General features: G+C 36.9%; 1 protein-coding gene across 1 annotated transcript; it reads right to left on the reverse strand.

Annotated features, from left to right (window-relative positions):
• Positions 1-27,340: 27,340 nt before the first annotated feature.
• On the reverse strand, positions 27,341-121,258 carry NEK10 (NIMA related kinase 10). Its single transcript, XM_074575073.1, has 36 exons — positions 121,226-121,258; positions 115,574-115,685; positions 115,187-115,247; positions 114,044-114,174; positions 113,425-113,523; positions 111,213-111,297; positions 110,416-110,457; positions 108,220-108,298; positions 107,799-107,866; positions 106,651-106,730; positions 105,409-105,495; positions 103,760-103,984; positions 103,157-103,296; positions 100,679-100,740; positions 99,986-100,063; positions 97,073-97,137; positions 95,570-95,672; positions 95,330-95,458; positions 94,630-94,767; positions 93,206-93,251; positions 92,457-92,578; positions 92,154-92,256; positions 84,346-84,421; positions 66,366-66,495; positions 65,689-65,759; positions 61,353-61,566; positions 52,194-52,377; positions 52,019-52,105; positions 46,430-46,478; positions 43,784-43,821; positions 36,844-36,944; positions 32,613-32,723; positions 30,272-30,380; positions 28,791-28,843; positions 28,650-28,705; positions 27,341-27,747 (listed from the first exon to the last, which is right to left on the reverse strand). Exons 2-36 carry the CDS (start codon positions 115,645-115,647, stop codon positions 27,675-27,677), a joined length of 3,369 nt encoding a protein of 1,122 aa, XP_074431174.1. The 5' UTR covers positions 115,648-115,685; positions 121,226-121,258; the 3' UTR covers positions 27,341-27,674.
• Positions 121,259-123,801: the final 2,543 nt, after the last annotated feature.

The following is a 123,801-nucleotide window of genomic DNA, read 5'->3' on the forward strand; positions in this document are numbered from 1 at the left end:
ATTCCATCCCAATGCATCACGCTCAGTATAAAAGCTGAGGGATCAAAGGGGCAAGGGGCTCGCTCTCTTTCTTCAATGGCCGACGTCTGAGGAGGACCCTGTCTGTTCGTCTGCCTTTGATCCTGATCTGAGCATTCCTAACTCTAGTTCCAGAATTCAGCTCCTGTCCATCGCTGACTCCAGTCTGGGACTTTCCCTGTGTCTGCTGGTGACGCGATCGTCATCCTGGGAGCTGGATACGGTTTTGTATATGTTGTATACTTTTTTCTTTAATTTTTATTATTCTATTATTATTTACTATTTCCTTATTTATTATTATTTTCATTAAAGTAGTTTAGTTCTTTTTCTGAACTCGTAAATCTCCTTATCTCTTCCTCTCCTCTCTGAGGAGAGAGGGGGGGGAGGGCCATCTGTCATTCTGATTGGCCAATCCGGCCAAAACCACGACATAAGTGAACAATTTTCTGATGCAAAATAAAATTTTAAAATTTAATTGCTTAGTCAGTGAGATCTAGATCACCAAAACCAACCAAACAAACAAACAGAAACCACCAAAACTCAACCTTCTTAGACTTGATTGAAGTACAGTAAATAGTAAAATCAACTGATAATCTATGTGTTTAAATTGATTATGTAGTGACAAGAAGCACACACTGATCATATATGATCAGCTTCCACTGTTCAGAATCCCATGCCGTCTTCCATGTTGTTGGGTTTTGCTACATTCCCATTTGCTCTTCTACTTCCTCTGATTGATTTTTCCATTTCTCACCTACCATTTATCTCAAGTTCCTGTGCTGACAACCTGTTCTCTGGCCTATGCCATTCCCTGTAATATCTAATGATTTTCCCACTCTGGCTGCTCAGCTAGTTTTCAGTATGTTTTCTCAACTAAATACAAAGGTTTTCGTATATTTTTGGCATACCTTTGTTCAGCTTCTTGTTTCATCAGTGTTTAAACCTGTGGAGCACTCCCGTATTAACCATAGCTCTAGTTTAACCTTGTGACAGCAATGTATTTTCCCATGACTACTCAAAACTGATTTTGTCCGATGAATTCTAGCTCTGATCTTATTATTTCATCAATAACCATTTGGCGTAAGAGTTCTCAAATATTTAACATGGCACATTGCATTTCATCTTGCTTTTCATATGCCCTTAGTTTCCTGAGCTTTGATCTTCATTCAAATTCCTGGGTTGTGGAGAGCACTGATCATATGTTAAAGCTCTTTTTCTCTGAAATGACCACGACCTAATCAATTTAAAGATGATTTGTACCCAACAGTCCATCAGTTAAATAGGTTCTATAGCTACACGAGCTGCCTGAGAACTATATACCAATTTACTTCCAAACAACAAGAAAACAGCACCGAACACGTTTTTATGTTAAACACTATCCTTTGTTAGAATTCATGGCCAAATTGTTAAACAAACTTTACCTTAATGAAAGGTCGAACCTTGTTTATAAGTTTCTAGAATCATTCTTATAGTTTGTGTGCAATCCAACCATGCCAGAACAAGAAGTGCAAGGCCATCTAACATATTGGTGTAGCTACTGTTATTAGAACACAGCAGCATTATCTAAAGTCACGGACCCATACTTATCTGCAAATGCGTTGAAATGATGCTTGTGAAACTAAACAGTAGCTGTGCATCAGACTATCTAGAAAGAGACAATCTGCAAAGGACAAGAGACAAGTGCACCAATTAGATACAACATATTGTGTACGGTTGTCTCATCTTGTCATTGCAGCAGATTACAGCTCTGAAAGCAAGAGTTAGACTGTTAGGTGAGAGAAACAGACAGGCTAAGATTATTTCAGAAATTGAAGATTATGGCCACTAACTTTCTCTTGATTTTTAATTACATATCAGATGCTTAGGGCTCTACTTATACATGACAATCTCTATATGGACATGTAAGAAGAGAGGGGTTTTTTTTTTAAACGACTGTTTAACGTTAAAATAAATGTCAAGGGCTCATTAATATCCAAAATATAACAATTTGGCAGTGAGGTTCCATACTTTTTTCCAGAGAAACCCATGGCAAAACTCCCATTGAAAGGAAGACTTTAAATGCATTAATATTCTCAGACAGTGGGTTCTAATAAAAGATTGAAACTTCTCAGCCTAAAGATGACCAAGAAGAACACAGAAATAGATTTCAAGAATATAAAAAGTTTTTGCAAAGAGAAAAATATCAATATTCATCAAAAAAAGGACAACAAATAAGGAATTTAAACTGGACTTTAAAGTGAGATAGCTCAGCTTAGAAAACAAGAAAAACTTCCTAATGTTAACAATTGTGAAATAGTGGGCTAGAGCAGCTGGAGAGATTTTCAAGTCTTAAAATGTGAGTGATTCTCAGCCACGTGACCTCTTCAGGAGTTTTGACAGAGTCCGGAATAATTGCACATACTATACAGCAACAGTCAGCAGCAGCTCAGTAACCCCAGGTGGCAGCAGCCTGACTCTTCCTAACTTCTGAGTGAGAAGACAGCATGTAACCACTGGCTGCCAAGCTTCTGCACTAGTCGGTGAATTACCAACACCAGTTTGACTAGAGCAAGAGAGTGAATACGAATACCTCAAGAGCGAATACAGAGAGCAGGCCTATGTGGTTATCATTCCTTTGTCTCAGAACAACTGAGCTTTTGCTCATTCAGAGACTAGTAAAAGGCTCGCCTTTGAAACTTGCAAAAAAATCCTAAAAGTAATTGGTTATACACAATCATCTGCGAGAAGTTAAACAAGTCTAACTGATCCTACCTTGAGGCAAAAGAATCAATCCCAAAATCCTTTCTGGACTTATTTGCTATTGTTCTAATGATCCTATTGGCCTAGAGAAAGAAAGAAGGGAAAATAGGCCTTGCACCAATTTCACTAACAAACGTGCTACAGGATGTAATTCTATTTCGTTGCTTTTATGCACATGGATATTGTTAAAGCTATTCCTTTCCAGGTACTTTAAACTAAAAGAGATCAGGCACTCCTATTCCACATTAAGGAGTGTCCACACATGCAAGTAATCCAGCAGTGTTCTTGCAAAATAACCACATGTGCATAGAAGCCCTTACTTAAAACAAGCAGTATGAATGTCTGAAAATAACTTAAACAGTGATAAAATATTACATGAAATGGCTTCATGGGTTGAAGAGTAGAAAACACACTACAGATGCTTCTATTTTACCATTCCTGTTGAAGCTCCTCTCCATCTTACTCTGCTTTTTTAAGTGACAAGCATTTACTGATCAAACGTGAAGACATCGAGTTACAGTTCAGACACCCAATAACTAAAGAAAAACAATTTTAGAGGAACGTTGGAGAGAGAGCTCCATCTCAACCCAACATTTTTGTTATGAAGAGGATGTCTAACACTTCCTATAGGAACGAACAGGAAGGAAAAGAGAAGGATTCAGAGCAGATCTGCACTGAGACAGGAAAAACTGCTGTGGAACCTGTTAGGTGTCAGTGAGAACAAAAAGTTGGCATGATAAGTTAAAAAAAAAAAAAAGTCATTATCAATAGAAGTCTTCTTGAGGTTTTTTCTGTTCTTTGCACATACAAACAAGATTACCAAAACTAAGATAGCATCTGAACTGGCTAACCTTTCATACCATTTTATATTAACAAAGAACATCACTTTTCTAAAATTTTAGAACACCAACTGCTGAGACGAAGAATGGATCCTTCAGAACTTTATGTTTAAACTCCTTTATTTTTTTCCAGGTTTTTAAGAGTTTGCTTTTTTGCTACCACTTTCAAAAACTTACCTGGGTAATAGTCATGGCCATTTGCCATTACTGTTCTCAGAAAATTCTCTTAATTTTAGGCATCTCTTTACTGGACTCCAACACTCTCGGTCCGGTTGCTTCGATAATAATCAGTTCTCCTGCTTTCCCTAACATGACACTTTCTTAATGCGAGACAAATACTGCTAACATCTCTTCCTGCACTTTATGACATATGTGCTTAGATATAGATTGTCATACAGTTCCTCCAATATGATTTCCTCTTGAGTTTGCTGTCTCCCTGTAACTCCCCTGGCATTTTTATAATTATATAGAGTTTAAAAGTATGTGGTCATGGAAATGCCTATTCCAGTAATTGCCTGTGGGCCTTGATGCTGGATTGAATTCCATTTATAAAGCAAGGTGTAAGTCCCTTAAAGCGTTAACATTAGCATGACTGCCAAATCTGTGTCGTTTCTGAAAACAGAAACAGATGAAACTCCTCATTAGTTTTCCAGCTATGCTCAGCAGCAGTTTGAAGATTTTGAGCCAGTTAAAACACTTAATTTCAGAATGTTTCCTTAGCATCTAATTTTTTTTTCTCTCAGGTCACTCTAATCAACAGTTGCCTAATTTGCCGCATGAGTTAGCTTCACATACAAACATTAACGGAGGGGAATCTGAAAGGGCTACAAAGCCTTGAAGTGACTCGATATGCATCTTTTTTCTGTAGGGATGCTGATGCTTCCAGCATACAAGGAAGGACTGGCGGGTGATAACAAGCCCAGGTGTGGAGTCTGATTGTGACTGGAGGCAGAAGAGGCCTCAGAAAAAGACCCCATTCAGGTCTGCTCTTCTGGACTCTGATTCTTCCGGGTAACTCCTGCTGTGGGAGGTAAAAGCAAATATGATGCTCTTTGTCCACCACCCTCGAGGGTAGGAATTCTTTCTTTTATCTCAGTGTCTGAACAGCAGAAATCCTTCTTTTGTCACTTCCAAATCAAACATTCAGCTACTGGCATTTCTGCTCCGGTCACAGCATGTGTACCGCATAATGATGCTTTCTCTGTAAATCAGACAGAGCTGTAGCATAGCTGGAGTGACAGGTTCACACTCAGATAAGTTGCCATGATTTCTATATAAGCTTTAAAAATAGTGTTGATGAATAGGTTGAATAGCATGAAACTAGGGTGGGAGCCTGAAACAAAACCTAAAGGTAAAACGTAGCAGAACATCCAGAGGAAACACCCTGACACTAAAATAACGCTATGACACTTCCTCTCCTGTTCCCTTCTATCAGTGTTCAAGATTACTGCTCAAGATTCAAGTTTCCAATTATGCTGTCAGGCAAGTGATAGTATAATTGGAAACTGGTGATCTAATTGCCATCATATTGTCCATAAAGTAAAATGTGGAAGCATGCACACTTGGGGCCAAAAGGCCCTGGCTGGTTCTTTAGTGTAATGTAAACGCATAAAACTGGTTTTAAAAGTGTCATTGTCAAACGAGAGGAAAGTTCCTTTGAAATGCTGAAGTCCCTCAATATCTCACAACTTGGAAACAGCCCTGCCCTTTAGTCCTCAAAATGGGAAAGAGCTGGTTTGGGAGAAGGCTCTACACAGATTTCACTCTGTTGTGGAGCCTTTGTAAGAGATCTGAGCTGCCAGCCCACTTTTGGTGAAGATGATTACAAGCTCACTACAACAGATAGTCTTACAGAGCAACAGAAACAAAATACAAAATAGACAGGGGAAACAGAGTAGGAGGCATTTAAGAGCCACTGCAGAAAGGAAGAAAAGATGTTACATGATCACAGGCAGGATTCAAACATATAAACCATAAATTATTAGTGTTTGAATCACCTAGAGAGTAAATTCAAGGAATTTAGCTGTATGCCAAGAAAACCAAAGCCTGAAGTCACTCGTGATTTGCAGAGTTAGACGTGAAACAGCTGTTGAGCTTGTGATGATCATCTAGCTAGATGATTAGTCCATAGCTTTTTAATTGGTCTTTCTACGCTCAGCCCCTGCTTTGAGAATAGATTTTATAAGTAGTGGCAGTCATCTACCATCTATGATCTGTTAATGATCTGGTAAGTCCAGCTTCCATGAAGCAATTTCTTTTGAGTTCAAAGAAATTGTTCCCCACTGACACATACCATATATCAAAATCTACCACCAGAACTGATGCAAAGCAGCCCGTTCTTGGTAGTTGCATCAGACAAACCAAGGACTGCACGTATATAAAATCATACTTGTGCCAAAGATTAAAAGCCCACTGCCGCTGCCCGTTCTTGATCACTTTTTAGGCATATTGTCCAATGCAGACAGATAACCTTGCATTTCAAGTTTCACCCCTTCTTACCTGAAACATTTTTCAAAATTCTTTATCAACAGGGAATTAGGTCTTGGGTTCGGGATTTTTCTCAAGTATTTGGGGATGTTATCAGGGTTCAGAAGACGACAGCATTTCATACAGGGGTCGGAGAAAGACTTGGGAAGATTAGATTCCTGAACAGAAATCTCAAAACAGACAAACTATCAGAAACTACGGAAAATTATAAACTGCAAATTATTCTCCCTTGAGCCACGCTCAAGCTCCAGCTAGGAAGATCACTTTCATCTTGAAGCAACACTGAGTTCAAATCTGTTAACTAGGTGATCAAGTCAATGTAGTTTCAGGTAGAGATTGAACACGAAGTAGCAAAGTAATTAGCCAATTCTCTTGATTCTCTATGAGACCCCACATGGGACAGGAATCCCTCCATCAGCTCATGTAGACAGAGAGCTACATCCAAGGGCTGACCACATTTTACACATATTACCTCCACTTAAGTTGTATTTGTATCCGGTATTCCTGTAGTAATTATCCTTCTGGCTGTACTTTAAAATACTTAATTCAATTAGACAGATGAAGACATCAGGGGTTGTATAAATGCATGCTGCAAAAGAAGTGTGCTAGAGGACCTCTGCATCTTTGGATATGGTTTTGGCAGATGTCCTGATTGCAAACACAATCTCTTTAATGTTCAAATTATGTTCTCTTAATGGTGTTTGCCCTCAGTACACGGGCTGTAATTTACAAGCTGTAAAGCTACAAATCCAGTTTGTGCCTGCTGCTGTAGGTATTATTGCTCTATTAATACCTATTAAGTCTCTGAAATATATTAAAAATCACCTTCAACACATTTTTCATGGAATGTTCCAGGATAACGTATATTAAATAAAAAGTCTAACAGTCAGGAAACAAATGACACTGTCTAGAATCAAAAAAGGAAAAACAAAAATCTAAATGTGTTTAAAAGACATCGTTACATTTGCACCTGAGGGATAGACTAACAAGCTAACAGGAATTCATAGAAAACCAACACTTAAAAGGACATTGCTGTCAGTATTATCAAGTAAAATAAAATCAAAAACAATTGGAGGGTTAGCATTTGTATACCTAACCTACATTTCCAGAAGGCATAAATAAAATTTCATGCCTCATTGAATGCTAAGAAAATTTAGTGATGTCCCTAAATTCTGTGAATAAAAACGCTGACATTTTAGTGAGTATGACTGTCAGCAGGTTTTTGAGTCCACCTGATGATAGTACTTTGGAACACCGGCAGCTTTCCAACAGAGAACAAAAGAAGCATCTTTTGAATCAGCAACGTATCTACTATAAGTAAGAAGTGAACAGACAAACAACATCCCAAACATTTAGAAAGAAGAATTACACAGAAAGATTTTTACTACACAGATCTGAAATTAATGATGGTAAACCAAGCTTGAGTGGACAAAGTACAGCCAAATGAGGAGGGAAAGATGTGTGTGTGAGGAAGGCAGTATACTGCAGTAGTTGTGAATTTCCAAAAAAAGAGATTGAAACTACACAGAGATCAGATTTTACTTGCCTGTTTCCTGCAACATGTAAAATATATGGTTTCACTGAATAATAAAAATGGAAGAAGACCTGACATGAATTTTCTAACTAACTTGTGATTCCAAATATACGTAGAGAATGATCAAATAACATACAATTCATCAAGAAAAAGAGTCAGGGGCTGCTGTGTACCAATGGATGACACTTTCAAAGCCACTCAGTTGGAAGATAGGAAGCCTGCACCCTGTGTACATTCCAACACTCACTGCAGACAGCGTATTTCTACAGGATCACTAGAGCTGAATGTTTCCAAATGCCCCTAATGCCACCTCTGAGATTCTAAGAAATACACCAAAAAAGAAAGAAGAAAAACAATGAAGTCATGAAAGCAATACAAAAGGAAGCAGTATAAATACAAAAGCTGTTATTAGTACTTTGAAAATATTGTCTTCAACACAGAGATTCAGCTTTGTCGTGGTTTAACCCCAGCCAGCAACTAGGACCATGCAGCCTCTCACCCACCCTGCTTCCCCCCAAGAAGGACAGGGAAAAAAGGGAGAAAAGGAGAGGAAAGGGGGAGGAAAAAAACAACCTTGTGGGTTGAGATAAAGACAGTTTAATAGAATGATAATGGAAAAGGAAAATAACAATAATAATAATGGTAAAAGAATACACAAGACACAAGTCATTCTCACCACCTCTTCAGGAACACATAGAAAAGCTTCTTTTTCCAAACAAGTAAATAATTATACGAATATTCTTAGATGCAAGATCTCCATTCTGAGAGAAGAAAGAGGAGGTACCTGCTAAAATACAAGTCAAAGAATCAAGAGACTTTGATTGTACAGCTTGCAGTGAGATAGGTCCACAACAAATTCTCAAGAACTTGCTGTTCTTATCCAAGATATAAGATGTTTCACTCATCAAAAACTTCCAGCAGAGTTCTGGTCCATGGGTAAAAGAGCTAAGCTATTGCTAGCTCCTCTGTCTCTTTGTATAGCTTTTGCATCTGTAAGATAAGGATCTTAATTTTAACCTTGTTTGGGTGCTAAGAGGTTTAGTTGATTAACGTTTATAAAGCACTTCAGAGCTTTAGATGGAAAGCTGTACAGGAATGCAAATTACTATTAAGTTCTCCCATATGTTACAAAAATACAGGTGTCTTGTCTCATCTAAATAGAACTCTCAAATGTAATAATGGAGTTTCAAAACCTTTACCACAATTCCTAGTTTTCTTCCCTCCTCCTCCATCTACTTCACCCCAGTGACACAAAGTAATAATCTTCACCCCCTCCTAAACATGAATGAAAAAGAAAATTGCAAAAAACTTAAATATGAAAGAAAAATATTAAAACACCCACGAAATCTGAAGGCTTTTTGCAAACATACAAATGAGTCAAAGCTACAGGATGTTAGTCCCTACCATTAGCGATGTTTAAGCCTTAATATTTTACTCGGTAATGAAGCAAACTAGTAGAATAATTGCTGTCAAGCAATTAACATATTTAAGCGAAGAGGAAATACATCATTTGCTTTAGGGAAATAAAAGCAGTATGTCCTATGGTGATGTTTACAGATATTCAGCCCAAAATTCACTGTGCTTCAGGATACCCTTTAATATATTTTTGAAGTTTATTTGAATGCAATGCATTGGGCTTGTGTCTTTGAAGCAGTAAACAATGAACATTTGCAATGTGCAGTCTTGATAGACAGGAATGAGACCAGACAGGGCAAACAACAAAAAAGATGGGTAACCCTTCTTCATTAAACAAAAGGTGCAGCTTGTTGCCAAGGATGTTTGGCTGAAGAACTAAGAACATCCTCTAGATCTAGATCTTTCTGAGGTGTACAAAAGAACTGTGCAGCTACAGAGAAAAACACAAAATCAAAGAAAAAATCTTGGAAAATAGCCTGAGGAAATTCATCTTTCCCCTACATATAAGTATGCTATCTTCTCTTCATAGGCTGACAAAAACAAGGCAGGAGTACACAAAGCAATTGAAACAGAAGGTGATAAAAGTTTAGATTAAGAATTGATTTAAAATTAGAATTAAAGCCTGGATACCAAAAGGGTTTGGCATAGCTTGGGTTTATATGGAGATCATCCTTTTCCACTACTAATAACTCTAAGTAAACTCCTTTTGATTGGAAGCTATATGTACTTTCCAGGTACCCTGCAAAAGGGCACAGTCAACTTCCAAAATGTCTTTATAGTGGCAGCTTCAACAAAGTAAGTCTTCCCAGACTACTCACTAGAATAGTCTCAGCGTGCTGGGTGTTTGCTCACTGCTTTAGCTCTATATTGCAGCCGTACTATGTGTTTTTCCATGTTACTTTGGTAAGAAAAAACTGCAAGAATTCTCCCCTCATAGGAATTCTTCACTCACCAGGTTCTAGAGCAATGTATCCTGATCTTCTGTGTGTGATCTCAGTGCTAGATATACCAATGCAAAGGTCACAGGGTTCAGAAAATGCCTGAAGGAGACTAATGGAGTCTCATTCTTGGAAAGAATAAGAGTGCCCTCCTTACAATAAGTATTTAGTGAGTATGGGAAGTCTCACGTCTCAACAAATGAAATTGCAGGGAGGTAGCCTGACCAGATATTCAAAATACTCCACAATGCACAGTGATTTCAGCAGAATAGTGCTCAATTATTGTCGTGCTTTGCATTTACCGGACCTTTTCAATAGTTGTCCCACAATCCTGCTCTGTCAAGTAGACTCAGTTTCACATCGTGAAATCTGAATAAAAAGTGAGTTTCCTATTGGTAAAAAAGGTTCGTACCCACCAATTTCCACCAGCATGTCTCTCAGCAGTCACTTCTTTCTGAGAACAGGGCTATGAAAAATAAGTTCATTATTGATTAACCTGTTCAGGAACACAGTATTTTTCATTGTCCATTACTCCTTCATGTCAGGAACATCTATTTCCATCCATTCTATAATTATTTTTCAATAAAAAAAAAAAATCACTATTAGTGCATCATCATTTAATAATGAACTCTCAGGAAAAACTCTTTCTGAAAGACAGTGGGCAGGTCACTCAAGGCAAAGCTCTAATTGACTGCCAGGCTTCCTTATTCAGAGGCGGTATTCAAACTTGATGTAAAGGAGCATGGGAAATATCTGTCTCAAAGAAGGGAAGATGACATACAGGTCAACATTAATTTAAGCCTTACTGAAGACATCTTTAAAAATAGCTGTCTGCAGTTACAGAGTGCTACACCTCCCTCGTTTATTTAATGCCTACACTCTGCAATATAAACCTAATTGCAGAAATGATCCATTCAGCACAACATAATTTAAGACTAACAGATTGCATTGTAGAGCTTTACAAAAGTCTCTGGGGTTTACTGTGCTGCTGCTGGCTCCTACAGATCTTCAGAAGAGGCCCATTCATACCACCACTGCTAACAGGTGAAAGTCCTGCTTCTACTTGGCACACTGCTGTCTCCCATTTATTTTAATTGGCTGCATTTGGACTACAAATGAATCACAACAGATATTAGATACATAACCCTTCAGGCATATGCTGTGTCATCGGCTGTGGGCCAGAGCATCAGACCCACTACATCAAGCTGACACGTTCTGCCAACATTCATCATCTTGTATAATTCCATTGTACCATGACCTGGCCAAAAAAAAGTTAAAGAACTAATTGTCATGATCAAGCTAAAGAAAAGTAAACCTTCAATTCCAGATACTGCTAATTAAAACAAATTTTAAACACCCTTCTAAATTAAGTCAATAAATATTATTTCAATGACTGTATTTATTGTTTCAATTATTTTATGTATGTATTTGTAGAACATATAAATATTACACTGTGGAAGAAACTCAGGAAGGTAGTCTATGGGAAAAACTCCATCCCTATGTTGCCTGAGGACCAGGTAGAAAAGATGAGAAAACCATAAGTAGGCTCACAGAGCAACTTATCCAATAGTATATCCTTATAATCAACATGATCTTTTCAGTAGCAAGCATCAGTAATAGTCAAAACTATTCCTCGTGGAGCCTTGTTATCAATGATCCAAGATACCCACAGACTGCTGGAACACCAGAGTTTATGGGCATGTTCTGCTCAGTTCACAAAGCCAGTGGTCTCTTCCCACCCATCAGCACTGCACCAGATGCACAGGCAGTGAGTCCTAAGCATTCAGACCACACGTTTGGCAGAGACTCATTTTCTGTCTTGTGCAGTGGATCTCCTGTTTCCATCTTTTCCTCTTTATCCTACTGTGGCACTATTTGCTGCTTTGAAAGACAATGTGCTGGTTTGGGCTGAGAGAGAGGGCTTTTTTCCTTGTAGTAGCTAGTATGGGGCTATGTTTTGGATTTGTGTTGGAAACAGTGTTGATAATACAGGGATGTTTTCATTATTGCGCTTACACAGAGTCAAAACCCTTTCTGCTCCTCACCCCACCCACCAACAAGAAGGCTGGGGGTGCAGAAAAAGTTGGTAGGGGACACAGCGGGACAGCTGACCCCAGCTGACCAAAGGCGTATTCCATACCATATGACGTCATGCTCAGCAATATGATGCTGGGGGAAGAAGAAGTAAGCGGGGGGACGTTTGGAGTTACGGCCTTTGTCTTCCCAAGTAACCATTACGCGTGATGGAGCCCTGCTTTCCTGGAGATGGCTGAACACATGCCTGCTGATTGGAAGTGCTGAATTAATTCCTTGTTTTCCTTTGCTTTACCTATTAAACGGTCTTTATCTCAACCCATGAGTTTTCTCACTTTTCCGATTCTCTCCCCCATCCCACTGTGAGGGAAGGGAACAAGTGGCTGTGTGGGGCTTGGTTGCCGGCTGGGGTTAGGCCACGAGAGACAGCTATCCAACCACTTGTTCAGCCACATGGTCACATTCAGCAACTGTAATTCACCGCTTAGACAAGCTCTGAAACATTATCTCTCTTCAAATGAATGTTGCTGACCACACATCGGCCAGACCGTAGTCACCACTTTCAAAAGGCGGCCTTCTTTTCAGACACATGGGAATATTGACACTGTGTTAATGACTTGTACTTTTCAAGTGCATTAAGAGCAGCACACAGGCTACAGGGGCAAGAGACAGTGCATTTTTAAATGTTCTGAAAGCTGTAATCACATAGCGCTGCGATACAGCAGTACCATTGCTAACAGACCATAAGTTTCGTACTGAACTTGTCAGCCACACTCTAAATATGTCTTTGTTTTATTTAGTGTAGCTGTGTTTGCGATTCCTCTAACTGACCAGTTGCATACCTTTAGTTTGATTTACTTCTGTTTACCTTTGTACAACCATAGTTTTATACAGATAGCCATAAAAGCAGTTACTCAATGTAGAATGAGATACTCAGGACTCTAACATAATAATGTAGTATGAAGAGATACAGGCCCGGTCCGAGGGAGGAGACACAGGATGGGGTATAGAGGAGTACAGGTATGGGAGGATAAGAGACAAGGCACAGATTTGGCACTAGTGACTATAAACAGCCCAACCATGATCAGTAACAAAATGCAGACCTGGACAAAACTGGGTTTAAAGGTAGCTAGAAGAACAAAGATGCAGTATCCAGTACACGTAAAATGCACCATACATTATAAATCCATATGTATCATGGAGCTGCGGATCAATGAAGAAATGGCAAAGGTGTAAAAGCATGTTAGCAAATGTATAAAAATGATCCTGAGTGGTGCATCCTAGAGTGAGGAAGAAGGAACCATCGATATGAACAACCTATTCCTCCCAGCACAAGACTCTAGATGCTGACAACTCATGGTAACACCCCCACCAGAACAAAAACACTGACCTTGGGATGCAGAGGAGCAGTGAAAGGGTGAGCATGATCCCCCAAAATAGGAAGAAGCCAAGAAGTGTTTGTAAAGCAATTTTAACTGCATTATTATTCTTTCTTTTTCTGCAACCGACCTAGATTAATAATGATTCTTCAATTAGACTGCTAAGGTTTCAACTATACTAATTTGTAAAAAATCATGGATATATATTTTATATATATACACACACACAGATATAATAATTCCTCTTTGTTTGTAAACAAGATTTTGAATGCAGCAGACTAGTGATTCCATTGCTGAGGCTAACTCCCAACACTATCTATATTTGCTTACATTGCCCCAATGGAGATGGAGGCAGAGAAAAGACAGTACTGAAGCTATGGTAAGTCTAAATTTTGATCAAAACTGAGTAAGTCTAGTTAAAGTCAGGGAAGATGTCCTGATTGGTGCAAATTACAACATAGGTCAAAATACGACCGTGGATAATTTGTTCAATTATGGAAGTAAAACCTTAATAGATGGAAGTTTTCAGTTTGGTCAGAAATTTGAGGACTCTAATGTCAAATATTTTAAAATCACTAGTTTTATCATTACGATTCTCACCGTTTCCTGTTGAAAGCAGTTGTACAGAGACCATTCACATTATGTAGCATCCTGCAAGTCAAGAAACAAAATTAATTAGAAGACCTTTCTTTCCAATTGCTGTTGTCTATCTAGACAAATTGAACAATGAAGCTTTCAGCTGAGAAGTTTTTAAATTCAAATGCATGGTGAATTGATAGAGTCAAACACAAATATTCTCAAGTGGTTTCTTCTTTTCACATCTCCTGAAATGCAGTCATTCGGACTTGCTAGTTCTTCCTAAAAGCAGGACAGAATTCATACATACTAAAATTGTGTATATTATTCAGTTTGAGGAAGTCAATGCTAGAAGCTTTCTTGTTTTTAGCAAGGAATGTTGTTGCCCTTTCTTCCTTACTTAACATAATTCCATAAGTTCATGAACTAGTTGACAAATTCCTTGATATGAAGTACCAATAATCAGGCAGTAATTCTACAAGTTAGAATGACTGTAAGAAATAGTCTTTAAATACATTATTCTGTGACTGTAAGTAAGAATTCCCTTATGGAGTAAAATTAACAATTTGATCCAATGTCAACATTTGATTATTCAGGTATATGACAGGAGATTGGGAAATGATTCAGATAGAGCAAAATATATGTAAATCAGGCTACAGAATACAAATACAGTGCATTCTCCTGAGAAAGTAGTTGCAATCAAATGACTGTAGAAAATAGGTGCAAGTATGAATAATAGAAGGCAGAATACTGCATAATCTCAGGTATTTCACTGCAGCCAAGCAAACTGAAAGAAAAGCCTACATAAGTCACAATTTAGATTAACTCATAAATAATCAAAAGTTAGCTTTAGTTCAGTAGTTTCAACATTGTTAGTACTCACACTTGCCGAATCTTTTTCAATTAGCTAAATAATAAGTACCACTATGTCCGTTTCTCTGATTTTTGCACAGATTACATTGAAGATTACAAGCATATAAGAAAAAAAGATACACACCTTGAAGAATACTGGTTATGCATTGGACTGATACTCAGGAGATGTGGGTCCCGTTCTTACGTTTGCTGATGATTTGCTGAATGATATTGCGCAACTTAATTTTGGTTTCTGTGTTTCCCTAAATATGCTTTATCTATATTGTCTATACAGAATTTAGCCATACAGAAATTATCCATGGCATAACTGGCTCTTGTTATTCTTCATATAATGGGAAACACAACGGATGCTGATCTCAGTGGAGAGCATCTACATACTAATGCCATAAATTACCTAACGGCTTAGATAATGAATCTTCTGTGGCAGTTAATTGCCCTACATGTAAAACGCATCAGCTCTTTCCTACAACATTCAGCATGTCAGTTCAGTTGCAGCCAAGAAGACAAAAAAAAAATAAATGCTAGTGAAGACTAGGAAAGAAACCACTGATTTCCAGCTTTGATTTGCCTTGGTGGTTGCAGCTGTACATCCCACCAATCCACCTCTGGTAGTTACTGAAGAGAAGTCTGCTCTCCTCTGCTGGCCACCAGCACTTTTCACAGCCACAGAAAAGAGCACAAAATTTGCTTCAAAGTTAACAGTACTAAAAATACATTAAGAGAAACACAATAAGAGTAATTAATTATATGCTATTTCTCAACAAAAATAATGCCATCAAGTATGAATGAACACTATCCTATCACACAAATCCAGACAAAATGTAAACAATGATACTTCAAAACACACTTAAAATAACGTCCAAATTATTTCTAAGACATTCAATGCACTCTGACAATGTAAAATTATAAGACATTTCTGCAAAAAGATATTAAAATAGGTTACTTTAAGTGTAGATTGATTTTACATTATTTTAATGGAAAATGATTATGAGAATTCATATGCAATTTGAATAGAACAAACATATCAAGGTTGAAATTAAATGAAGTCTTTTTGGATAAAATATCAGTGTAATCAGTTCCATTGGCAGCCATATATAGCATGGATTTACTTTATAATCCATCAGATTTAACCATACTGTGTTCCCTTTCTCCGGGCTAGCAAGGCAAAACTAATATTCCAAACTAGAATAGGAATTGATTTTTAGTGGTAACATTGTAGGAAATGCATCATCTATGGTGATTCATGGTGAATGAATCACTGTAGCTACCTGCTGGTCGTACCTTAAGAACCATATGTCTTGACCCTTAATAGACCTTTGCTATCACTACTGTACCATTGTATAAATGCAAAGACAGCACCTGATGACTTTCTACATTACGTATATGTGAAAAGAGAACAGATGTTATTATTATTTTATTCTTTTTTTTACACTACCCATTGGGCCTTTTTCCACTGCTTCACAATTCAGGACGTTGAAGTCACACATTATAGGTGAAATAATATATTTGAATTGTCAGGAAATTAATGCCAGTTAGCTATTTATAGTTACAAACAAACCACCGTGGGAAAAAAAACCCAAACCTTTGCCAGCCTATAAAGAGTATGCAACATACATCTGTATCAAATTACTTGTGAGTAATCATGTGATGACCATAATGTTAATAATTTTCAACAGAGACAGAACTATATGACCAAATGCATTCTGCTTATTTTCCACAGTTATGATTGCCACAGTATCAACTGTAGAGAAAACCCTTTGTATTTAAGTATCCCTTACTAAAGTGTAGACAAAAAACAGTTTCTCTGCTGATGCAGTGAGACATTTTTATCTACATTTAATACAGAGTTAATAAATATTGAAATTCTGAAATTGCTTTTAAGTACTACAGTTTTGATTAGCAGCAAAGCAGGCATTTAATTTACTTTGTAAAACAATAAACGAACGTGTATATAAAATGTATATAAATGTACATGACACATTTTATATAAACAGATCTATACAATGTGTGCCTAAAGACAGACATACAGAAATTTTGAAATCCCAGTAAAACCAGCTGTTTTTAAAATAACAATAATTTCAGAAGTTATGCAGGCTGCAAACAGGGACTATTAACATGTCACACCAGCATTAGAATTTGCTACTATCCAAACATAAGTAAAGAAATTCCTTCTAAATACTAAAATCATACTAATGGTGTTTAATCTGTTTCTAATTCTGGTACAGTGAACCTACATATATTTTCTGTCTGGTCATATTACAAACCTCTTTTTCTTCCCATAGAAGACATACATGCATATAAAAAGGTTGCAAGCTTTGAACTATCGTTCCAGAAAACCTGAGTATTCAACAATTCTTCTAAAATATATATATAAAAACAGAAGATATGTACTGTTGGGAATTATGTTTTCCTCCTAATGTATAAACCTGGAAGCATCTTTCCCAATGTTTCTTGTAAAGTGCTTATGCTGTAAACAAAGCTAAAGTTAACAGTATCATCCTGAAATATCATGTGAGGTCTCTTGAAGCTGTCCCACATCGGTATTCCATCTGGATGCTCTTTAATGAGCAAAGCGCACCCCTTTGGTAATCAGACAGCCTCAGCAAAGTACAGGCAGGTTGACTTCATTAGGAACAACTCTGAACCCTTTGTTCAGAATTACAAGTTGTCTTCTTTTGCTGGATAGTTCTTTGTTCCCCTCGGACAGTAGAGATACCTGGAGGGGGAGGAAAAAAATCAGTTACCAGGCATAGGATCAATCTTAGCGCTATCACAGAATAGAACAGTTTGGGTTGGAATGGACTTTTAAAGGTCATCTAGTCCAATGCCCCTGCAATGGGCAGGGACATCTTCAACTGGGTCAGGTTTCTCAGAGCCCCATCCAACCTGACCTTGAATGTTTGCAGGGATGGCACATCTACCACCTCTCTGGGCAACCTGTCCCAGTGTTTCACCACCCTTATTGTAAAAAAATTTCTCCCTTATATCTAGTCTAAACCTACCCTCTTTTTGTTTAATGCCATTCCCCTTTGTCCTATCACAACAGGCCCTGCTAAAAGTTTGTCCCCACCTTTCTTACAAGCCCCCTTTAAGTACTGAAAGGCCACAATAAGGTCTCTCCGGGGCCTTCTCTTTCCAGGCTGAACAACCCCAACTCCCTCAGCCTGTCCTTATAGGAGAGGTGCTACAGCCCTCTGATAATTTCTGTGGACACGCTCCAACAGGTCCATGTCTTTTCTGTGGTAAGGACTCCAGAGCCGGATGCTATGAGCTGAGAGCTGATGTACAAGCATGATGGAGAAGTCAAGAAACTTCAGAAGTCTATCAAAAGAAATTCTTTAGTTCAGGTTTTACAACAGAGTTTGATGCAGAAATCTCTGGGTGAAATTCTATCATTTATGCTACACACAGGGATTTAGTTCGTCTAATGATCCTCTGACTCAAAATTTATGGACTAGTCTGCACTGCACGCAAATAGAATTAGAGCAGCATGGCACAAAGGTCTCCCACAGCTAATCAATGAGGCCTGAATGCAACATAATGTATTTGTGGGCCAGCATTAACTTATGTTGCTGATGTAACATCCCCGGAGAGTTCAGCACTATGGAGAACTAGTTGAAAGAAAGTCTTTAAAATCACTTCTTTCTCCTTTTCTAATTCCTCTTTTGCCTGCTACATAGAAAATTAGCACAGAAAGTGATGGAGCTGCTTCTGTCAGTTTTATATCACCTAGTCCTTCTCCTCAGGGCTGCTCTCAATTCCTTCATCCCCCGCAGTCTATATTGATACTGGGGATTGCCCTGACACAGGTGCAGGACCTTACACTTGCCCTTGTTGAATGTTCACATGGGCCCAGCCCTCAAGTCTGTCAAGGTCCCTCTGGATGGCTTCCCTTCCCTCAAGCAAATCAACTGCATCGCTCAGCTTGGTGTCGTCTGCATCCCACTGTCCGCATCACCGATGAAGATAATAAATAGTGTTGGTCTCAGTATAGACCCACAAGTGACACCACTTGTTAGTGCTTTCCACCTGGACATTGAGCCATTGACTATAACTCTTTAGATATGGCCACCCACCTAATTACTTATCCATCTAACAGTCCATTCATCAAAACCATATCTCTCAAATTTAGAGGTAAGAATGCTGTCAAGACTGTATCAAAGGCTTTACAGAAGTCCAGGTAGATTACATCCATAGTACTGCCTTTGAACACTGCCACAGTCACTCCATCATAGAAGGCCACTAAATTAGTCAGACATGATTTGCCCTTGATGAAGAGATGTTGGCTGCAGTGACACAATTAAAATATTTACCATGATTGATATTAAGAGTACTTTCTGTCTGTATTTAATCACAATACAGTTAAGAATATTTAATGTAAAGGTTTATGTATGTTATTTCTTAATTTTACATCATAAACTAACCCCTCTCTGGGAATTTCATTATGTGATATCACCAACTCAGTTCATTGAAACCATTATCTGCACTGCACAGACTCTGCTATTTAAGTTAATAAATATCTTGCAGCAAATATGGGTAGCTATCCTTCTGTGAGGACCAGCACCAGATGATAACGACATACACACTTTTCTCACAATATAAAAAAGAATAGTGTGCACTCAAGTGTTCCAGCTGCCAGAGCATCCCCTTCTGTCTGAGCTTTTGAGCTTGATTCCTGTTCTGTGTGCCTACTCTTTCTACCTTCTGCCCTTACTGCAAACCATTCTCTTCCCCTGGTCATTCCCAGCTACAGGTGGTTCTTCCTTCTACCCATATCAGTCTCCTTTTCAGGATTCCTACATTCTGTCTCCTGCTGTTCTACGCTCTGTATTAGATGCAGGTATCTACTGCTCACTTCCTAGACTCTATCTCATCAGTTGCTACTTATCAGTTTTTTTCTTTAAGGCATTACCTTAAGATGATCAGACAGACTCACTTTCTGTTCTGATGTCTAGACTTGATCTGACAATATTTCAGTGCTCTACTAAGGCTATTGTTAAGCATATACCTACTGTGATTTTTCAAATTTATAATTTGGTTATATTAGCACAAATTTCTAAGAGAAGGGTGAAAGTCATATCTGTGACAAAAAAGGTACTTTCTTGGCCAAATTTGAAATCCTTTTTCTAACACACAAGTTAATAAAGAAAACAACACTAGAATTTTTTTTAATATGAGCAAGCAATGCAGGGCAAAGCTTCATATTTTCAATACCTTCATCCAATGCTGTAAAGGCTAAAATCTTTCAGCTCCTTCCACGGCACAGATTTCTAGAGCTACAGGACTTCAGGGAAACATTGAAAAATCACAAAACCCCAGTAAGACAAACAGTTATTCCTTCTTTTTACATAATTTTCAGATGATTGGTCTTAAGTAAAAGGTTTCAAGTTAACTTTCAAAAATGGGGCGGATACTTTGATGAGGCCTAAGAGTTATCTTTATGGAGTACCATAACAGAAGCATGAAGATCTGACTTTCCCTTATCGGTAAATGGAAGTTCTGATAGCAAAAAGGTGGTCTTCAAGGACAAGCGAAACAACTACAGTATTTAGAGGAATGCTGTGCCTGCTAGTACTATACTGACATCCTAGAATAATTTTCATTTATCCTATATTGCCATATCAAAACAGCTACCTTTAACAATGTGCAATTCCTCCCCTAGCTGCTGTCATGAAGGATATCTTGAGACAGTTAAAAAGAATTTATCTTTGTATGGCCCTGATTTCTGTACACTGAGGCCAATCTCATCTTCCATTTCTTTGAAAACTTTCAGATTGTCTTTCACTTAGCCTAAGAGTTCCTAAAACTCCTTTCAACAGCACTTTGCTGTGACACGGAAAGCTACTACAATTCTTCTCAGCTAAACTGCCCTAGCTGGACCAAGCCATTAAAGCCTCAAACGAAAAAAAAAAAAAAAAAAAACCAAGAAAAATTCCTCTTCAACTCAAAGTGTTTAGTTCACGGCAGCTGTATAAGACACAGGTCTGATAGCACAAGAATGATTCCAGACTACAGTGAGCTTTATGAACCATCATAAGTAGGAAGGTGCCGTTTTATCTGATGTTATTTGACAGACTTTATCTATGCTTTGTACAAGAACTCTGCCAAGCAGACATCTCAGACACACAGAAGTCAGTCTCAAAGTAAATCTTTTCCTTAAACTGGAGGAAAGACCTGCTTCAGAACTGCAAGAGCAAACCCATCTTATCTCAGCCAAACAAGTCTGTGACGACAGATGCTTCTACTCAAAGATGGGAAGCTCATACAAGAATGTCTGAGAGTTCAGGGCATGTGATCTCTGCAAGGGATCAGAGCCATCTGCCTGGTGTTGAAAACAGTCATTCCCACAGTCCAAATGCTGACAGACAGCTTCATAAGCACGCACTTTTTCTACAAACAGTGTGGACTTCAGGCATTTCCACTGTCAGGAGACTACTTAATTTTGTGTATTCATCACTGAACTGCATCAATGACTCGATACCTACCAGTAGCCAAAATTCAGGCCACATGCTCCTTCATTTTTTCCAACACGAGATGAAATGCACCTTTCCGCACATCTCATTGCTAAAGAGGATCTTCAGCTTAGTGAGGGGAGAGGTTTTGCGTCAATGACAGCCCTACCACATGATCAGATTATTTTGGTGCTTGCACCAGATGGATTCCCAGATCACTTCACTCTTCTGCACAATGCAATGTCATGAATTGCAGCCAGGTTCTGCATCTAAGTCTTTATAGCTAGCAGCCCTGATACTAGCCAAATCTAGTAGTCTTGATGCTGACTAACTGCTAGAGCAACAAACAGTTTCTGCTACAGTTCCTATCATTCTGATTCACAGGGAAAAAAAGCCTAAAATAAAAAAGACTGGCTTACTAACCAAAGTGGGAAAAAGTGTTTTGATATGGTATTGTCACATCAGAAAAATGCAAATTCTTTTTCTGTGCCATTAGATTACTGGCCTCCCTGAAATTACTGTAACATTCCTGCAATTCTCTAAAAATCCAGTTAGAAGTAAGTTTTTCACACCTGGTCATCTGATTTTGACACGCACAGCTGCTAATACCCCAGGATCCAGAGCATACATTTTTTTCTAGTTTATAAGTCTTTACTTCTCTAGAGCTCCGCTGTACCATTAACAGGAAGTCTGGCACGTGTATCTTCTGAGTACAGCCAAAATTGGTGTGGTTGTAACAACTTGGTAAAAATGATGTCTCTAGCAAGTGTGAAAAGGTGCAGTGTGAGTATCACCATGTGCAGTGGTGAACTCTATCCAGCAAGTGTCTTTTAATCCATCTCTTGGCCAAATGTTTCACTGTCATTGGAACACTCTGTATTCATCAATGTGACAGGGATTAGTTGCTGCCTTACCCTAGAAGCTGGATGAAATTGAAGCTAGGATCAATTGCTACCCCATGTTTTCATGTTGTTTCTCCGCTTCCTAATTTCTGTAGGAACTGTGACTTGGGAAAGGTAGGCCAATACTGCCTCTTAGTGGAAGGACAGCTAACTCGAGAGATGCAGTGAGTGCTGGTCTGTGGGAATGGGGCGGCATACTTAGAGCACCACACAGACCTTCAGCTGATAGCCATCAGAACTGCAGGTGGGTAGATCAAAGACTCTTGCAGTCATGGATGTTTAGAAGAAAAAACAAACAAACAAACAAACAAACAAACAAAAACTGCTGAGCTTTGGCAGACTTTTCTACCTCCCTGGGGAGGAGTACAAATCAACAGAATGCTGGTATGACTCTAAGAAACATTGCTGGCCAAAACAATCTTCATTTGGATGTGTGAGACGTAAGAAGTAAGAATCAACATGGACCACCATTTGGAAGAAAACAATTAACAGAAAACGTCAGGTAACATTAGCAGGAAGCGGTGCCAGAAAGGAATAAAAAGTAGCAGAGTGTCTTAAATCACCTTGCTATCGCTAAGTCAAAAAATCCACTTCAGATTTCAGGAGTTGTGTACACTCATCTACTGTCTAGTTTGGTAGGTTCTAGAACATTAAAAAACATTAACTAAGTGAAATATAAATTTGAATCCATTAGTCACATAACACAAAAAGGTGCATTAATGTTGAAGAACACACAGGAGACATGGTAAGAATTTGCAGATAAAAAAAGCTCCATTAATGCATTTCTATTTTTGAATGATGTACCCATGGACCATAGACCCAATACAAATGAGAGCTGCCTGAAACAGGCAAAATTCAGAATTTGCTGTCATTCCTGGGCTATATTATCCTTCTGTGAATAATACCTTGAGCTATTCTTTGAGCAGTTAAAAATGTATAGCTATCATTAGAACCAGACTTGACAGTTTTCTCTTCATGAAATAGCTCTAACTACACGAGTGGTTGCTACTCTAATTCTAAAACTTCAATAACAATGGAAAAGATTGCATTGAACAAAGTTATGAAAATTATGACAACATATCAATATGTGCATTTGATAATGAAGACTGTTTCCTTCTATTCTTACTTGCATTGCAACCATTTTTTTCCTACAAAACTAATGTTGAAACAACATTTCTCTCATAAACAAACCTCTGGTCATATAAGCTTGTACTGGTTTTGGCTAGGATAGAGTTAAATTTCTTCATAGTAGTTTGTATGGTGCTATGTTTTGGATTAGTGTGTTGATAACACAGCGGAGTTTTAGTCATTGCTGAACAATGCTTATACAGCATCAAGGCCTTATTTGTATCTCACACCGCCCCACCAGTGAGTGGGCTGGGGGTGCACAAGAAGCTGGGAGGGGACACACTGGGACAGCTGACCCCAACTGATCAAAGGGATATTCCATACCATATGATGTCATGCTCCGCAATAAAAGCTGCAGAAAAGAAGAAGGAAGGGCAGGGGAAAACGTTCAGAGTTATGGCACTTGTATTCCCAAGTAACCGTTAGGCATGATGAAGGCCTGCTTTCCTGGAGATGGCTAAGCATCTGTCTGCTGATGGGAAGTAGCAAATGAATTCCTTATTTTGCTTTGCTTGCACACACAGCTTTTGCTTCACCTATCAAACTGTCTTTATCTCAAGCCATGAGTGTTCTCACTTTTACCCTTCGATTCTCTCCCCTATCCCATTTCAGGGGAGTAAGCGAGTGGCTGTTTGGGGCTGAGTTGCCTACTGCGGTTAAACCATGGCAGAGCTACAACACGCAGCTGAGCACAACTCCTGTCTCTGACCATCGCTATTTTTGTTTATTTATAACAAATTTTTTTTCATATATCTGAGTTTCTGCTTGGATCACGTCTCTTAATGCAATTTATTAAAAATAGATTTCTGCATCAATTTGGGTATTACATGTATACTTCAATTTAAAAAAGCATGATGAAATGTTGAAACCAGTATTCATTGTCCTATTCATAAATAGGCTCCCAAACACGGAGCTTGCCTCTTGTGCAGGATAATATTAAATCAGAAGGAGAATAAAAGGAAGAGTGGCACAATGGATGTGAATAGAATAATCTTGAAATATTACCGGGGCGGGGGGGGGGGGTATGCATGTTTACTAAATTTCTGTATAAATAAGGAATACAATTGGAGTGCTGAGTAATTTCTGGAGATTAGTGATAAATGGGCACAAGTTGATTATTCAAGATAAAGCTGAGGGTCATTATCCTCAGCTGGTCATTAATCCCCATGAAATGACTAGTATTGAGATAGTAATTACTATTATAATGAAAATGGGGAGGGAAAAAAAAAGCATGACATTTCTCTTATAAAGCTGTCTCCGTTTCTAAAGAATTCATGTTTCTCTCATCACCCAATCAAGTTGCTTGAATCACTTTTAACCCTTTATAAAGTTTATTCGTCCTACAACAATTTTCATGTCATTGCTTCACTTCATGTTTGGTTTCCCATCATATATTCCTGGAATTCTGGGGGGCACGGCAAGGGGCAACAGCAATGGGAAAGAAAGACGATGCACAAAATCCCCCCAAAACAGAAAATAAATAAAAAACTCTTTCAGAATGTTTTCTCTCTATACAGTGCGTTCCACAATGAGGTATGAAATTGCATTATTACACTATACATTATCCAGCTGTTTATTCTGCATTTAATAGTCATTTTAGCAACAGCACGTATGTCCTGTGTCGTTGCACAGCAGCTGTGGATTTCTTTGTTCCAAAACAGAATTCACCTTGCGGCATCACAACATATCGAACTGATACTGATACTGTCAAATCAACTTGGTCAGAAATCATGAAGAAATTTGGCCCTAAAATGAAGAAACATCTTTAAAAATTTGCAACTTCACAAGTTAAGTTTATGGTGTTCTGATGTGCCTTCTGAGGACTCTTGAGCCTTTGGAGTTCTTTTTTTTCACATTTCTATTTCTATTTTTCTCTTCTATTAGAAGAGCTAGAGACTTATTATGGGCAGAAGGGAAAGCAATTTGTTCCCTGCTACAAACACTATCATTCAGTTTCCACAGCGAAAGACCCACACACGCTGCATCATTACAACTTCCCATCTTAGAAACTGAAAAACTAAATCTAAACTGAAAGCTTTTAAAATAAGCGAGGAAAATTAAAAAATAGGTGTATTGCCCTATATGTTGCTAAAGCAAACAAGATACAGATATTCATTACTCCTCATACTTTTTCCTAAAGCTTTTCTGTGAACACTTTTCAGGATCCCAGGAAAGCTACAGGATGTACTGAGTTTCTGCTGGAAAATTTGCAGTTGCTTCTGAAATGTTTCACTGTGTATAGAAGAGAGGAAGTAGACCAAGGCTCAAAACAGCTTTAGGCAAGACTGGCTGGTAGGATGTTGCTCTGAGAGCTGCAAACTTAATTCTGCGTGGTGGAATAAAACCAGATAATGGTGGACACTGATAAGTGACTTTGCAGTGCAGCTTGGGAGACCGATTTGTCCTTCTAGCTTGCTTAAGCTGTTTGGAGAGTTTAAGGCGAAACCTATTGATGCATGTCTGCTAGCCAAATTAATCATTCAATATTGGACAGCTATCAAAACTGGACTGTTTGGCTATTTGGAGAGAGTGTGAGAAGAAAACAAAAAAATCCTTGAACTCTGAAAGCTCTGAATGGCATTGAGCAGAGCATACTTTAGAAAACATGGCAAGTCCTCTGGAAATAGAGACATGTTTTTTGACAGCCAAGGCCAAAGCATGGTCTGTCGATTTTCTGCAAGAGAAGGAAAAACAGTAAGTTATTTGTCTGTAGGGTAGAACCTTGTCTGGAAAAGAAGTAATGTAATAGTGACAGGGGAAGTAAACATAATTATGCATCACAACAGCTAGCAGGATTCAAAAGCATAGTGAAAAACCAAGCTGCTGGTGATGGAACAACAACTTTGCTGCAGCGTGGCTGTTTTGTATCTGCCAGCTAAAGCCAGGGCATGCTAGCGACACACATGCAGTGGAGTGCATCTAAGTCGACAACAATAGCTGTAACCGTGCACACATTAACAATTCTAACCAAGAAGAAAAAAAAAAGAAAAAAGAAACAAACAACCAGTCTAGACAACATACTTCTAAACTTCTAAGGACATTCATACCTATAAGGAGATTGCACTCAATCCTTTCACCCACTCCAAAATCAATTTTGTCTTTACCACAAGTCCCATGAACAAAGCACAAATCAGCACTGACTGTGGATAACATATTATCAGCACTGCTGAAGAAGTTGCATGACTCAGGGAAAGCAAAATGTGGCTTCCAATTTTTCTGTGCTCCTGGGAAAATCTAATGCACGGCACATCCACTAATGCGAAGAAGGATGCTGAGCATCCACTGGCCTTCTCCAGACTTTATGTAATGTGTGGAAATGTACTGCTTGCTCTTTTCCCCCTGTTCCCTTCTGCAGGATAAACATAGTATAGAGAACACCTTATACTACACTATCATCTTGCTTGGCTATGAAGAATATTCTCTGAAGTTTTACATTTCCAAAAATGTAGAAAAATAATTTAAGATTCTACAGAACAACTACTCTCTAGGGAATACCAGCACAGCAGAAAAATAAGTAGTCCTGACTAAAAGAGGAAAAATAGAATGTCAATTATTTTACCTCTGTTAGTCCCAGGGCGTTTCTGTGGCATTCCTATGTTACACATTGAAAGTACTAGCATATTTCCCTGCAATCTTTAAGCATCCTTTGTATTTCACTGATTACCTTTACAGCGATAGGACACAAGGAAATGGAATGAAGCTGCGTTAGGGGAAGTTCAGATTGGACATTAGGAAAAAGTTCTTCACCGAGAGGGTGGTCAGTCACTGGAACAGGCTCCCCAGGGAAGGTCATGTCCCCAAGCCTGTCAGAGTTCAAGGAGCATCTGGACGATGGTCTTAGTCATATTTAGTTTTAGATAGTCCTGCAAGGATCAGGGTGTTGGACTCAATGACCCTTATGGGCCTCTTCAACTTCAGATATCCTATGATTCTATGATTTGCATTAATAGATATCTTAATTTTATAGTAGTTTGTGTAAAATACTCAAGTCTGTATTCAGCACACACCTCCTTCATTACAGTTAATTGCATGCAGTAAGACGCTTTTTGCCAGTCTATAAGATAAATGCCTAGGCAACTACAACACATCTATATATTTATAATAAGACTTGCTAGATCTTGATGTTAAAAATGAGAGCCTTTTTCTTTTCTTTTCTTTTTTCCCAATAAGTTGTGTGGTATTTTTTCTACAGCAACAAATCTTGGGAGCTTGTGATTAGGAAAAAAATTTAAAATACTTGAAAACACTTATAAACAAATTTGTTAGACCTCATGGCTGCAAAAGTGATTTGTAAACATGATTCAAGTATACCCTAGAGGTTTAAGGAATGAATTAATATTTTATTTTGGGAGTGCTGAATCATGATTTTTCAATACTTACAGCTGGCAGCTGCAAGACACTTGTAAGCTGGAATTCCAATTTAATGAGTAGCCTATAAAATATTCAGAATAACATCTGAAAGTTTTCAAGCTCGAGTCAATCCATACAGAAAAGTTTGCAGAGATAATAAATAACTGAAAAATACCACTGAGGCACCAGGAACTATAAATTCTTAAAACCTCTTAATATCTGTATTAGAGGGGGGTGGGGGGTATATTTGTTTATTTGTTTTAGAAAACCTAACTGCAGTCTCACAGGCTTTAAAATGTTTATTATTGCAAAGACAAGGAACAGACTTACTTGATGGAGGTAGCAAACGTTTTTTGCACTAAAGAATGTCTGAGACAATAAATAACAGGCTAGCAGGTAAAAAGAATGAAAAATGCTAAGCTTATGTTGTGGACTACAACGATATTTTTCATATATTTTCTTTCATGTGTTCCTCAAAATTTTCCTGCAGGAAAGATACACCATCTCAAGGACAAGGCATTTGCCTCGTTTCAAAGACTGTTCAATTTTTTTTTTCATCCCCTGCACTTTTGTGCTAGCAACCACTTACTCTGCTTGTTGTGCGGTACTCAAAACATTTTACTAAATATGTCAGCTTCATCCTTTCAACACTGTAATAGTAGAGTATTTTAATAAAATATACTTATATTTAAATTAAACTTTTGTTCAGCTCTGGATTTATATGGGAAAAATGTGAGGAAATTGCTGCCAAACTTGGACCACTCTATCATCTGAGTGAAGAAAACAGATGTGGCCAAAAAAACATGCGTAGATTAGCTAATATGTCCCATCTGTATTTCTACCAGTGCATGCATCCATGTATTATAATAAACCATGTATTGCACTAAGTTTAAAGTGAAAATGCAATCAAGTAAATAGGCAGATGATACACTTGGTGTTAGGACATCATAATTACTTTTTTCTTTTTAAATTGAACAGACTCACCTGTTAGAAGAGAAATTGTAATAACCACTTTCCTCTAGGACCTCTTCAATTAGAGTCTACAAGATAAAAGAAATTCATTTCAGTAAATTATCCTTATTTAAAAGTAATAAATTAATACATAGAGGTGTATTTATAGCTTACCTGCAACTGTTCATATGTCATCCCTTCTGCAATGTCAGAAGTGCCAACAATACCTTAAAGTAAAAGGCAAATAATGTTATACTATTGAGTTTGGGGTTTATGCTCCCTCATCAGTTCCACTACAAATACAATGACAAGAGAGGTGCTTGAATATCAGCAGCTTATTCCACTGACCACAATGACCCCCTGCAAAGGTGGGAAGCATCTTATGGCATGATGTGAACATTTGAGGCACACAACGTTATAACATTATGAAAGAGTTCTAATTGATGGAAAATACTTCAAATACTTAATGTAACAGAACACAGCAATGCAACTTTCTTATTCTTCCCCACTTACAATTAATAGTGGAAAGGGCACACAGCCAGAAGCAATTTGTGAGGACAAACATATTCTTTGCAGGTTAAGAGATTCAAAAGTTAGAGATACTGAGCATCTGAAAATATTTTATTGTTGTTTCTGGGAACAAAAAAAAGCTTACATTTAAAGTGATTGTTAGGGACTCATTTCCTACTCAAATAGCACCCTTGACACCTGGTATTGTTTTTGGTTTTACAATAAGCTGTGGAACTGATACACTAGTTTCAACATAAAGGCCAGCAAAATCCAAGTTTCTCACCCTTCTTTCTGGCACCATATTTTTTAATGTTACTATGTCCTTTAGTCCATGGATTACGGCATAACTTTTCCCATATTTAGAAGAATGGAAATGGCACAAATAGCAGAATACAGTCTGCACATTTCCCTTATGTCCATTGCACAGAGTGCAATGGTGAAACAAATCTCTGAACCAGGGATTGTGGTTCCCCATCCTGGGTGATGCCAGTGATGGCAGGTTTGATTAAAGATGGAGTTCATGATCTGTCACACGGAGTATCAGTAGTCCGAATTATATTTGATGCTATTCATTTTCTAAAGTGTGTATATATATATATTTGACATTATAGAGATGTGGTATAGCACATCTATACATTTCACTATATGTGAACATATACATCTATACGTAACATTTCGCTCCTCCAGTTTGTACGGCTTGATCTAGCTGGGTAATTACATCATCCCAGTATAATTGTTTCAAACATGACAGAAGAACAACACAGAGTTTAAACAAAGTTTGTTTAGAAATCACATGCAAGGACAGGTACATCCTTAGTAGGACCTTTTCCATTACAAACATTTCTATTGATTTTCATGGATGAACCATGTGTTACTTAAATCTTTGATATTTCTTTGTCCTGTCAAAGTATACTCTCTTAAATTAGTAGAATGTTTTATCAGTGGTAAACTGCACATCTTATCAGGAATGAAACAAAATACAACATAAACAAGTCAAAAAAACCCTGATAATTAAAATCAGTATAGTCAACATAACTTTACTGTCTTTAAAGATTGATCTTAGAGCAGCAATTCCTTCTGTTTTGATACCGTACACTTTATTAGAAATATAGGTGCCACTATGGAGGTTTTGTTGCTTTCTTTACCTTTTCTATCACCTGGAAGCAACATATTTCCACCTGAAGAGAGAAGTACCACATGCCAATCTGCTGTGAAGAAGTTTGGCTCAATCAATTCAGGAGAACCTTGCAGCAGCTGCAGAAGGGAAAAAAAAAAAAAGAAAAAAAAAAGGAAAAAAGAAAAAAAAAAAGAAAAAAGAAAAAAAAGAAAAAAAGAAAAGGACACCTGAAATCTCCATCCTTCCTGTTTGCCAAAACTTCAGACTTCTATGAGGCAGTTTACCCTTTCCTATGTTTCCCAGTGAAATCAGAAGTCAAAGGAGATTTCAATACTTTTTAGATTAATGAAAAAGTGGTAACACAATTATGAACATTCTACCACCTTCTCTCCAGAAACACTGACTGAACATTGCAAGCTGCCAATCTGCACTTAACATAAAGCACTGAGTTCTTTAGACTACCTGAATAAAACGTCATAAACTATGCCTTTGTGTGAAGATAAACAGGGAAGTGTATTCCCTCAAGCTGATGACTCTGGTTTTCAAAACTGGGGCTTCAAGTTAAATTGTTAGTATATATTCAAGTGGTGTAATTCCCATTAGAGGGATCTCAGCACTTCTGAAACCTGAAAGTCAGTTCAGCTACTTGATTATGTGAACAAGGATACTGACATTAAACTTAAAAATATCTAGTTTTGAAAATATCCACTGGGAACAACTCTGACATGAAAACATCTTTGTGGGCAGGAAAGAAATTCCAGTTATGCATTTCTGCAGCATGTTAACACTTTTACAGTTACACAAACAGAAGAATATCTGTTGTTGGAAGACCCCTACCCCACCACTGATCAGTGGAGGAATCTTTTTGTCTGTTATTCTAATTAGGTTTTCTAATTCAGCATAGTTAAAAACCCATGATTTTTTAGTTTTATTTGCAGAAATTGCACAACCCCATAATAACACTTGCTGGAAGACTTCAACCTAATTCTTTTCTCTATTTAGGTTCTTCCTATTATAGGAGGATGATATCCATGTTACCCAGTGTATTTATGGTGGTGATTTTTGGTAAAATAAGTACCAGTTATTCATGGATGCTTATCAATTCTCCATCCTTCTAACTGCACATTTTGTTGTTGCTTTCTATTAACTATTTCTATTAACTATTTCCTTCAAGGTAGAAATACCCAGAATTGCATTCAGTATTTCAATTTACTACCAGTTACTTTTTAAATAGTTTTGAAGCTAACACAATTTTACAGTTGATAACATTTATAAATTTATAAATAAATAGGTTCCTTTATTTATAGGCATTTGAAAATTAGGTTAATTTTACAGTAAACATTTCCTTTTTCTTATTATATTTTTGGGCATCCTTTCCTGAAGACATCAACTCAATACACAATTAGCAAATGTTATGGCTGAAATACAGGAATTGTTTAATGTAAAGCACAGATTGATTTACAGGACAGCAAATTGGCATGAAACCGATGGCTCAGAAGGAAGCATCTTTAGACCAGGCGGGATGGGGCTTTGAGCAGCCTGGTCTAGTGGGAGGTGTCCCTGCCCAGGGCAGGGGGTTTGGGAACTGGATGATCTTTAAGGTCCCTTCCAACTCGAACCTTTCTATGGTTCTATGATTCCGTGTACTACCAATGTAAACACTAAGTAGCTACCTTCCATAGAGTTTAAGCATCTCAGATTAATTATTACAAAACTACAGGATTTAGCATCTGGGGTCAGACCATTCCATAGCAAACAATGACTTAGAAGATTCCACAATTCAGTGCAAGTAGATGACAAGTCATGCAAATAGGTTCTTTAGTCATGCCATTCTTGCAAATCTGCAGTATTTTTAAACTGATGACACTAATCTGTTGCTGACATACTATATAACAATAGGACTCAAGACAATCTAGGACAGTACTTTCTTAAAGTTCACAGTTTGAGTAGGAATACATTCCAAAACATGAATAATATTCTGAAACAAATAAAAAAATTTAAGAGATCTTACATAAATAAAGATCTTACATAATCTTTATCAGCCTTTGCCACAAAAAGTTTTCCTTCCTCTTCTCTTTTTGAGCTCTGACGAAATGAAGTATGGTTTTTGCATATTAGCAGCCAGCAGGTCCTTTCCATTCACTAAAAATGTTCTAATGATCAGACACAAACTTGAAAGCAATCTGTAGCAACTGCTTACTTAAGAAGCCTCCATATTTTCCAGATAAAGGATAGCTAGAGAATATTCTAAGTATTTCCTCTTAAAAATGGAATCTTACACTTATATTTTTATGATATTAATACTGATAGCTTAATTCAAACAGAAGAAGAGACAAAGTTGACCACAGGTAGTAATTGGTATACTACACCTTTTTCATTTCTGATTTCAGATTACAAGGATTGCTCTGCTGACTGAAGAGGGACTTCTTGAATCTCTCAATGATTCTCCTTTTCAAGTTGCATTGCAAAGCTGGAGGAAGCTACGTGAAACAAAGAAACAGGTGTTTACACCTGCTGTAAAAATGACCTAATGAGCAGTACCATTATTGAAAAAAGTAGCTACACCACAAAAAGAAACATTGATATTTAATAGCAGGGTGATAAACAACAGCACAAGACTTGACTTCATGGCTCCTTAGTTTGCCCACTGTTAGGCTTGGCATATCATACACCTTGAGGGTAAAAATCGTTAACAAGCCTAATAGACGCAATACTAGATTTGCCTCCCTGATCAAAGTGCTAGTATTTGGACATTTTTCGACAGATGAAGCTCATAGAACATTAGACTAGATTTCATGTTGGCTATGATAAGTCATTCCAGCAGAAATTAATGGAACTTCAAGAAGCTTAGTCCTGCATTCGCTGTGTGTAGATGAACTTCAACAGGCTCTTTAAGATCCTTATGTACATCTTAATACAATTCAGAATGTCTCTTTTGATAGAACCTTCCTGTGGGAGGTAATTTACATTTCACTTGTCTACAAAGCAAAACTGATTCTGTATACTTTTTCTCCTGTATTTTCCTCCTCTGGACCCATTCCAACAGGTCCATGTCCTTCTTATGTTGGGGACTCCAAAGCCGGACAGTACTCCAGGTGGGGTCTCGCCAGAGTGGACTAGAGGGAGAAAACTACCTCCCTGAACCTGCTGGCCACGCTTCTTCTGATGCAGCCCAGGATACAGGTGGCATTCTGGGCTGCAAGTGCACATTGCCAGCTCATGTTGAGCTTCTCATCAACCAATACCGCCAAGTCCTTCTCCTCAGAGCTGCTCTCAATCCATCCTCCACCCAGCCTGTAACACCATAGTAGAAGGCCACCAAATTTTTCAGGCACAATTTGCCCTCAGTGAAGCCATGTTGGCTGTCACCTATCATCCCCTTATTTTCCATGTGCCTTAGCATAGTTTCCAGGAGGATCTGCTCCACAGTCTTGCCAGGCACTGAGGTAACACTGACTGGCCTGTAGTTTCTCCAGGTCTTCCTTTTTTCCCTTTTTGAAAATGGGGGTTTATGTTTCCTCTTTTGCTATCAGTGGGAACTTCACTAGGTTGCCTTGACTTCTTAAATATGATGGATAGTGGCTTGGCAACTTCATCCACCAGTTCTTTCAGGACCCACAGATGCATGATGTAAATTCACAAAGTGTCATTCCACTGAATTCAGGAAGCTCTTTGACTACTCAAGGAAGGTTTGGCCACTAATGATTCACATTCAAACACTGTCACAATATACATCATACAGATTTTTTTTTTCCCCATTGGAACAAATTACTACTCTTAGAGGGCTATAAATCTGAAACAGCTATATTGGCCTCCCAGGAGTCCTCATTTGCTCTGACAAACCAGGCATCAAGGTTACATCCTAAGCATAAAAGACTTCATCAGACAGCTGATTGCATCCAGTTTTTTGTTACAGATAGACACTGCTCTCTTTTCATGCAGATAAGGCCTTCCACATATGCTTTAAATCAGATGTTGAATGTTCCTTAGCCTATAAGTGAGTGAAAAAAAAGATGCTGTAAGGAAAGGCCTGCAAGTTATTCAATAGACTACATGCCACTGCAATGAACTGTGTGCAGTTAATGTACCATGGGCATACTGGGTTATTCTGAAGCAAAAGCAGTAAAGAACATGCCCACTGTTTGAGAAACTCAGAGTTGCCTCAGGCACTAGTGTTCAATTTTAGCTTTTGTTTTAATGAAATCAGATGTCAAATCAGTTTAAAAAAAAAAGAAAGAAAGAAAGAAAAAAAAAAGGCCAAGGATTTACATAACACTTTTTTAAAAGCTTCCTCTTACATTGTTTTCCAGAAATCACTCTGACTCTTGTTCCCATGGAAACTGGATTGGGAAGGCTGCTGGCAGCCCAGAACTGACAGGCAAGAACTCTCCCTTGTAAATTTCAGTTTAGAATTGTCAGCTGAAATACGTAACAGAGTTTTAGAAAACAGCCATGTATTATAAAAAATATTCTACTTTAGATTTTTAAGAACATAAACAAGTACAAGAGAAGCACACAGTACACAGTGAACAAGTACAGGTGTGGATCCTGGTTTCTCTGCCTTCCTGTTCCAAAACCAATTGACACCAAAAGCATCAAAGTCGTTACTACTGCTTCAGTGGTCAATTCTGAGCAAGACTTTGAGTTGCTGTTAGTCCTCAGTTATTGGGCATCCACATTATGGTAACTTGCATTTAATTAGTAGGCCACTTGAGAAAATCTTCTTCAGCGGAGAGGATAGGTTCACTAATGAGCATCTTGGACATACTCCTATTACAGCATGTACAGACTGAACTGCCTCATTTCTGATAGCAGAGGAAGGAGATAATTTCCAGTTATTTTAATTACAATTGTCGTCTTTGTTTCCAATAATTTATTTCCTGTATTACCTGTTTTGATAAGTTTGACAGTTTAAAAAAAAAAGACATGTAAAACACACACATGTTCAGTTATGCTATTCTATTCTAAACAAAACCAAATTTAGCTCAGCAATCTGAAATTCCCTGAGGTGATAAACATCACTTCGCAAATATAAACACTTCATTTTGTAAAGGGAGGCTATCCAGAGGGACCTGGACAGGCTTGACAGGTGGGCCCATGCAAACCTCGTGAAGTTCAACCAGGCCAAGTGCAAGGTCCTGCACCTGGGTCACAGCAGTCCCAAGCACAAGTAAGGGCTGGGCAGAGAATGGATTGAGAGCAGCCCTAAGGAGAAGGAATTGGGGGTGTTGGTGGATGAGAAGCTCAACATGACGTAGCAATGTGCACTTGCAGCCCAGAAAGCCAACCACATTCTGGGCTGCATTAAAAGAAGCGTGGCCAGCAGGCCGAGGGAAGTGATTCTGCCCCTCTACTCTGCTCTGGCGAGAACCCACCTGGAGTACTGTGTCCAGCTTTGGAGTCCTCAACATAAGAAGGACATGGACCTGTTGGAACGAGTCCAGAGGAGGGCCATGAAGATGATCAGAGGGCTGGAGCACCTCTCTCCTATGAAGACAGGCTGAGAGAGTTGGGGTTGTTCAGCCTGGAGAAGAGAAGGCTCTGGGGAGACCTTAATAGCAGCCTTCCAGTACCCGAAGGGGGCCTATAGGAGAGATGGGAAGGGAGTGTTTATCAGGGAGTGTAGTGACAGGATGAGGGGTAATGGCTTTAAACCAAAAGAGGGGAAATTTAGACTAGATATTAGAAAGAAATTCTTTACTGTGAAGGTGGTGAAGCACCGGAACAGGCTGCCCAGAGAAGCTGTGGATGCCCCATCCCTGGAAGTGTTCAAGGCTAGGCTGGATGGGACTTTGAGCAACCTGATCTAGTTGAAGGTGTCCCTGCCGATGGTGGGGGGTTGGAACTAGATGATCGTCAAGGTCCCTTCCAACCCAAACCATTCTATGATTCTATGATTAAAAGATGTTTATTTAATAACAGCAAATTTTGCAAGTAACAATGTCATCTATCTTTCTGGAGAATAAAAAGTTTTCCGTCACGTTTTTAGTTGAGAGTTCGATACAGACTGATATCATTCCCATTTTTGCTTTGGAATAAGATTGAAATGACTTCAACTCTCTTTCACTATGAAACATTTGAACTTAATTTTAAAATAAGTCTTAAGTTTGAAAAAGAACTGACATTCCACAGTATTTAACACATTCAGAATTTGAACTATTGCACTAGAAATCACAAGAAATTATTACTATTTATTGATAATAAAAATATTATTTAGAAGCTATTTAGAAATTATTGCTATAGAGGAAAGCATTTTATGTAGTCTCCATGTCAGTGTATGATATTAAGTCACTTAAAATATTCATATTGCTGGCATGACAGAATGTTGTAAAAATAATTTACTGTACAATCCATTTTTCTGAGGTGAGCCAATGTTTTTTTTCATATGACTCAATTATTGCCATCCGCCACATACTAATATTCAAGGTTAGTCTTTATTTAAATTATATATTTTTAAAGCATCCTGCCATCTGCAAAAATGTCAAGTTCTGTTGTTTTTAAAGAACAGTGACTAAATTAGCAGCACTTTGCAGTACCATCATTTTGACAACAGCAAATAACTAAAAAGTATAGAATGTCAGAAGCAACAGCAATGCATACTTGAGTGATGAAGATAATTTTGTGCAGCTGAATAAGAATCTGCTGAACAGGGTCACTGATCTGACGCACCTTCCTTTGCGATACAGCAATTCCTGCCGATGCTGTAGATGACAACAGTAAAATCAGGAGGACAGCTCATTTTGTTGCCTTAATATACTAATGGTGTACTCTGTTTAAAAACTGTAGATGTAAATATTAAGTTTTAATGCATGACTTGTTTTTCCATTAGTGTTGGGAACACGAAAAGGATAATCTAAAAACTTAAAAGATTAGACAATGTAACTGATAATGGGTTTCAAAAGAAAATCCTCTTATCTGATTCACTTCTAAGTTACTCCAAGAGAAATAAGTATTAATGTACCTCACAAATCATAAAAGTTTTCCCACATTTATGCAAAAGAAAATTTAAGGAGATGATAAACAGAATTTTCTTATTTTAACGGAAATTTTTTTAACATAGACTAACACACATACTATTTATTTTTTAAATATTTTGATGTTATGAAATTTACTTTCATTTTACCCTAAGAATTATAATAAAATCTCTGATGTGGACCATTTGGAGAACAATTTTATTAAAATATATTTTCATGTTGCCTTATAGTGATGTGTGTTTCTTTATTACAGCTACGTTTTGTTTCCAGCATCTAGCAAGAGCATGTTTTGAGAGAAAATCTCAAGAAAATGTGCAAGAAGCTATGATTCTCTTGGGTCTCCTTTACTTTGCATCAGAAAATTAGTGGTTTCTGTTCTTTGTCATAAATTCCTCCCCACCCGAAATCACCCTATCTAAAGGACGTACGATGGAGACTGTGGAAAGGACCTGTTACCAGCACTCTCCATGATCAAAATGACACCATCATAAAGCACATAAATGCATTTTTCATGTTTAGAGTAAAAGAACATCAATGCTAAGTAAAGAATAATGCTGTAAAAATTCCTCTCCCCGCAAAGGAAAGAATACAGACAATTGCTCCTTATTACAGTCCGTACACTGCTTTTGTTTGCAAATTCCACAAAAATAGTAGTGTTGACCCATGAATATAAGGGAAAAGTGGGGTTTAAAAACTTTTAAATGCAAAGCTAGTTAGATACTGATGAAAAAATGCATGAGGTTAAGCAAACTACAAAATGGGGTTATGCAAACCAGAAAATAGTAACACAGATTCAATTCCCATGTAATGATGAGCCATGCGCATGACATATACACAATGAAAACTCCCCCACCCTGCCATATCATATGGAATATAAAGATGGCCTGTCTGAAGAAAAAGAAAAGACTAAACAAATTTAGAAATTAAATGTTTTATCAGCCTTTATCATATCATTTCTCTAAGCATTAACATTTCAAGTAGACTTGTACACTAGACAGATGAGAAGATAAAATATTTACTGACTAATACTAAGAGGAGATCACGACGTTGGAGATCCACAATAAGAAAGTATTGGCACTTTGAGAAAATAACACTGCTATAAGTTGTTTCTAATATTTTCTTCTAAAACAGGTATTTTATTTTTTAAAAAAAATTTAAACACATTGTATTTGAACATTTCCTTTAGCTATTACCTAGCAACACAAACCATAGACATGAATACACCAATTCATAAACAGTGCACACACAGGCTTATTTATCTAGTTAAGTTGAGCACTTATATAGGTTAAGCACTTATATTTTAGTGCTTAACTATTAAATTGGGTAACCAAATGTGATCTTTGCAAAAAAGCATCCATCGTACCTGATGACAATGACACTACATTTTGTAGTACAAACTTTGAGGTAAAGAATGGAGTCGTTTTAGAATCAAAAGGAAAACATTACTTTTGAATTAAGGATATTGCAGTACTTCAAACATTTAGGCTTCCTCATATAATTTTTATCAGATTATTGTTGATTTTATTTAGATAGGTGTAAATTAATTATCATGGCAAGGAGCAAGAAAGCTGAATTTTTCTTATCTTATGAAAACAGTGAGTAGGTGTAAACCTGTTCTTCTTCCTCTAAGCTAGACTACCATCCTCTGCCAAGCAAATCCATGTACATAATGTATACTTTTCACAGACAAAAGCATTGCAAAGGAAAAGTCATGCATGAATAGAAGCTATGCTTTTCTTTCACAAAACAAATTTAACACAATTTTAACTATTCATTTACTTCTATGTATTAAAATCAGAAAAAAATATACATATCAGCTATGTGAAAATATTTAGTTCTTGGGATCAAGAACCGAAAACAAAAAGTGAAAGTTTATTTCCCCCACTGAACTACTGTTTGGGACTCATCACAAACAGCCATTAAATCAGATATGGTCTTGGTCAACGCGAATTTGAGATAGACATACTTGTCTGCTTTTTCCTGTAGTACAAGTAGCTTGGTGATTAAAAGACTGTGCTCTTTTTCTGAAGCAAAACTGCCCTAATTTACCAGCCAGTAATACCAAATATCCATGTGATTTGTCTCCTGTCATATTCAATGAGATATTTGAAAAACACTAGCCAAAGGCAGCTTGATAAAAAGCAAACCCAAATTCACTTGACTACCTAAATGAGTGAGCATTACTTAAAATTTACAAAGCACACTAAACTCACTACTGATTTGTGAGTATTATATCTAAAAAGTTGACTATTTTGTTAACTAAAGAGCACTATGAATTTCCCTATTGAACCAAAAAAAAAAAAGATATAATAATCTATTTGTGTTCCATGGAGTAATTTTAATTCCAGCCATAACAACCAATAGAGAAATACCGATGATCAAGCTTTAGGTAATTAACAGAATTAGGACATAGAAGTAAATACTACATATTCTACAAACTGTGCAGATTTACAAAATATCATTCAGATTTTAAATAAAACAATTAAACAAATAGAACAGCTTGATTCTTATTTATTCTTGATTCTTATTTACCTAGTGCTCCTTTATCATGCTTTGCCTGCTGAGAAAGAGTATAGGGCCAAAACTAAATTAGATTCTTGATTTTTTATGTGGTAAATCAGTCATTATTTATGATTTTTAATCTTGCATATTTAAGTCATACACACTGTCAGACACAGAGATTAAATAAAAGTCTATCAGCAGACTGCCACTATAAAACATTTAGTGTATCACTAAAGAACATTAGTTAACAAAATTAGCTTTCCAAGTTGACTATTAGACGTGGAAGCTAAGCAAAGCGCTTAAGTCCAAGTACTGAACTTCAGCCAGCAGCCCTGTATCTCTCTTAAATACAATCATCTCTAAACTTCACTTCAGAGGCTAACTTAGATCCACATTCTAAAATTTGCTCATACAGAAACACCTATGAGGATCATAAAGTCTTATGTACAGATTTACATCCACCTAAACCTCCTTTTTTTTTTTTTTTTTTTTTTGAAAAGTAATATGGTATCAAGAATGAAAATTCTACTGAGTGGCGGACGAAATCCAAATACCAAAAGTAATTAGCCTACAACTGAACTACTATAATTTTTTTCCTTTTTAATTTCTGTGCTGGCTACTTTAAAAAAACAGACGACAACAGACATTCACAAACTCAAAGTGTCTAGGGACCAACCAGATCTGAGCTGCGTTCTCACAGAAAATAAAGGGATACAGAAAATGTCATTCTCTATCACAGACACACACATCTCTAGTAGGATCAGGAAAATAATGACATCATTGCTATTATCATATTTTTTGTGGTAATGCCTTTTAGCAGATGGGTTGAGAGAGGCAACTGAAATTCAGTTCAATATTTTTCCCTAAGTGTCCTCTTAATAATCAATAAGAGGAAAACTAGTCTTGCATTCCCTGTGAGCCACTTAAGGAAGAATTTCGGTTGGTCTTTCTGCTCAAGATGACAGTGTAAGCCATGCTATAATAACCTAAAATACTATATGCCATGAGAAGAACAATTTTGATTTATCTCTTTTTGCCTCATTTTCACCACTCTACCAACTGTTTCAACACTGCTATATTCAATCCCAAAATAAATAGTGTTGTCTTGCTGTTACAACCTAGGAATCTTCAGTTTTTGTTAGGACACTGATAAAAACTTTACTTCCTTGACAACGTTACCTTTTTCACTGCTCCCTGTTCTGTGGTATTTGATTTCTCCTTTGCTGTCAATGGCTTGTATTACAAAACAAAAGCAAATAAATAAATGCCCTTTCTTTTGGGGTCTCCTCACATTTATTTTTCTTGTCCTGAATAAAAATATGCTTAGAACGATGTAGTTGCCAAGCCACTCTCCGTGATACCTGAAAATTCATGGCAGTCAGATGAAGCTCCTGGTGACTGGAAAGAGGGAAACGTTGCACCCATTTTTAGAAAGGGAAGAAAGGAGGACCCTGGGAACTACCAACCTGTCAGCCTCACTGTTGTGCCTGGGAAGATCATTGAGCAGATCCTCCTAGAAGCTGTGCTAAGGCACATGGAGGACAGGGAGGTGATTTGAGACAGACAGCTTGGCTTCACCGGGGCCAAGTCCTGCCTGACCAACCTAGTGGCCTTCTATGATGGGGTGACTACATCAGTGGACAAGGGAAGAGCTATGGATGTTGTTTATCTGGACTTCTGTAAGGCCTTTGACACGGTCCCCCACACCATATTTCTCTCTAAATTGCAGAGATTTTATGGACTCTTTGGTGGATGAGGAATTGGTTCGATGGTCACATCCAGAGGGTAGTGGTCAATGGCTCAATGTCCAGATGGAGATCAGTGACAAGTGGTGTCCCTCAGGGGTCCATATCGGGACCAGTATTGTTCAATATCTCCATCAATGACACAGGCAGTGGGATCAAGTGCACCCTCAGCAAGTCTGCAGACAACACCAATGGACAAGATGGCATCCAGAGGGACCTGGATAAGCTCGAGAAGCGGGCCTGTGTGAACGTCATGAGGTTCAACAAGGCCAAGTGCAAGGTCCTGCACCTGGGTCAGGGCAACCCTCGGTATCAATACAGGCTGGGGGGATGAAGGGATTGAGAGCTGCCCTGTCAAGAGGGACTTGGGGGTACTGCTGGATGAAAAACTGGACATGAGCCAACAATGGACACTCACAGCCCAGAAAGCCAAATGTATCCTGGGCTGCAACAAAAGAAGCATGGCCAGCAGGTCAAGGCAGGTGATGCTGTCCCTCCACCCTGCTCTCGTGAGACCCCACCTGGAGTACTGCATCCAGCTCTGGAGCCCTCAGCACAGGAAAGACATGGATCTGTTAGAGCAGGTCCAGAGAAGGGCCACGAAGATGATCAGAGGGCTGGGGCACTTCTCCTATGAGGACAGGCTAAAAGAGTTGAGGTTGTTCAGCCTGGAAATAGAAGGCTCCAGGGAGACTTTATTGCAGCCTTTCAGTACTTCAAGTGGACATACAAGAAAGATGGGGACAAACTTTTAGCATGGCATGTTGCAATAAGACAAAGAGGAATGGCTTTAAACTAAAAGAGGGTAGATTTAGACTAGATATTAGGAAGAAATCTTTTACAATGAGGGTGATTAAGCACTGGAACAAGTTGCCCAGAGAGGCAGTAAATGCGCCATCCCCAGAAACATTCAAGGTCAGGTTGGATGGGGGTATGAGCAACCTGATCTAGTTGAAGATGTCCCTGCTCATTGCAAGGGAGTTGGACTAGATGACCTGTAAAGGTCCCTTCCAACCTAAACGATTCTATGATTCTATCATATCAGCAAACAGAAAGGACCAAGTAGGACATAATACGGATTTCCCTGTTATTTAGTGTATAGAGCTTCCTCTTTTTTCTAGTATGATAGTAACAATATGACTTACCAGTCTAGGACGACCAGGTGTAATGTCTACTTGTAGTGTCTATGTGTTTCAAAGACAGCTAGAGACCCAATGTTCAGCTAGGAACTTTAGGAGTTCCCATAAAGTCCATATACTCCAAGACCACTCCATAATTATATTTTTTTTTATACAGAAGTATACCATTATTTGGGGGGTGAGGGCATGAGTATATGAATAGGCTACTGAGGACTTGATCAAAACTTTTAAGAGTTTTACCCAAAAGGAAAACACTATTGACAAAAGATATCAGATTTGCTCAAATTACCCACAGGACTGAAAATATTAACACACGTTGTCTCCACATGTTGTACCTCTGATACGTTAGGGCTGGATAGTGTGTTTAACCTGTGTGCTGGTATTATAATGACACTCTTCAGTAAACAGCACCGAAAACTGTTGGAAGTGGACAACAAATTTTGATTTGTAGTACATAATTTGAATTCTTAATACATTTTTTATATCAAAAAGCTGTGAAATAGAAATTAGTATAGACAAAAAGTACTTTTTTATGAAAATATTTCAACTGCTCAAAATAATCGTCTTCCAAATATTATTTAATTCAGACAATATGCATTCTGAAATCAGAGCTTTTCTTTCTTACATACTGTGAAGCTTGTCAGTAAGAAATAAAAATCTCTCAAATGGAAAATGTGTTTCATCAATGATAATTTATAAATACATGATAATTTACAAGGGCTCTATGAAACATTCCTTTCATAGGAGAAATTTCCATTGCATTCAGCAGAAATTTAGCCAGAATAATGACCATTAAAATGAGGTCTTACTGATTTATTATTGGAACTCATATTTTTTTAAAAATTCCTTAAGTATATTTCAGATATTTGCATCTGAAGTGTAATTATCTCCTTTTCTAACATTTTAAAATATTTATTAGATAATACCCTGATTTTTCATATTTCAAAGAACTACAACGAGAAAACTATGCGACTGACACCCTGTCATGAACAAATCCTCTGTTTTCTTAGTATGGGCCCGGTGCACGCTCAAGAACAGATCAATAGGCAGTAAAGCTGAAAAGCTGAAGAAATAAAACAGGAGACACTCTATATGCAACAGGAGAATAAGGTCTAAAAACTTGGAAATCATTAGGTTTAATTTAAGTTAAAGTTTGATTTTGTTGCAAGCACAAAATTACCTGGTCGCAGTCTTGATCCAGGACCTTCAATATAATTTCTATTATTATTTTAAAAAAATAATAAAAAAAAAGAAAAGTAGTTTTAATTGTGTTTGGCATCAATGACTGTAGAGGAAACATCAGTATTCCCTGACTACTTCTCATGTTTCCTCTAAAGAAAATCTGTCCAAATTCACTAGTTTGTAACTGTGCATTTATAAGTCACATAAAGGCTGGCTTACTCTACATATCCAAAACAACATGGCTTCTACTAAATAAAAGTTAGACTCTATTCCTTTCACTGCTCAGTTTTCAGTGGAAAAGTACAAAAACAGTAAACAGGATTATTTAAAATCTGTCTATTTATATAGACAGATATTTAAAACTCAATCCACTAGACTGCAAATTATTTGCATTTCTACATGTTTAAGGACATTTCAATTAACCCATTTCATGATGAAAAACATAAAGATTAAAGTAATTATTGTCTAGTGGATAAAAACAGGAGTAATAATGCATACGGTACTAGTAAAGTGGGGAAAAACAATTAATATGACATCACCAGGACAGCAATACCTCAATGTCAGAAATACAAGTCCAGATGTTTCAATGCTAGCTTCTGCTCTATACGCTACACAAACACTGTCCCAGCCTGCAGAATTCAGCAGCTGAGATAAGCAACAACAAACGGATACAGACAGATGGGGAACTGAAAGAACCAATATGATGTCCTGATGGATGGCAGTCTCAACAGCCCTAGCATGACAAGAATTTTTCTGTTTTTAGGCAGTAGGGAAAACTACAGTCTCAAGGAGTAGTTATGAAGTAAGATAAAGAAATAGTTTTGCTAATGTTTACGTGAGGGGCAGAGATGGAGAAAAAAAACATGTGCTAGCTTCAAAGCTCAGGCTTCAGGGGGCTGCCATTACTGACTGCAGCAGGACTAAAGCTGGAAAGCTAGTGAGTGATAAGTGACAGACTGGATGGTGAAATACTAAGAACAACTCTGAAAGAAAAAAAACAAAGTATTGCATCTGAAGTGATAGGAAAAGCACAATCAGTAAAAGGATACACACAGAAGATGGCAAGGTTGAAGGAAGGGCTGTTGAGATGTTCCTTGCAGCAGTCTTCTGAATGGGCATTTGAGTAACTAGAATGCATGTATCAAAACCAGGAAAGATGTCTGCATGATAGCCTTACGAACTCAAGCAAGAGTTTTAGCAGCTTATATTGGTAGGAAAGGTCATATCTTAGAGGTGCCAGGCAGAACACTGAGACTTATTCTGAATGCAAGAACACTGAATGCAAGTTAAAGTGGATGCTCAGATGTAAAAGTATTGGTGAGGATGGGTATTATTTTCGAGAACGGTCAAAACCTGAGCTAATGGGCAAGACTTCAGGTACAGGCAATTATGACATTCCTTTTAGTTATGTAGTACTCAATTGTATGGCCACAAAGAGATCTTACAGAGATGAGCAAAAATTTAGTATAGACAAAAGGAAATACATCTGGTGTACACAGCTAAATCTATGATTTGCAGTATAATTTTGCAGGTAGATGAATGAGTGGACACATTTGCACAGGCAAAGACAAGATGCAGAAGAAAAGAGAAGAGAATCAGTGATAAAGCCATGTGTAACATTCAGAGGAAATCAGATGAACAGATAAACTAACATCCGTCTGCATGGTCCTTAAGAATAGTTTCAAAAGATAGCGGGAGAATTAGAAAAGGAAAGTCAGAAGATTCAGAAAAGCATGATTTTAAGAAGACAAAGATAGCACCAATGGTAAATAGCAGATCAAGAAAATAAAGGAATTAAACAGCTTAGTAAGAGTTGCTACAGCAATATTCCTTAAGTGAAAGCTGGCTCAAACAGGGTCTGTGGAGAAAAAGGGGAGAGGAATCAATACCATTATTATAGATACTTGCTTAGTTAACTTAAAGGTAAGAGGAAGAAATTACTTAGGAGGCAGATGGAGCCAAGAGTGATTTGGGGCTTTTTTCAGATGTGAAAGAAAAGCAAAAATGAAGAAACAAAGAGTAGAGTCTATGAATAAGTGTGGTGCCGAGGAGAACAGAAAAAAATAATGGTCGGTCAAGAATGTCTTTGATGCATTTCTGAATAAATAACAGAAGAAAAAGGAAAGACATTTAGAAGGAGAATAGGGATGGCCATGCCATATTCTGTTTCAATTTGTTTCCTTTTTGAAAGAAATGAGGACTCCAGAATTCCAAAGATTGGTATCTACGTTTATATAGAAGGTCTAGAGGAGTTCAAAGGGACAAGATACTACTATACACTAACAAATGCACAAACACATTTTTCTATGGAAAAACAGCTGCTTAAAAATGCAAACCCAGAACTTGGCTACCCAACTAGTGTCAGTTTAAGCTGATATAGCAAGGTGCACTTTTAAAACTATTTCTCAGTTTAATGCCAGCCCTTAAATTACTCACGTAAAGATTCTGTGTGCAAACACCCTCTAACAATATCCTCAAGCAGATTGAGTGTCATAGGCTGAGATAAAATGAAGTTGTAGTGATAAGTAAGGGAATGTTTCATAAAGGCAACCTCTCAGTTGTTCCACTGTGAAATGAACAACTGGAATTGATCATAATAATGATCAATTATATAATCTATATTAAAATCATAAATTTTACCTACCTATTCTGAGGTTGTCTTTCAGAAGCACTAAAACTTCGTTTAATTATACCTGAAACAAATGCATAAATATTATCGCTGCCTCAAATAAAATACATGCATACATGTTAATATGTTTTATTTCCCAGACATGGTGTCAAAATAACTTTTTTAAAGCAGTGTCAAACAAACTCCAAATCCCCATTTGACTATGGAGTTGCTGTTTGATGTATCAAAGATTTGCTTGCATCATAACTAAATTTTCAGCCCTGCATAGTATTTTAATAAATATTTTCAGAATTTCACAGAAACTAATAATACATACTGACTAGATGTCCACAGAAGATATATCTGGATTTGCATTAAATTACTATAGTTACAGCTACCACCCTAGCCACAAAATTGTCTCTAGTCTGAATAAACAGCTAGAAAATTTACCTACTTTCTCAGAGGACCTTTGATGGGTTGTCTAAATCTTGTTCTACCGGAGTTTTATTGCTGCCATTCTGTTAGCTAACTATTCAAACTACTACATACGCAATACCTTACTTCTTAAATAATCCTACTGATTTTAAGACCTTGAAGAAAGGGGTATGACCAGTTATTTGTCAAACATCAAATCAGCAATAAAACTGAACCAAAACATTTATGTAATTTATTGCACAGTGCTAAAAAATGGGAAGAGGGAGGGGTAATGATTGATGATAATTATTATTTATGCATTTGGAAAGCATCATATTAAAGCAAGTATCTGTCTTAAGCATCTGTCTTCAAACATTCCTGTAAAACCATTTATTTGATGGTAATTTTGACATATGAGAGCACTCTCTCCTACAAATGGCATCTCATTTTGAATGAGGACTAAGCGTATGTTTAAATCAAAAGATTTTTCAGTTAACTGAAAGTCTGCCTAGTAAGATTAGTAAATTCTTCAACAACTTTCCCTTATAATTAATGCATTTTAATATAATACCCTGCATCCTTGTCTACATGACATGTTTTTTCAACATTAGTAACATCATAAGCATTATTACAGAACAAGAACAGAGGCATCTAATCACTCAAACAGTAGCTAAGAAAAAAAAAGATTTTATGCCAAACTTATACTAGTTTTCCCATTGTTGGTCATGTAACGGCAGTTATACTAGTTCTAGAGGTAGAGGTCTTTTAGAGAACAAACACATTTCTGAGAGTCTTAAATCTTTTCTTTGTGTTCAAACACACTTTCTGTCATGCTCTGAAATATAGTGTGTCTGGTTTTCTTACTTTTCTGAGATCCTCTGAATTTAAAAAAAAAAAAAATCCTGAAGGAGGCTTGCATCTGTTACACAGAATTCACTTTAAAACCAAAAGAAATTATACATCTTTAGGCCAAATCTGTCTCCCTAAAAAGAAGATACACAGACAGACAGAGAGGTAATGAAAGAAAAAGCAACAGTATTTTATTCCTTGCTAATGCTTTGCTTACCAAGACAGATGTTAAAACTGTCGTAGTTAGGCCAAAAGAAGGTTTGATAAGAACAGTTGATAGCTGTTAATATCAACTGTTAATAACAGTAATAGCAAATAAACTAGGCCATTATAGAAGCAAAGATAGTTCAATTAACTTTTAACACTGAGACAGAAAAATAGATAGGAGAATAGAGTGTCCACTGTCTAGAAAGTAAAGAAGGCCTTTGAAAATGAAAAAATATGACTGTGCCAAGGAACAGATATTTTACTTGCTTAGGATGCAGACACAATAATGCAAATACAAAAGCAGAAGCTCTGACTGAACCTAAGTCTTGTTGCTTGGTGTAAGAATTTTGAGTTACAACCTCAGACACTCTGTTATAACAAAGACGATAATATATTATAGGCATATATGCGAGAAAACCTGTAACAGAAGCCACTTGGCTAGAAAGGCTAAGTTTGAACACAGCTGTTTGCTAAAATTTTAAAAACAGCTCCCCTTTCAAAGTATTCATACACAAAATTGGATTTGAAATACTATACCCTTTCGCTGCTTCAAATAAACGGTCTCTCTATCAGTAAAGGGCTCATATCCAAATTTGCTTGATCAGTTTGATGACTCACCACATTTGACTTGCTAATCTGCCAGCTTATGAGTGTATTTACAAGTGCATGATATTTCACACCAGAGAGTCTGCCTCACCACTCACTGTACACAGCAGAGATGCAGTATTTTCTGATTCATATGCTAAAGTTAGGAAAATACTTATTAGTAATCTGAATCTTAGACATAGTCAAATTGGGAAAAACAAGCCTACAAAACACTGTAACATCTCCCAGATTCTTAACAGAAAACCCATTGTGCAAATTATAGGTTCCTTGATGCAATAATAATTTTCAGCAAATTTCATAAGCTTTCCCTTCACAATCTAAAGAACCATATATAGCAGATGTGAGACGATCTTGCCCCAAGACTTCCAAAATATCTAAATGTTTTACTTAAAGAAAAGAAAACTTCTAAAATCATCAGATGCAAAGAATATGTCATCTGAATTAAAAAAAAAAAAAAATCTCTGTGATCACAGAACTTGCAAGATAGAAGGTAGCTGCCTGCAATTAAGCCCAAATTTTGAACGAAACTACTAGTTCTGGACAGCAAGTGACATTACTGAATGGGTATTTTTCTCCTACTGTGTTTGTTGTTATCCTCAAAAATAGTTAAATTTGGAGCTAAGTGATGACCTAAACTCAGAGCTCAATCATTTGCTGCATACAACATGCAGAATTCCTATTTTGAGAGTAACCTAGTTCTAGAAATCCCCAGTTATTCAACTGGATACTTTTGACTGCTTTGAGCATTACCTGCACAAGACTCAAGTCCTGGCACTGTGTAAACAAGTAGTTTTTCTAAAAGTTCAAAGAAAGAAATAGGAGGCCTTTCTAGAGTTACATCACTAGAATATTCTTCTGGCAAATCTGTGATCTCTTCATTACATGGTAACTCTGAATACTATTGCATTGCAGAAATTTTCGCGAGGAAAGGAGTCCTGCATCTCCACATATTTGCTTATTAGTCACGGGTTAGATAAGTTCAGAGATTCCTCCAATACTGGAAACATATACTAAATTATGAGGTAACAGAAAAAACCCTAAGCAAGATACAGCACAACAACTGGACTGTGCATTGAGACTTCGTAGCCTCATGAAAAGCTAGCAGGGGAGCAATTCTGAAAGGGACCTATTGTACGCTTACCTTTTTATTGTGAAGAAGGTCAGAGGGCAAATACATAAAACCCTAGGGAACAGGGTTTTCTAACAGCATATTTTACACAGAACTAGTCTTTCTACGTATTTAGGACATTGCCCTGATTGCAGTGTAAATGAACAGGATTCAAGGAAACAAAAAATATTTTCTAAAAAGTGTTCCCAGATACAGAGTAAATATTTAAACTCTTAGGAGTTGTTAAAGGAGCTGGTCTTGTAGAACTACATTGTCTACAATAATCCTTTTCTTAAAGCATAATTGAAAAGCACAGGGTATGTAAAATTATTAAAAATATTATGAAAATTAGTGGACCATAAAAAAAGCTAACCACACTGTCACTCACATGCGTACCAGCTTCTGTGCCACTGAACAACTCAGCATTATCACACCTTTTTACAAAATACCATCCCGGTTTTAAATTAGAGCGCTATTTTTCTACTTTTGCAGATCATGTTTTCTCTGAAAGTGATGTGACGGCAGCACGATTAGACAAACCCTTTCAAGACCCTGATCAATATACCCTTAACTGAAACTCGTATTTTCATGTTAGCAGTTTCCAAGTTAGCTAGATGAAAGTTGGTCGATTTTCCAGCATTAATTTTCCAGCATTAATTAATTTGCAAGCATTAATTACAACTGATCTACAATGCTAACTTCAGCATTAAGAAGAAATTACAGGTGATCTAAGAACATACGACTTCAGAATTATTTTATTGAAAAAGCAATCCTGAAGTATCTATATAACTATTAAAGTGCATGCTCAGAGGAAAATGGACAACAACTTCTAGAAATGCTGATTAAAGTTACTGGGATTAATAGGAACTGACTGGATCTTTCCACTTAAAATATTTCATTAAATCAATGGAAACCTGGCACAAAAATATTTCAACATTAGAAAAAGTTGATGTTTTGTTAATGTCCAAATCTTAACAAAGAAAAATTAACAATAAGGAAATCATTAACAGTAATGCTTTGGGTGTGGCAAATTACAAACTACACAAAGATTTCAAATGTCTGTGTACAATGCTGAACTAGCCCACAAAGAATTACATTTCTGGGAGATGCACAATGTGTTATTCTTCAGCATAAACACCAAAATAGAACATTGCCTCCACAGGCTGCTTTTCTTCAAGAGGTTCCTCTATGCAGCCCCCTCCCACAGTCAGACCAGGCTTCCCTGTACCCTGTAAACTTCTCTTGTTAGTCTCTTAGCACGAGAAAGTAACAGATAAAGTTTTTTAAAGAAAACTTTGACAATAAACTCAGGGCTGGTTAGCTGCAGGTCCTCCAGCCTGTACGCAAGCTATCCATTTACAATTAGCAAATCACATTAATGGGTTTTAAGTAGAATTATCAAATCATATTTGGCTAGACATTTCAATTAAAAGCATTCATATTTCTTCAGTACCTAGGCCAAAATCTGAAGGAAATCCAGACAGCAAATAGGACTACAAACAGGTAAATAATGTTATTCTACATTTTTTGAAGCCTGCAACCTTGCAATAATAATATTTGTTGATCTTCAGACAACTACGCTCCCTTTACCTTTTGAAAGCAGAATTTAAATCACCCACAGACTTTCTATCAGAACTTCATGGGATGAATGCAAATCTCAAATTTTGCTCAGCTCTAATATCAGTCTTTTTCTTCTAGTATAAAATGCTCTTTGATTTTCTCTAATCAGAATCCCATCCCATTTAACAGGTAGATCATGGTAGCTCATAATTTAGTAGGTAGCTCACAGTGGTTACAGATGTTTCACATCTCTTTTTTTTTTAATTTTCATATTCAGAATATAATCCAGAAAACTATTACTTAAGATAATACCCAACACAGCTGGTGCTTTCCTATCTGATTACCATAAATAACTACGGGCAGAATTAATGCTATGTTTTGTCACATAATCCCTTCCTAATTCAAATATGATCATTAAGCAATCCTTCAGTTCCATTCAGTCAATACATCTAGACAGCTAAAGGTTGCCTCTTTCAAGTTTCTTTTTTACACCCTCTAACAGGGCACTCCATTTATTCATTTGCATAGCACTATTGTTACTGAGACAAAAGTTTTCAAACTGTCTTCCTTCTGTTTCTTATCAACACTAATTATCTTATGCTTCAAATCTAAAAACACCTTCTTTGGCAAGTTGCCCAATAATATTCCAGTTTTCATAGCCATTACTGCAAAACACAGGAACAAGCTACACAAAGACTGTGATGCAAAATGTGTTATACTGGAAATGGCTGCCACGGAAGCGGTTATTTTATTTTTCTTTTCTTTAGCACCCACAACAGATAATGAACTTGCAACAAATCATGAAATACCCTAATATTTTGGAATAGATAACTACTTTGCTATTAGAAAGTTGTGTACGTTTCATTCTTAATGATTCTTACCAATAGCAGGCTCTTTCCAATTACTTGAACTGGAGCTGCTTGAGTTGTCCAATACGTCCAGCTCATCATCTAATTCAGATAACATATCTGTGCATAAAAATGAAAGCAAAGAAGCTTTTAACCCACCTCTGACCAGCATAATAGTATTTCTGATGCTTCTTTTGCTAATGTCTACCTTTCTCAGAGTTCTCTGAAGTGCTGTGATCCTCTACCAGGATTTCTTCATATGTTCTTTCCTCATCTTTTCCACATGCAGATTGACAGCTTTCAGCTAGGAGGTCATTTTTTTCTGAAAAATCACTTTTGCAACTGGCTGCTCCACTGCTCCTGTTATGAAGACTCAACTTCTCGTAATTTTTCTGACAACAAAGAACAAAAAGGAAGCGTTACATATTGTCCTTATCCAGCACTCATCAGAAAATCTGCAAATGAAAGTGTCACTTGTGTATACACACACAGATAAAAATATACTTTTTGTTCCCACTCAGCTGTTAGTCCAGGATTACATGGTACCTGGTTCAGTTACTGGTTCTAAATTTAGAGCAAAACTTTCAAACTCTTAATCTAAACAAATTATTTCTAGCCTTTACATAAAAGGAATCTTTTTTCTTGATTAAGGTCTTTTCATAACAAGCACTGAAAGTGGAAAAAAATGAAATAAATGCCAGACCAGAAAGAAATACTGAACAATACAAAAAATAAAAGACTGGACAAAGATAGTAGGTTCCCAGACACAAGCAATGGGAGATTTACTCTCTTCCAGCTTAGATAATAAACAGCAGACTAGTTCTGGGCAATGCAAAACCTGTACAACAGTCAAGATGGTAGCAAGATATGAAGTGGACTTGATATGATGTGATGCTAGAGAGACTCCCCAAGGCTGAACTGACCAAACGCTGACCGGCATTACCAAAGCAGAGCTAAGAAAATCAAAACATGGTATATAAATAATTTGCCTGTAACACTTAAGTGCTGAATCTTGTTTGTAGCATAGGGTTCTTTAATGAGTATAAAATTCTGCTTCTGCTGCTGTCAATGTTTATAGCCTTTCTGGAAAGAATAGAGAACCCTGATCTCTGTTATTGCTTCTACCTTAATGCAACATATTTTGAAGGCAGACTGTTTTTATGATCTCTTTATATATTGTTCTAAGTCTTCTTGTATTGTTTCTGTTGTGCGTAAATAAATTCATGCTTCTTTTTACTTTATCTTGTCAGAGCAAAGTGCGATAAAGGAGAAGAGGAGATATATCACACAAATATATCAGATTAAACAAGTGAGTATCTTTAATATTAAAGTAATTTCAGGAGATAATACATTCCTAAATACTTATATTCTTACCAAGTGTGTCAAAGACAATTTGGCCTGTATCTAAGACAATGTTCTTCCAAAGTTTTTCCCATGAAGTATTTTGACCTTACTGGGACACAGCAGAATGGGTGCACTAGAAACCCTTCCTCCCTCAGAAACCTAATTTGCACCCCTGAGCACTGACTATACCTCTGCCTGTGTAATGGTCTGCTTCACTTATTTCCCTATCTTTTGTTCTATTCCCAAAACTATAACTTAACTTGTAAGAGATGCCTTGTCAACCTTTTCTCTTAAAATTCGGGTGGGGAAAGATAATTTTATACTTAAGTACTGGACCGAGCTTATGTCCAAGATGCCACAATAGCAATGACTGTGGTGTACCACAGTATGGCAACTACTAACGATGATTCTCAAGCTCACTTAAAGAGAGCAGTCTAGTCATGGCACATGAGCACACTTATTGTGCCCTGAACAGTCAGTGCACAATTACCGAAGAGAACCAATTCACCTGTTCCACATGAAAGAAAACAAAGTACAGAGAGAGACGGGTCAAACAGCATGGACATTTCAAACTTAAAATTCCTTCCAACATTGCCAATACTGAACCTCACACTCAAATGACTAATTGTTAACAATAACTTGTAAATCATGGGGACTCCAGGGGGGAAAAAAAAGATCAAAAAGACTGCTGTTACCAATTGGTGTCAGATGCAACTGCCACATCAAGAAAGAAAATCTGTTTGAAATGCGTAAACTGAATTCTGTAGACCTCATAATAAAATTAATCATCAGACCTGCTATAGAAACTGTTCAGAGATCAGTGAAATGTATTCTAAAGCCCTAAAGCAGTTATATAAGCTGTAAAGCTATAACCTGTCCATACACTTATCCTTCGAAGAAATCCATGAAACAGTGGGAGATTCAAAACACCACAAACATTGAAACATGAGTTAGGTTGATATATATTCATTTGAACTGTGCTCATACCTACACTTGATTCTAGAGTCCAGTATTTTACAAATCTTTCTGGAGGCTTCATCAGTTGATCCAGTTTATTTTCACATTTTCATAATAAACTAGTGCCTCAGTTTCCCCATGGGTCAGATTACTTGCCAATTTGTTGAAACAGACTTTACCTTCTAGATAAACAAACAGAGTTCAAAAGGAAATCTAAGTGGAAAAGTGCCCCTGTGGAAAAAAATGTTCAAATTATAAACCAATTAAAATTTTTTTCCAGGATTCATCTTTCTTTATGACTGAGCAAAAGCATCTCTGGAAACACTTGAAATTTGTGTCCTAGCCATGAAGAAAAATCTCTGTCTACAAGCAAGACTCTTCATTCATATCCTGTACACTTGCACTATCTCTCTCTTCACTGGTCACCATCACCACTGTAAAATCAGATATACTTTATTTTTGGAAACATGAAACCTAAACTGGTCTTTTCAACTTCCAACAGAAACCTAATCTTTATAAATTAAAGTTAACACTGTCAAAAAAAAAAAATCTATTGTTTAGCTCTGTTTTGCCATCTTGCTGTACAGAAGAATTAACTTTTCTGTCTTCAAGAAATATAGAGCTCTCTAGTGGCATTTGCAAACAGTGTTTAATTAATCTTTTTTATTAGATACAAGTAATTACAGCATTATACGACTCAGTTGAATTTCTATTTCAAGGGAAAAAAAACCCAGAACTACTTCCACCATTAAACTATTTATAAAAAACTAGAAGATAGCAATAAAATGAGTAACAGCTAACATGAAATTGTCAGGAGGGGGAAAAAAAAAAACATACTAAACCAATGTGCGTGTTTCTGTAACAGGGTGACAGCTATTGTGCATTGGGAACAAAAAGTAGATGTTAGTTACAATGGTTTTAGTAAGGCTTTTGTCAATGTTTCTCATGATATCTTACAAGAAAGCTAGGGAAGTGCGACCTAGACAAAATCACGATCACTTGGCTGTACAATTGACCATAAAAATTGTACTCAACTTGGTAACTACTTTGAGTGTTTGTTAAACTGAAAATGGGTAGTGAGCACAATTTCTCAGGCTCCCTTCTGACCTTGTTCCAAAACCATGCAGTGTTGTCACTGAACTACAATCATAATCTGCATAATGGGATGGATAGACTGCTTATTAAATGTGCATAGACCGTGATACATTCACATCACATATCATATTACAGCATATACATCATTCACAGCTTTGCATTAGTACAAGTGACAATAGGTTTAAAAGAAAGTTTTGATAAACCGGAGAAACTGAAAGAAATGATGAAGTTTAAATAGAGAGAATGCGAAGTTCTACAAGCAGGGAGAAACAACTGTACAAATGCATAGACTGGGGAAGGACTGGTCAGACAGCAGCTCTACAGGAAAAGATATGGGGATTTTGGTGCACCAGAAACAGAGCATGACTCAACGATACCACGCCGTTATGAAAAGGAAACGTCATATTGGGATGTAAAAGAAGAGAATCATCTCTAAGGACTGGGTAATCTTTCTATTTGGTACCAATAAGGTTCTCGGTTGGAGTAATTGTGTCCAGTTTTGAACACTACACTTCAAAAATGTGGAGAGACAGCAAAGGAGAGAAATGAGAATAATCAGAGGTCTACAAAACACAAATAACAAAGTAAGGCCGACAGAATTTGATTATTCAATCCAAAGAAAAAAATTACAGAGGAGTGATATAACATCTAAGAGAAAAAAGTAACTCTTACGTATTTCCACTGTGGGGAGGACAAAAAGTAAGCAGCTTAAGCTACAACAAATAAAATTTAGGCTAGACTTTAAGACCATCTAACAGTAATTAAGTGCTCAACTATTGCATCTATCTAAGATCCTGCAGAGAGAAGTAAGTGTTCATACACTATGCAACAGGTTTGCATGTGGGTCAGTAAATGCAGTGTTCTGGGGACATTCGGGACCTAGTGCTCTCAGAGCAATTATATAACACTTAAGAGCGGGTCTGAAAATTTCAAGTGTCATATACATCCTGTATGCACACATGCGTAAGTCCATCTAATATCTCCTGGAAACAAGACATACATAACAGATCTACTCTGTCAGGCATACAAAGCGAGACCGACATTTTCAGCAACTATCAGACTAACTGCAGATACGGTGTACACCACAGTGTATGTGTGCTCTGGGTATGCCCAGGATTTCTTCTGACAGTGCTTCAGGCATCCTCATGGTTTTCCAGGCACTATCTTCAGACAGAAAAAAACCAAGACTCATTCAGACATGTGGTTGCTGCCTGTGAAGGCAGTTTTTGCATTTCTGCCAGTTCCAAACTGTTCCCCAATTTGGCATAGTTTGTCTTGGGAGAGACTTTCTATCACTTGACATTTTTATGAATGACTGGTCAAATACCTGTCAGGAGTGACAGGTAGCTCTAAGGCTTGGAGACGGACAAGACAATCTCTGACAACTCTTCCTGCCATATATTCCATGATTCTATTAAAGTACTTTGACGCACTAACAAATTGAAGCTGAATTAATCATATTATGGGTTTGTCCTTAATGGTTTGATCACATATTTTCACAGGTAGTAACTTGGCTGTGATGACTATTTTCTACATTCAGCAACTCTTAAAAAAATTACACCTGCAAAGCAGTTTTTGCATAACTATTTTATTCTCCAAACATAAACAGTATAAATCTAAAAAGGTTACTTTCTTCTTATCCCATCAACTGTAATTTCTAACATTTAAACTTTAATTCCAGTACCTGCTTCATAAATGCCAAGACAGAATGGTGTCAGAACAAAATCAATGGAGTGAAAGGCGGAAGAAGAAAACAATTTGTGGAATGGTAAGCTTTCATGACATTCCCGAGGTCCCACTCATTTCCAATGCAATGGGAATTGTATGCAGCTGCGCACAGACAGGCACAATCATTCATCGGGTTTAATAATTTTTAAATTTTTTTTAAGAATCAATTTTTAATAAAAATAGGAATTGAATATTCTAACCTATCGTAAAGATTGGACTATTTTGCTGAAATATTAATAACCTGTTGCATTCTAAATATTCTAAAAACAAACATACTCTTTCCTTCAACCAATACAAAAACAGTTGTTTTAAGAAAAAAAATCTTTTATGCATTGATTGGCTGAATTAAGCATAATATATCTAAAAAAAAAGAAAAAGGAAATTAAAATGAACATTAATCCAATCTTTATCTCTTTTTCAGAGTCAACAAAAAAAATAGATTAATTCAAATTTAATTGATAATTAAGCACTACTTTGTAATGTATGTGCTGATGCTTATAAACTGACATGATTATTAGCACAATTGCCAATGGTGCAGAACTGCATTTGGGTATGGGGGGAAATGACTTGGTGAAACTGCAATTAAATCATTTTGTATTTCTTTGCCTTTCAGATAGCTCTGATCCTGTTCTCATTTTTTCTAAAAACATGAGAGAATTTATGTCTGTTTTTAATTACAAGAGTTGCCAGTAGTCTCAGGGTGGTTACAAAAGCATGGATTCTTAAACCATGAGCTTTAACCCTTCCCCCTTTGGCCACAGTGGATGAAGAAAAAGATTGGGATAGAGAAAACCCGTTCCTGGGGATAAAGAAGAGTGGGAGCAGTAGCATGCTCTGTATTTATAGGTATTCCTACAAAATGCTTCACAATTATTTACATTAGGGTCTTTGTGACAGAAAGAACACAGAAAGAAATCCCAAAGTTTCTCAAGACTTTAGACACACCATTCATGTTTCTAAACTAATCTAGGAAAGTTATAATACAATCTACTCCTAATTATCTACAGGTGGATTATGAAGGTTTATGCCACAAATGGAAGACAGGAAACTGCATCAAGAAAAGGAAGTTACTCTCAGAGAATATATTAAAAATGGGCAGACATGATAGACTACCTGACTGATAAGAGTAGCAGGAGATACAAATGGCTCATATTTTATTATATATTTTTATCTGACAGACTCCGATTATAATGCTTGCAGTTTTCTCTCCCACCTGCAAAATATGTGACAGATCTCAATATTCATCATTCTATCTTGTTTTAGGTATATTTTACATTAAAAATCTGGCAATAAGAAAAAAGTTATTCTATGTCAAACAGTATGTGAACACACTGGCTTATTAAGGGCTTCTAAGCCTTATTTTCAAGTTAAAAACACTTCAGGATATATGCAGTAAATGAAACAATAATGGATGATGCCTGTGTAATCAAATACATCTTTCGAAAGTAATGAAAGTGACTTATTTTCAGCTTTTTGCAAACAGCCAAAATAATGTCTCAATTTTTCAAATCTATATACCTCAAAAAAGCAATCGAATTATTATTTGGCTACCCTCTCATCTCTTTAAAGGAAAATATTAGAAAGATACTTCCATTATTAGTTAAATCAACTACGGTTTTGAGACTCAAATTTGGCTTGGAACACAGAAAACTCAACTTTGCCACCGGTCTGTTTGGTGGCCTTACACAAACTACCTTTTTCCTCTCCACCTTTTCCTACCCACAGCATGAAAATATAATATTGACCACCTTGAAATGAAAGGTACTATGTGAGAGATAATTACTACTATTATTACTACTTGTTTGGGTCCTCTGTGCCCTGTATTATGTCAGCAACCTTAATCTTTCAGAACTGAAAACACTAACTCTATCAAACACCTTTCTTCCCTACATCTGCTTTTGTTCACACGTAAACAAAAATTTCTATGGAAAACAAGGAAAGCTAGGAATTTATGTGGGGAGATGATAATTATTCTTTTTACTAGGATTATTTTCCAGCACGGATCTTATGCTATACTTGCCAGGCAAGATAACTACACTTCTCCAACATCATCTACTGACCTGCTTTTCATTTGCCTACTTATCAGCTACTTATAAAACAGATTCCACTCTGGCTGCAAAAGATCTCTGTTGCTTAGTTCCATAAACCAGGATAAATAGTACGCTCTTTATTTCAGAAACATTCACAATATGACATAACTGCGATGAAAAAGGAGGCCATAAGTACATTTTAGTAGAAAGAAAACAAAGTGTAAGATAGCTGGCTTCAACAAAACATCAAAGTATGTGGCAGAAACACTGAATTCTCTGACACAATGGAAAAATGACAAATTACCTGGCTGTGGAATTGCTAAGGCCTTGACTAAGATGAATTAGGTTGTCCATACCTTACAGAGTTTTTATTTCAGGAACAGCTGCTTGAAATTCTTCCTAGTATGTCTAGTCAGAATATTGTCTTTTTTCAAAAGTCAAACTTTTCAGGAATAATTATTCTCTTTATTAGAAAACCTCCGACCTCATAAAATTTTCCTACAATATTAGGAACAAAGAAACAACACAGCTCCTTCTCTTTCTAAGCCCTGTAGCACTCCTCTGAAATTCGAAAGATGCTAGCCTGATTTATTCTATCTTATTTACCGCGAGGATGCACAATTAGGTCTTCCACTTCTCATTACTAAGCCATACTCCCCTCAGCTTCTGCAGTGTTCTGGATCTTTGTCACATCTTCCTGCTGTAGCTGTTTCTTTTATTATACAAAAATATCCACTGGAGTGGAACTAGAATTAGAGTATTCCTTCCTTGAGAAGACTAGCCATTATCCCCCAAAATAGCAGCATTTTCCTTCTTGTTTTGTAGGTGTGTTTTTCAAGTATTTATACAAATAACTTCAATGTACAGCTATTAGTTCTATCATATCTTACAAGTGTCTGGATAGGGCACTCTTCTCTCAAATACAGGATAACTAGGTTGAGAAATCCCAAATTAAGCAGCTTTCCATCCATAGTACATTTTTTTGGCAAATTTCATCACAGATGTGCAAGAGAATGACTATATAAAGGTACGAAAAAATAATGACATACAACAAGTTTCCAACTGTGTAGGGTAAGAAAACTTAAAATAAAGGGAAAATTTCTCATACTGTTTTGAAGTCTAAATCCTGCTAAAGTATAAAACCTACTAAAGTATAAACCTTCCTTTCACCTCAGTACCTCTTCTATTTCAAATTACAGTGGTTTGTTAAAATTTTTCTCAAGCTTTTGGCATCTTTTTATTGAGAAAAAGCGTTACGATACAAATAATGATCTTGAAGTGATAGGTCAAAAAAATACTGAAAAAAAACTATTAACAAATTCTACAAGTCTTGTGTTTGGACAGGAAGGTAAAGACACAGAACGTATTAATAAAAAAAAAAAAATAAAAAATCCATGAGTTCAGGACCAGGTGTTCCTGAAAACCTTTTTCCTACAAAAAGGCTCTCCCATGCAAACTACTGAAGCCCTGATAAAAGGAATCTCAGACAGACAAGAGTAACCGTGTAAATTATCACTTTTTTTTCACAATTACCATAACAATGATTTTCACAGTCAGCTTTTACTACACAAAAACATTGTCCTTGTATTTTTTAAGTAAATTCTCTGAGATCATATACAACTTTGGTTCATTATGTAAAATACTGATGTCCTTCATGAAGGGTGCTTAAAACACAGCCTGAAGCAAATGGAAGAATTTTAAGAAACATTTCTGCAGAACTGTATCAGACAGTAAGAAAGCATGAGCAAATACCTTATCAGCATCACTGTTCTTTATTTAGCAATCTCTAATTAAAAATTATATTTGTGTAGGTTCCATTTTCTAGGTGTCATTGTTCGTGAATCATACACATGATTATCCATTTGTTTCACCTTAGCCAAGTGTATATTCTCCTATTCACAAACCATTCACAAGTGTGCAGTAATAATTAAACGTTATCAGAATCTATCAAAACTGCAAGTACCTCCATAACAATGCCATTTTCTAACATGGAATGGTACCAGGTTTTAAGATGCTGTTATTTTTCCTGCATAAGCACATCCACAAAAAATGAATGAGTACCCCATTAAAAATAAATTAAAGAGCCTGCATGGAAAAACGTTCTAAGAGGATTGGTCTTTTCATTTTGATTTATTTTCTGCTTTGTTGTACCTTATTTTCTCAGATATGGCAAACAATGATAAGAAAAAATAAAGGCCAATACATGTACTTACTTGTGATAAAATGGAAAGCTGATGGTGATAGGTTACTGCATTTCGATTAGCCTCCATGAAGTACCTCTCGGTTCGTCTCCTCTCCCGATCCAGTTTCTTCTCCAACATGAGATGAGAGGTGGATAAAACATCCAGGTATTTCATCATCACATCAGACAGCAGTGAGCTGACCTCCACTATGTCTGGACGGGCCTCTGCATCAGGAGTCAAGCATCTACAGAAAGAAAAATCTCTACTGAAAGCTAATTACTTCTTTCTAAAAAGCTGTTTACTACCACTGCATTTCTGCACTGGTCTGTACCAAGTCACGCTGTCCAGCACTCTGCTCAAGCCTGCGTGGGACAGTATGACACTGTGAAGCCTTGGTGTTGACACACCACAGAGCACAGTCTCTCTGGTATCAGCCGGAGCAATTATCCTTGGCACCAACCCAGACAGAACTGCTATGGGGGGCTGCCACCGTGTGCTCCCAGACACACTAGGGAGTGCTTGTTGCCTCTTCCTGAGGCTGGGGGAGACACTAGCCTCCCTTGTGGGGACTGTGCTCCGGTCAAGGTGCTGCACTACTGAACAAAGCGGCTGTGAAGGAGATGAGCGTGCTGTCAGGAGGGTTTACAGGAGAATGACAAGATCTTCACAGAGACCAGACCCCCAAACAATGCAAAGAATGAGAAGAATCTAGAGATAACCACCAAAGGAGCAGTGGAAGAGCAAGAGGAAGGATCTAGAAAGGTACCAGCCAGTCAGTTTCATCTCACTCCCTAGGAAAACAATGGAGCAAATTTCCTGGAAGTAATTTCCAAGCACACAAAGGACAAGAAGGTGACTGGGAACAGCCAGGATGGATTTACCAAACAGCAGTCCTATCTGACTAGACTGATTGCTCTCTATGATAAGATTACTGGCTCTGTGGACAAGGGGAGAGCAGTATATGCTGTGGGTAGCTTTATTTTAGCAAGGCCTTTTACACAATATCCACAGGTCTATAAGGTAGGTAGATAATTGGCTGAACTTCCTGGCTCTAAGAGATGTCATCAGCAGTACAAAGTCCAGCTGGTGGCTGGAAGTAGCAACATCCAGGGACTGATATTGGGGCCAGTACTGTTTAATGTCTTTATTAATGACCTAGATGATGGCATGGAGTGCATTCTCAGAAGGTTTGTGAACACTAAGTTGCAGGGATCAGTTGATAAATGGGGCCAGGCTTGCTGTCAGAGGGACCTGGGCCACCTACACAGAGATCTGATTGCTATCTATGTAATGGGAGGGTATAGAAAAGGCGGAGCCAGATCCTTCTTAGAGGTGCATAGCGATAGTGCAAGAGGCAATAGACACAAGTTAGAATACAGGAAAGTCTGATTAGATATAGGGATTATTATTATTATTAATAATAATAATTTTAATCCCAAAGGCAGACAAGCACTGAAGAGGGCCCAGAGAAGTTGTGGGATCTCCATCCTTCGAGATATTCAGAACTCAGCTAGACAAGACCATGAGAAGTGAACAACCAGATTTAATTGTATCTGCTTTGAGCAGACAGACTAGATGACCTCCGCGGGTCCCTTTCAACCTAAATTACTTTACAGTTCTGTGGTTCTTGTTTCAGGCACCCTAGGTAGCTGTTTAGTAACACTAGTAGTATACTGTTAGGCCTATTTTTAGATCCTCAGACTATTTTGTATGCAGTGTAGGACTTGAAAGCTGATAGGGACAGTTCTGCATGTACTATAAACTGTCTTAAATCTGTTAACTCCAGTGAACCTGACAATTTACTATGATTTCCCTGCAGAGTACCACTGACCAGCTAGCATACAGATACACTTAACCCAACACCCATCTTTAAAGAAAGTGTCACAGGATGATTTTATTTCTAAAAGAGAAAATGTTTTACAGTACTTGAACTTCTTGATTTTAATCTTTTTTTGTTTAAATTTGCTCAAATCCATTGATTCATCTCATTAATTTTCATAACTTTGTTAATCTGTTTTACTTAGAATTTTGTGTTTCCTTTAAACAGATGCAAGTTTTTCACCCTAGGGAAATGTTCCATTTGATTTTTTTCTTTTTAATTTTTTATTTTAATCCCCTGAAATTGGTCAAAATTTCCAAGAACGATGTCAGCTATAAAAGATTTCTGAGAAGTTCTAAATCCATTTCCCATTCATCTAGAAAGAAATTATTTATTTATGACTAAAGACTGAGGAGATTGATGTTCTACTCTGAAAGACTTTGATGATTATGATGCTAGAACTTTCTTTAGTAGCTTAATCCAATAAAACTGTATTTTAATAATAACAATACCAAATAATAATAATGGTAACATTAAAAGCAAATTTACAGTTGCAATATGAAGCTTTTAGTGTTTTTTCTAATCATTATCACTACATTATTTTTTCTATTTATGAATCTTTGAATATGTGTTGTGCTTCAGTCATTCGGAAAAAACTTCTTCATTTCTGTTAATGCTTCCTCATCTATATTATAAGTAAAATCTCATTATTACTGCTTTTCTTTAATGTTCTTTATTCTTTCTAAATATCTCACAAAGAATAAGCCAAAATCTAAACATAGTATTTCATTTAAGGATTAACCCATAGTGAGAGAATTAACATTTTTTTAAAACATAATTTATGCTTCCCACTGCTATTAAACTAAGCGGAAAAATTCTTGTGTGATAGGAAAACTTAATTTTAATATTTTCATGCAAATACCTATTCAATCATTTATTTAAACCAGTTAGTCTCCATAGAAGCTGGTCTCATGATGATATGTCACTTTCAGTGAACCTGTTTATACAATCATAAATAACTCAATAGCTGGCCTCGGAAAACCCCTCAAAAACTTCCCATTACAGAGTTTCTCTAAAGGGCGGGTGTCAAGAGGATGGGGCCAGACTCTTTTCAGTGGTGCCCAGTGACAGGACAAGGGGCAACAGGCACAAACTGGAACACAGGAAATTCTGTCTGAACATAAGGAAAAACTTCTTTACTTTGAGGGTGGCAGAGCACTGGAACAGGCTGCCCAGAGAGGTGGTGCAGTCTCTTTCTCTGGAGACATTCAAAACCCGCCTGGACGCGTTCCTGTGCAACCTGCTCTGGGTGACCCTGCTTTGGCAGAGGGGTTGGACTAGATGATCTCCGCAGGTCCCTTCCAATCCCTACCATTCCGTGATTCTGTGATCACTATCAGGAAGGAAAAGAAGGAAAAGACCGAGGGCCAGATACTCACATAACTTTATCTAAGTCAGTCATAAAGATGTGTTTAAAATTTGTAAGTGAATGCAATACATATCAATACTGATATGATGTGACTGGAAGATACTTTCTGGATGCATTTGAGATCACTATACTATTCTTAAATAGCAAACAATGAATTAACAAAGCCAGTTATCCTAACTACAACTATCTGTAAGTATTTAAAATATTAAAATTAGTTTCAGGACCTCTTAAACACAGTTCTGTTAGCTCCTATCCTCTCCATTGTCCTTCATTGTCAAGGTCTTTAAATAAAAGAAGCCTTTTTGTACAATAAAACATACTATAAAAACATTAGTCTTTGTACAGTAAAGTGCTTTCTAGAAATGGAATTCAACATTTGAGTGAGAAAGAAAAAGCATTTTTGTGCTAAGTGGAGTTTTTCTAAAATGGAAAAGTCGAGGGAGCTAAATCTCATAGAAATGCACCAATCCATGCTCTATACTTTGCCTTACACATTACATTGTCACCAGGAAGATGTAACGATAACTAAGAGAAATATGTGATGAGTGAGTGGAACAAATACAGGCTCATCTTTTCCTCCATTACTACGTGATCTCTGCTTTGTTATCTCTGCTATCCTCCTAACAGGATTAGAAGGTAGTGGGAAACATATTTCTGTCAGTCAAATAAACACTCAAAACTATGAATGCGATCATACAGTGATCTATAAATAACTTATTAGAACAGGGTTATTTCTGTGACCATAAACTGCACTTGACAATGACTCAAGATGCTGTATTTTCATGGGGGAAAAAAATTGATGTGTAGGGAATTAACCAGCACTGGTATTGTTAAACTTCAGTACTGAGTATAAGGTGTACTCTGGCTGGATAAATGTGCTGACTATACTGGCATCGGTTTTCTAGTTGCATGTATGCATATATGCAACTACATTGCATATATTATTAGCAGGGGAAGGAGATACCTCCGTTTTTCTTTAAATCAGAAGATATTTCATATTCAGAGAGAAATACTGGCAGTTGCTAAAGTCATCAAACTGTCACATCACCACTGCTGGAAACATACAAAACAAAACATCTCTTCAGCAGGATGTTGAAATAAAACTAGATGATAATTACCTCTTAATGGTAAACGACACCTTTTCAGAGTAGAGTCCTTCTGGCACAGGTTCATACAAAGCCCCTACTATCTGCAAAATAAATAACCTACAGTTAATTGAAGAAAAGTATTCCATTATTTATTTGAAGATCCCATATGATAAGTATTGTTCCTTGAAAAAACCTGATCAATATTACATCATCAGCTCTAACTTGCAAAACAACTTAGAACACATCTTCTTGCAGAATGTCACTTCCAATCAGACATCCATACTAATGTACATAATCACTGTAGATCAAAGGGCTACAATATCTGAATAAGGGAAACATTTGAAAAAAAAAAAAACAAAAAAACTATGATTTCTTTTTATTTATGATCACATCCCAGGGTGTAAATACTCAAGGCTATAGAAAATCCATTATAGCACATCAAGAAATTTTATATATCTAAAGCTTGTTAGCACCAATGCAGTGATAAAAACATGGTTGTCTGAGAGGTAATAATATACTAACATTTACAAGCAATTTTTGCAATTAGAATGGCAAGATAGCAATTCATACAATGATAAACACTTGTGCTCATTCACACATCAGACAAGAGAGCAGTTTATGCTACTATAGCCTTAAACATAAATTCTTATGGATCTAGTGAACACATGCAGAAATAATTGGTAGGTTGATCTGGCAAACCTGAATACCTTAGTTGCCAAGGAGAGCATATTGGTGCTGTAAAACGGTGGGTTCAGAGTTGCCATCTGATAAAGGATGCATCCTGCAGCCCAGACATCAGCCTTCTCTCCATACGGCTCACTCTTTACAACTTCAGGGCTAAGTAAAAAGCAATGTAACCCACAAGTGTTACAACCCACAAATTAATTCACCTAGAAGTAGGCTTTAAAAATGATCAAACAAGCAAACAAAAAAACCCCCAAAAAACCCCACACCCAATATTTAGTTAGTCACTACAACATATTGTCGGAGCAAATACAATTATAGAATCATAGAATTGCCTAGGTTGGAAGGGACCTTTCAGATCACCTAGTCCAACCATCAACCTAACACTGACAAAACCCATCACTAAACCATATCTCTAAGCACTGTGTCTACCCATCTTTTAAATACCCCCAGGGACGGTGACTCAACCGCTTCCCTGGGCGGCCTGTTCCAATGCTTCACAACCATTTCAGTGTAAAAATTTTTCCTAATATCCAGTATAAACCTCCCCTGGCGCAACTTCAGGCCATTTCCTCTTGTCCTGTCACCTGTTACTTGGGAGAAAAGACCAACCTCCACCTCTCTACAACTTCCTTTCAGGTAGTTGTTATGTTCAAAAGGTTGCATTTATTTCCTTTAGCAGCCAAATTATTTAAGAGGAAATACAATTAATAGCTCTTCCACTTCTACTTCTTTTCACAGCACTGGTTGTTTATATTTTTTTCACTTGTCATTTCCACTCATTTCATGCTATATCATCTTTGGACTTCATGGATACAAATGAACTACAGCATCCAGAACTCGTTTACACTGATGGCATTTCAATAAAATGGACTAGAAAACAAATAAATGTAATACATCCTCTTTTAATTCAGATATCAGAAAGATTTTAATAAGATTACTGTATTTAGAATGCTAATGGATACGACTTTGCTATTAATGTGAGCAAACAAACTTTGCTCATTATATCATTTTCATCCTCTTAAAACTACTGTAATGTATTCCCTGTGAGGATGCGACATGGACACTCAATAGCCAGCCAAATGACCATTAAAAAAAAAAAAAACAGAAAAAAAAATCATTGCAAAAATCCGTTTAAAACAAATGGAAGAAGGCAGTAATTTCAGTTTTGACTCAGTACAAAGCAGACTTCACTTCCTTGTCTTAATTTCCTCAATGCTTTTAATAAACCTTGAAAATAATATTTACATTACTAGGGATATTCAAGTCCTAGCAGTAAGTAAAGGTCATTATCACATAATGTGGTTTTTTCCACTTAGCATCTTCTCTCTGTAATTATTCAGAGATATAAAAAATACTTGACTCCTTTCATCCCTAAAATCAACTTCAAAACCTACTTGTTTTCCTTTTCCTTTCAGCTTAGAATTTGGAACCACTATATCAACTTCATGATTATACTATTGATATCTTCAGTAAAATGCCTTATTTTGGAGCCGAGAGGTACTGTGTAAATTCAATTAATGATGCAGTCTGAATAAAGTATATTGCTAGAAGGTGTGCTGCTGATATGGACAAAGGGAAGAAACCAGATTTTTAAAATAGATGGGATGAGGTCCCTTAGATAAACTGTTATGCTAAAGATAAATTAAGTGATCTTAACAGAACAGAAAGTCAGAACAGAGGTCACAGTGTGGGGAAGTGAGGGAGACTGACAGGTCACACAGTTTTGATAAAATTGATCAAGCAAGATACAGATTCCTGGGTGAAACCTAATTCCTTGAATTTTGCAGCTGCTATTACATACCCATAGAGGGGAATACAGGATGTGAAGATGGTGCTAGAACATAATACCATTTCTGTAATCAGACTGTCTTTATTCCTCACTGTGACAGTAATTCATTAGAGGACTTTGTGGAAATTTCATTATGTATTAAATATGTGTATTAGAGCAAACATCAGTATTGCAACTTATATATATGGTGTGCCCAATAAGGCAAAGCCCCTGTCTTAGTAAAGTTCTAAGCATGTTCCTATTCAGAAAAATGAATCCGACTGGAATGTTACAAGCTTTCAGTCCAGTGATAATTTTCATGCATAAAGAGACATAAAGTTATAAATTATTATTTTCAAATGACTAAATAATATTAAGATCCCAAACTGAGATTATTCAAGCCAAATCTATGTAACTATTGAAAAAGTCGCACAGCAGTCACAGAAAGAATAAGCTGAATATAGTTGAGAGAGAAACCAAAGCAACCATGACCTGGCTGCAGAATCTTATTTTCATGAACAGCAGGGATGAACCTAGCTTGATGTCCACAGCAAACAGCAGTCCATTGGGCTGGTGACTAGGAAAAATGTATGTTTGTTACTACTATGATTTGGAAATCACAGAAAGAATCCAGTGCTGACAGGGGTTTAGTTTTAGCGTGGTTTCATACAAATGCACAATAGCTGAAAATTAATGAAGTCATTTGGTCTGCTTATTCATGCTGAAAGACTTCTTGTTCCAAATGCATATCTAATCCTTTTTTTTTTTTAAATCCAAACTAGGACTTGCAGCAGAGCACTGATTGATTTTTTTGTTCCAGAACAAATGTCTTTAGTCAGAAGTCTCTGATATTTAGAGCATTAGAATGACCAATACCTTGAATAAATACTGTCTCATGCTTAAGTACTTTAAATTATGTCAATTAAGTAATATTTATCTAAGGTGACCATTAAAGTTTTACAGAGAATATAAAATCCTATACTTATATGATGCTATGCTTTCATGGCTAATTAACTCTGCAATTTAGATTTTTAAATAGAATTTTCAAATATTATTCATTTACTTTTAAGAGATGTAGTGAAATCCCTCACCATGATATACAGGCTTGCCTCACCGTCTGCTAGTTAGAAATGTGGGTGGGGTACGGTACTTGTTGACTAGCAAAACAGTTCTGCAGTTGAGTTGCATCTTTTGAATCCACCCTGTTGAGGGATGCCAGGCAGAGAAAGTACCCAGTTCTGTTCCTGTACACTGCCACCCACAAACAGGAGGGTGGTGGGAGTACATATGGTTTGTCTAATTCAGTTGACAACTGTGTATAAACTGTCACTGTCTGGTCAAGACCAGAAAGAATGAGTAGAACCAGACTCTGAATTTTATTCCATAAAAACCCTACAAAATCAACCTTAGCCACAAACACTGAAAATTAATTTAAGGGCATAGCACTGGTGTGACCTTTTTTTTAGTTTATTTGTAAGGGCAGGATTCTTTCTTTAATTCTTAGATTAAGAGATCTTGATTGGCTGAAACAAGACAGCAGCGTTAATTCATTTTTTAGCAAACGGATGTCCACATCATAAAATGCATTCAGTGTCAAAATAAAATACATAAAGCTAGAAACTCTAAGAGCTGATAAAGAATTTCATTTCCATTGCTCCAAGGGCTGATCATACTGATGAGAAGCAGCAGTACTGATGCTATATTCTATGATATTAAAAGAGGCAGCAGATACTTATATAATTAGTCATTTAGTTCTTGCAGCTAACATATTCAAGATAATCACTAGAGTTTTCCTCTAGGTTTACAAATCACTGCTCATTTCCAAATTACGTATTCAAGCTGAAAAAGCTTACTTCAGCAGCATTGTTAATTATAGGAGAGTCCTCCACTGAACAAATGTCCATAGCATAAGCAAGACTAAATTCTTCTAAATGAAAGACACAGAAATACATCCACAGAATAATTCTCCAAGTTCTCAACATTCTTGAACAGACAGTTTTATAACCATTTAACAGAAAGTTCACTCTTGCTCAACATATCAGCATTGCTTTTGTATTTATTGTCTTCTATGCCAACAGCCTTAAAATGAGCCTTGAATTCCATTAAGTCATTGCTTAATCCAAAGAGTTATCTTTTTTTTTCTTCTGCACCACTTTTGTAAAACTAAGCAGCTATTTTAAATACAGAGGATAGCTTTCCATACTGCCCCGCATTTTTAATTGGGATTTTAAAAAAAAGGAAAATCAAATCTTGTCATTATTTGTGTTACTTGTAAACCAATACCATTTCACCAAATCATCTCTACGTGGCCTTAGAGGCATTTTTGCAGTCAAGCTTTGAGGTATAATTTTTCTCACTGATGTTATTTTGTCATGGTTTTTATTTAAGAATACTTTTAACAGAGATTTACAAACGGACTGTCCCAATCTGAATCTGCTACATTAGTACTATCACATATTTATAACAGAAGATGACTATTCTCACTGGATTAGCTCATGTTCACATTAGTTATGAGTGGATAGAAGTTCCAAAATGAAGGAAGAAGTCCTGAATTTGGAGGGTGAAGAAAGGGGGAGCTGAGGGAATGGTGTTTTCAAAACAACATTAATTTTCTAGAGCTTCTAAAGCTTCTAAGAAATGTTGTCAACACTATCAGGCTGACTTTACATGGAACATAATCAGTGAAGGTTTCCCAGGCTGCACAGAACTTCAATAAGCCACTCATGACTTGTCTTGGTACAGTGTTCATTGGTTAAACCCAGTGCTTCTGACAGGTGTAAGAACAAGCTGGTGTATCTCATCCTACAGTACGAGGAATATTTTCAAATGAGACATAATTTCAACTAGACAGTTATGGTTAAGTAAAATAAGAGTTATTCTTCAAGACTAACTGCCAAAAGAGGTGATGGCTATAATGAAAGAGTAAATAAATAAGAAGCATACACCACTGTAGAAGATTTTAACAATGACAGAGTTATTGCTTTTAGTCTTTATCATTCCTCCAATTAATTATTTAAAGTTTGATGGAGATTCCTGCAGTTGGTGGTGGTTATACAAGCACTCATGCCTAGAAACCATATCTAGTTCAGGAAGCAACCCAAGCTGAAAAAAGTTGGAGGCTTATCCCATTCTTCCTTCCTTATGGATATTGACTTACTGCCACTGTTGGAGACAGGACAGTAGCAGAGACAGTAGACAAGAAGTTTGCCATATACTGATAAACCTTTTTTTTTTTTTTTGGTCCCAAATAATGAAAGAGTCTCTGCAGCTTCTATTAGCTTCAGATATCCAGATATCTTTGTTAAGATACCTATAAAATAATACTTGCTTGCAATGGATAGCCTTTGTAGTTGCTGTGAGAAATCATCAAAGGGATTTACACAATCTTTGCACCTATAACTGACACAATTCACTATAAAAATGAGACTGCCATTCTCTGGCCCAGGCTAACCAGGGATTTCTCCAGCAGTATCTTCAAAACCTTCAGAGGTAAAGACTACACAGACTCTCTGGGCAGCCTGTTCTACATTTGACTGTTATGATGGTAAAAAAAAAAAATTGCCTTATATCAAGTTAGAATCTCTCATGGTGTCTGTTTTCTCAGAAAAGGGCCAAGACCACCAATTTCAGTCCAAAGATTGAGAAAATCAAGGCTATGTTTGTGTTTGGGAACCATTTCTATATTTTTATGAACCAGGTGGCACGTTTTCATTTTACTAAACTACTGCAGGATAATTTGTGAGTGTTTGGAGACCAGTGTGAAAAACCACAGATCTACTTTATAATCAATTCTCTGAATCACAGAAAGAGGGGAAAAAAAAATAAGGAGAAAAAAGAAAAAAAAAAAAAGCTGGTCACCATCAGCATCATCCCAAAAGAGAAAAAAGAAAAATAGTTGCTGCTTGTCACAATTTTTTCTGTGAATAGTTTGCTGTAAGCTACACATACACATTCAGTATTATAGCTTCATAATTACCACTAAAAGCACTGGAAGAAGAAATAGGAGCCACAAAACTGACAGTTTGAATAAAGAGCTTCTGCAAACATTGCTGAAAGCTATTTGCATTTCTCACCTACAAGAAGAATTCAACACAAGCCTTTTGGGGATATTCTGTCTATCCCTTGAGTGATGAAGCTGGAACAGGATTTTCAATCACTAGTTAAAAATTTTGCATTCACAGTTTTATCTTTTGAAATGTATAGCCAACCAATTCTATAACAATTTATTACATTGTCTTATAACTTGTATACATTTTTATTAAAAATTATGTTAAATATTTTTGTAAAATATTATAAATATATATAATTTCTTCTTCACAAAAGGCACCTTTTCAGGCATCTTAACCTCTGGTGACGCCTACAGAAAAATTCATCATTTCCACCATTTTTTTAAATGTTTGGGGGTAGGGAAGAAATTTACTACCTTCGGTTTGCAATTTTACAATGTAATAAATTGTCTTGCCACCAGGTGGGGAATGTAATTTTAAAAAGGGTGAAGTCAGCTAAGAGAGGTAACTTTCATATGTAGAATTGCTCTCTCATCAGTGTAATCTCAACAGTTTCATTTTCCTCAACAGTTTCATTTTCTAGTCCAAGTATTGCCTGTGTCTGCCCAGAAAGTTCCTCTATATTCATATAATTTAGTCTATAGAGAGGCAAAATCAATCTCAGCTCAGTGACAGGCCACTAATAACTGCAGGATAGACAGACTGTATGATAATAACTCCCTTATGTTTTTTACTAAAATCTTCCCCAAAAAATGCCTGATTTGATGTGGAAGGACACTTTTCATTGCAAATAGTAGTAAAGTTGTGTAGTCTCTCTAAATCCAAAAGCTTAATGAGCACTAAGAAATGTGTAAAAACAAGATTCCAGTAAGAAACCAGCAGCTCCACTGCTGTTGATCAACAATTTAGAGAAATCACTAACTTACTGCTTTCTTTCAGCACATATTCAGTGTCTCTCTGTCTAAAATACTCCACCTTTTAGGTTTTTCATTTTACAGTTTTGAAAATAAAGCTACAGACATCCAGTTAACGTTCAACAACTGATTTGTATGTCTTTGAATTTACAAACCTTTAAGCTTTTATGTGTGCTAACATTATGCATTATTGCTTAGAGATGCCAAATATATTAACTTTGAAAAATTTATGCCCTCTAGTAGTGTAATAAGATAGTGTTCTAGAACACATGAAAAAAATGCCAGAAATTCACTTCTAATTCACCCACATCGCATATTAATACAAATTAAATGACATTTTTTTAAAAGCTTACTCTATTTTTCTATACTCCTATTGCTTTGTTAAACAAAACCAACCTAACAAAAATTTTCTTCATACTTAAATCATTAAATATCTAAGACAGAAGCACGTTCAGAGCACAAGGTCTTCTTCCTAATCCCTAAATGCAAAGAGTCACTCCTACCTGCTTTTTTCCCCAGCAAAACTTAGAGCACCTATGAAACTGTGAAGGTGGCCAAAACAGCCTCTTAGTTTAATTTTAGTTCATAATGCTCAATTGAAACTTTTTTTTCCCTTTGCCCAGTAACAAAAATTTAGTCAATCAAAATATAACTAAACCAAGAAAATGTATAAAAAGCCTCAGCATATCTCTTCTCAGCTCCTCTTTCTGAGCATAAAGCCTACATAAAAAGCGGCTGAAAAGAACAGAATTTTATTGCAAGGACTTCTGTGTTCACACTCAGAAGACCAGCAAGATACATTAAATGACTAAGTGTTCTCCCATCTTTGAACTCTGTACTTTTTCTGCAAGAGTGTACATCTCTGGCAGTTAGAAAAGATTCATGTATTTATCTGTCAGACCTTTTTTTTGGTGACAGCTTTATATTTTCACTGCTTTTACACATATGAAACTTTAGCGCTATTTAAAACAAGAGCTTTCTGAATCTCATGGACCAATAGCAAAAAAGCACCTCATTGCATAAGTGTCTTTTTTAAAAGTATCTTTAAAACTGAAGAATACATTTCACCGATGTTCACCAAGTATGTTGCCCAAGACACATCCATATCTAAATGTTCTCGTGTTTGAATATATGGAAAACAACGTGCTCCGAGAATTCCCGGATACGGCAATTGCGTACTTGCTCAGACACCACTGGGCAATTTCAAAGTCTTCTTTGAAAAAAAGTCACTTTTTTAAAAACGTGTTTCAAGGACATTTTAAAAAGCCTTGCAGGGTCTATTAGAAAAGGTGATGTCTACAGCAAGGTTGTTTGTTCCTTCAGTTGTCTTACTATTACTGAAGAATATCATGAAGTATCACCTTTCATACTGTAATGAAAATACAACTACCTAATTAAGATCAAAATGTGCACAGCTGTTTCAACTTTTTTATGCTTCTGAATTTTCAAGATTATTATATGCACTTCTGAGGAAATTATAAGGACAAATCAAAGTATCATTAATGTGTAGTTTAGTGTTCCAGTGCTACGTACAGACTTATAACACAAAAAGACATTGAAGTTCTAATTTACACCTATTATTCCTTCAGAGATATCATGGAACAAAGTCTAAAACAACAAGAGGAAGTATAAGCCAGAATCTGAAACTTACAACATAAAATTTCCCTTCAATGTGATTTTTGATTTATATTATTAAAGGCAAGCATCACTGCATGGTCCACACACCTGATGCTCTTATTCATACAAAAATATCTAGCAGATTGTCAAGCTGTCGGTTTTAACAGAAATACTGTAGATAAATTCTATCTGTAAGTTGTGGCAAAGTGATATCCATATACATAAAAACTGAAACACTCATATTCTAAAAGGTATTCATAACATGCATCAGACAGATACTTCTAAGAATTGATTCCTTCCAACCAGAGATGTTTTCCAGTGAATTATAACTGCAATTTCCTATAAAATACTTTGAGGAACTTCCTTAAGTCTGTAACTGTACAAACAGTTCAAGAAAATAAAAAGGTTTTTTCCTTTTATCTACGGAACAGAAATCTGAACACTTAAAAACTATAAAGGATTTTGCTTATTGAGCTATACGCCTTTCAGAATGAACTTCATTCAGTGCCTTTGTCCACATAAGCTCATCAAGAAATCGCATCAATATTTAAAATTAAAAGGGAGACTTGGAAAAATGAGTATTTGCAAGAAGGTGACCACAAGCAGTAGCAAATCCAATTCTACAACTCTAAAATAAATCTAATCTTTAATAACTTATTTCATATAAGGTGTTAATTTCACCTAACTTTAAATTCCTATAAGTTAAATTTATGCTAAGGTAGTGCTCCAGATCTCTCTGTAGCAAATGAAGAGAGACAGGCACATCAAGTGGTTGATTCATCTCATCCTAAAATAGCTATTTAAGATAGATGGGATTAAATTCACTATTGAAGTGCCTATTTTTTTCCATTACTTTCAGTAATCATCTAGCCGCTTGACCGGAATAAGATGCCTAGTTTTTTGAATGACTACATATCAGCAAGATGAATTCCAACCACACAGAGACTTGCTTCTGACAGCAACTTGTTTCTCACAGTAAGGTATGAACTAGATGACTTTGCAAATATTTGGGTTCACTGGAACCTAATATACAAGACACTTGGAACCTAATATACAAAATAATTAACTAATAACTACTTTTCCGTCTAGCAATCACATTCAGAATGGATTAAATATATCAAAAAAAAAAAAGCAGACAGCTAAAGGTCTAAAGATTTTACCTGAATAAGATGGCAACTTCATTGTCTTCTTTTACATAGAATTTAAAATTCCCAAATCTAAATAAAGTCTGTTGATCCAGATGCCTGCAAAAACCCTCACAGAAGTCAGTAGAGGAAATATGAGCAGAGAGTTGTAACATAATAATCTAGGCATAACTTTTTATATATTTTAATATTAAACAAAAAATTTATTGCTTGATGGCTCACGTACAGACATCAGCTGATAAAGGAAAGCTACATGGGAAACTGAGCAAAGACTAAAGAGAAAGAAGGAGAGGTTTGAGATATCACCTCATTCTGTTCAGCTCACTCTCTAAACACAGTAATGGGCACCCTTGAGAAATAGGCCAGAAGCAAAATAGGACAAGTGACCTAAACCGAACTGTCACATGATCCTGCGATGAGAACAACATTTAATACCCCAGTTTTCTTCTCTGAATTCTCTCTAAAATTCCTTTCAGGAATAAACTAAAGCCTCAAGAGAGACAGGAAGTAGAAAGAGAATACTGTACATGTTGATTTGTAAATAGTAATCAACAAAACCTACCAACAAATTACATTTACAGCACACTCCTGCATCTCCCAATTTAATAACTGGGCACCTTGATCTCTATAAAAATATACAGACTGCATGTCTGCAGTTGGGATCGTATAGCTAATTCACTGCTACATCCCCAGATAATGCTATATTACCTCTTTAGTCATAAAATCATTGACTCTTGCTTGTGGAGCTCAAATTGTGGAAAGCCTAGACATTGAGCAGTAACCCAGGAAAAAAGAGCTTTCTTCAGCAGAACAGATAGAAAATGCAGATATATACGTTTGTTTGAAATCATGGGGTATTTAAATTCAACCTCCTTATGACATTCCTGTAAACAATGACCAGCCATAACCAAGAAGTTTGAGGACTCTAGGTTTGGAAAATGTCACTTGCCAATGTGAGTAACATAATTAAAGGAAACTTAACTCCAAATTATTAACCCACAAAGCTATTCAAGTATGATCAAATAATTTATTTTTACCTCTCCCCTCTTTCATTCAAAACAGACTCTTCCATAATGTCTATTTTAAATAAGACCTGATAAGAGACTAGGGATGCATCTCAAGCAGAAAATATGGTCGCTTATCGTAAGAGAGGAAACGGAAGGAAAGACTACAGGCTGCTCTGCTTGCAGATGACTCAAAATGAATTTCTTTTCATTTAGAAGGCATCAGTGCCCCTTTATAGCATTTCTTAACCAGATACTTATCATATTTCTGATTCTAACTCTTTTCTTTATTTCAATTATTCTAGAAGAGTATTACAAACATTCAGCCTCCTACTTATTCGTCAGTTCTTGATGTGGCTGTTCTTTCAGTCAGATGTCTAGGATACCTCATGCTGCCTCCAGTAATTCTTACACCACAGCTGGCCTGCCATTCCTTGAAATAGACAGTGAATCTACTACTGCAGAAAACAGGAAAGGGTAAAAAGAGGAGAGCAGACACTTAAAAATCCAGTATTAACGTTTCTCTGATGAGGCCTGGCCACTTATTGCTCTGGTGCGTACTCTAATAATGTCTCCGTGTAGTTCAAGAACTCTGTTCTGTTACAGTGGCACGTGCTTTCTCATACCGTACCATTAAAGTTATTGTAACAACAAAAATTATCATTCTGTGAAAGAACTCGGCTGTGAAAAAAACCAAGATATAGTATAAAAGAGATGAAACAAACCAAGGAAAGACTATGGCACTTTGAACAAATCTCGACGGAGCTTTGAGATTTGGCTACTATGAAAAAGCAAGCAACTGAACAAAAGCTGCACCAGCAACTAAAGCCCAAGACCCAAATGAAAACAGGAAATAGCTTTAACTGACCACCAAAGACGCAGTAAAACAGCAAACACACTATTAAGGAATCAAAGACAGCAAGATGACATATAATGGCACTAGAAATTGAATCAGCACACTGTATACCGAGCAGCAACATGAAGCAGAACAGGAAATAGTAAAGATTTAGCAAGAGTAAGAATCTCCCAAGATATTAATATCGCTGACCTCTAAGATTAATTAATTAAAAACACCCAGAAAATAAACCCACCAAAGGTATTCTAAGTCCTGCAGTTCAGATGTCATAGTAACATAGTTCATCTAAATGTAGCTCATTTGACATTACTTCAGAAAAACTAAAAAAGAATAAGTCTAGCAAACAAATACCAGTAACATTGGGCTAAAAGACGTTTGCAAGCTCATAAATTAGTTTGATGAAATGACTAATCTTATTCTAATAAAAAGTGTTCATTCATTATTATTATCTCTTCCAAAGGTATAACAAAATAATTAATAAACATTAAAATAATTGTTATACAAGTTCTACAGAAAGAATTATTTCCAAGTACATTGTTGGTTAATAATCTGTTATGTTGGTAGAAGAGTACTTTTAGTTTTTTTAAAGATAGCAGTTTAAATTCATCATGAGGGTCTATAAAATTATTACATATTATACTTCTATTGTTGTATTTTTTTCAAGCATTAAAGTAACTCTTCAGAAGCTAGATCAGTACCACTCACTTGTTAGAGAACAACTATAGGAACTAACCTGTATGTTTGAACACTCCCTTTCACCAAGAAAACCTATGCTATGACTTTAAGCTACTTTTAAGCCTTTGTGAGCAAACAACTCTTCTCAGGATAGAAAAAAATATCTGTATGAAGTAGTGCATGTCAATTCCAAAGTGGCCTGCATTCTTTTAGTCCAAGATTTTTTCGCCTTCTCTCTGGTCTAGTATTAAGTTACGTCTTATGGTGGGGACTTCTATCATTTCCACTGAAAGATTTTTACAGAGATAAATACAGACATCTTCATGCCTTCTTACTTTGTTTCACATCATTTCCAGTTTTACTCCCACATATAATGCTATGTAACACTGGATGTGGTATTAAATACATTTCAAATGTGAGGTGACGGTTGTTATTTACACAAACTTGCCACTTAATAAAAATTATATAAAGTTAAATCATTTGGTTTTCTTTTTATAAGTCAATCTCTGTCAACTGCTTATAACCTTCTTTCTTGAAGTTCATCATTCTTATCTTTTTAGTCATGGTATGTCCACCACGAAACATAATGCTCTATGCAGAGTCGCACTCTGGCATACAGACAGAGACAGTATTACCTGCCCCTCCTCAGCTATACTGTCCCTGTGGATTCCACCTCCAATTGCACTGGACTTGTTGCTGACACACATTATTATAACCCTACGTCTAAACTACAACCACACTACCACAATTACATTTCATTGCTATGTTTCATTCTCAGGGTGAATACTTGTATGAATCGACTTTCAGAACATCCTCTGACAAAAAATGCTGTATTAATATACTGAAAGGATTATTTAACTTCTGTTACCTTTCTGATCAAATTAGCACACCCTCTCCAGGAGCCAGCTGTTCCGTGAATGGCAAAGCCAGCACAAGACTAGTTGTTTACTCTGCCTCAGCCCACAGTACCTTCAGTTTTCTATTCTCTTGGTTATCAAAACACACCAAACTACTGTCACATGACAGCATGTACTGCAGCCTATTTGGAAGATAACCTTTCAGCTGAGCTTGAAAACTTTTCTCACCAAGTAGATTAAATTGTGTCGCTACTCGCTACCCATCACCAAATTTTCACACACATTGAAAGAACATAAACTCTCCATTTTTTTAAATCAGTGAAATGTTTCAGAGGCGTTTCTGGAGGAGAAATGTTTCTGGAGGAAGAAAGAACTGCTGGGAAAACTGGTAATCAGTTTGATCATATAGCATCATAAAGCAGGCTAACAATTAAGTACGTATGAAAGTACAACACTCTCCCTCATCTTAAATTATCCTTCCAAACACAAAAATGCCTTAAATAAGTGAAAATTTTATCATGTCACCAGAATAAGCAATGAGAAAAAACCACCTACTGCAGATCTCTGCATGAAATCATATCACAATATCGATTTATGCAGCGCTCTCACAAGGTATGGCTAAAACCAGAAGCAGTGACCAGTACTAGAAAAGAAATTTGGGTCACTATCACAGTATGCAGACTGACTGCATAGTCCATAAACAGAAACTAAGATCAAGGAATATCTTCTTTTCCACAGCAGAGAAGATGAGGGACACAAGTAAAATAGTACCTCTAATTACCACTGAGAGTTTTCTCAAAACACCACAAAGAGAAAACACCTCAACTTTAGCACAAAAAGCCAAATCTTACACAACATGGTTCTGTGTATCAGTTTTCCAACATTTTAGGACAATTATGTTTCAGAAAGATCAAGTTAGTTCACCAACTAACACGGAACATTCTCACCTACTTCTTAATGATACCTGAGGGATCTGCTCTTCTTCACAGTTTCCTAACAGCTTTTCAAGATCAGTCAAGTTCTCAAGGAATTATGATGAGATTCTCTATTCCATCACAATCTCAAAATTTACTTCATTACCCAGACTTTTTCTAAAATTTCTGTATACATACACAATTCCAAAAGCAGTTATCATAGCCAAGACTTAGTTACCTTCTACTTATATCTCTTGATCTGTTGTCAATACATCCCCTTCATAAGTTACAATTCTTTTTGTGAAACGAATAAATGGCAGGTATACATGAAAGGAAACATCATTCTCTATAACTATGTACAATTTGCTACGTCTCTTCTGAGAAGGCCTTTGAGACAGCAGGATAATAAAGACTCTGTCACCACTAACTTGGAGCAGATTGTTTCTGGTGACTTATGAGATGGAAAAAGACTGCAGAATTCATTACCAATTCCCTAAAGCAGTCTTTTCCTCAATTTTTAATGTATTAAGTGTAAACACATCCATTTAATATATTTGGTATTCTAAACATACACATTGCTGGATTTTTTAATTCAAGGACATAACCAATTTAAAGGAATTTAATTAGTATGATAGTAGAATAAAACTTAGTATGAAGTAGAATTAAAAACCATCACAATTACAAAGCATAATTATATAAGCCCCTCTCTAAACATAAAACAGTATCTGCTGTTATTTTATGATGCCACAGTTTTAAAAATAATTGCATTAGCAAATTGATTCAGTCAACCCCAAATACAAACATGTTTGGTACGTATAGTGATATGTTTTAATCTGAACTACTCTGCATAATGCTGCATAGCCAAATTTAAACACTAAGCATTAGACACTACTTTTGACATTTATTATTTTGGTTTTGTACTATATTGTCTGCTCCATGAAGGGTAGGTTGCATCTCAAACTCCCCAGGATTATTATCCTGTCAATTCAGAATAATGCAATTTTTGCCACTCTAAAATGGCAATGCTGTCTCACAGTTCTTTCTCTTCCCTCCTTTCCTTTTCTTTTTTTTATGCAGGAACTAATATTTCTGCTCTTGGTGGGTATGCATTCCCAATATTTTGATTATTTTATAGCCCTTCACATCTACTTAAATCATTCAAAAAAAAACCCAACCAAAAAAAAAAATCTAGTCCAAGCACTGATTAAGTCTATGGGCTCTGACTGCTGTTGCATGACTTGTGTTAAAATACTCAGTCAGTTCACCTCATTCCTTGTGAACAGGTTTCCATATCAAAAAGCCCACTGTCACACATAGTACTAACCAAGTACCCTGAAGGTGGCATCCAGTACATTCAGCCATTTGCCAAGCCTTTTTAACATTTTTAAATTATTATGACATTGGAAAGACTTCCATGCTTTAGCCTGTCGTTTTAAGTACTACTCAGAAACATGTTTTAAATACAAAGACATCACTACTGTGTCCTTGTTCTTTTTTCTGACTGCAGACAGGCAAGGATCACTGCTTCCATGATTTTTCCTGTGGAATAGAACTGACAGTAATGTCCCAAAAGACCACTTACTGAGAGACTGCAACATATAAGTGACATTTTATCCTCATGCCTGCGTCCAAATAACTGGTCAAAGAGGTAGAAAAAGAACTGTGAAAGTCCTAGCTCCAACGTGAACTTCCATGTACGAAGACAGGGTATAAGAATAATAATAAATGTGGTATAAGCAAACATTTAAAACAAACAAAAAAAAAGAAAAAAAAAGAAAGAGTATTTAAATCTACAGAACACTACTCTCAAATAAAAATTTCCTACAAAATGGGAAAAGACCCAAAGACATCAGTGACAGAATTTAACAGGAAAAAAAAGAAACTAATGTAGATAGTTTAAGAAAATTACAACTCAATGACCCTGAGGGACATGGGCATGGTTTGGAACCTCACACCTTTAAAGACCCATATCTGTTGTGTAGAAGAGCACAATAACTTCCCATCAACAGCTTCTCTGCCCAGTTATAACTGAACAAAACAAATGAATTATTTCAGAGGAGCTGAAAAAGATGGCACATAACTAGCTACACCAAACTCTTACTACACTTAACTATCCAAACTATCGCTCACAGATTGTGCATCACTCAGAGACTGTGCTTCTTCAGGATTATTTGGAGAATCAGTTAAGGCAGCCTTGCAATCACCTTACTTTTGCTCACTAAGAAGCAGCATAAGCATTAGTCTTCAAGGTATGTGACTTGAATATTTAACACACTACAAGGACTCACTCCTGAAGCCATTTTAGGATTTAGCAATTTCTAGGGATTAAGTGTCAATTATCATTCTGGCACTAGGAAATCACAAATAACAACTTCAAAAGTGGCAACATGAATTAGACTGAACTGCTGAATGCCCGAGTTCTTGACTCTCCCTCTTAATTCAGAAGAGCCACCAGTAGCTCCCCCAGTAGCTTGGAACCTTTAATTACTTATTACAAGCACACAGGCCAAGCATTCTGGCAGGTATATGGCCATGACAGCAGAAAAGATGACTGCTGGTCACCACAGCAGAAAAGAAGACTGACATCGAAAATTCCTCTTAACTTCTGAGAAAGATACTGTCAGTGCCCCAGCAAGTGTAGTGGCCTTAAAAGAAATTTAGGATGAAACCACTTCCAGTTTTATTTAGGATATAATGTTCTGTCAGGTTTTTTTCCTTATTGGCAGGCATTTTGTAAATTAAAAGTTCTGATGAAAACAGAAAACAATATCATAGACTGCATGCTGTGCAACATTCTTTGTTTGTTTATGTGTCATTCATTGTCGTTTTCTTTTTCTATTCTCTATGTCAAATAAACTTCACTTTATTTACAGGAGTTAGAATTGGTAATTTATAGTAGTGGGAAGAAAAGCGCCAGAAAGTCCCTAAAAGAAGAAAACCAACTTCTGAACTTAGAAAGCTGGACACTGAGTAGAAGCAACAGAATGACTCTGAATAGAGGGAACAGCAGCTGTATGTAAGAAGTTGTTGCAAAGAAGCTGGAAGAAGCCCGTGCCGGAATGAGGAATATTTGGATCTCCAAGGCTTCAGCTGAACATATTGTAAACATATTTCCTTAATAAGGCAGTAGTTAGGGTAGGCAAAGCTTAACCAGTAATGTTGCAAATGGAGGGACCCAGAACTGTGGCACAGATTAGCAATTCCTTAATCGGTGTCTGATGTTAGCATTTCAATCAACAGAAATTCTCATCTTAAATGGTAGGCCTAGAACACATCAATTCCTGTTAGATGCATACTGAACTTGTGCTTTCCACAATTTATATTTTTACCTAGATTCTATTTGCCCCCTTTTGTTCCTAATACAGTAACCTCAATTAACAGGCATGTTTGTTATTTATACATCATGCACCACAAAAATCAATAGTCTGTCCTGCCCACAACTACTTTTGCTTGAGAGAATCTGGCATGCATGTATACTCTAAATTATATACATTGTTTACATATTGAGGGGAAGCTTTTGGCTAGGAAATGTTTTTTATTCCTGCGTCTTAAGAAAACAAAGCACAAATCAGTAGTAATCTAGGAACTTATGTAGCTATATTGGTACCACAATATAAAGCAATGTGGTTCCTCACTTTGGCTTCCTCACAAATGGGATGCCAAAGGAAACTGCAGCTCATTCAGCAGACTGAATAAGGTATTGTCTAAAGCAAAATTTTAGAGCAGTCATTTATGTGTTTACTAAGCTTAAATTGCAAACAATGTGTGTCATGATTTTCCACCACTGAAAATTTCAAACTTCAGAAATACTTTTAATTATTAAAACCAAACGCCTACTGATCCAAAACAAACCCAATTTCAAATATTTTTCAGAAGGTAAGTTGTACACATGTACAATGTAACTGAACATGGAAGCCACAATTACATTAAAAGCCACTAAAATTAATTTATATGGTTTACATATATCTTTTTATATCTTGAAAACACATTTCTTTATCCATAAGGATATAGATAGATAGATAAGTTACTATACAACCTCAGTTACTTCATCTTTGCACTAAACTTACAGTAAACACCACGTGCAAGAATAGGCAACAGCAAAATAGGCAGGTGACCAATTGTTGCAGAGTAGCTGTAGTTGTGTAACTTGCACATTACTCCATTGTAACTTGCCTGACTGCTCCAAAAAATAACCTTGAAGACAGAAGTCATTGGACTGAATGTTGTATGCAGGAGTACTTACCATGAGTAGAGAATGGTTCCCACTACTGATGCAAGTTTGCTGTTTTCTTGCTTTTGCTTTGCAAGGCCAAAGTCAGCTACAATAAAGAAAAAAAAGATTCATACATCAATAACCATCCTCTTTGCATGACAATTGGTGCTGGTTCACAACAGCTGAAAAGTTTGGGGAGTGTGGAAGGGAGGTTTGGGATTGCTTTTTTTAATTTTTACACTTCGCAGTCCTGGGCCATACTATCTTTCTATCTCTACACTAATCAACTTATGTTTGAATCAGGCCTCCCAGCTTTAAAAAATATTATAAACATATCTCTGATGCTTTCAATTTGAACTACATGACTGGTTTCAGGTTTCTATTAATATATTCCAATACACTGTATGACAATGGTAAGTATCTAATAAGCAGTGATCTAATGCCCAAATTAATGGAAAAAAAAAATGTAATGAACGTAGTGATTATTTTGTTTTCCTTAAAATTATGACAGCTGGGAAGGGCAGACTTTCTCAGAAATTCAATTTCAAAGGAGTATGGGGGGTGTGTGCCTAGTATCTGAATAGTTCCTGTTCAAAGATTGCATTTGGTAAGAAATAATGGTGAACTTACCTTGTGACAAAAGTTGTAGATTTAAATGATCATGCAATTATGTTAATGTAAATGCCTTTTATGTCATTATCAGGTAGTCTTTCATAAAATTGTCACACAGTCTTTAGAGATGACATTTTTAATCTAAGTTCCATGCAAAAAGTTTGAGGTTTTTTTTCAATTCAGTACTCTACTGCTGCCTCAATGCAACAGTGCAGCTAAGATACACCACACTTTATTAAATATAAGCACAGAGAGCAAGAGAAAATCACAGAACCATAGAATTGTTTAGGTTGGAAAAGACCCTTAAGATCATTGAGTCCAACTGTAAGCCTAACACTGCCAAGTCCACCACTAAACCATGTCCCTCAGCACCACATCTACATGTCTTTTAAATACCTCCAGGGATGGGGACTCAACCACCTCCCTGGGAAGTCTGTTCCAATGCTTGACAACCCTTTCAGTGAAGAAATTTTTCGCAATATCCAATCAAAACCTTCCCTGTTGCAACTTGAGGCCATTTCCTCTTGCCCTATCACCTGTTACTTGGGAGAAGAGACCAACACCCACCACGCTACAACCTCCTTTCAGGTTCTCATTCAATGGTCAGTGATTGAGCACACCTTTCCTGCTGACACTGAGTTGGGCAGGAGCGTTGATCTGCTTGGGGGTAAGAAGGCTCTACAGAGGGATCTCAGCAGGCTGGATCAATGGTCCAAGCCCAACTGTATGAGTTTCAACAAGGCCAAATGCTGGGTGGTCATGCACTTGAGTCACAAGCACCCCATGCAACGCTACGGGCTTGGGGAAGTGTGGCTGGAAAGCTGCCGAGCAGAAAAGGACCTGGGAGTGGTGGTTGACAGTCATCTGAACCTGAGGCGGCAGTGTGCCCAGGTGGCCAAGGCAGCCAAGAGCATCCTGGCTTGTATTAAAGTCTGTTAATAAATTTTGGATTGTAATACTACTTCAGAACTGGGAAGATTTTGTGTGGTAAATAATATATTGTTCAGAATATTTTAAGGCTCGTGTTCTACTTGGACAGAGCCCGTAGCATTCCTATTCCAATTGTTTTTACAGTGAGATAGTTCACAAACATTTTAGTTCAGAACATCTCATCAAAAAAAGCTGCAGATCAGAAGAAACACAAGTAAGAAAAATTACTTTCTGTTGACTCTTGTTCAGTGCGAGCCTCAAGGGTCTGAAGAGGAGTAGGTCTCTCATTCAAAAAGGGTCTTTGATAAGAAAGCCAAATCTAGGTACCCATCCCAGAGATCTTTTTTTTTTTTTTTGAACAAAATGTTCACAGATGGACTAGCTCTGCAGTGCTTGGAAAATATAACCAGAAAGAATGCTAAAATAACAGGATCCCTGAGAAGCCTCCCTTTTGGCCTGAAGTTAAGACAGTCCTCAGGGAATATTAATCCCAGAAGGACCAGAGGTTTTTGCAATGTTAACACTTCCCTGGATTAATTGGGGTGAATATTTCTAAATTCCATCCTTTGGAATCCTTCACATAATATTCTATGAACAAAGAGTATTAAGACATTACATCAATCAATAAATTCAGTTCCTGGTGCTTGAAAGGTTTAGGAAAGGAAAGAGGAGAGCCAGACATCTTGGTTCTGGAAGGAGTCTATTTTAATACAGTAGTGATTATCTGGAAAAAAGAAAGCAAGGGAAAAATCAGCCAGATGGAGTAAATATATTCTCTTTCTTTTAGGCTCAGGTCCTCAGAAAGAGAGGGAAAAAACCTGTTTCACAGGCAATAACTTTTTCCAAATTCTGCTAAACCATCTTGACACCAGCAAGAAGCTCCTAAATAGGACTGGTGCTACTAGAGCTAAGGAATGTAAAGCACTGGACAATCAACTTTACATCAGAAATAAATGCTTTGTCTTAGCTTTTTCAAATCCATAATACAGAATCGAATGAAAAGGAACTGGCAAATTGCTTCTTTTAATTTATTTAGGCATCTGTCTGCTGCTTATAAATTGGTCTACGCTTTTAATACTCCAGGATTCTTTATTTGGTGTTTGATGCAAAAAGTTGCTACAATAACTAACAAACAAATTACATGATTTCTGAGAACTGTGAGAGGCCTGCCTCCCATACCATTAAATGAAGATAAGGCTAACTATAAAGGTGACCCCTATTAATTAGTATTAATTGTTTCATCTGTGAACTGAGACTTGATTAATGAGGACCCATTGTGACAATTCATATTTAGCAGTTCCCTGAAAGAGCTTCACACCATAGCAGTATGTCTTTTTGAAGCTGGAACAGAATTGTGGGAGAAAGATAACTCAATACTTGCTTAGCTTCTTATGAACTTTACCCAAGTGTCAGCTTTTAGCTCAGGGAGAGACCTACCACCACTGGGTCCCTATTGAACAGTTTCTTCTACTCTGAAAGGCTCAGGATGAGACAAAACCACTTTACTTCAGTAAATTTGCAACTGCAATCAAGAAAGTTTGTCAGCAACTTACTGAGTTACTGTGATCGGGAAGATAAAAATAGTACTTTAATTCTATTTCCATAAAAGCGTATCCTAAAATCAAGTTAATTTGCAATCTAATCAACAGTAGTACATACTTATTCTACTCTTTTCCATCAATAGAATGGGAACAGAATTAATTTCTCATCATTCCCAAATACACCTTCTAGCTATTCTATCATTCTCCTTTCTGTGTTCTAATGCCAATGCTTCGTAAACTCGGTCCACTATCTGTCAGGTTTGTGAAGCTTGTAACTTCTGCACTAAGAACATTAGCATTGATCCACACCTAGAACTGAGATTTGTAGAGAGAGATGTGATTGTGCTATTGAACCACCAATAGTGTCCAGAATGTTTGGTTTAACAGTGTGAACGTAAACAAGTTGCAAATTCCACTCAGCCTATTAGGGAAGCTCAGAAAATGAAGTACTACGAGCATTTCCTTGAAGCTTAGTATGAAGGGTAGCGATTCTGATAATGAAGACTGATTAAATGAGCCATATAATCTGCAAAAAAAGTAGCACTGATTCAAGTGACACTGAAAAGTAGTGACTAACATCCAACAGACACTAGTTATATTGACTTTATCTCATGGCCACTGCTTCTCTGGGCATAGCACAGAATCAAGAGCCAATAGGTCTTTTAAAAATTGCACTCAACAAGCAAGTAGTCTGAGTTACAAAATTAACAGGTAGCTTTCTTCCAGCATCCAGCATCTATTTGAAATTTTCAAGTCTCATTTGCTTCACCATTCTGACACTTCATGGCTGCCTGCCATGAATAGAAGTATTTCAGACGGGTGAGTTGTCTCAAAATTAGTATTCTGCTGATATGTGTAATTCTAGGTTTCAGTTCCACATAGATCCTTTCTGCTGCTATTGTATCATGTGTACTAAACATTAAACAGAGCATGCCACACAAAAGAGTGTATGAAATTCCTCACAATTCTCCTTGATATCGGATCTGAAAGGTGTCACAGTGATTCCACACAGCCCTCTCTGACCATCAAGATCTAAACCTTGCTGCAACTAAATGACACTGAGGAAAAGTGATGATGTTCAGAGTCTTCTGTTTTGTCCTACAAACAGATGCAGCTGTGGAGCTCTAAACAGAAATATGCTGTGCTAGAAACAAAACCGAGCTGCAGTAAAATATAGCTGCAATAACAGCAGATACACACTTTCAATTCAGAAAGCTTTAACTTCCAACGTTTTATGTAAAAAGGCTGGGCAGATTAGACTGACAGCCACAGATAATATTGGTTCAATGGATTTCTAAAATCTTATACAAAACAACTTTCATTCAGGCTGTGCCTAAAATTCTTTTTTGTGTGTGTCAGAAATTATAAATCAGACATTCAACCTGACCAGAGTTGTACTGTCCCAGTAACACTTTGCTACTAATTTAAAATTAGATGTTTTACAAAATTCAGGTTAGCATGATTTAGTATTTATATTTTTGTAGTATTTGTAGGTCTACCAATTATGATTAATGCTGTATCAACATAAGAGATGGCAGTTATGGCCCCCTTCCAATCAAATTTATATCAGAAATAAAACAGTACAAATGAGCAGGGGTTGGCAGTTCCAGAGACTAGATGACAACAGCATGCTTAAAGTTCTCTACAGTCAGAAACAGAGATCTTGTTATCACCACTAGCCTGGCTACGATCAGATTGTAAATGTCTGATTCCATTTGCAACAACACACAACTTACAAGAGCCTGAAAAAGATTGGGATAATTCAGATTTAATTGACATGTGTAAGAGATGTCATAGGAAAGGCAAAGGAAGTCATATAATCTTCACATTAGAGTGAAGCACACCCTGGCCTTAGGACTTTCATTTGTATCTTGCATAAGTTTAAAAATAAATAAATAAATAAAAGACTTGGACAAGGAGAGTTTCTAATCGCACTGGATATTTAAGAAAAAGAAAATACAGCATGACTCTACAGATTCAAAAATTCTTCCTAGTATTACCTCAGGAAAAACCTATAGAGATGATATTCAGACACCACGTCCAGAAAAGGCCCCTCATAGCTTAATCTTACGTTGTGCCGGGCCAGTTGCAGAGTTCTCTACCTATATGAATTCTATTTTTCAACCACCTTTCACTATAGGTCCCTGCCTACCAAGTTCTGCTGGAATTGCTCTACAAGGGGCACCTGTAGAACATTTCTCCACAAATTCAGGACAAGCAAGAATAATTCTTTTGCAGGTTTATTTTTTTCTGTGCTGACAGCAAGGTGGCAATATCTCCCACAGTATGCACTCCTTTCCTTTTCAAACAACGTAAACTCAGAAACTATATGAGAGGTCTTCATGGCATTTGGCATGTGAGTGGCTCAGTTCTCACCTACATGGTGAGAAACCCCTACCTCTGAGTCCCAGAACTTTCTTAAAGCAGTTCAATGTTGGGGCTACTGCATAGCCACACATGGTACAGAATGAAAGTCTTAGCCTATAGAAGCAGTTCGCTCCAGTGCATTGCTCACTTTCCTCTTTTTTTTCCTTTTTTGTTTTTAATCAAAATCTACCATGACAGTCTGAAACTAAGGCATCTCTCTAAAGTCAGCATATTTGAAGAATGTTTGTTACAGAAGAACAAGCTGCCTTTGATATAATGCCAGCCTGCAGATTCTCACAGCAAAAGATTAACAGAAGTTACTATTTCCAGAAGGACTGGTTGAGGAAAAGAAAAAAAGAGCAACATTGTAAGATATACAAGCTGCTTCTATGAAGCAAAATAATTTGGACCATTGGAGACCATATCTTAATTACATAGTCACACAACAGTGCTTCACAGGTAGTCCACAGGAATAACACTCTAGTTAGATCGAGACCAGTTTCGGACAGTTTTGAGATTTGAAACCCTCCAGAAAAATTGAACTCTCTCTCTTTAGGATGACTATGTAGCTTGTAAACATAGAACTACAGCTCTCTGTAGATCTTAGAGCAGACCTTCTTTATAAAAGCCGACAGGCTTTAAATTCACTGCGGAAGCAGATGTAAGATTTCTCATTACTTGAGCATACACTTCCACCTTCCTCTGACATTTTGATTAACTTTCATCTCAAACCACTTGAAATTCTTAAGTGTATGGTACACTAATCCACAAATACTGTGAGATATAATTATCAAGATCACAAATGGTCCAGTCTTTGGGGTACATACACTGTATGAGTCAGGCATAATACCACAGCATGCACCAATACAGTACATATTTATTGTCATTGGAAAGAAAGTAAATTATTTTTAATTTCATTAAGGTTGTAAAACAACAAGGCTCAGTAAAATTCGGAAGCAATAGATAAAAGGTCCTCAGCTCCCTCCAAAAATTCAATGTACACTGGTACTAATTAAAGTACTAAATAAAGTAAGTGTTTGTTTAAATATTGCAATAGTTTCAAACCAATCACTGTAGAAATGGACCAAATAAGTTTCAGTTCTTCCAATTTTCCTCCACTCCTGTAAATCTTTGACAGAAATATAAATGCTTTTCAGTGGCAATTTTGAGCCTACATTTGGAAGTACATTTACATTTCTTTATACCTAGATTGGACCAGAGATAAGGAAAAGGTGTTAAATCAAGACAAGAGTGCCCCTCAGTGGCAGTATGTTGATACAAAACACAACTATATGATACTTTACTTTAAAATAATATTATGAATCTTTATTTTCATCGCTCAGGGATAAATACGCCATTAAACCACCTTATTTCAAAACTGTATCATTACTCAGAATCAAAGTTTTTTAGCACACATAATTTAATAATGAATTAATTTAAGTGTGTACATCATCAGATAAAAATATTTACTATAAACCAAGAGTTGCTAAATATATTTGCCTATTATGGCTCAGTGTTTTGTGGTTGGGTATGCACTTATGTCTACATTTCCCTGTTATTTTTAAAGAAGAGAGACCGATTTTTGCATAAAGACTTCTCACAATAATTCTGCAGTATTCAAATTGTTTATTCTGTGTTGTGAGCAGTAAGAAAGCATGTGGTAGTTCTTTGAGAACTTTAAAAAAATACGGTATCTGGATTGCCTGTAAGGCTTGTTGTATGTACCAGGTTGCATTAATTCACTCAAAGAGTAAAACTTTGCCATACTTTGTACTGTTCACACATACACTGCTTTCAAAGTCTATCCTGAAACCTGCCTAGCCTCCCTCCTCAAAACTGTGGAGACTTTAGAAGCATAGACCGCGAATATTCACTACTACAGCCTTAGACAAATAGCACCTCCTGCAGCTGATCACTGGGAGCAACTGATGGATACTAAACAATTGCATGGTAGAACTGGAATAGAACAGATGGCTGTTATACTTTGTATGTTCAGTAGCACTTGTTATCTAACCCGGTTACCTCTATATTCTTCCTGATGCTAATTTAAATAAAAACAGGCCTTGAAGCCTGTTAACTATAGTTAACATTTTAACTATAGTTAAATATTTTTAGGGCTAAATCACGTCCTCCATCATATTTGACATACACAGCTGCAAAAAATATAGTAATGGCTGATAACACCTAGTGGCAATGATCACAAAATTTGCATTGGCAATTATTTTACACAACAGTATAATAAATGTAATAATTTTCTAGCTTCCAAATATAGTGACCAATGCCCAGGAATCTGAAACCTGAGAGTTTCAGTAAAGAAATTCTACTCACGTACCAACTGTACCACGTGCATCATGGGAAATTCTCTTCAAGTAAAGTAGTTCTACTTACTAATTGTAACTTTGTCTTTATCCCCCAGCATGACATTGTTCGGAGTGAGATCTCGATGAACAATCCTCTTCTCTTTATGCAAATAACGAAGAGCTAGACAAAGCTTAAAAACCAAACAGAAAGAGCTTTACAAAGATTCTGAACTACAACCTAAATAAAGGCACAATAAAATTAAATTCATATTTGATATTAGTGCCTGATATAATAAGCATTCCTTTGTCATTTATTAGCCTAACAAACCTAAATGGTGCCACTAATTGCATGCAGGAAAATCCTGTTAACAAAAGACATGGAGGCCCTTACTTGGATAAATATATGCCATATTCTTTCTTCTGTAAACTGTTGTTGCTTTTCCTTCAAAGAGTGAAAATGTTCTCCCAATGGCACTCCCTCGATGAGCTCCATGACTATGTACAATCTGTCATCTACATAAAAGAAAATTAATTAATAGAACATTACATTTATACGGAAGGCATTTGAAAATAGAGTATTTGAGGTTAAAATATATTGGTTAAACTGTTATTTTTTCTTTTTTAAAAACTTATTTGTACAAATACATTTTAATCAAAGTTCTACTCCTTATTATTCCATTTTTTCCTTAATTCATATCACAGCAACTATAAGGAATTCACTCCCTGATAATCACTCAGTGGGCAGGTGTAGGTAGCTATCTCTTTATAAAAAATAAAGTTAAGACAATATGGCTGAGCAATCTATATCATTCATTCAACTAGTCAGTAAAGCTTTTCTCCCTACTCAGCACTCCAGTTGTAAATTTTCCATCTTTAATTCTATAGGATGAGAATGATGCTTTCTACATGTTTACATTGCATCTAGTTTTACTGATAGATAAACAGATATAAACATTATTTTTCACCATTTTTTCAATTTTAAAGGAATATAAGCCTGTCTGAACTGTAGCAGTTTTTGAAGAAAATAATACCCTTTATTGCTCAAATTTGACACACTCCTTCCAAGCTGTAAGTGGTTTTATTATAGATTTCTATTTCTTCATTATGTACAACGTGGTAATTCTCTGCATTTATACTTACTTTCCAAGAAGGTTCTGTAATATCGTACAACATTTGGATGATAAAGCTACAATGAGGAAGGAAATGCAGATTTTTAGAACAGTTAAACTGGTGGCACAGTATTTATAATGTTTAGCTACACATTGGAAGGAAGGATTCCACAAACTTGCTTATGAACTGCAGTGCAGTAGACCTTCACTGCTACCCAAACACAGAGAAATGTTGCACATTACTAGAGCAATCAGGAGGAAAATACAGCATGATTTCTATCTACACTCCCCTTAATAATTGAAAGAGAGCAAATGAAGTTTGAAGACAGGCAATTATGCCTGCATCAAAGTATTGGCTTTCTTAGCCTAAGAACACTAATGATCAGTCTGGTTTTTTAATTTTCAGTTACAAGAAAGACTATCTTCTTACTGCATTTTAAACCCAAGAATTCATTAAATGGAAGAAAGACTGATGAGTTTTGTGTCACAATCTTAATTTACAGAATTCCTGGAAAAAGTTCAAATATTGCCAACACAGAAAGTAAGAATCTTTAGTAACAAGCATTTGCACTGCTGCTAACACTACAGTAAGAAAGTTTTCAATATTGGCAGCATTCAGATAAAAGAGGCCAATATTGTACTGATCAGACAAAAATAGTAACAGCAGCTGGAAGACCTATTATATAGAATCATACCATCATCTAGGTTAGAAAAGACCCTTAAGATCATTGAGTCCAACTGTAAACACAACAGTGTCAAGCCCATCACTAAATCATGGTGCTAAGCACCATCTCTACCCATCTTTTAAATGTACTTCTTTTAAATGATGATTCCACCACTTCCCTGGGCAGCCTGTTCCAATGCTTGACAACCCTTTCGGTGAAGAAATTTTTCCTAATATCCAGTCTAAACCTCCCATGCTGCAACTGGAGGCCATTTCCTCTTGTCCTATCGCCTGTTACTTGGGAGAAGAGACCGACCCCCACCTGGCTACAGCCTCTTTTCAGGTATTTGTAGAGAGTGGTAAGGTCTCCCCTCAGCCTCCTTTTCTCCAGGCTAAACATCCCCAGTTCCCTCAGCCGCTCCTCATTAAGACTTGTGCTCTAGACCCCTCACCAGCTTCATTACCCTTCTCTGGACACACTCCAGCACCTCAATGTCTTTCTTGTAGTGAGGGGCCCGAAACTGAACACAGTATTTGAGTTGTGGCCTCACCAGTGCCAAGTACAGGGGGACGATCGCTTCCCTAGTCCTGCTGGCCAACTATTCCTGATACAAGCCAGGATGCTGTTGGCCGCCTTGGCCACCTAGGCACACTGCTGGCTCACACTCAGCCAGCTGTTGACCAATACCCCCACACCCTTTTCCACTAGGCAGCTTTCCATATGAGAACTCACAGTTAATAATGCTAACAGCAGAATGCCCATACATGAAACTAGAGTCCATGAGACATACCTGCTCTTTGATGATGGTTAATTCAGAGACAATGTTCTTTACACTGCTGTCTCTGTCTTTTTTGTCCTTTCCAAATGCTGGACTGTGTAAATTGACTTCTTTCATTGCCAGAAGATTTTGTCCATTATGTTTTCTAACCTACGAGAAAGATAAAACCCTTGTACAATTAATATAGGATGGGGATAGAAAGGATGTTATTTTGGCTACCAGATTAGTTATCAGAGTCCAAACCTGTCTCACGAAAGCTACAATCATAGCTTTTTCTCTGTATGATGCAATTAGCCAAAAGTATTGGAGCCCCACCGTGCAAGTCAGCAGTACACTGCTGAACTTGCCACAGTGTTTGAAGTAACATTATCCATGGCCAGTGCTGCTTTTCAGATAAAACATGCTTGAATTTTTGTGGTTTTAGACAGATTTGTTAGCCTTTGCAGTAGGCAGAAATGCTATTTATTGGAAGGAATTAAAAGAAAGTAAAAGTAGGAAACAAAAGAGATACACTGGTCAATCATATAAATACAAAGGGGGACAAACAAAATCACAGTAAATACTAACAACAAGCCCAGATCCATCCCAGATCATTTCTGCACCTGCATTCCCCTACTGAAATTCAAAAGATGGTAGTTCCTAAAAGTGGTATTACACCCTCTTCATGAAGCACCCCCCAAACCTGTAAATTAATACCAAAAGGGAAGTTTACCTTATATACGCTTCCAAAAGCTCCACTGCCAAGGTGCTCTAAAATTGCATAATTGCGTATATGTTTTATAGGTGCCTTATTCTGATTTGTGCTCTCAATACTTTCAGCAACTTGCTTCAGTTCATCCTCCTGGTTATAAATTAAATGACAAATAAATAAATATAAAATATTTAATGCCTTTCTCGTGCTAAGAATGTCCAATGAATACAGCTTCTTAAAGCTATGAAGGTTTTTATTTACCTTTAATAAATTCAGCTTCGATACCAACTCTTCATAAGCCCTGATATCACGCACATAATGTCCAATATCAATGAAGACTTCAAACAAGTCAGTAGGGAAAAGTCTACAGGGTTTAAATTTTGATATATTTTAGAAACAGTGTACACAGTAGCTATTAGTCTACAGCAGAGACTTTTGAATGTTTATTATTACAACTTAAGTTAGAACCTTCTAAATAATACACTTACTTTTTACTAATCTATTCAGATATTAACCCTCTAACATTACATACACAGGAGTTAAAGGACCTTTCAAAAGTCAGACTTCAGCCTCCATTGGTTGGGTATTAATATAAACGCCAGTTCTCCAAACAAGCATAAGCCTTTTTAAAGTCGATGCACCTCCTGAGTTTCCAGTAATTCTTCTATTTTTTTATTATAGTACTCCATATTATGCTTGGTGACACTTTAACTGAATTCCTTCTTGTAATGCATTAAGTGATAGGATTAACATTTGTCTGCATTTAAAGAATCATGACAGCCATCTGAGAATTTTTGGCCAAGAAGTCTGGTCTAAAACATGAAAAGGGCTGAGAAAAGCAAAAGCTAGCAGTAGGCAGTATTTGATTAGTGACAGGCTTAACTGAAGGTTTTTTTCTTTTTGAAGTCCTGGCAGAAGTAGAAATACACCAAAGTAGGGCATTTGGAAAAATACAAAAAGACAGCAAAATAGTCTAGATTTATCACTTTCAAAACTTCACACCAACCATGAACATTCATTACAAACTGGGGCTCTTTCAGTACAAAATCCACTTTTTAAAACTAAATAATAACACAAAAGTTCAATTTAGAACTCTAGTAATTTACGATACAGAATAAAATCATACAGAAACACTACTGACAGGCAGACCTCCTAGGCAGTATGATTACTATCCTAATCCCACAAATCAAACTGTCAAATTTTACATGGCCTTTGTAGCCAACCTGGTGAAACTGTCATCTTACTAGTAAAAATGGGTAATTAATGAAAGACATTTTCTCCTTATTGATCCAAACCTTTCAGCAACATTCCTAAGTAAACCAGCTTGATGCAAAGTCATTCCCATGTGAAGGAGTGGAGGGCTCAGGAAAAATTTACTGCTCCCAGTTCCTTGCTACCATCCAGGGCTGTGACTTGCACCTGCTAATCTTCAGGATAAAAATATGGTTTATCTCCAACAGTATTAAATCTGTCCTCAACATATTTAAAACATTGATTCACGAGGGAGGAAGGAGCCCCTAACAGAGCTTAGCTTCTCTGGCACACATACAATAGAAGTCTCCACACTGAGCATCTAAATCTTGTAGGCTGTCACTGATGCAATGCAGGAATGGCTGTCTGTAGCTGTGCACGGGACAGAAGTTGCCCATTACTATTTATTCTGGTTGAAAATAAATGACATTTTAAAAACATGTCTTTCTGATTGGAGTGATGACTTTTGAAAGCTATCCTAAAGGAGTTTCACAAAACATTTTGTTAACATACCTTTTAAAGACATGTCGATTTCTTTCCATACTGAAGAGAAATCTCAGGGCTCTGAACGCATAACACTACAGCAGGAAAAATACTTAAATTAATGACAAATTTATACACAAATGGAAAAGCCACTGATAAACATTAAGGTTTCCCCTTGACTTTACACATCAGTAAACTTTGTACTTAAACGACTAGATAGATTACATTATTAACCTGACAATGAAGAGAGTAAAAATAGTATTAAGTTCCATTGTATTTTAAAAGTAGGCAGGGCCATTAAGGAAAAAAAAAGTAAAAAGTGGGTGACTATAGCTATAGCACACAGCGAGGAACATCTAAGACTTCATGATCTCTTTTTATTTGCAGATACCTCAAGATTTGAAAGCTGCTCTCTTCTCCAATGCTGAAAATGGTAAATGAAATCATCGGTTTTGCAATGATGCAGTAGAAACAGTATTTTGCATTTTTTCTAAAAAATGCAGTGTAGAACACCATACATTCTAACAGAGGACAAAAAAGGAAAGCAAGAAAAAGAGAATGGCCAACTTTTTTTTTTTTTTTAATACTAAGTTCATCGTATTTACAGAGATCTTTATGTACCTCAGTTTCTGTCTTTATGTACCTTAGTTTCAATGTGATCTCTACTGAAGCAAGTTTATTTTTAAAACAGACACTGGCAGGTAGTTAATATGTATGCTTTTATGCAACTCGTCTTTAATTCTGTTTATCAAGAGTCAATAATATGGCACATATATGGCTCACCAAACAAAGATGACTGTATAAAGTAAGCAAAGGGGAAATAAGGTACTGATATCTGAAACAGTGCAAACAGTAAATGCCTTTAACATAATTTAGAATTACTTTATTGCATCAGTGACTAAAACACTACTACAGTCCAGTGTGATAATCCCTGTTTAGACAATGGTAACTGTGTCTTAGCGATAACTGCAGAATTAATCTCCATGTTAAAAACAAATCTTTCAATATATAGAAAATGCATTAAATGAAGAAAATAAAGGCCAAATGCTACTTTTGAAAGAAGAAAGATACTTGAAATTTTACAGAAAAGGAATGTATGTTAATGCTGGCAACGTTTATTTTTAGTCCAAAGTAAACTCCCCCATAACAGGACAAGGAGGGTGTGTAACGATGTCAAAAATTGCACTGAGAATCACAGTCACAACTCTGCTGTACAAAGTAACCCAGACTGGCTGGGCCATAGTCGCTACCTGGAAAGTTTTTCATTTTAGAGACTATCCATAGATCTTACTGTAGAAAGCCCATCAGTCAAGGGACACGATAATAGATTAATAATGAGATAAATAGATATTTTAAATAGTAAGAATATTTGTCTTTCTCACACTAGTACTGTGAGGTTAATATTTAACATTTGTCATGTGCTTCAGTTAAGACATGATGATTTTTATATATGGTACGTATGCAGAATAAATGACTGAGATCACTGGCACCCTTGAAATAATGGAGTAAGATCACCAAAGTAGTATGGCAGGAAGAAGCTAAAAATTTAATCGTTGAAAACACAGACAATGGAGCAGTAGAGAAACCAGACCAGTATTGCGAGAATTCTAAGAAAAATACCTATGGAATTCAAAATACCTATGGGTATTCCAATAGCAGCAATTGTATTGCATAGCAGTAACAATGATAATACAATGGCCATGCAGATAGCAGTGTGACATTTCTGAACAAGGTTTCATAAAAGAAAAAATTAATTTTTATTGTTTGCCTGAAACGGATGTAGTTTTCATATGCGATCATTAAGTCCATTATTAATTCACATGGCTTCATGTTTAACCAAACTACAGTTGCTTAGTGTCAGTTTTGAGTTGTTTTCTATCACATTCTGCTGGAATCTGAAAAACTCAGTGGGCATAAATTAAGCTCCTTACAGTTGTATGAAGGAACTGAGCATATGCTCCAGTTTATTAGACTCCATGTTAGCGTCATACACACTCTAGGAATATTTTTATTTATCTCACCCTTAAACTGATTTAACTAAAGTGCACTATAAAACCTCGTTGCAGAAGAAAGGTACATGCTGCACTGAATCTGTACTCTAACCTTTATCTAGAAGAACTACAATGAGAAAGATGACACTACAACGAAAATTTTTTTGTGGAAATGCCTTCCCTCACTATCAAGGCATGTCTACCTGATTAGATAGCTGAGTAGCCGTGTAGCCATGTTAGTGTAAGGCTATGCCAGAACAAAGACCAAGTGAGAGGCAGGATTCACTTGTGCTAAGGACCACTTGTGCTAAGTGCCCCCTCCTAAGGGCAACTGGAGCAACAGCAGTTGTGTTCATTCTTGAACCCCAGACCACTACTTTCCTATAGCTCAGAGAGACACCAACACCATTTCACAGAGGCTGGAGACAAGCTACCAGACAATTAATTTCTATTGATAACTTTTACTCTAAGTTGACTCAAACCAATACATTTATGGGGGTATTGACATGCAAACCCAAGAGCCATTCTACGCTTATTAGCTGTATATTTATCCTACATTTACTCCATGTCATGTTTTCCTGTATTTTATTTAACAGCCACAGTAAGATGCTCCAGAAAGAAATAGATATTAGTACAGTGCCAAATCTACAGTGAGTTTCAATGAAGACCACTGCACTAAAAAGAAGATCTGATGCTGGGCAGTCTGAAAAAGTGGAGGAAAGATTATCACAAGAAAAATATTCACTTTTCTTTACACTATATGAGGTGCCAGAAACAAAGTAGATCAGAATAGAATACTGGAAACTGAGTCACTATTTAACTTTTAGTTCCCGGGCCATTTGTTATTCCTGGTTTTGTTTTGGTGGGGTTTTTTCCCCACCTTTAAGTAAGATTTTTTTACTGCACTTTAAAATAAGTGATGATAAGAATGATAAGAAAGGGAGTTAGTTACCTGTAATAAGTTAGCTTTTTCTGCATTCCTTTCTTTCTTTGGTAAAATCAGCTTTGCTATTGTATATATTCCATTTGCCTGGAAACAGAGAAAGGTCAATATTAATAGCACTCCTTGCATAGAAATATTTGTGTCTTTGACTATGTCTGGAATACATACCAGAGATTTTAAGAACCGTTTTCAGAACCATAGATACTATCTGATTTAAATACTACTTTTTAAAATGCAGTTTAGAAACACAGCCCTGGGGATGGAGTACCAGGAGGTTATCTCATAAATACCAAACTCTGAGGAAAGAGAAACTATTTGTGAAACAACAACACACCAATATTAAGCCGCACTGAGTTTGCTTTAAAAGACTTCATGAAATTCAGAATTTGTATTTCTCAGTTAATTCCATGATTACTCTTATTTAGTATCCTATTTTGAATATGGCAAAAGCATGGCAAGAGATTCCAACCAAAATGAACCCTGTCTGAATAAAACGGTTTATTCTCCCAGACGACTAGATACGTATGTTGTTACCTTTGTGTATGTGTCTCTGTGTGTAAATGTATAAAGAAACAGAGATACTGAAGTTCCAATCCCTTTCAAATGCATTTTGTTTGTTAATTAAATGATGGTGACAAGTAAGAACAATTAAGTCAAATTATAAACTATAATTTCTTACTTGATTGAATAAAGTCTTCCTACCTGTACTACCTGGTAAGCGTTGGTCTCATTGAGCACCAGTTCAGTAATTGCAGCACAACAAGCTAAAATAAAAATTCAGATGTAACATTTAGGGCAAGATTCATAAAGATACTCAGATAGCGTGGTGGGTTAACCTTAGCTAAGGAACAAATGCCCATCCAGCTGCCCATTCACTCCCCCCTCCTTAACAGGACAGAGGGAGGAAATAGGATGGAAAGGCTCATAGGTCGAGATAAAGACAGGGAGGTCGCTTAGCAGTTACCATCACAGACAAAACAGACTCGACATGGGGGGAAAATAATTTAATTTATTGCCAATTTAAGTAGATTTTGATAGCAAAACGACAAAGACAAAAAATTAAAACAACACCTTCCCTCCACACCATTCTTTTTTTCCTCCCCCAGACTCATCTTCACTCCTTCACTCCCGACTCCTCTACCCTCTCCCCCGGCAGCACTAGGGGGTGGTGGATGGGGGTTACAGTCAGTACATAACAGTTCCACTCTGCTGCTTCTTTCTCCTCACAATTTTCCCCTGCTGCAGCGTGGGTCCTCTCCACATGCTGCAGTGTGAATACCCGCTCCAGCAAGGTCTCTCCCATGGGCTGCAGGGGAATCTCTGCTCTGGTGCATAAAGCACCTCCTCCCCCTCCTTCTTCTCTGACCTTGGTGTTTGCACTGCTGTTTCTCACACCCCACCCCTTTTTTTTTTTTCCTTCTCCTCCTCTGCCAACCCAGCATTTTTGACCTTTCTTAAGGATGGAAAGCTGCCCAGCAGAAAAGGACCCGGGGGTGCTGGTGGACGGGCAGCTTAACATGAGCCAGCAGTGTGCCCAGGTGGCCAAGAAGGCCAACAGCATTCTGGCTTGTATCAGGAACAGCGTGGCCAGCAGGAGCAGGGAAGTGATGGTGCCTCTGTACTCAGCACTGGTGAGGCCTCACCTCGAGTGCTGTGCTCAGTTCTGGGCCCCTCTGTACAAGAGGGACATTGAGATGCTGGAGCGTGTCCAGAGGAGAGCTACCAGGCTGGTGAGGGGTCTGGAGAACAGGTCATATGAGGAGAGGCCGAGGGAGCTGGGCATGTTTAGCTTGGAGAAGAGGAGGCTGAGGGGAGACCTCATTGCCCTCTACAACTGCCTGAAAGGAGGTTGGAGAGAGGTGGGTGTTGGCCTCTTCTCCCAAGTGAATAATGACAGGACAGAGGAAATGGTCTGAAGTTGCGGCAGGGGAGGTTTAGGTTAGATATTAGGAAGAATTACTTTACTGAAAGAGTGGTCAGGCACTGGAACAGCCTGCCCAGGGAGGTGGTTGAGTCACCATCCCTAGAGGTATTTAAGAAACGTCTAGATTTGTCACTTCAGGGCATGCTTTAGTGGCAGAGATTGTAGGTTGTTTGTTTGTGGGTTTTGGGGGGTTTTTTGGTGTGTGTATGGTTGAACTAGATGGTCTCAAAGGTCCTTTCCAACCATGAAGATTCTATGATTCCATGTTTTCAGAGGTGCACCACCAGCTTCACTGATGGGCTTCACTTTGGCAAGCAGTGGGTCTGTTGTGAAGCCAGCTGGAACCAGCTGTGTCCAGCACAGGACAACCCCATACCTCTTCCCACAGAGGCCACCCCTGCAGGCCCTCTGCTAACAAAACCTTGCCACCCACACCCAATACAGAAGGCTAAAAATATAAACAAGTACTCAGGACTGAAAAAGATGCCTGTAAGTTCAGTGCTTACTCCTTCTTAGGAGTCCTTAAGGAAGGCAGAAGCAACCCAGAAATATGCTCCACACTGGCAATACTTTTGGTATTGCAATTTATTTCACATTACCAGCTCTTCAGAGGTAACATTCATGATAAAGTATTCAAAAACACTTACATATTATGTGACAGCTTTCAGGAAGATACTGCAAAGGCTCATGTAATCCTAGTAAGGATATTTTGCATTGTCCTTCTATGGTCACTGGAAAAAGATATGATCCTCCAGAAGGCATTTCAGAATGGATAGTTGACATGCTATTGAGAAATCTCATCTAAAAGGGATTCTCTCCATAGCTACTGAGGAATCCTCACCTGACTGGTAGTCTTTAAAATACCACTTTGAAAGAGTTCCATCATAATCAATTTCTGATTGATCTACCGTATTAAATTTGAATAGAAGGAGAATACGATCAAATAAAAATAATCTCAGTCTAAAAGCAAAAGAAAAAAAAAATATATATATATATGTTTGAGATGTTTTTACAGATGGAAGAAATATATATGATTCCCATGTACTTAATACTTTATCCTTTGCTTCTTTCTAAAAAAGAGTGCTTTTTGAAAATACTTGCTGGTATTGCACATTTAGAAATAAATACAGCTGACTTGGTGCTCCCACTCCCTAAAGCAGGTATAAAAGTTTACAATTTCAGTTTTGAAATATTTCAAATCCCTTTGTGCAAGTGTAAGTAAACACATAACAGAGGATTAGGCTTTATAAACCTACCTGCTTGAAGTGAGAAAGTATTTTCTTGCATCTCATCAGAACTCAAATCATCTGACAAGTGAAGATGTTGGATTCTCCCGGCTGCATTTGCACTAGATAAACTTCCAACTGAAGAGCGATCAGAAACAAGATTTCTTTCCCTGAAAAAAGAATACCAATTTCCAGTGTAAAAAAACAGCTTAACATATCTTTTTTAATCATTTCTGCTATGCTGAAAATTTATATGTTTTTCAATACACTTTGAAAAAGCAAACAAGCCTTTAAACATTCCTCTACTATGTTTGTCAACTATATTCACAATTCTAGCTCTAGGTGTTTGATTAATAGGGAAACTAAGTAGACAGCAATGACGTATTTATAATCTATTCATTATTTAGTTTATATACTGAAAATATTAAAAAAAACCCTTAAGATAACAATGAAATATGCTGAAAAAATACTGCTTATTCATTATATTCTAAATAGCCTTTTAATTTCTGCAGACATCACATACAGCTGAACAAAACAAAGATGCTATTTGATAAAACAGGGCTTGGTCAAATATATCTTAAAAAATGAAACAGTTTCATATAATCACCACCATGCTGAGGACTGAAAACCTACCCCTGTAATATATGAAGGAGCTGCTTGATTCCACCCCAAATTCGGATTTCTGCACTAGTCTCAGGGTCTTCACAAACCTGTACTAGAATCCAAACTACACTCCATAGAAGTTTGATATGATCAGAATGGAGTAAACTGAGCAAGACTGGAACTCCTTCATGCATTTTTACTTGCTCTTTGATTTGTGACTCTGCACAGAGGAGACGTAGCAACTCTGCTGTGAGCCTAAAAGTAATCAGCAAGAAAGTTTAATAACTCCATCACTACTTTATATTGTCAGTTAGCAAAGGGAGAAAACACACAGCAAATGTTTAAGAAAGAACTGAGACCTCCTATAAAAAAATAAATTAAAGAAAAATGCTTGAAGTCACTGTAAACTGGTTAAAGTCACTGTTTAAAAAAAAAAAAAAAAAAAGAAAAGAAAATTAAAAAGGTGGTCCAAACTTGCACAAGGGATTAAATTGTATTTACATTGAGTTTGACCATCAGCATAGGCAACCAGCATACACAGCCGGGATGGAGGTGGCCAGGTGGACTGCGGTCACCCATGGTACCACCTTCTTGTTAATGGCATTAATACTACAAGTAGCACTGACTGCATGAACTTGTAAAGTCCATCTGCGGAATTAGAATAACTCCGCAAATAATCATGATTCTTCTCCAGTATGGTTTGAATATTATGTTTACAAAAGGGATTGGATATATCATTTAAAAGGTTTATAGAAGGTTTTCATTAACTTAACTCCAACTAAAGTGGACTTTCATAGAAAATATGGTTAGGGATTTCCATTTCCACTTGAAGCAAAAAAGGTACATATGTGTTTGATGAAACATATGAATTCCGATTCATATCTGAATTTAAAATTATTCTTAACTAGCACTGAACTTCATGAGCTTCCCGCCTAGATTCAAATTCTATTTTTTATAACAAACTTTTGGTTTACATGCAATCTAAACAATTTCAAACACAAAAGCTAAATAAAATATTCTGGTATTTCTTTATCTTTAGTCATATGGAAGATAATCTACATGTGTGAAATAATTAAGCATGAAATTTAAAAAATCTCTTCAGAATATTAATGCAGTAGGATAAGTGATATAACATCAAATTTGAGAGTCTCTTGGTTTCTTACTGAAATGCAGATATACTATGCTCAACTAGAAGGCTTATCTGAGATGAAAGGGCATTTAAAAGACTGAAGGAACCTTTATGATGTTCTGATTGAAGGGATATAGGGTCTGACCCAGCCTCTGGCATAAACTACAACAGCTGTATTTCTTGCAATTTTTTAGTAGTTTCTATTGGGCATGGCAGGAACTGTTCAGCATGCTTTCCATCTAACCACTCAGGTCTGCCAGAAGCAAAGAGGAGATGCACCAAGAAAAGCAATTACTATCACTTTACGGTAGCATTGCAATTTATTTGCACCTCACTGTAGGCCATCAGTGGAGAGAGAGGAGACAGCTTATAACAAAACTACTAGAAAAGATTTTGCTATATCAATATCAGCCTTAAAATACATAGGTATCAGAACTTTACCTTGAGTATATTAAAGTAGCACATTATCTAATTCCTCTAAATAAACATGTCCCTAAATGAAAAAGTCAAAATATATTTTAACACAATTAATCTACAAGCGAAGTCTCACCTTTTAGAAAGCAAATCGTATTCATGTAATATCACCAGCAAGTTCTCAACAATGGTGAGCTCACTTATCTTCTCCCTACATTCTGGACTACAAATTGATTATTTCTGGTATTTGTAATCAAATTAAATTATATGAAAAAACACATTGCTCTTTAGCCTCCCTCCTTATACATTTGACCATTTTTTTTTTTCTCAAATCTTAAGTAATATCATATTGTGCACACAAATATTTAGACACAAAAATATGCTGGGTCAAGAGTGACACTGCAACAATTGCCAAATTTTCCAGCACAAAAAAAGTAAATATCACAAAAGACACAAATGTATGTCATTTGTTTCATACTAGAAATTAAGCAAATAAGGTACATTTTTAGATTCAAATACAATTTCCATGAATATTTGTAATATACTCCAAACACTTCCTTGCCCAGTCCAAATGTAACACATTTAATTCTGTGAAGAATGTTAAATGGAAGTTGAAAATGTATGTATAACATTTAAAATAATACTGATATTTAAAAAAAATAAACTGAAATAGAATGAAAGAAATATGGGAAAAGAGAAAATCTAGAGAAATCTTAGTAAATAAACTCTACTGATCTCAAGGAATTGTATCTATTCTCTTCAGTTTTGTAATTTTTCTTATAATTTTTTATTTAAAAGATAAAATTCTTATACAAGTCTGGAAGTCACAGAACAATAATGTAGAAGCAGCAGCTTTTCTTCTATGAAACTACTAAGGTTGAAAGATGCTGTATCTTCCTTTTCTTTTTTTTTCTCTCCGTACCAGGAAAAAAAAAATCTTATCTTTATTTAAAATGGTCATTAGTGAAGACAGGATACATAGACATTTATTTGAGTGTATGCATTCGTTACTTACTACACTGAACAATATCCTTGCTGGTTATTGTGAGGCACTGTTATATTAAGCTCAGCACAAAGGATTTTCATATGCAGGAAGTTAGTAAGAATTACAGAATCCTGCACAGAGATTGCAAAGAGAGATTCTTTGACTCCAGTCTTGCAAAGTTCTCCACATGAGCAAGATGTCTGTTGCAAGGAACAAAGTTTCTTTTTAATTTCTATTGCTTCAAATAAAATTAAGCACACTTCACAGATCTCCACAGAACAAGGCCTCATTTTGAAACAAAGAAGTCTTCCTCATAAACAGCTGTTTAAGATTGTGTCAAGAGATAACATTAAAATGCTTATTCTGAACTACAGCACATAAAGTTGAACCTACCTTTCTGCTAAGCTAGTCAGAGCAAGGAGGGCACCCAAAAGCACATTGCTGTCTCTGGCAGATAATAAATTTACTAAGGTCTGGAAAATGAAACATGAAACAAATATAAATTATACTCTGTTCTTTTACAACATAAACACATATAGGTTTATTTATTGAAAGGTCAAAATTAAGATACCAAATCCTTACACAATACGCTAAAAGTCTTAGGCACATTTAAAGTACACTTTAAATACACTTAAGTATACACTTAAAGTCTTAGAATACACCCAGATTTAGGACAAGCAAGGAAGTATCTTCTCAAACTGCAACTAGCATCTCTCTTGACTGCTAAAGCATCTGTCCAAATTAATATATCATTGTAAAAATCTGTTCCTGTGTAAAACACTTCAGAACTCTAAATCAAAGCCTCCTGAAGCAAAAAGTTAATTTTCAGCTTATATTTAAACAATGCCATATGTAATTTAAGGCCCTGCATAGAGGCTGTTAATGATTCATATCAAAGTAAATTTTGTATTTGTCTAGATTCTCTAAACATGTGTTGTCCAGTACTATCTGATCACAATTGCCAATCTTTTACTGCAGCATAATAGAATCACGAAGCTCTAGTTACGGTGATCTTCATCTCTACTGTTCCTCAGTTTGGCCACAAATGAGCAGTTGTTAAGTATAGATCCTTAGACTGGCAGCAATGTACAGCAAGGGATGTCTAGGTTGTTACTGTTCCATTTAGATACAGAATACTTTATAAGTGAAAAATCATAGCACAAATTTATACAAAAAATATCAATTAAAAATATATCTATACTAAAAAATATATATATATAAGACAATTTATATCATAGTAACATGTAGCTCAGGACAGTGTAAACATGAGTACTAATTTTTATATGAACAAGTTTAGTTCAAACATTTAAGACCTATTTATCTCAAACAACCAATAACCATGCATCAGCAATTAACTTACATACAAGAAATAACTTTTATGATACTACTAATGCATCTGTAAAACACAGAACTGAGATTATCTTACTTTACAAGCTTGACAAGGTAAGGAATTTACTCCCACCTAGATCAAAGCTGAAAAGCATAAGACATTCAGTTAAGTAGCTAATTGGTTATAATTAGCAGTTTTATAAAGCACTTACTTTATGTGCTCCACTTGCTATAACCCATTCTCTTTGATCTTTAACAGCAGCAAGCTTTTGGAAAATGTCTATGGAACAAAGGAAGTCACATAAACTGAAGCTTTACCACTTAATATTTTTCATTTTACTAATCAGATAATAAAGCAAAACATTGAATAAGTTCTTTGAACCATGACTATCTCATTTTACTCTGTTATTTCAACGTATAAAGAGGTATTAATTTCCTAATGAAGTATTACTTAAGTACAAAACCAAGATGTGCTTCTCCACAGCAATTTCAGTTTTTATTTGTGTGGTTATGCCTACAATAAATCTGGTAATATCTTACTGGATGACCATCTCAAGTGTTTAAAACATTTTAAGCCTCACACAAGAACTTGGAAGCGCCCTTTTAATTTATGTTATTACCTATAACACTTACATGTCATGTTGACCAACTTGTCTACATTGTGCTGCTCTTCTCCGTAATCAAGATAGCCACTTGCTACTGTTTCCATATACTACAAGTTGGCGGGGGAGAAGAAATAAAAGATACCATTAAAAATAGTGTTAAGAATTCATAAACCTAGAGTGTTATGCACAGAAACAGCCTGTAGGTGGTGCATCTGTTTCACGAAAAAAGTAAATCTGCAACATCCTGCATACTTTTGGTGTAAAACTTGTCAGGGAACAGAAGAAATCTTGGAAGTAAAAGAATTCAAAAAGCAAGTGTAAAATGCTACAAGAGTAAAATCTACTGAAGACTATCAAATACAACGACCCTACTTTTAGGGCCAAAATTCCCTTCTTTGCAAGCTGCTAGAGATTGATAAGAGCTTTCTGGGGAATTATCACTTCATATTTCTGCACTCAAACTTTTCCCTCAGCATCTACTATTGGCCACTGTTTGGAACAGCCAGATGGATCTTCAGTCCACACAGCTAACAGGCTCAGACTCTAAAAAACCTATACAACTGCAGGGGGACGAATTTTGTGGGGGGTTTGGGGGTTTTTTTTGGACATAGCCGACTGGTCGGAAATGGTGGAAATACGGTCAGAAATAACCCTAATAATTACCTGCTCAAACATATTTTTCCAGGAAATAAGGATTATCACAAGGATGTAATGTTTGTTAGTACACATAATCATGATATGATTCTCATTATCACTTATATATTGGTCTTACATATGGTGGCATTTTGAAATTTGCAGAACACAGTATCAGGAAACTACAGCAGTTTCAAGCAGATGGTGCAGAGAGGCTAGAACTACAGCAGTAGCACACAAGAAAGCAAGCACACGAGGAGTACACTACTATGCAAAGTAATACTGGTAATAATAATTTTATTAGTGTTTACTCCTAAAACAACCCAAAACACTTTAAAATGAGAACAGGTTTTTTATCTGAAACTTCCCCCAAAAATGTTTTTAATGCTGTATAAAATAGTCTAACAGAGGACTTCAGACTTGTGATTTGGCAGGAAGATTTGAAATTACTGCCACTTTTCAAATTTCTGAGGGATTTTTGAAAGTCTCGGCTAAAACTTTTTTCAAACTGCGTTTCAGAGTGCTGGAAACCCAATTAACAATTTTATCTCGCCAAAAAGGACACAAAAGATCAAGTTCCCCAGAAGTTCAGAAATCATAAAAATTACATGTCATGACTTTCTTAATTCTCTATGTGAGCAACACATGCATAGTAAAAATGATTATCAATTATATGATTTGGATTCCTGCTGCAGAGGACTCCATGTCCAGATGTTGCCGATGTCTCAGCAGGCCATTGCACTTTGCACTGCGCAAGCTTCTCAAAACTAGGGCTAAGCACTAATGACATGTGATACTGGAAAACACCAAGCAGTTCCTGTGGGAACCATATCCATTAGAAACTAACGACCTTTAACTCCTGCACTTTAGGGATATTTCAAACCGGTGACTGTCTGACCAAAGGGCTCATAGCACACTAGTGGTGCTTTGAAGCACAGGTGACTCCATAAATATTAATGAATTATGACTGCATTCTAGAAAGAGACATTTGCTTTTAAAATTCAGATATTTTTTTTTCCTGGAAAGAAAACTCCTGACAATTTCAAACATATTCAAGGTATGTCATATCCCACTGCGAAATTGGCACTGATGAACAAGTATTAAAAACCCAGGAGTAAAGCAGTATTAACACAGCAATAACAATACAGCAGTCAGTTACCAATAATGTTTTGTAATGCAGAAGTACTGTAGTCCCCAAAGTTAAACGTGCTCAACATTCTATCACTATGCTTTTACCTTTGAAAAGTCATTTGCTACAGTTCAAGGTGACTTTACACATCTTCCTTCAAAAGTCTACAGTTTCTTTTGACTGAACCAATTGTGCAGACTTTTCTAATCCTTCTCCCACCTCAGTAGGCATTTGCTAAGCCTCCTAACTAAAAGTCCTGAGTTAAATGCTGCTAGATTATGAGGAGAGCTGCTTTGTGCACTAGTGAAAAAAACCACACCAACTTTTCATGTGAGAAGGAATAGACTCGCTTCTTTCCATAAACCAAGAATATATGTACACCGCTTTTTACAGTGTATTTTATTCTAATCATTATAAACTGACATGCAACATAATGGACAAAGGTACTATGAGGAATTTTACCTGAGCTAGATTTTCAATCCCACCCAAACTGTGGAGCATTTCCTAAAAGAAAAGAAAAAAAAATTGAGTCAAAATACAGAAAACTCCAGAATAAGAGAACACTAGAATATAAACTGTTATGAATGTTGAGAAACCTTAAATCCAGTGGTCAAAGTCAATAGATTCTGGAGATGCTTATCACCTTCAGAGTTCAGAATTACTTATAGTACGTAGATAAATAAAAACACAGAAGTGAAATTTTAAATGTTCTAAAACTGGAAAAATAGTATAAGTTTTGGAATACATAGGAAAAAAATACACAAAACCAAATATCTTAACAAATGCCTCAGGCTTAGTCCTATGAATAATAACTATAATAGCCAAAATAAAATTAAAAGCTAATTGTTTGTAGTTCAGAGCATTGGGCTGCTAGGGAGAATAGGCAGCTTTCAGTTTTCTGCACTTAGTACATAATGTGAATTATACATATCTACGGTAAAGTCAAGTACAGAGTCTAGGGCTCAGAGCAATGACCAAGCCATCCATTACGGAGATTTACAGGTTCTTTGTTAGGGTTAGCAACAACAGATGCTACATGAGAAGTATCAGAAATCGAAGAAGTTATGCACTAACAGTGCAAATTCATTTTTGGAATTTCTGTGTTTGCAAATCACATCTTGACATATAGAAATACATACATATAAGCATGCATCCATAAGAACACACATTTTTATACACATGCACCAACACAACTCATATGCATGATGCTTATATGCATTCTCTTATTTAAACAAGAAATGGTATTTTGACATACTGACCTGATAGCATGGATCCCTAATTAGTAATCTCAGGCAGATTAATACTCTAAGAAAATGGATTGATGGAGCCTGATTAACCCACTCCCTGAAAAAAATATTCAAAACATAAACCAAATACAATTTTAAAAAGTGTTAAAACAGATAAAACACTGATTCAGGAATCAGTTGACTAGAAGATTAGTGATTTACAACAGCTGAATAACATACTGTACTATAGACCTTAGAATACCATTTATATACAAACATAGTAACAGCTCTAAATAAATTTATTTCATTATATGAATGTTGCCAGCCATCCCTTATTATAACACTAAACCGATGCACAAAAGTACATGCTTATCTCTAAGCACAAACTGATCGTGCTTTGATATAAACTCACTTTAAGTGTTTGGATCGAGGCTCAAAAGGGCAAAATCACTGAGAAAACACATATCAAACTTCAGTACACAAAATACACTTACATAAAATATTAAAAAAACACATGGGTGCTACAGCAATAAAAATGGCTAGATTTTAAATAGTTTTTGAATGATCATAATCTATCCTTGGCTTTAAAACTCTAATACCACTAGTCCTTGGAATAATTTGTCATTTAGTTTAAATCTTCTTGATATAGGATTATACTTCCAAATAGAACTTCCTCTTTTATATTTCTCCATACAATTCCCCAGCACAAGACTTGTCAGAAAACACCTCAGATATGCACAAAGCATCCAGGGACAGTAATCCTGCATAAAATACCAGTAATGGAATCACTATTTCCATTGTCTGTTGAAGGTTTCCTATTTAAAATAAACCTAAAATTGGACTCTTTGTGGTGCGTTTTTTTGTTGTTATTTTAACTGAGAGAACAGAATCTGTAACAACTGGGCAAGTTTCCAAGGAACGGAAGAAGTCTATGAGACGTGGCAGTTCTCTTCCCTTTTTATCATTTGCAATTGGGAAAGACGCCAATGGCTAAAAATAGTTTGATAAAAATAAATGTTTTACAAATAGATACTAACAAAATCTCAGCCCTTCTATGCCAATATTCTGCTCAAAGTAATACTATTTTTCATTATGCTTCCATAATTGGCCACTTCAGAACTGCACGAAACTTTCATGGAAAGAAAACGGCAACCATATACTGGTAGGCAAAATTTGTAGATCAGATTTTAAAGCGGCCTGAAGATCATTACCACAGTGGTTCTACAAAGTTACTCTTTCAAAAAGCTTTGACTCTTGACAGAAGTTAGTTTCTTTAATGGAGCAAGGCATGAGTCACATTTCCAAGCAGGGACAGTAATTCTCTGACCCTGGTTAACATTTGAGAGCCTCTTCTACTATAGACATTTACAATACACGTTACTAGATACCCTAGTGTATATCCAGCATATGCCAGCAGGTTTTTTTCAACCTGCTTAGTTTTACTCCTTATCCAAACTACTTGAGCAAAGCTGATCGCAGCTTTCTTGTTAAGAGAACTACCTCCAACCGGGATTTCTGCCAACACACTGATGCCAGTAAGTGGGTGTGATTTTTTTCTTGCACCCCAACCAACACAGTTATGCCAGCAAAAGTATGTAATGTTGGTGAGGGTGACAGTTTCTAACGCTCTGACACAATGCAATGGAAGTAGTTCCAAAGAGAGGACACCATCACAGCCATAGTAAAATATTTATAAAGGCCAACTAAATGGGTTTTACATACCTACGAATATACGTTTGTTTCATTAGCCTTACCTGGGTGCTTTCATTTATAATACAAGGCTGCATTTGCTATATCATCATCAACAACAAATACCAAAGAAAACAAAAAACAAAATATGAGCTAGGTATGGCACAATGTATAAATAGAATTTGGGAAGACACAACGCAAGTTATTCTTAGAATTTTAGCAAAAGAAGCCAAGCCACAGACATCCCATTGGTGGGTACTGAGACGATAAAGTTCACTTGCAAAAAAAGAGGTACCAGATTTACAAATTACTTACATGACCTTACTTGGGCTTTAAAAAGGGAAAACACAACACACTGTAGTTGTGTATAGTAACAGAAATCCTGAAAAACACATCCTTTTTTTTCCAGAAAATATCTTTTTCTATTCCTCCCCATTTTTTTAAGGTGTTGTAATTCTTCCTCATTCAAATGAGGAAACATCCATGCATCTTGGTTATTTGCTTAAGGCAAGAAAGCGTGACCCTCCTTGGATATGAATGTGTTCAATATACTGACCTGCAGCTAAGTCTGTTCTTAACTAAAGCTGTAAAGATCTCTTGAAACAGCTTATGTTTGGGATGTTTGCTAAAACTTCTCTCATTCTTGTAGGTCACACTAAGGGAAAAAAAAAAAAAAAGAAAAATGTTGAATTGCTGATTATCTTGCCACAACGTAATTTTAGTTGCCAAAACTCAACATTAGCAGGAAAAATTAAGAAATGTCATATCAGCAGTTACAATAGAATAACACAACTTCAGATTTCCAGACATTAACAGCATGGAAGAACAGTCTGTCTCATGCATAATTTGGGACTATTATAATGGTACAATATAGGCTTTCCAAATAAAGAAACCATTATTTTATTTAAACTGACAATATTAAGTCTGAATAGTACACTCTGCCGAGTGGGAGCATGTGTCTGAAACTTACAAAGGCAGGAACATTCACAGTTAGGTTTAGAAAGTTAAAAATATATAATTCATATCTTGGGTAACAGGTTAACATGAAAGTACAAGTAAAAGACATAAGTACAAATACAAATGCCTTCAACACTTCAAGAAGCTTTAAGATACATAAAAACGTGCAGAGATACAACACAATGTCATCATATTAGCTTTTTTCTTTTTTTTTTTACCTGAAGTTTTCAAGTTCAGCAGCTTCTGTTCGTTCTTGCCATTGACCACGGGGTTTTTGTTCATTGCTTTTGACATTTTGCGGAGCCCTTGTCACACTGGTTTGACCACTTTCAAAACATATAGCTGGAAGCTAAGGAGTAAAGGGATAGTACTGATGAGTCAAACGTTGTGTTTTAAGTTTTATAAGAATATTATCAAGCAAACGTACCTTTTTTCAAGTTTTGACTTGAAGTTTGGACCTATAATCTGCCATTATAAAATATACGCACACCCCACGCAAAACAAGACTGATGTGGTAGAAAAGTGATGTAAAGCAAGGCTGGAAAACTAGTACATGGAGATATATAAATTGTGCACAACAGTGTCCTTTAAAATGTATAATGGTAAAGCTCAGCAGAATCTGCAACACACATTCATTACCTATGCTCCATACCTGTCCCACTCCTACAATTGCGCAGCCTTCATATTCTTTCTAGAAAGAATCTGTAGAACTCAGATGTTTCAGCTTTCTGCTCAGAAGCAATTCCATGCCTCCATCCAGGAAGGGAGTGCATAACTCCTATCTCACATGGACAATTCCCTAAGTCATTTTGTTGTATCTTTTTACAGAATAGAAAGGGAGAAATTGTTCTGCCATTCCAAGGACTCGCACCCATCATCGTGTGTTGATCTTTGCTTCAAATGGGAAACACAAGCTTCACTAAGTGACTTGAGGTCAAGAAGATTTTACTGTGTCCTATAAGTTTCATGCATTGAGATTTATGCCCTGAAGATTTTTATCGGAAGTGTTATTCTCCGGAGACAAACTGCTTATGGTTAAAATGATGATTTTTTTATTTTATGTCCTTTACCACTCTTCATCATGTTGTAAGTAATACATCTCTAAGCCTACCTTCTCATGACATTGTGGAATGGCATGGAAGAAAATAAATCTGTTAGGCCACTTGACTATATGCAACCATTAAAAAAAATAAATTAATAGATTACTTTAAAAAAAAATATGACACATCCACTACACAAGATTTTGCTAACGTGTTTAATCATAATGGAACACAACAGCCAAAGTATCTGCCACAAATCATAATCACCATTACTTATAATTATAAAATTCTACAGCACATTTAATAGTTATTGAAAAATACCTGTTGCCTGCTTGACTGAACATTTAAGAGAGACTGAAGTCTTTTAAGATCAGAATAATCCCTAGGATAAAACACAATAGCATAAATAGATATGTTAATAGTTACATAAAAGTACTTTTGTAAGAGTAAAGAAGGTCAACAAGCAAGAATGCTACTGACAGAAAAGAAAGTTTTCTAGTGTTGCCTAGTGTCCCCATTTTGCATAGAGAAGAATTTATAGCTTCTCCAGAATGCCTTAGATCAACAAAGGTGTAAATAAACTTTGTGACCCGAGTAACAGTTGTCAAGTTTATACTGCATTTCAAATTAAAGCATTCTGCTTTGGCAGCTAGTGCAAATTCCACACGGGTCCTGCTGATGTTCAAAGACAGGCGTCAGATACTATACCTCATAGAGATCCCATGAGGTTTTTTGTCTGTTGCTTTTTCTGTGCTCTTCAACTTTTTGTCCTGATCAGGCATTGTGTATCACTATTGCCAGACGGCTAAAAACTCATTTCCTTAAAAAATAAGTAGATAGATACAATTATATCATTGCAGCAAAAGTTGCAAATGTTTACTTACAGAACCAACTGATGAAACTTTAAGAAATAAAACAGCTCTACCATTTTCTTAACATGAACCCTTAGACATTACATAAGGATATCCTTTAGAATTCCAGATATTAACAAGAAAGTAATTAACCTAACATACAGAAACCCTATTTTCACAACACATGGGTAGGTAATATTGGTTCCTACTATTACACTTAATTTTTATTGGGATTCTTGCTTTTCTTGCATATTATTACCATTACTTTTCACCATGGATTATCTACTTAGGTTACAACAGTGCTTACAGGCTGACATCAAGGTTGTATCATACAAGCTGTTGCTCAGACAACAGAGAATATAATGGTTTTATCACCTAAACAAACAAGACAGGTGAAGGGTAGAAAAAGCAGGTATCTATCTGACAAATACAGTGCGATGCATACAACATGCAGTCTGCCAAAGAACCACAGACATTTTCAGTAGTTTGATTCTGAATTTCAGGTGAATGCCTTATACTTATAGTGCCCAGCTTCTCTTGCAGTGGGACCCACAGCTTATTTCCACAGGTGAGCACAGCTGTATGGCCTGGCCTCATCAGGGCCATTACCGCATATTAGATCCACTGCAGACAACGTTCAGTCTGTAGGTCTCACTTCCCACAAGAGCCCACAGCTTGTTGCTTGCATCGTATGCAACATTTGTTCACTGAAAAATCTTACAAAGCCCTAGAAAGAGACAGAAAAACATAGAAAGGGGATAGTCAAGAGGAATCTCTTGCTGCCACGACAGCTATTATATGATGTGGATCCTGCTCTGAGTGAAAGAAGGATGGTCAGGAGGAGGCTGGGGCTGAAGAATAAGCCTAAGAACTGCATACAGCTGCAGCATACTGGTAGAGCACTTCCAATTTTAAAAAAAAAGAGGATATAATACCCCTGTCTGTTCCTTTCTAGCCATTTGACTATTCACTAAACATGGTCCGTTGGATGTTCCCTTTGGTGTCTCTTTAATAGGATTTTCCATATGAAATATGATAGCCTCCTTTTCTCTTTGTGCAGCGTAGAATTCCTCTGCTATTGATTTTTATTCCTCTTTCTCTAAAGGCAAAGAAGAAGAAAACCTGGCAGGAAATAAAAGCATCGTAAGCTACCAGAAGCTGCTGCTTCTCAGCTGAAAATAAGAGTTATTTCCCAGTTATGCATTCTCGCATCAGACATACAGCTACACAAAATGAAACTGTTGACAGTATGAACTAGTGCACTGTATTTCAGGTCACTCTAGAGTGGTCTGAAAGCCCAGCTCATCCATTTCTATTCTTTTAAACAAGCCTTTATCCTACCACCACTCTGCCCCCCCACCCCCAGAGGATGATTGATCTGGATCTCCAGGAAATTCCTCCTTTCTCCTCCACACATCCACTCCACAGGGTTATTAAAAAACACTTCAGAACACTTCCGTTGTACCAGTTACCGCCAGGGAACGAATATAAACAGGATCTGTTCTACCAGTCATCAGACAAAATGCCTGAATTCAGATTAAACCAAATGAAGTTCATTCAGTTCATTTATTTCCTTTGCTTCAAAAGCAGTAAAAACTAAGAGAAGCCAAGCACATTGCTAAGCACGTACCAATCCTCATGAGTAAGAGCTTCCATGTATTGTTTTAATGATATTTGTACTTTATATCCTCTCCCCAATACCCCGATCCATTTGACATATTACTAAGGCATGACACAACGCAATCATAACCTCACATTTGCACACTAAGAAATACTGTGAAACTCACAAATTATCAACTTGCTTACAACTACGTATGTACAAAGCGCAGATTTCAACCAATTAAAGAATCACTAAACAAAACCGCACACAAAACAACTTGTCCATGAGCAAATACAGTTAAATCTTAAAATTTCCAGCGTTCCATTTAACAAAGTAATACTTGGGTTAAACTTCTAAACCATAACCGGAGGATTCCCAGTATGGTTAGGACTCAATACCAAATTGTTAGGTCTTTGTGATTTTTTACAAAATCTTACAACTGTAGACCAACCTTGCTTTAGAGCTACCAGTCCAATGCTTTTGCTGTTTGTGGTACCTTAGTAAAGATGAAGCAGAGCAACAGCTAACTAAGATTTTAATGGTTCATTGTCATTATAGATCCAAATGTGCCTGTTCAAAGTGGGACCTGACAAACATCAAGCCAAATTCCCTTCACTGCTGTCCGAGAATGAAGGTATGCAGCTCAACCAGGGATGCAGCCCTCACCCGGCTCTGAGGACTCCTCCTGAGCTTACCTCTCTGTTTCCTAGAGGCCACTAAGCCAGCACGAGTCAGTAAAGCACTTCAACAAAAAGAGGCCAGCCCTGGACACAGACTGACCCTGCACAACCTCTTTGGTCTGCCAGCACAGCAACACCACAGGTGCACAGCTCACTGGACTGGGAAACCTGATTCAGGTTGTAAATAATCTCTCCTACTTTAACCCTGATTACCTTATAGCTTGTCCCCAAGTACTTCTGCTGTACAAGGACAGGGACAATAAGCAGAAAGAAGTATTTATCCATGCAGCTTAAAGCGTTATGCCCTTCAGCCTTACAAGAGAGATAGATAAACCAATTAATCAACAGGTAGCTGCTGGTTAAAATGGCAGTCCCTTTCCTTTCCCTTCCCAACCTCAGACACTCACCTCTGCATCTTCAGCTTTTTTGGCGCAAACCTGAGCCAATTTAGAGAGCTAAACAGAAAGCAAGCCATATGCTTCTCTTTGTAAAATTAGTTTTCTACCAATGCAGCTTGCTGATGAGTACCTCTGCTGACAAGGCAGGGGGCAAGAACGCACAGCTGTAAATGGAAGAAGAGCAGAAAACCCTTCCATCAGTAGCCAGTCATTAAATCAGGAAGGTGTATTAGCACCACACACTGAGTGAGGGGCAGACAAAAGGAAACAACCCCTTTTTTCCTTGTATCAGACGTAAACCTGAGAGAAAACAGGCATGAAATACTTCCTTACCTATTCTCACAGTTATTTGACTTTCTTGAAATCACTGAATAAGTTCCCAGCCCTGTGTGTCTTCTTTACTCCTGCCAGCAGAAATTTCCATGGAGCCAGGCTATTAACTATCCTCATAACCATCCCCTAGCTATTAAGCCAGCCCCATAAGTAATGTATAAGAAACAAACCAAACAACACTTGCATTTCACTGAGGTTGTGCCAGAAAAAGATTGAGATCAGACAACTGCTTAAAAAAACAGAAACACATTAAAAGAAAATGTCTTTAGAGCATAGAGTCTTATTCAATTCCATTTAAAACAATGAAATGAGAGCAATATTAACTAATTCATTTTACCTGGGGATAATTACATTTAATTACTTATGTTAATTCAATTACATAGGAAGAGAGATGCATTCTGATAGCACTGGCATGCAGGATAGGACAAGAAATGCTTCAAGAACCCCATCAGAAATGAAAGAATTGACATGACGAGAGATGGGAGACAAAGGAATTACTACCCCAGGCTTGATCTGTGGCCCAGTCCAGTATCTGTCTCAGATGACACAAGCACATAAACCTTCAGAAGGTGAAAACAAACCACCAAATCAACAAAAACACAAAGACACGTTGGAGGATAAATCTACCACCACAAACTACTGTGTAATAGTTAGAAACTCTCTTAAACAAAAAGGTATCTTACATTCTTTATAATCTTTGTTAGCAATAACTACTAGATAGTTTGCAAGCCAACTAGTTGCTCTACCTACCCTTGAACTCCTTTCTTAATCACTCCAGTGGCCAAGTTCTACTGTCTAATTATACATAGAAGGTTAACTGGCTTAAGCTGGATAAAGAAGCAGTAGATACATTATATCTTGGCTTTAGTAAGACTTTTGATGCTGTTGCTAGATAGGAATGTATCTAATACCATAAGCTGGGTGTGAGGTCAAATGAAAATTCACTCCTTAAAAGAGCAATTATCAATATATTATTGTCAAAATAGAAACAGCAAAGGAAGCATAAAAGATGACAAAAAGTTCCCAAAAGGTACTTCTCCTCCCCCAGTCTGATGAAACCAAAGGGAACTCTGGACCGCTTCCACTCTTGCTCTCGGAAAGCATGGCAATCAGGATGGGTGGCCACCAGTGACAGCCCATGCCTAGGAAATTCTACACTGATGAACCCATAGAGGCAACATTTGAAGAATATTTCTTACACATCTTACTGACTGAATCAATATGGAAATCTGCATGTTCGCTATACATGAAAACTTCCACATGCGTATAGTTACCTCAAATTTTATTTTTTTAATAATTTCTATGAAGGTTCTCTGAAGATTAACTAGGATCCAATATTACGTTCCTGTTTTTCCAACAAATTGAAATATTCAAGCCACTGCTGGCTTGGGGGTTTTTTTGTTTGTTTTCCCTCTGCACCACTCCAGTTCCAGTAGAGCCATACATGGCCAGGCCTATTCTCAGATTCATGGACCCACGCAATGCGAGTCTCTGGGCTACTTTCCAGATCATAACTTTTATCTGTAGATACAGCCTAAATCTATGCTGTTAATTTGCGGTTCACAGATGCAGGAAAAAAGAGGATTTCTGAGGTCTAGCGAGCAGCTCTGTATCACGGAATCTTCAGAGTTGGAAGGGACCTCTAGAGCTCATCTAGTCCAACTCCCCTGCTAGAGCAGGATTACCTAAAGCACATAATCAATGCAAGGACAATACGTAGCTGTGTGAAATTCATCCTCTGTCCTTGCTACCAGGCAGACCTTTTTAGGAAACTGTGCTGCTATGGCTTGGAGCTCCTGTGAATCACAAAAGATTGCTTGAAGCGTTCTGAAGGCTCAGAGCTGGTAAAGGTGCGGGGCTGGGGAAGACGTTAGGAGGCTTGGGGGAGGGATGGGGGCAGAGTAACCCTTATTTTAGAGGCATTACTCCTAGTTTGTTAGGCAAGATTCAGGACTGAGATGGCCTCTCGAGCTGGCAGGCAGCGTACCGCACAAACAGGGCTTCATTTAGAAGCACAGAGATTCCCTGGAGTTTTCACATCTAATTCATGACTAAGCTGGCCTGGCTCCACGCTTGATTTCCACCCCCTCCCCCCCCTCCAAGTGTTTTATGCCAAGCTGCACGTCTACGTACATTCCTAAATGCCAGCATTACGTTTGGACTTCCTCAACATCAAGCTCGAAACCTTTATCCCTCCGTGACTTAATTATACCATGGCTGAAGCACGCGATCACCCGGCAACTGCGTGACAAAACCACACCACGCTGAGAGGACAGCGGCCCAATTTTGTTGCCTCCTCCGTCCCCCTCCCCACGCCAGCCCTCGGCGTCTGCCACGGCGGGGAGGGGCGGGTTCGAGCCCTCCCCAGAGGCCGCTGTCGGGCTGGCCTCCCCCGCAGCGGAGGCCCACGGTGCTTCCCTCCCTGCCTCCCTCCCTCCCGCCGGCCCCTCGGTCCCCTCAGGGAGCGGTTGCCGTTGCCCCCCCCGCGTCCCACTCACTTCGCGGCGCGCGCTCCCCTCCGCTCCGCGGCCGGCTTACGGGGAGGGGAGGGGGGACGGCGCTCCCTCCCGCCGGGAACGGAAACCCGCCCCTCGGCCAATCGCGTCCCGTCTTCTTCGACAAGAGCCCGGCTCGCAGGCCAATCGCGAGCCGCCGTGTTCCGCAGCGCCCGGGCACCCTAGCGACCGCCGACGCCGGCGGCCGTTGCCATGGGCACGGGGACGCCACGGCCGCGGCAGGGCCCCCTCCCTGCGCGCAATAAAAAGAGGAAAAAAGCCGTAATTCAGTAGATTTTTATTGCTTTTACCAACTTTCTGAAACATTACAAAAGATAATTTTATTCTAGCGGTAATTAAAACAACAAAGGCTGGATCTTTCACATTAAAGACAAGACCAAGAGTCATGATTTCTGTATAAACTGAATATTGATTCTACATTTGGAATAATGTTTTCATTTGCTTTGGATTTTGTTATGAAGTAAGAAAACACCATTGCAATTAGAAAAGCAGTCATAAAAAATTCGAACCATACAGTATGTAATCACATTTCAAAGAATCAGTATTAAAATCAAAATTGTAGTTCAGCTACAGATGCTGAACCCCGGAAGACACCTTTGCACAGGAGTATCAGCAACAATAGAAAGAAAAGTAGTATAAATGATGTGTCTTGCCAATAAAATCATTTAGAAAAGTATCAATTTTCAAACTCATTCATTATTCCAAATAAACATCAACAGATACTAAATTCAATACGAAAGTGTCTTTAGATTAACTTCAATGCCAACTAAGAAGTCCTATAAGTTTTCACTAAAAATGTTACAAATAAAAATCGACTTAAAATTACTGAGCAATTTGCTTTATTTATAGCACTACTTTTATGCTGACTCAAAGCTGTGCTGCCTCTAGTCTTAAAATTTGCCGTAAAATAAATTACTGTTGGTATAAACAAAGTATTTCACACATTTGTACTGTACTGGATAATGAACTTGATCTAGATGAGTAATTAAAACATTACTAATCACATGAAGCAAAAAGAAAACTAAAATCATTGTGGCGCTCATCTAACAGACTACATTTGTGAACTGAAAAATCATGAACCATTTATCGTACGATGTATGGAAACGTATGTACAAGACAACCCTTCAGAACGGCGCAGGCTCCGCGACGTGACACCTTTGTTACAGATATATTTTACAGCCTGTCGAACCTGCCTTTGCAAAGGGCACAAATTAGGAAGCTCCCATATAAAGACAGAGCTGCAGGGGAAGCAAATGGTTAAGTTACAGGAGAACTTTCATTAAATGGAGAAAAAAATGGCCAAGATGTTTGGTTGAAAAACCTCCACTAGGGCACCAAATTCTACCCTAACAGGTTTTATGACGACAAACTTGGCAATTTGGAACATTTCACTGAATAACCTTATGTTACAGCTGCAAGATTAACCTAGGAAGAAAGTATAATTAACTTGGGCATATGTAAACACAATGAAAAGCATGTCGTCGTAATACATATGAAAATACTAAGAATGAGTTTTGTAGAATATAATTTAAACACGAGACTGCGTTTTTAGTGAAATATTTTAGACGATAATTTAAACGGAGTGGTCAAAATTAAGACCTACACTTTATGTAAACATTCATATTTATAAATAAATTAGAAAAGAAAAAAAAGAAACAAGGAAAAAAAAAAAAAAAAGAGGGACTTCCTGAGGTGGCTCTGCAGCCAGATACACAGTAGCACTAAGCTCCATTCCTGGAAACCAAGGCATCTAAAAAAAAGTGCAGGGGTGTTTTATTTTCCTCTGACTGTTGGAATGGAAAAACATTGGCGTAGTTTTTACAGGGCTTAACCCCTATTAAAAAAAAAAAAAAAAAAAATCAGTGCACAGCAATTATCACTGCTCCTTTGCATCCGTTAAGGCAAAACGTCTATCTACCTACAGTAAACTACATCCTTAGCAGTTTAATACTATGTGTGATTTTAAAGCAGAGAAGGTGTAAAATGAGCAGCGAATCACTTCACCATAGATTATCAATGGGGTTTTATGCACTTAATAACCAGATCTTCTTCTATTCATATGGGAAAAAAGTGCAAGCTTAACATGCTACTGACCAAGAACACTGGAACTGAAGGTCACTGTAAACTGCTTTGCAAGTTGTGGTATTTCTGGCACTGATTAAAATATCTACACAATTAAAATTAAATAAATACTGTGATTAGATTTGTGGGGCTTTGGTTTTGTTTCCTTTCAACTTTACTAGAAAAATACCCTCTTCCTGTAATGTTGACCAAAACTTAACCCTTCTGAAGTAGAAGCCAGATACAAGATGTGCAGCACCTGGGAACCCTGATTTCCAGCATTAAAGAGTCTTAAAAAAAAAATATCGAAGAGGCTTATTATAATTTTTTGGGTCTTTGGAAATTGTTGTAGGACTGTGAACTGGAAGTGTAAAATACTACTGGGAGGACTGGTAGAAAGGTAATATATTCTGGATGACGCTACGTAAACTGCCAAAATATCTTCCCTCTTTGATTCAGCAAGAGCTACTTAGTAGTCAACAACTGACACACATGTA

The sequence above is a fragment of the Larus michahellis genome, chromosome 2, assembly GCF_964199755.1.
Source record: "Larus michahellis chromosome 2, bLarMic1.1, whole genome shotgun sequence".
Taxonomy (NCBI): Eukaryota; Metazoa; Chordata; class Aves; order Charadriiformes; family Laridae; genus Larus; species Larus michahellis.

Excerpts from the sequence above, each read along its gene's own strand:
- NEK10 (XM_074575073.1), bottom strand. The coding sequence starts at position 115,647 with ATGCCTGATCAGGACAAAAAGTTGAAGAGCACAGAAAAAGCAACAGAC. Across the intron at positions 106,731-107,798 it reads TAGCAAGTGGAGCACATAAA|ACCTTAGTAAATTTATTATC; the intron begins GTAAGTGCTTTA and ends TTCATTTTCCAG. Across the intron at positions 36,945-43,783 it reads TGGATCAAGACTGCGACCAG|CATCGGCAGGAATTGCTGTA; the intron begins GTAATTTTGTGC and ends TGTCATCTACAG.